Here is a 144,179-nt window from a genome sequence, read left to right as displayed (position 1 = left end):
TTTGTGGTTTAAAGTTTAATTACAAAATATTTAGCTTCCAATATAATTATGATCGAGTACAAAATTTTAAAGTTTTCATAACGAAAAATCATGAAATTTCATTTCTCCTAGTAGCAGCCCTGGGTTAGAAAGGGTTAATATCGTAAAGGGAGGGTCTACTCTGCTTAAGTTTATTGTTCACTACCTTTCTTGACGGAACTTTACAAGCTGCCTCCCGCAGACGTCTCCAGAGGCGAAGATGACGCAAAAATATTGCCACTGGAGCGAGGCGGTGCCGGGGGAAGATTGGGGGGGGGGGGGAGGGAGGGGAACTAGGCGATGGACGATGACCATCCGCACGGAGCAAATGGCGCCGAAAACAAGAAAACCGGTGCGGGGTCGACCTTGGGCCCCTCCCCCGCCTCCTAACCCCCCCTCCCACCCGTCCCATCATCGCCAGGAAGTGCGCCGCGCGCGCCGAGCGGGGAAAGTGGTCTGCGCGAGGGGAGGCCCTACCTCCGCCTCTCTAATGCGCGCAAGGCCCGTTCCCTCTCGGTGAGAGGGAAGTGAATGGATTCTGGCGGTGTGGAATGCGCTCCTGCCCCCCCTGGGGGCCGGGAGGGGTCGAGAGAGTGGCCCGCGATGGGGAGGGGGGGGGGGCGTGGCCGCCCCACGCACCCCCTCTTCCCCCCCTCGGAGATTCCTGGACGTCCCACGAGCGGGAGAAGGGAAGGAGGGGAGATTATTTAGTACCGACAAGTGAGGGTGTTTATAAGGTTACATTTCCTTCTCTCCGTTAGCGCTCACCTACGTGTCCAGCGGATGGATCTAGCATCGCTCCCTGTAACCGAGCGTGCTGTGCGCTCAAGTTTTCCTGGATATCAGACAATTACTTATAACACATATTTTTTATCAGAGCGCGACCCGGGTTTCAATGAATTATTATTATGAGATATGAAGTAAAACACTTTGCACTTTCCACATAAAAATTTATTAAACTACAGTCGACATGTTTCGTTGCACTGCAGCATTATCAAGACTTTTATTTTTATTTATTTACAGCATTATCAAGTCTTAATAATGCTGCAGTGCAGCGAAACATGTCGACTGCAGTAAAATAAATTTTATGTGGAAAGTGCAAAGTGTTTCACTTCATATCTCATATTGGATCTCCACAAAGTATCTGCCTCATCCATCCAATTCATCATAAAATTATTATTATCTTAATAATAATTCTTAATAATAATTCTTAATAATAATTTTTCCACCTGATAATGATAATTCATTAAAACCCGGGTCACGCTCTGATAAAAAATATGTGGTGTAAGTAACTTTCTGGTATCCAGGAAAACTTATAATGGAATACCGCAAAGTAAATCAAGAGTTAGTGAATTTTGTTTCGCTCATTTTAAGTGAAAACCCGTTGATCTCCTGGTTATGTCACAAACAGAGGTGAGAAAAATGAAAGAACCTCTGAAAAAAATTTAATTCAATTAATTAATAGCAAGGTGGCCTTAAAGGGTTTTGACTAAATGTGTGCCCTCACCTAGTCGAACCACCTTACAGAGATAGCCTAGCTGATGGATCTTGCGATGCTTGCGATGCGAGCGGATTGTGCGCTCAAGTCAAGTATAAAGCCGTTAACCTCCTCGTTATGTCACAACCAGAGAAGAGAGAAATAAGAGGACAATCGAAAAAAATGAATTCGAGCATTGTAATCAATTACAAACAAGGTAGGTTAAAGGACCTCGACGAAAGGTAGGCCGTAATACCGTATCCAACCACCTAATGGAAATTATCTAGCGGATGGATCTTTCGGCGCTCTCGGTAACTGACCGTACTGTGCGCTCAAGTTGAGTTAAAAAGCGTTAACCTCCTGGTTATGCCACAAACAGAGCTTAGAAAACTGAAAGGACCACTGAAAAATTATAAAAAACATTGAATTCACGTAATTAATTACAAACAAGGTACAATAAAGATGGCAGGATGTAAGAATACCATACCAGTATGAAAAGAAAATCTATCGGAGATGCCAATTTTTCCCCGATCAACCATAGTTATGAGTGAAGAAATTTATAAGATTTCGTTTTTATTTCTCTATCTCCCTCCTCTTCGCCTTGTAGTCGCGTTGATCTCTTTTCGCTCACCGTAACCGATCGTACAATAATTATGTCCTATTCATGTCAGAGAGGTAAAAAATGACTGGATGTAGATGTGACAAACTAATTGTTTAAAAACGTATAGCACCACATGAGACCGTTGATTTCAAGGTTTCCTCACAAGCAGGGATGACAACAATAAAGGCATACAAAATAAATGGTGGAAGGGAATTTGGTGAGGCCGTTCCTAAGGGGTAAACATAACATGTACATCATTGGAATAAAAACAATTTTTTCACGAATTTTAGGGGAGCATTTTCGCCATATGGGTTCACCTCTTGGCTGACAATCGGAAGGTCACGGGTTTTAATCCAAGACGAAGCATTGGAATCCCCTCTGCAGAAAAAATCCTCGGGGAAAGGTGGAACACAGAAATTAGCTGGATCCACTGCCGTAAACTCGTGGTTTTTGCACACCCGTGTCTTGGTCTGGGGTGAGCTTTACCATAAAAAATGCCAATCAACCTTCGGGATATATCCCTGAGTGATTGAGTGAGTTATTGCATCAATGCGTAAAAAAAGTTACTATTCCTAATTATGCAATGTATTACAACATTTTCCGTCCTTTTCGAATGACAGTTTGAAAGAAATCATCCATCGAAGAAGTTATGTTTTCCCGATCAACCATGACGATGATTCGTCCTCGTTTTCCTCGATAATAACACCGATCAACAATAGCTAATGAATAATAACAAGTTTTTCTCCAGTATTATAATATTTAAGGGAGTGAAATAATTTAATATTGATTTGATTTGCTGGTCTTAACGCTGCGAAATATCACTCAATTCCCGAAGAAATTAATACGTAGTATTTTATAGGATAAGGAAATAGATAGAATCATGAGAGGGAGATAATGTGTTGATATATACACCTAGACCTATTTGCTGTTCACACGTCGGACAAGAGGCCCCATTTCATGCAGGAAGAAAGACTTTTATTCTATCACACTTGATCTTTTCACTCCAGATGTGAAACACGGTAGGTGGTGGTTAAGTCCCATTTTTATTTTTTTCAAGACCGGCGCACAGTGGGCTGAAATCGAAAGAGGCTGGCCAAAAACCTCAAAATTGGCTTTTTTGAGCACGGTGAGAAAAATGGAACCACATTTTGAGAACTTCGCACCTCTATCGTCAATACATTATTTCATGCGATTAAACATTCTATTTGTCATGGTGTATATTTTCTAACAAAATGCAGGGCTTCAAGGTTGGATAAATTTCGAAAAAAATCGGTGGTAGTTACTATTTCCTGCGATTCACCACATTCAATCTTATGTAATACCTTTTGTAGCTATGCAATGCTATTAAAAATCTTCAGTGTTATCGTTCTATCCGGTTCTTTGCTGTTTAAACAACCATTAAAAAGTATGACCTAATTGTTGAATTTGTTGCAGATACGAAAAAAGAGTGACTCTGATTTTCGTCGAATGAGTGCGTTTATGCAGGGTTTAAAAAATTACACTGAGTTACATCGAGGTGTTGACAGAAAATTTACAGTAAAGATTGAAGACTAATGCGAATCCGAAGAGATCATCTACGGCCGTTTGCGACGCCGAATGTTAATTTTGACTGTGTTTTGTTTTTGACCGTCTGAACAGTCACTTCATTTTAATTTATACGGATTAATTCATAAAATAATTTAATAACAATCAATGATAGACAGGATCACGAGAAGAAAATATTGGAAATAGATGGAAAAACATATTTAAAATGTCATACCTTTATCGTACCATCAGGAATGATAGTGGTGTCTGGATAAATAAAATCAGTGGTGTCACCCGCTAGGATGACTGATTGCATGTTATTTTTGATTGATGTTATTTTGGATTGAATGGCTTTTCCATTGATATACCCTCGAATGTACCTACTTAGGAACTGATCATTGGAAACTTTAGCCTTTCCATGAATGTTCTCGTATATTTTGCTATTATATGCAGTATATATTATAACGGAGTATTGTGCTTTTGTGGACCCTATTGAAAGCTGTTGATTTCAAATACGGGAAAAATGGCGGACCTTGATTTTCGCTGAAAGATTGCATTTATGCAGGATTATAAAAAATATAACCGATTTATATCCAGATATTTACACAGCATTTATTGCCAAAACTATAGAGCGTGAATCCGACGTGATCATCTGCGACGTGTGCGACGCCGAATGTAAAAGTTCACGAATACATGGGCCTACTCAGCGAGGGGCAGGGCGGGGCAGTTTTCCCCCCCCCCTAGAAGCAAAAATCGCAAAAGTCTTTAAGCAAAATCAGTACTTGATTGTAACGAAAGCATTCAACAAATTTTCTTTAAACCCACGAAAAATGATATGTATTAGTATAAGATAAGTAACTAAAATAAAACTATTTTTTCAAGGTAACATTCTCATAAACTAATAAAGCGCTGTTATAATTTTCTTAAAATGTTAGTTTCATTCACCTTTTCCATGCTAAAATGTCACAACTTGGCTTGCATCCCCCTAGATCATGGCTTGCCCCCCCTCCCCCAGTTATGACCCTGGGTACGCCCTTGCACGAATATATTGTTAATATTTTTAATATTTATGACCGTGCGGTGTGCATGTGTGTCCTGCCAAAGACCCTTCAGGTGGCTCGCAGCCGGAACGCAGCTAGGAATTAAGGCTGGGGGGGTTTAGGTGCAACTAATACCGGGGTGTGTGGGGGTATGAAATACCCACCAGGATTAGCGGTAGGTGCGAGAGTAATAAATTGCGGAATTTTAATTTTTTATTTTAATTTTATTTTATTCTCAAACCACCGGATACATCCCTTATTGACCATTTTATACCGGGATATTTAACAAATGTAACATGTAAACGAACACGAACAACCATGCCCTGGACTGGGGAAAACTACCCAGGCGGAACTCGAACCCGCGACCTCTTATTTTGTAGGCGAGGACGTTACCCCGCCGCACCCAGGTAAGATAAACGGTTCAAAATGGTGAGTTTTACTACTTTCTGAGCGATATTTGATTAATCCTTACACTATTCTATTAGTAATATCAATCCAATTAAGTAAAATGGATTAAACTTTTAAAAAATTCCAAGCTCTGGGGGGGGGGGGTTTAACCCCCAAAACCCCCCCTCGCTGCGCCACTGGCTCGCAGGGTATGATTGTGGATGTAGAGCTAACTAACGTTAGGCACACATGTATGGGCTGATGGAAGTCAGAGCACCGTCCGGGGCTTGAGTCGGCAGAAGCGGCGAAGAGCACGGTGTTGAACCAGAGGGAGTGGTCGCTGGTATAACCAGGTAACGGGGGATCTTGGGGGGGGGGGGGGAGTGGTGGGGTTGGGAGGTGGGAGAAACGGCTGTAGAGCGGTCAATGAGTCGTGCGTTGCGCCCGAAACCGGTCCAGAGCCTTCCGTTTTCCTCTCACGGCGGAGAAATGGCTTCTGGAGATCACGTTGATGCAGTTTCATTCCCGAACCACCAGCTGGAACCCGAAAAACAGGGAAACAGGCTCGAATTTACTGTTATCTCCAACGCGAGAGTCTAATCGCTAGCTCCTCCAACGCTCACGCAGTTGGGAAGAGAATAATACTGGATTTAATACAATGGGCGGTGTTGGGAATGGCTTCATTGTACCGATTCAGAATGTAAATTGTAATACTTACCTCGTTGTTCAACGGGAAAATGTTTTTAAACAAATTTTTGCGTATAATAACGAAGTCAGACTTATCATTAACATGTCAACAGATTGCGGATGGGGAAGATTTACGAATTGATAAACCATTTAAATTTAAACCAAAACCTGGGACGGTATAAATGTCCGTTTAATCTAGTTTTCCTTATTGTAGATCCATTACTATAGCACTATTATGTCTGTTACTGGTTTCATTTACCTCCTACATCCAGGAAACTGAGCTAGCCCTGTTAAAATGTATGTCAACTATGCATAAAGCTACGGTAATATCGTACTTTTTCCATTTAAAATGAAGTCATTACTTTCTCATGCTGATTATGGCTTCGGTGGCGGGGGAATAACGTCCTCTCCTGCCAAACCAGAGGTCGCGTGTTCGAGTCCCGCCTGGGTAGGTTTCCCCTGTCCAGGGCATGGTTGTTCGAGAATGTTTACTTGTTAAATTTGTTAAAAACCCCGATTCAAAATGGCCAAAATGAGCTGAATTCGGTGGTTTAAGAATAAAATAAAATAAAAAAATATGAGAAATACTGAGGTAAAATTGAGGTTAGTAGGGTTATAAGAACGTAAAAATGTATGTCTCTTAATTAAAAAAAAACTCTATCACTATTTCTGACGACGTTTTGATGGAATGCATTCCCCTAATCATCGGAAATGATCATTCACCCCCGAGGACGATGGAAAAGCATTAAATCGAAACGTCGGCGGAAATAGACACGGTCGGAAGCCCGAGAAACATCCGTCGCATCAATTCAACGGGAAAACATAAAAATCTTTCTATCACAATCAGCAGTAAACAAAATTAGTGGATGAAACCAGGAGCGGTCTTGGCAGGTCGGCTGGTCGGCAATCGCCGAAGGCCCCGGGATTAGGCCCCCCCACAACGCTCGCGTCCATCTAATAGCGTACATACATGAATTGTGTAATAAAAATGACTAAAGTTACTTGAACCAAATTTATTTTCAATTAGAAAATAACATGCTTTCATAAGTTTCTTTATCTTCATTCTCAGATTAAAAATATCATATGAAAAATAAATAAAATAAAGTTGTCAGAAGGTAAGGAGAACCTGATGCTTACTTAGTAAAATTGGACATTGCAATATTTCCACTGAGTTTTGCTTGACTTTACGCGTTTCGTTGTTAAAAACAGCATTATCATAAGTCTGGAGAGATCTTCATTCTCTCTCTCTACTCTCTCGAAGAACTCTTAAGACCTATGTTACACTTGATAATGTTGTTTGTAACAACGAAGCGCGTGGCGTCAAAAATAAAACTCAGTGGAAATATTGCGATGTCCAATTTTACTTATATTAAGAACTTCCACCGTATCGTGCCTCACATCATACAAGAACCTGATGTTTTTTTAAAAGGGTTATTCAAAATAGTTATTTTTGAGTTTTTTCTTAGATTTCGGTGCTTTCTCAAGGGAAAATGTTCACTAAATTTATAATAGTACCATAATGCATTAATAAACTGTATGTGCTGTAAAATAATCACTTTTCATCGTATTTTTTAACACGTAATTATAATTTTTATCTACTTTTATTTAGTTTTTAATAGCCAGATAGCGTCAAAATTCATTACGAACAGGAAATTTCCCTAAATTTTTCCGGGGGAGGATCCTCGCATCCCTCGGTAAGGAGGGCCTAATCATGAGACCTATCCGAAGGCCCCCAATCACCCGAGACCGCCCCTGGATGAGGCCATTAGCATGGGCGTACCCACCCAGCGAGGGGCAGGGGGGCAGCTGCCCCCCAGAAGCAAAAATCGCAAAAGTCTTTAAGCAAAATCAGTACTGTATTGAAGCGAAAGCATTCAACAAATTTTCTTTAAACCCACGAAAAATGATATTTATTTGTGTAAGATATGTAACTAAAATAAAACTATTTTTTCAAGGAAATAATCTCATAAACTAATGATTTCTCCATGCTTCTGGATTTCACCGTGTGGATGATCTTTGCGACGACAGTTTCTGCGGTATTCCGACCGGCGTCTTCAGGTCGACCTGAAGACCGACCTGACGGCATCGACCTGAAGACGCCGGTTGGGATATCGGAGAAACTGTCGTCGCAAAGAAAATCAACGCGGTGAAACCCAGAAGCATAGAGACATCATCTAGACAACGCCGCGGAAAACTACGCATCAACTCATAAACTAATGTCACAACTTGGTTTGCCTCCCCCTAGACCATGGCTTCAGTGGCGCAGCGAGGGGGGGGTTTTGGGGGATAAAACCCCCCCAGAGCTCAGAGAAATTTTTAAGTTTAATCCATTTTACATAATTACATTAATATTACTTATAGAATAGTGTGAGGATTATAAAAATATCCCTCAGAAGGCCGTAAAACTCACCATTTTGAACCATTTATCTTAAAATTTTTCTGAGGGAGGGCCCCGCACCTGCAGCTTCCCCTAGCGGGCATTCCATACCCCCTAACTCCCCAGTATTAGTTGTGCCAAAACCCCCCCTAGCCGTAATTCCTAGCTGCGCCCCTGCATGGCTTGCCCCCCCCTAGTTATGATCCTGGGCACGCCCTTGGCTATTAGCACAGTATTTTGGATCGAGTGTACCCATCTAAGCTGTGGTGTCCCGCCACTCTCCCTTTCAAAGTCCTCCTCACTTCTCTCGGCCGTGTTTCAGTCTGCCTGTAACGATGCCTCTCCTCCCGGACTCCTCCCAACGGCTGACCTCGCTCCAACACACTCCCTTTCTCCGCTCCATATTTTTTCATGCACGTTTCCTTTCCACGTTGCCACTTCCAATGCGGCTATCCTTTTCATCTCTTGCTATCCTCTCAAAGGCCGCTTCACGAGTAAACAAAGTCATGTCACTGCGGAGAAAAATTGAAAACGCCTACAACTATATACTACCGCACATCCCGCCTCGATAGGTAAGATTATTTTTGAGTTTTTCTTAGAATTCAGTGATTTCTTAAGGAAAAATGTTCACTAAATTTATAATACCACCATAATGCATTAATAAACTGTATGGGCTGTAAAATAATCACTTTTTATCGTATTTTTTAACACGTAATTATAATTTTTATCAACTTTTATTTAGTTTTTAATATGCCATAAGTTCTTTATTGTTCGGGGGAAAAACGAATTCCCATATCTATCCGTTGGACAAAATATCTTTCTTAATTTAATAGTTTTGTTTGTGATAGATTAAATCATCTCGAATATATATATATATCTCGGTTAAAATCCTTAATTATAGTTTATTTTCCTTTAAATTTCGGAATTCACTGCAGTCAGCGACGTCATTCGTGATTTTTATATATATCCATTGGGGCTTTCCACGGAAAGTTATATTCTTGATGATATGATTTATCGTATTCATAATATTTCAGTGTTATTACTCGTGAATAAAAATCTTTTATCGCACATATTGAGAATAAACAGATCCCTCTGCACTCATTTACGTCCACATACTACTATGCACGACGCCTCAATAGTCGTGTTTTAAAATTATTGTAGAACGATAAGGAAGACGCCGATATTACTGTTCATCTATATCTACATACTACCCCGCAAGCCTTCTCAATAGGCGTGTGGTGGGGGGTGTAAGGACAACAACCTTTTACAAATAAAATGAATATGCTCTAAAGAAAATACGCCTAACATTTATCATAGTTCTTTATTGTTCGGGGGAAAAACAAATTCCCATATCTATCCGTGGGACAAAATATATTTATTAATTTATCCTTTCTGTCGGACCAGGATGAATGGAGATTCTTAGCGGGGAGGGGATGTAGAAAACAGTGATAGACGGAGAATTTTGAGTAGACGGCTGAGAGAAAGGAATACAAAAGGATTTTTAGATAGCATGATAGGGAGTAGACTTTATTATGAATGGAAGAAAGAAGTCCATGAAAGGAGACAATACTGTCAGAATACCTCCTAAACTCACCACACAAAATCTACCTCAATCGGAAGATACTTTTATTATAATGATAATAGTGGGACCTGGAAATATGGTGAGACGCTAATGTAATGTTCTCCATGTCGCTTTAAAAAGACATCTATTCTCAATTGCTCAAGCAATCTAAGCCTAGCGAGCTGCCTCCGAGGCTTTAGAGGTTTCCCATATTCATCCATCATATTTTACTTTACATTTTTTCGTTAAAAAATGTTTTTTAATATTAAAAATTATGTATTTTTTTCCAAATATCACTGCATATCATGATTATCATCATGAGTCAGCAATGCGGTGGTTTTTTAACGCAGTTATTCATTCAATTCTCGTATCGGCTAATCTTTTAAATCTATCACAATTTTTTTGTTCAACATCCTTCATCTCCTCCTCCACATATCTCATCCTAGCTTGACATTCTTCCCCTCCACTTGCCCTTCAGCGATTGTTTTCATCAAAACATCGTGTCCGATGATGTGACAGATTTAGATGTCCTGTATTCTTCTCAAGGCTCACAAAAGGCTTCTCTCCTTTCCTCTGTAATATTCCGAACTATGCAAAAGTATCCATTTAACTGATCTTCATAATTCCTATAACACCACATTTTGATTCCTTCCTATTCACTTCTCTACTGCTGATATTTAATGTAAATACAATCCGAATATTTTCATCGTCTCGTATGGTAAACACTATCTCTAAGTAGAATGTATGCAAGACTTAAATTGTGATATTCATGATGTTTTTGCAAGATATATTATATGAATTGCGTTTGAAAACATAATAATCATGACGAAAATAATTTTTATGTACTAGGCCGCTCCACACTTCAATTTAATACTAAATAATGTTGTGATTGAACTCAAATACGCCAATAACCTGAAAGTATCCCTGTTTTCGTCTCATAGCGTTGCTAAAAAAACCAGTTGAGCAATAAACTTGAGTTTTTATCCACTATGCATGTACCCTAAAGTTTGTGATTGCGCACTATAATATGTGAAAGCTGGTTTTATGATAGAATTTAGTCGAAAAGTTGGAGTTGAACTCAATGCTTTTTTCAATGGCGAATCGCGACGGAACTTTTCAAGCTTCTTCTCACTATCTCGCGCAAAACGTTACCCAAAAGAAGAGTTCTTTTCTTTTGCGAAGAGAATAGGATTTACTGCACTTACTCAATCTCATCCTATTATAAGCGTTTCCCTTGTTGCCGCAGCCATAACTTCAGACAGACACTATTCAAAGCCTTTCTCTTCATGCCATTGAATGATATTCATACCAATTCCATCGACAATGCATTAGCGCATAAAGTTCTCGGTCGTCCTCTCTTGTCTTTTGCCAAGAATGTTACCATCTATAATATTCTGTATGAAGTTGGCGTTTCTGTAAGTGTCCGATGAATTTCCAATTCTAATTTTAATTTTTTCTAATAGTAATTTATCGAAATGGATTTTATTGAATAGGCTCATTAATTTTTCTGTCAGCCCTCCTAGTTCTTGTGACCCTCCTTCAAAACAAACCTTTTGAAGTTTAGTAGCTTGAGGCGTTGCTTTATGGAATTTATTCATATTGAATGAAAATTAAACTATGTTTTCCACGTAAAATATTTATTAGATCACTACCATGGTTTAAACGCACTGCGTCATCCTCAGGCCAAGGGCCTGACCTTAGAAAATTAGAGTTGCATAGAATGACAAAATATTTATCAGCAACGATAATTATGATTGAGTGCAAAATATTTTCAAAATGAAAAATTTTCAAATTTGATTTCTCACAAAAGCAGCTCAGGGTTAGAAAGGGTTAACGCTCCTCTTCTTTTGACCTGTCCATTGCGGACCATATTTCCTTAATTTTATGCCCACCACGCAGTGCACTGTAGTAGGCGATTCTCGGCTCGTAAAATATGCGTGTCACCTTCTTCCTTCCCTGGCAGCTGCCCGTGCTTTAAATCTCCCTCTAACGATCGCACCGATAATCCCCTCCCTCCCTCCCGCTCCAGCCTGGCCTCGCGCACTCCCAACAAATCTCCCTTTCTCCGGTTGCCCCGCTTCATATTTTACAACGTCCCCACCCTCATATTGTCCCGGCATTCCGCGTCCGCACGTATGCCAGTGGTACTTCTCACATCATTATGGGGATCGGGTTGGTGTGGTAGCTAGTGTGTTGGCTTCGTACCCCGTGGGCCACGGTTCAATTATTTTATTTATTTATTTTATTTTAATAAAGACGCACACGTACAGGAAGACTGCCAATTTAAAGTGCACTTATAACAACAAATTTTAAATAATTAAATAATAATTATTTATTACAAATTTAAATAGAATAAAAGAAAACAACAAACATTTATCCGGCTATCTAGTCATTTATGCGATAAATATGTTGAAGCGAGGTGAGTAAAATTCTTAAGTGCCAGAGCAAACGGATCAATATCACGGGGAAGAGAATTTATTAGAAAAGAAAGTCTATGGAAAAGTGAGCGCTTAATTAAAGATGGCCTAGGTATAGGAATGTGGAGTAAAGAGGTAGATCGGGTGGGGCGGAAAGGTAATCTAATGTTGAGGAAGGAAATAATGTCAGGACTGTCGAAGTGGGAGTAATGGGTATTATAAATTAATTTGATGTCTGATTGAAGTCGGAGAATGGAGGGAATAGGGACGGATGAAGAGGATAAAACTGCACTAGTAGCTGAATCGCGGAGATTTGGGTTTCTAAATTTTACAATTTTTGCAAAAAAAAGTTGTTACACTGTTAAGGGTGGCAAGATTAGTGGGAGCAGAAATTGACCAAACTGGGGAGCAAAAGTTGATCAGCGGAAGAACTATGGTTGAGAAGTAGGATTGGAACGGCGGAGATTTTTCAGAGACTCCTCCCTGATTGTGTGTGTGTGTGTGGAGGGAAAAGATAGCGCAATACTTCGTCCGTCGGATGAGACATAATGCCATGGTCCCCTTGGCGCTTTTTGTTAACCCATTATAACCTAATGTTGCTTCTGAGTAACATCAAAAATGTATATATTTTTAGATATATCAGAGAAGATTTAAACTACGTGTTCTCTTGTTCTGTAATTTTCAATGGCGAAATATTTAACTGCCGCAATAATTGTAATTGAGTAGAAAATTGTCACATTTAAAAAAATGAGAACTCTTGAAATTCAGTTCCTTCCAGAAGCAGCTCTGAGATAGAGAGGGTTAATCGGATGCAATGTATGAATACAATTGGAGTTGAATCATTACCAATACTTAGTAATGAATTATTGGAAAAAGAAATACAAGTGTACGGCAAAGGTTTCACCGAGGTACGTCATCATCTGGTACAGATGCACAGAAGACAGAGAATAAAACATCTGGCTTGTGGTTGACGTCGAAAACTACGTCGTACATTCAATATTTATGTGGAATTACAAAATTTTCTATACTTTTCACTATATCAAGTACATTCCAATTAGTCACGCCTGAAACAACTTTTTATAACAAGTCAAGTTTGTCAAACAAGCTCTCAAAGACTTCAAACAAATAATAGAAATGGAGAAGTGATCAATAAAATTGAAGCATAAAAAATAATTTGATTTAAATTGGGCAGACGAGGCTGTGCTCCTAAATAGGGATTGATTTAATGATGAATCTGAAGTGTATGGTGTTTGGAGCAGGCGAAAGGGTGGAGAGAAACCCGGTATTGGCATTAGTGTGCTATTAACCCTTTTTAACCCAGAGCTACTTCTGGGAGATATTAGATTTCGAGACTTTTCATTTTAAAAAAGTGGAAATTTTCTTCTCAATAATAATTATTGCGGGAGTTAATTATTTCGCCATTAAACTTTACAGCAAAATTACAAGAAAATTACAAAGTTTTCTATACTTTGCATTATAAAACTGGACTTGGTTTGCAAAAGTTGGCCCGGCATTTTAAAATCTTACCTTTCCAACGTTTTCTATTGAAATAGGTTCTTGGGCTTGACTTATGGCTGGGTATCTGGGTATCAGGGTACAGGCTCAAGAAAAACAATATTGTGTTTAGCCTATGCAATAAAGCCTATGACGATTTCTTATCAATGCGAAACATTTCCTTTTTCATATCACAAATACAAGGGTAAATTTTATCATATCGGAGACAAGATTTTCTAAAATAAAATGGCATAAAGAATTCGGACCAATTAGTAATTTTCACTGTTGTGATAGCAAAAAATAAGCAGTCCAACTTATTACCATGCCATTTTCGTTTAGCTGAGGTATTGAATCCTCAGTTGAAGGATAAATTTGCTCATTTATAACAATTACAGTTTGCTACAGTCTTTGCTACAGAATTGGACTTCGAAAATATACAGTGAAATGTGAAGATCACTTAGAAAAAACAGAAAATTGGAATGAATCTGAACGATCTTCCAAAGTCCTCGCTAAAATGATAGTCAAAATATTTTCATGGATCTATGTTTAGTTTACTCCTAACTTCTTTTGCTGTGGATATTATCCGTTGAATGCCGAAGTATAATAATTAGGTTAATCCAAATTCATGGTGATTTTCAGCTTAGTAAAACCACTTGTCTGTTTCCACACACTTTTATTTAAACCGACCACGGTTTCGGCAACTTGTGCCATCATCAAGGTACATAGCCTTGTGTGCTATGTACCTTGATAATGGCACAAGTTGCCGAAACCGTGGTCGTTTTAAATAAAAGTGAGGTGGAAACAGACAAGTGGCTTTACTAAGCTGAATATCAAAGATTTCCACCGTATCACGCCGGACACTGTATCTTTTATTCATGGTGATTTGTAGATATGAAAATTTTCATCGGACTAAATGTCAGGTTTTGGAGTGGGCGAGGACTAAGTTAACTTCTATCACTAATGTGACAGTGAGTGACTTGTTAAATTATTGCTCCAATAGTTCCCTGATTAAAGGTGATCATTATTTCTCATGGCGACAACGGTGAAGGCCTTGTCTCCTACTCGGACTCCATTTAAGATGGGCCAAGTCCCAGAATAGGGATGCACATTAATGGCCATGAGCAAAAAAGTCACTCAAATCAGGAATTAGGCAATAAACCTTCGGCTTTCCACGCCACTGTGCAGGCCGCCATCGGCGGTGGATTAATGGCTTTCCCGTTTTTACAGCGGTTCACCTCACTGGGTGTTGTGTCTTTTCGTTCATTCAAGGATGGAAAACCGAAGAGAAACAGAGTTGGACCTAATACCAACCTTAAAAATAAATTTAGAGAGATATTTTTCTGAACGGTTAGGTATGGGAATTCTTTTTCCCCCAGAACAATAAAGTACTTAAATAAATGTTTGGCTGAACTCCAAAAGAGCAATTCCTTTTTCTTTATTATCGGCAGGGGTCCTAGCACCACAAGCTTATCGAGGCGGTTTGCAGGGTAGTATGTAGATGCATGTCTGTACGAGGCCATGAATTTGAATGATCAACCTGGATAGCAAAGTGGCCCGTGCAGTGGTCTTGGGAGCCGGAGATTCACGATAGAAGTCGGTCAAAACGGTCCTTTCTTATGGTGGACGGATCGTAAAATAACGACTATGTACAAATGCATAAATTACTAAAATACTAACGCACATAATAACATGAAACTTAACATAACTATTTTAAAAGCTTTTTCCACAACATGTATTGAGTAAATTTTGATGCTGAATGAAAATGAACTTTATTTTCCCACATAAATATTTATTCAATCATGACCGCGGTTTCGGCGCACTGCGTCATCCTCAGGTGACGAGTACATAAGCATAGGAGCACAATGTACTCCTCGCCTGAGGATGACGCAGTGCGTCAAAACCGCGGTCGTGATCAAATAAATATTTATGTGGAAAAACAAAGTTCAATTTCATTCATCATGAGTAAATTCCACAAAGTGACGCCTAAAACCACCAAATTTTGATGCATTTATTCATTCTGTTAATATAGAGCTGCAAAAGCGATGCGTCCGTGCGACAACTAGAAAGATACGCTGAAATAACGTTTCTGAGCTCATAATGAAGAATTTCTAACCATGAAAATATTTTAAATCGCCTCTATCGACGCAGAAATGATAGAACTGTAGTATGATCCTATTTGTTTTCAAAGTGAATAAGCGGTTTTTGAGGTATTGGTCATCAAACTCGGGCTACAGAATTTTGCAAAGTAGGTTAGACCTATGCGTAATCAGCGCAGCTAAATGGTCCACCCTGCGGCGCCACCTGCCGATAAATTAAGACAGATATTTTACCGAACGGATTGGTATAGGAATTCGTTTTCCCCCGAACAATAAAGGACTTTCATAAATCCAAGGCCTAATTCCTTTTGAGATTATCCATTTTAGTTTGTAAACGGCTTACATCCTAACACCCCCCCGCCACACGCCTTTGAGGCGGGTTGCGGGGTATTATGTAGATGTCCTGTGAGAAGAACGATTAAAATATTTCACGTCGAATTCTTCAGTCACAGGCCACAGCATGAATGTACAGCGAGCATATGGGATCCGATGCAGAATGGCCTAATCCGTGAACTTAATAAAACACAATGGAAAGCTGCGCGATTCATCAAAACCTGCTTCGAGCGTACAGAAAACGTTACACAGATATAAATAGAGTTAGGCATGTAGCTGCAAGAGACTCGGAGGCTACGCGCTAGGCTTAGATTGCTTGAGCAATTACGAATAGGTATCTTTCAGAGCGAAACGGAGAAGAAATTAAATTCAATTGATTGAGGGTGATGCGGTGGAAGTTCTGCATATTAAAATAAAAGTGTAACAATAAGTTTCCTATAACTTTAGTGACTATAACTCCGCAATTATAAGAGCAGCTACCTTTAATTTCAATATGAGACTGAGAAAATCCAGGTCAGACATTAATGATCAATTTAGAGATATATTTTGCCCAACGGTTAGTTATGGGAATTCGTTTTTCCTCCGAACAATAAAAGACTTTAATAATTGCAAGGTGGAACTTCAATAGAGTAATTCCTTATTATTTGCCAACGGCTGGTGTCCTAACACCCCCGCCACTAGCCTATTGAGGCGGTAGCATGTAGATGTATGTGCATGGAATGATCAACCATCCTTGCTTGATAAGGAACTGGCTCGTGCAGTTGTCAGGGGAGCCGAATGTCCGCGATTCGATATCCGGCCTATGAGACTTTTTTCTCATGAAAATTATGCCAAATTCATCACCCTTCACGCGGCTGAATCGAAACTTACAGATTTCAGGGCTTTGCTTCTCACATTTAGAGCGTCGGGGAAAAAAGCAATTAATGGAATTCCTCACGTCCATTTCAGCGGTATTTTGAACGTGATACCATCAGGAGCTAACTTTAATCTGACCTATACCCTCCCGCTCAACACTACTGGGGGTATTTTAATTGCTCCCGCCAGGCCAACTGTGGATGGCATCTAGGCTATCAAACCTTTTCACCTTAAAAGACTTTAAGTAGTAATAAGATTCATATCATATATTTTGAATCACAGGGTGGATGTGAATTTAGAATTTAGTCTTCCATCTCCGTGCAGTATTTCTTGAAACGGGCGAGGCTACGAAGTGGAAGAATTCGCTGATATGCAAATATTCTAGCTTTCAACGCCTATTCCCATATATTTCGCTGCTGCATTGAAGGCATTAGTCTATTGAGAGCTATAACTCTCGCTGAAAGGTGGGACTACAGAAAAATTCAATTAAATTCCAAGCTGAATAAAAGTAGCCAAGGCAGGAGAGCATGTAGTGGAATGGCAGCCTGACTAAATAATAAAGAGATGACACTTTTCTACAAATTTATTGAGTAACGTACTAAGCGTTTCGACCGTTTGGTCATTTTCAAGTAAACTGTAGTTCCTACGATGTAGTGCCACTGCACTCAGTGTACTTGGGATTGACCTGACGGTCAAAACGTGTCGTACTTTTTAAGATTAATAATGAAGACACTTTGTTTCTTCTACAAGTTATAAAAATTGATATTTTATGACCAGTTTCGGCTATTACACCATTATCAAATACAGCTGGTAGTGTAATAGCCGAAACCGGTCAGTATAAATTTTTATAAACTTGTGGAAGAAACAAAGTCCTTCATTATTAATACGGAGCCCTTCCACCACGTACGTGCTTCAAGTTTCGATTTAATTAGCGTCGCACTTTATTCAATAAATTTGTTGAAAAGAGCCATCTCTTTATTATTAAGTAAGTGAGGTTACTAAGCTAAAAGTTTGTTTAATATCTTTGGGGAATTTGAAGAAAAATTAACGCGTACCGGATGCCATCGGTTAATTTTTACTGTTTGAGTCTTTTGCAGCGCTGGATTGCAGTTCTCTCCATGGGTTATCCACATAAAATTTGTTTTCCAGGATGACGTTTCGTGGCCAATGCTGGCCACATCTTCAGATCAGGTCTAGAGTTCTTTGTGACGGGGCGGCTCTGAATAGGTTGCATACGACAAATTATTCAGGGTGTAAAAAAAGAAGAAATTCGTCATGTACAATGAAAAGGTTAGCGGATAGGAGAGCGAACTCACTACCATGACAAAAACAATGCGCCGAAAATATTGTTTATTAACCATTTCTAACCCAGAGCTTCAGTAAATTTAATAAGGGTGGAAATAGTTCCCATTCTATCTTCGAATGCGCCGTCGAATGGCATTCTTGTCCTACTCATGAACCGTTTTGTTTGAAAGCTCTCGCAGAGGTTACGTAGGAGAATTTCAGCCGTGGAAAAATAAAAAAGGCAAAATACGACTGGCACATAGTGCGACTCTTCCCAAGAGATCGAACAATCGTCGCGGGAATCTCAGCGTCAGGAATTTGAAAATGCATTTGGATCCGAAAGTATCCGATCCGAAAGATCCGGCTCCGAAAATCAAGGATCCGATCCGAATCCGGATCCGAAAAAAATCCTGGATCCGTCCATCCCTAATAAACACGTAAAAATTTATGTCTCTTTATTAAAAAAACTCGCAATTTCTGACGACGTTTTGATGGAATGCATTCCCCTCATTTCAATCATCAAATATGATCATTCATCCCCGAGGACGATGGAAAAGCATTAAATCGAAACGTCGCGACGTCGTAACGTCTATTTCTGCCGACGCGTCGGCGGAAATAGACACGGTCGGAAGCCCGAGAAAGATCCGTCGCATCAATTCAACGGGAAAACATAATAGTATTTCTATCACAATCAGCAGTAAACAAATTAGTGGATGAGGCCAGGAGCGGTCTTGGCAGGTCGGCAATCGCCCAAGGCCCCGAGATTAGGGGCCCGAAAAAAATGCTGGATCCGTCCATCCCTAATAATTTTTCAATATTTTGTTATCTTTTATGGGGAAAAATAATTGTGTTTTTATGTTTCAGGGGGGGGAGGGGTCCGGACCCCCGAACTCCCCCCCCCACTGGCTACGCCACTGACCCAGGGATATTTACCTAGAGCTGTAGGTATGCACCCGGGCAACGCCAAGTGGACGCCGATGCGGGCGATAGCGTTCCATCTCCGCGCAACATTTCTCGGTGAGTGGGAGAGTGGATCGGTCGTTGGGGGCTGATACGGAGCATTCATGCGTCCCACGCCCCTCTGGAGGCGGTGGCCATCAGTAACAGCTGGGCGCCAACTCCGCCTCCACGCATTCCACTTTCTCCTGCCATCCTCCTCCGCCCCCCCCCCCCCCCGAACGTCACCACGCTCCGTGGCTGGCGCCCTGATACACCCCTTTGCGGACACCCCTGCTGCCGGGCTAGCCGAACACAATGAGCTGGAATGGTGGATGCAATGAACGGCATCACGCGAAAGCCAAGTCGGCCGAATCGGAATGGACGTTAGGGTAGTCACAAAATGGTAAAATATACACTTTCCGGCGTAATTCGGTGCAAATCTTTGATATTTAAGGTTTAGTCTGTCAAGGTTTGAAAATTTCATTGTGTACCGAAACCTGGTTCGGTAGAAATGAAGAAGTGTGGAAGTAGACAAGTGCTTTCATTATATTAAATAGTCACACGTGATCACGCTTCGATATTTATCCAAGGAACTCCTCTAAAAGTTACCAAACAGTATAGAAATGTTTTTTGCTAAGTGCCAACTAAATATGAAAACGTTAACCCTGGTTAAGTTTGGAAAAATAGGATTTTTATCAAACAATCGAAGTATTTCCTCCTTTGAATGAGGACCACTTGTCGTAGAATCTTAAAAAAATATACCATGTAATATGAAATTTTATTGCCCTTAAGTTTTGTAAACTACACGGCTAAAGTTTGGAACACAAATGAGCATTTGCTAATAATCGAAGTATTTCCTCCTAAAATTGAAAACCAATTCGTCGTATAATCTTGGTAAATATATAATTTAATGTGAAATTTTTACTGTCTTTCAGTTTTTTAGAATGCAAAATTTTGCTAAAACTGATAGAATTTGGCTGAATTTAGTATTTTCATGTCATGTATTGCCTTGAGTGTTGCGTAACTCCCAGGATGACTCCTGGCCCATTGGACATTCCGCAAATGCATTCATTAACCCATTATAACCCATTGTTGCTTCCAAGCAACATTAAAAATGTATAAATTTTCAGCTCTCTTTATGGAATATATAAACTACGCATTATTTTGTGGTGTAAATTGTGATGATGATTGTAAAAACTGCCACGATAATTTTGACTGAGTACACAATATTCTAGTTTTCAAAATGATCTTCAACTTCAAGAAATGTTGAAATTTAAATTCTCCCAGAAGCAGTTCTGGGTTAGAAAGGGTTAACACAGTACTTCAACCCGAATTTTAAAGAAAATCCCCGGATCGTTCTCTCATAGGATGATCTGCCATTTCTGTAGGAATCGTTAATCTGGTTTGGCTGGTGGTAGCCCGCGTCGCCCTAATGACGGCGCTGGATTCTTCCACCCTTTCCCTTCTGCTCCTACCCATATCCCCGAAGGCGTCGTTGGGCTCCTTCATCGCCAAGGCGGCGCTCCTTCCCTTTTGCCTCGTTCAGATTACGATTGTTCTAGCAATCGTTGGTACTATCGTGCATTCACACAAAGATGGTTAAAACCTATGCTGCCCCCTAGTGCTGACATCTAAAGTACACGGGAAATCGAGGGTCAGCAAAGCTGTTGAGGTATGCAGGGTCAAGATATTACTGCGTTCAACGTGTATTTACCGAGTAATTTTTCTTCCGCCCATATTCTTCTTTCCTAGGACAAATCCATGAAAAAATGGAGCGAAGAGAGCTTCACGAACTTTTCGTCTTTCTCTTGTCGCTTCCTTTTCCGGTCCCCAAGCGCCTAACCATCGTAAAGTGGCAACGTTAGGAACTACGTCAACTATTGTCAGGACATGCATTCACACGGCTAATTCGGCCAACTATCGTTAGGATGATCGCTCGGACAATCGTAATGTGAACGAGGCATTTTTCCTTACCTTCCTCCCCCTCTTGGGGTCCAGGGCATAAAAGTCTCAAGACTTAAGAGCCTAGCGTCAAGGGTTTATCCCTCGGGATCCGCAAGGATAATGTTCTGTACTGAAGTACCATAAAAATACGATATCCTTTATCATACCATTCGATAATGCACCTCCTCTCTTAATTCCTGTCTATTGGCTATAAAAAGGCGAAATTTCAAAGTAATACCCTATCTCACCATAGATACTACAGTTACTAAGAGTTTTTCTAAGAATCTATCTAAACAATTTAAATTTTACTTAAATTTGCACGCCTTACAAAACCTTCATTAGAAAAAATACGATTTTTATAGCAAACAATAAAAGTATTTCCTCCTTTTTTATGATAAATATTTGTCGTTAAATCTTTGAAAATGTATCATTTTTTTGGAAATTTTGTTGTCTTAAAATTTTGTTAAATGCACATTTTGGGTAGAGCTCACTCCGGATTAAATCACGAGGGTACGAAGTTGTATAAAAGCGGCAATGTAAAAAACATTGCATTGATGATGCATGTAAATAAATAAATAGTAAAAAATATTAACAAAATCTAAAGAAACAATAAATGCAAATATTAGCTTGAAAATGTGGTTGAAAAGAATCTCTTCAGTACTGAGAAAATCTGTTAACCAATGCCGATCAGAAATACCAATGGGCACCGAATTAGTTTCAATCAGAGTGCATAGCTGTTATATCAATATTACGGACTTCGTATAAATGCACCTTGATGGAGCACAATGATTTTTTAATGCGCTAATAATTTATTTATAAAACTACTTTAATTAAGTTAATGTCTTTGCGTTTCATGTAGCTTTCTTAGCCGAAAAGGAATCTGGAGGGAGTGCCGTTATTGGAGGGGTATTGAATTTCAGAGACTTCGTTTTCGAATGCTTTTTTTTAAAGAATCTACTAAAATCAAAAAATTTCGGATGGAGCGAGATAGTTCCTGCTCATGGACTGCTTTTGCAGAAAATTCTGGGAGCAATAAATTCTCGCCGCGCGGACACTACCAGGAGCTTTACCAGATTTCGAACCAGGCATATCTTAGTCCGTATCTCAGTGCTCTTCGTACGAGGAAAACTGGACATAAGCATGGTAGCAGCAATATAAAAAGGTTATGTGCTATCTTACGGATAAAGTAAATAAGGACAAGTATGCTAAGTTATTTGCCTCAGATGATACCGAATGTTTGCAGTGACACAACTAATTCCGTTTTTTTGCAGCAATTATCATATAAAAATTCATTTATTCCAGATGGGAAGTGCGCGTCAATTTTTTTCACGCGTTACGTTTTAACAAGCTTTCCAGGAAATGGCATGAGAATTAACTTGCCTGAAGCCTGTCTCGTGTAGCAATATTCATATGTTTGGAAAACTTTTATTTTCTTTTCGGTCTCACATACACGCGAGAAAGATGTTTTCTCAATCCAAGTCGTTAACACGTGTCTTATTTACACTCGAATCATTCATGTAGAACGATGGTAGAGAGTCGTTTAATCGAGTCATCATTAATCATGCAATCTAATGCCATCTCATCAGAGTGACTGTAATGGGTCAACTCATCTCAGCAAGGTGAAAAGTGTGGGGTACTTCGGTTAGAAAAGAGTTTCTCGCGATGCTATTATTTTCAGATTATCTTCATTGCTCAAGATATGAGGAAAGAGAAAAGAACTAACCACATTGCTTTTTGGGAACCGATGACTTAGATGTGAGATCTATTTATTTCAAAGCTAAGTATTAGTGGAACATTGGGCAAGATAGGATACTTGATACTGCTAAAAATAGTCCATTCTTCAGATAAATTTGAACTAACGCCGCTAGAGACTCGGAGACAGCGCATTAGGCTTAGATTGCTTTAGCAAAATATTACATTAAATACTTGGAAAAGAATCAAATGCATCGTTAATTGGCGGTAGCCATTTCTCCATTTGTATATTGGAATTTCCAAGCTTAAAATGCTGTTCATCCTTCACACGTTATCGTACTCATGGTGAATAAAAACATTATTTTAAATATCATATCATATGCTTGTCTTCATTGGGTGTCTTTGCATTCAATTTGTAGTTCAAGGCATACTCAGGTTAACTCATCCCCTGCCAGACACTTTTATGGTGGAGGGGTACAAAGTATGGATGCAAAAATATCTAGGCATTTTACCATGACGCCGGCGTTCAAAAGAAAACTTTATTGTCACCTTGGCCGCTGTTATGAGCAAGTGAGTTGTGGGAAGGACATGAAAATGTGAGGAAAAAGGAACTTTAGCAAATTCGGCTTAGTAAAACCACTTGTCCGTCTCCACACACTTATATTTAAACCGACCATGGCTTCAGCAACTGGTGCCACTATCAAGGTGCCATATGCTGTATCTTTTAACTTTAGCAAAATTCGGATGAAAGAATTCATTTGTCATTTAGACAAATCTCTGGTTTAAAATTGCCCTCATGGCACCGGTAATGTTAGGCAGAGAGATTTGACAAGCTTGGAATGGTTGAAATTCCTTCGAAGATGGCTAACTCAAGACAATTGGAATGTTTAGTTAGACTCTGGGGACAAGTGTTAGGTAGGTATATGAGTTATATTTTCATAACTAAGGGCTACAAATAGTATCAATTTATTATCTTGCCATTTTATAGTGGCCTGAAAAGCATTGAAATTATATTAATTTAATTTAATTAATTAACGCGTTAATTTTATTATGAACGCCATAATAAAATTAACGCGTACTGGACGTAATGTATCAATAGTCTAGCAATTAACAGCAGCTTCTGAACATATTGGATTAAACATTGGCTGAGGTTGTTCCCTTAGCTGTCTTATTGATGCCGTGTTTCATCTACATGTACATACCGCTCGCAAGGGATATTTTGATTTTCAATGTCGTTACTTAATTCTTCGTTAAAACTTTCGCGGGTGCTCGTCATTATGATTAAAACCTTTTGGGTTATGTCGCCGCGTCAATTCTTGGGTGGCCCCAACGTTTCCCGACCGATGCTGGTCGCTTTTTCAAGGGATTGTGAAGAGATGGGAATTAATGATCTTTTATATAGGTATCTGCGTCAGGTGGTGGGGGAAGGGGAGCCGGAGGTTGGGGGAGTGGGTTGCTGCTTGTTTTTTTTCTTATTACAGGTTGCCAAGTACGGCTAATTTTAATGCCGGTGTCTCTGTTGAAATTATTCTTATCTTCTCTGGATATTTCAATGGCTTCTCTGACGAGTCTGTTTAAAACCTTTAACTCTTTCGAGGATTTTGATTTCCTTGAGGTCGATGATGTGGCCAAGCGCTGCGTGTTCGGCTACCACGGACTTTGTATGTTGCCCCAGTTGAATCGCTCTCGCGTGCTCTTTTAGGCGTGTTTTGACTGATCTGCCTGTTTCGCCGATGTAGTTCTTCCCGCAGGTCTGGCAAGGAATTTGGTAAACCCCTTCCACTTGTAGTGGAGTTCTATCCTTGACGGTGTTTAGGAGATGCTTTATCTGTGTGTGAGGCGAGAAGATTGTCCTTATCTGGAATTTTCGTAGGATATTTCCTATTACGTCAGTCGCCCCCTTAATGTATGGCAGGAAGGCTTTCTTCTGGTCGCTGAGGTCGTTTATGGACGAGTTCGCGGCTTCTGCGGTGTTGTTTTTCATTTCGTTATTTTTGATGATTTTGTTAAAAGTGCGAGAAATAACTCTGTCGTCGAATCCATTTCCCCGTAGAATGGCCTCTAGCATCCGTCTCTCTTCGGCAAAGTTGTCCTGGTCACTTATTGCGTAGGAGCGGTGAATCAAAGTGTTTAACACTCCATTTATTTGGGCTGGGTGATGGTGAGATGAAGCGTGCAGGTACCGATTTATTGCCGTTGGTTTTCGCTACACTGCATGCCCCAATGTTCCATCCGTCTTCGCGATTTTAAAAGAAGGATTTGGCTGAAGCGATACTTTATTTTTGATTTGCGGGTGGCGGGGGGGATTTGAGCACCAACCGTTAACAAATAGGAAGGAAATGCTCTGACAAAGTTCCGCCAAGTATTTATTAAAGCCCTTTATTGATCGGGGGAAAAACGAATTCCCATTGCTGAAAGAAGTTATTTTGTTATAGCAATGTTATATTTCTTCACAAGCCGTATTCTTCCACGATTCCCGGTTTCAGCAAACGTATTTGTAAGGCAAAGGAATTTAAAAAATACTAAGATGGTTGAAATTAAAGGTAGTTACACTTTTCCAAGGTTATTTTGATGCGAACGACATGCATCGGCTCCCAGAGATATCATCTGGTACAAGACCAGAACTTCCACTATATCGCGCCAATTTTTTCGGACTATGGCGCCATTCACTTTGGTACTAATTCAAAATCGACCAGAACTAAGACTAATTTTCCATTAATTCACCTTTTTACGCGTTATTTCTTTTCTATAAACAGCGCCATTTACTCTCGTGCAATGTAATCCCATGCAAAGTTGTTAGTGCGATCTGTGGTTAACATAACGCTAATTTTTCATACTCACACAATTTTTTGCGGTACAGTACTAATTGCCTAAAAACTTTGAAAGTAAAGATTTGGCTGTAACGAGATTTTTTAATATATTTTTTATTTTACTTACTGTTTTTAAAAAGAGTGAATAATGCATATGCTTCCGTTTAGCACTCGAAAAGGGAAAAATTACCTATGAAAATATACCTCTACGACACCGCCGAAATTTGAAATCTTTCGTGATGGAAAGCCAAAACTCCGATCTCATCAACCCGATCCTCTTATTATTCGGATTTTCGGAAGGTTAGGAATTTTAATTTATTCAGTATTTATTTCCTGCATCTTAACTGTGAATGTTTACCCTCATCTCATCTTAGTTTTGTTCAGACAAGGATTAGATCCAGGGAAAATAAAGCAAATTCATGTCACAGCAGTTCGGCGTATTCCGCACATAACAGGATTCTTTTAGGTAATAAATGCATCATTCATCTAGCTATGGGTCGCTTGTTTTGCATTTGATGTTGACTATTCATCCCACACTTCATTGAACGTGTCGGAGTGAAAGTATTTTAAATGGTAGACGAGAGATTGAAGGTTTCGATGTTGAAGCAGAAACCCTCCAAACGAATTCAGGTTTCGGTCTCCTCAGATGAGCATTTTAAGTTATGTAAAGTAGATGTCCCTTGTCTTCGGAGCGGTTTTGATGGGCCCATGATTTTAGGGCAACGTCAGAAGTTTGCCCCAAAAGTATTCTTAGATGTTTTGATCACGATAAGGAGACTAGATCGGAAAGAAGGTAGACTGATAATCTTGCACCGATTCGATCCATTTGGGATGCCATAAATTTGAATTTGGGAAAGTATTATGCCGCCAATGGGTGCATTCCTGTCTTCGAGCAGCTACCTACCTGGCTTCAGGGGCCGTTGTCCTTTTCGCCAATTTATTCCGTCCCAGCCGAAAAATCGTGAAATGAAGATTTTTTTTGGGTCAGTAATGCTTCCTACACGAGCCATCCGATGGATGGGGGAAAGGAAAGTGGGGCAAGAGCACCCTTTAATATGGAAGAGGAGATTGAGAGGCTAATTGGACCACGGAGGATCCCGCAAAAGTGCCCGTTGGAGATATTTAAGGTTTTATTAGATTCTCAGCAACCATTGGACTGGTAAATCAGCGAAGGAAGGTATCCTATGGGAAAGGGTGATCAAAATATTCAGGAGGTAAAGGAAAAGATTTGCTGAAAGGAGCATTGAGTGGAGTTCTCCGTCAACCAATTCGAAAATGGTTTTTCGATTGACTATGCCATCTTCTACGCGGAGAAGAGTAGGTGCTCACTAAGTGATGTTAAGGGCTGAGGGTTCGAATACAAATGAATTCTTTCATCCGTATTTTGCTAAAGTTCCTTTTTTCTCACATTTTCATGTCCTTCTCACAACTCACTTGCTCACAATAGCGGCCAATGTGACAGTAAATTTTTCTGTTAAACGCCGCCTTCATGGTTCAATTTCAATGCTTTTCATGGTACTATAAAATGGCAAAAGAATAATTTGGTACTATTTGTAGCCCTAAGTTATGAAAATATAACTCATATACCTACATAACACTTTCAATTACGTACCTAGAGTTTAACTTAAACATTCCAATTGTATTGAGTTAGCCATATTCGAAGGAAATCAACGATTCCAAGCTTGTCAAATATCTCTGCCTAGTATTACCGGTGCCACGAGGGCGATTTTAAATCAGAGATTTGTCTTAATGACAAATGAATTCTTTCATCCGAATTTTGCTAAAATTCCTTTTTCCTCACATTTTCATGCCCTTCTCACATGTGACTTGCTTACAACAGCGGCCAATGTGACAGTAAATTTTTCTTTTAAACGCCGCCCTCATGGTAACATGGCTACATATTTTTGCATTCGTACTTTGTACCCCTCCACCATAAAAGTGTTTGGCAGGGGATGAGTTAACCTGAGTATGCCTTGAACTACAAATTGAATGCAAAGACACCCAATGAAGACAAGCATACGATATGATATTTAAAATAATGTTTTTATTCACCATGAGTGCGGCAGCATGTGAAAGATGAACAGCATTTTAAGCTTGGAAATTCCAATATGGCATGGTATGGTTTTTGCTGAAAGATGTAGAATGTCTATAGTTGTATACCAAGTCGAATTTAATGCCTGGATATTTATTTGATCCCATTTAAACTGACCTTAATATATCCCTGTCTTAGGAAATTTTCCTTTGATCCAATTAGTAGCTCAAATGAATAATTATAACTTCAGCTTAGTTGAATGTCGATGATAATTAGATTTTCTGTTCTGAAAGAAGAAACACTTCAACTGGAACAAATTCAAATCATTAAAATAAGAGAGACAAATCCTTTTACATTTCTATCCTAGCGTGCCGCATCATGATTTTACTCGTAAAATAAGATATGGGCCCATTAAAAATAACTTGTTATGATTCCCATTAGTTTAACATCTTTGATCTCTCTCGAATAAAGACTACTAGCCTTAGCTACCTTGATTTTTCAATGGCGCTACTTTGATGTGATGGCAATTATTAAAGAGGGATTTGGCTCTAGGGATACTTTTTGTATTTGCCGGTGAGTTACTGAATACGGAAGGGATATTTGATGAAAGCCATATATCGCCCATCATCAGAATGTATTTATTTATATGCATTATAAGAAAGGGGCTTGAATTGAGCCACTACGGTACATTAATGAGTGTGAAAAGCTGTTAAAAACGTTTAGATTTGGCTGAAACCATCCTTTTTTAGTTTGCGGGGGAGTGACTAGAGGTAGAAGAAATATGTGCTAAAAACATTTTATCTTCCACCAACCGAATTTCTTTCTTCATATGCGTGTCCCCCCAGACGCTTAAGAAATAGACAAGTTTTTTTAAAATTCGGTTATCATTACGTTCGTTTTTTTTTTGTTTTACGGAGCCTCAACCATGTAAGCATTGAGCCCAAGTCAAGATGATAGATTTTCCGGTCATTCGCTAATTCAGCGCCTGAAGAAACAGCATCGCCGAAGTGGGAAAGGGGCTCGAAAACTCATTAATATATACGTAACTTATTAATATTTTAATGATAAAATAAAGAGAATAATTCGTACATTGATTGTTATATGTTGATTCTAATGCCAAATATGAGAAGATCTTTGTCAGACCTTCGTGCACCCAAGAAAAAAATCCTGTATCTTCCCTTGCCTCAGGTGACCAAGGGAAATGTGCTAACCCCTACCATGAACTTGCCATACTCAAGCGCAAACGGCTTACCACTGGGTGAGCTCTAGCCTTGCCTATCAAATTAGACCTTCGATTGAAACGCAGTGAGTTGGATAAGTAGTTATAGTATTGAGGTTTAGGGTGCGTTGACGGCTAGGTCATTTCGCACCCCTATTGTCTCCTTTAATTCCAATACTTCAACGGAAATAGAATAAAAAGATGACCACTGTACATGTTGTCTTGGTAAAATGGGTGAGAATACTTAAAATTTTCTTAAAAATACTTATTTCCTTGAGGAGCCGAAAAGTATTATTTAAATTGGTAGGGTGGTCTCCTAGAGGTGATTCTAGGTCTCCGCCTAGATTAATCCATCTCCGCGCGTCGCGGTACTTATCAAAATCTATCATATGCCGAATACTTAACGGGCATCTACAATCATCACATAGGAGTGGGATAAGATTTTAGGACTTAGGACATAGTTTTGGCTATGAATTCAGCTGTAAGATTTATTTATGATTTAAAAAACTGGGACCATATTAGTAACTCTTACAATCGCCTTAACTGGCTAAAGTATAAAGAGCGTCGCACCCTTCTGATAATAACTCTAGCCTTTAGTGTCTTAACGACCGGTTACCCACCATACCTGTGCGAGAAATTCGTTAGAAAATCTGAAGTACATAATATACCTACCCGTAAACATACCATTAACCTCTATATTCCAAAACATCACACGCCTCATATGAACAAATCATCCATAGTAACCGCCTCACGAATATGGAACTCTCTCCCAGCCCAAATAAGAAGCAGTACAAATATCAATAGGTTTAAACATAGCATATATGGGTTTCTGAAGAATGCCTCCTTAACCTCAAGTTGAATATCTTTTGTTTATATTTTTGTTTAGCCTAATTCTTATCATTATTGTTATTGTTATTTTTATTGATAGACATGTGAATAAATAGTCAACTAAATTTAGAATTGTGCTAAATCACAGTGTTATCGTAATGTTATGGTTTCTAAAAAAATTTTTTTTGTTTGACATATTTGTCATAACGTATTATCACCTTAAATTCTTGTAATTAGTATGTTATATCTAAGTGCGATCATTTATTTTTTTGTTGAAAATATTGTATTGTTTTTTTTCATGCTCTTGGCGATCTACGCTGGTTGCATTTGTCTGTAATTATACTTTTTTACTTATATTTATCTACCAAGTTGGAAATGTAGAAAGCTGTATTTTCTCATGGGCCCCAGTGCCTACGAAAAAATGACATTATTATTATTATTATTTTAAACATATTTTCACAGCATTTTAGCTGGTTTTAAGCGAGGTACGGGTATCACCAAGTACTCTCGTCTTTTACTTTTTTTACTCTGTGTTGAAAAATTTTCTGACAATCCGGCAAGTATTTAAAATTGCTGCCTTTTGTATTGTAATAAACAAGTTTTTCGGTAGTCCAATAGTTTGAAGACCTTGATGGATTGAATGAGGCACTACTCCTGTGGCAGAGATAATGATAGGTATTATGTGTACTTTATCTGATATCCTCAATCTCTTAATTTCATTTTTAAGTTCTTCATACATTTCCATTTTGTTGGTGTAGACTGTAGTGATATTATTATAGTTTTTTGTTTGAGAGCTTGAGGTTGTCCCCTCCCTTCAGGTCTTAGCAACGCAAGAGGCCTTCCACACCCCGTTCAGCACCAAAATAACCTACCTACATATCCCCTGCTGGATGGCATATATTAATGGGGAATTAGCGGAAGTTAGGAGTCTCCGCGCCCATGATGACGTATGTCACGTCGAAAAAGCTTCGTGGTCTAAAATATATACTCTGGGAAAACGCTGTTTAGACTCCGCTATTGAATTCGATGGCGAAGATTCTCTTATTCCGTTGGAGAACGTCAATGTTGTAGCATAGCAAACGATGCGCTAAATAAGGCTTGCCTGTGGTGCAACTAATTTCGCAACAAAGTGAAGAACTCATGCTTGGTGGCAGGTACGCAAATCCACATACAAATGTTATTTAGCGACACCTTAAGCGATGGTAGCGTAATACATAAATTCGATGAATGGGATGGAAGAATTGGTTTTCCGTGAAATTATAATTCCTCCTCATTCACTCTTCACATGTATGTTAAAGAGAAAAATTTAAAAAAGAAAATAAAAATAAAAATCCGGCCTCGGTGACGGTGGGGTAAAGTCCTCGCTGGCCAAACCAAAGGTCGTGGATTCGAATCCAGCTTGGATAGGTGTTCCTAATCCAGGGCATGGTAATTTGTGTTGTGCATGGTTAATGTTGGAAACTCCGTTGTACAAGGCCGCCCTATTTACATGTGTTATTTACATGGAAGTAGGAGATAAATACAATAAAAATTTGAAAAATATGTCTCCCACTGAGTAAATTTCGGCATCATTTAGCCACCGCATACCCCAGCTCGAGATTCAGGGAAGGGGATCACGCCTAAACGTCCAATCGGACGGACCGAGTGTTGCAATTGAAGTGCCTCCATCAAGCACTCAAGCGAGAATCGGGCAGTCATGAAAAATCTCTGCCACTACTGTGAGGGATGATGAGTCCACAAAAGAAAATTTACGTCACCATAAAACGCCATAGACGAGGGCAGTAAATGGCGTAGTCAGCATTCTGCATTTCAGTCTATGAATCTATGAATGGGTAACCAGCTTCAGGGGCGCAGCTAGGAATAAATTCTAGGGGGGGTTTCAGGCGCAACTAATACTGGGGGGTCTGGAGGTGTGGCATACCCGTCAGGGTAAGAGGGAGGTGCGGGGGCCCTTTCGCCATAAAAAATAAAGATAAATGGTTCAAAATGGTGAGTTTTACGGCATTCTGAGAGCTATTATATTAATCCTTATACTCTTCTACTAGTAATATTAATCGAATTAAATAAAATGGATTAAAATTAAAAAATTCTCTCAGCTCTGGGGGGGGGGGGGGTTTATCCCCCAAACCCCCCCCCCCCCCATCGCTGCGCCACTGATCAGCTTCGATATTTCACTGATGATAGCTCGAATAGTTGTCAATCGATCAAAACATTTTTGGCACGGAGTTTTTTTCGGACACAATCATATTGCTAAGCAAGGTATTCTGCCGGTGAAGGTAGGTTTACGTAGAGCATTTTGCTTCTTTCCCTAACTTCTTTTATCCATTTAGTTCACAATAGTTAACAGGCACAAAAGTTCACGGCAACTGCTACGAAACCCTAGGGCGGGCTCGCGAGGATACACTCCCGGGGGCAGGGTCTGTAAGCGCGAGCTTTTCACCTCTGCACCCAGAAGGGGGAGGACAGGAAGGAGAAAGGAAGGAGGCGCCGCCGCGATAGGAGCCCGACGACGCCTCCTGGGACGGAATAAGTAAGGAAGGGAAGGGACGAGGAATCCCGCGCCGTCACAAAGGCGGGCGGGTCCTGCCATCAGCGAAACCAGGCAACAGTCATTGCTATTCTAACAACTTTGGAGGATTATCCTACGAAGAAGAATAATCCAACGATCTACTCGTTAGATAACAGTTTCTCTAGTGATCCTCCTGATGCCAGGAGGATCTGTAGAGAAACTGTTGTCAACAGCAATACTTGACGCGGTCATCATCATCACTGGTCAACAATCCTAGGATTGGTTTGACGCAGCTCTCCACTCAGTTCTCCTATCAGCTAATCTTTTCACACCTACGTATTTCTTCTCTTTCACATCTCTCTTTACTTGTTCCATATATTTTGTTCGAGGTCTTCCTTTTCCATTCTTGCCTTCCACTTGTCCATCGACGATTGTCTTCATCAGGCCATCATGTCTCAAGATGTGGCCTATAAGGTTGTTCCGTCTTCTTATTAAGGTTTTCATGAGGCTTCTCTTCTCTCCTACCATTCTTAGGACTTCCTCGTTACTAACTCGGTCGATCCATTTGATTTTCATCATTCTTCTGTAGCACCACATTTCAAAGGCCTCTATCCTTGCTTTCTCCGCTGCGGTCATTGTCCATGCCTCACTTCCGTATAGGAGCATACTCCAAATGTAGGTTCTTATAAATTGTTTCTTTACTTCCATATTTAAGTTTCCCGCTGTAAGCAGGTCTCTCTTTTGGTGGAATGCTCTCTTGGCCTGGGCTATTCTGCTGATAATTTCTTTCTTCCTTCTCCCGTCACTAGTTATCTTGCTTCCCAAATAACAGAATTCATCCACCTCTATCAGTTTTTGCCTCCCTATTTTAATGTTGGCCTTGACTTCTTCTCTTCTGCTGCATACTATGATCTTGGTTTTCTTCGTGCTTATTTTCAGTTGATATCTACTCATTACCCTACCCATATTAACCAGAATATTTTTCAAATCCTTCTCTGTTTCTGCTGTAACGGCTATGTCATCGGCAAATCTTAGCATACCAATTTTTTCTCCATGGATATTCACTCCCAGTTCCTTTTCTTTGATTTCATTAATGGCTTTTTCAATGTAAACCTTGGTGAGGGTAGATCTCCCTCAGGCTAAGCCACAGGCGTATGATAATCACATATTCTGGGTAGGTCAACAACACGACCTTTGGTTTCATATTCACAAATTTCAATGTAAAAACTTGACGCGGTGGAACCGGAAAAATGGATAGCCATAATGTAATTCGAGGAAACCTGAGAAGCGACTTTGTTTATTTATTTATCTCAATTATCCCCGAAAACATCAGAGAACATCGGGAGCTATAACAATCATTAACAGACGACCACATGCATCCATGTCCTGAAAGGGGCAATCTATCCAGGCAGGACTCGCACCCGCGACCTTCGGTGTGGTAGGCGAGGACTTATCCTCGCCGCCATCGGGGCCAACACCTTAAATATAAAGCCTCAGCTTCCTTGCTTTCAATGCATTATAAAACTGTCAAACTGCTATTTTGTGTTTAAAGCTCAATCATTATCGGTAAGTATATAATTTAATGAAGAAGCCCATGATAGTGTTTTTCTATATCCTCTCGAACTTCACTCTAGATTTGGATAGCGGAAGATGAGGGAAATGGGTTAACATATGAAACATAATAAAGATATACTTTTGTATGTTGCACAGAAGTTTTAATAACCGATCCAGGTTCCGACAGTACACTATGTCATTATCAAGGTCATAGTGTACTGTCAAAACCTGGGTCGGTTATTAAAACTTCTGTGAAACATACAAAAGTGTATCTTTATTATGTTTCCTGTCACCAACTTCCACCAAGTATCGCCTTCCAGCCTTAACATATCCCTAAAAGGTAGCCTAGTAGGTAAGGGACTCGACTGGTAATCGAAGGGTCGCCGGTTCAATTCTCGAATGAAGCCAAAAAACATCCACAGATGAAAAAAGTTCTAGGTCGCCCGAGGGAAAAGAATTTGTGTTCCTACCCAGAATATGACATTATCATACGCCTGTGGCTTAGCCTGAGGGAGATCTACCCTCACCAATCCAAATCAACCGTCGGGTTGAATATCTAAGGGCGTGAAACCCCTGTAAGGCTTTTATGCTGCAGATGCGTTTTCCTCTGCTCCAGATTGGACCACAATGAACATTGCAGGCTTAATGCGGCCACCATTAAATGATTTGATAGATGGCCGGAAAAGATGAGTGACGATGAATATAAGTCATCTTCAATACCACATAATAGTGGCGCAGCGTTTTGGGGGTTAAAACCTCCCCAGAGCTCAGAGAATTTTTTAAGTTGAATCCATTTTACTTATTTGGCTCAGTATTTCTTATAGAATAGTGTAAGGATTAACAAAATATCCATCAGAAGGCCGTAAAAGTCGCCATTTGAACCATTATTCTTAAAATTTTTCTAAAGGAGGGCCCTCGCAACTCCTGGTTACCCTGGCGGGTATGCAATACTCCCACACCCCAACAAGTATTATATGTGCCTAAAACCCCCCTTGCCTTAATTCTTCGCTGCGCCCCTGCCACATAATGTATCAGTAACCTTATATTTAGCAGACTTGGCGTCGGCGCCACGGCTCACAGGTGCAGCCAACGTCATCTGCAAAAGCTTTAATAGCCAGGGATACAACCATAGAAGGAATATCGTCTTCATCGATTGACTCTCGCGAATGACTGCATTTTTCTGCCTGAGCTCTCAAAACAGCCGGCGTCAGCAAATCATTCCTGAGCCGATCGTGGCGTAACAATCGGGAGCAGTGAAAGTGCGCCACAGACCCTACGCGGGGAACGTGATGAATCGCTAATCCATCGTTCGGTTGTTACGACTGCGGCCGTCTGTGACGACACGCGGCGCTGCACCCGAGCGGCGCTCACCGCGCCCCGTGTGCGGCACCGCACATCTCCCCTCCCACCCCGCCGCACCCGCGCCGCCGGCCGAGCATCGCATTTCCCTCGGATATGAACGCCATCCCGTTTGATTATGGCATCTATTGGCCCCTTTCCGGGGCGCCGTTCATTTGTACCCGGCATGCATCATTCATTCGGGAGGAGGAAGTTAATGGCGCGGCGTTTTGATACACCTCGAATTGGTATCATTAAGGAATGACCCTGATTCTTCGCCGCCTGGGAAGAGAGGATGTATGCGGCTTTCTTCGGCGAGCGGGGTGTATTTCGCATTTATTCGATGTAAATCCGAGGCGGGTAATCGGGTCAGCGCAGGTTTTTTTTCCGTTTGAAAGAGGTTCCCGTGTCGTCATTTCGTAAACAGAGTCAATGTCATGATATAGTAGCCGCTGGGAGATTGATTGAACGATAATGAGCAGGGAGCTGCTGTTTTCATATAATTTCACGCGGCATTCGTAAGGGTTACGAGGGGGAAATAGTGGCCAAATATACCACTGGGACAAGAGCGGGAGGATATTGGGATTGGCGTAGACGGGAAGTCGGAAATTTTAACGCGTAGAAACGTATTTAGGTCTTGCCAATCGACGAAAGTACGGCTAGTGCTACCAATTCATGAGGAGCAGCAGTAAGATCTGCGGTTTCTGACTTCGAGTAAATTCATCCATAAGGTACCATGCGTAATGGCCTGATGCAGAAAATTGCCGAGGGGCAAATAGATGGCAAGAACGGAAAAGGGAGACCTCGAACAAAATATATGGAACAAGTAAAGAAGGTGTGAAAGAGAAGAAATACGTAGGTGTGAAAAGATTAGCTGTTAGGAGAATTCAGTGGAGAGCTGTCTCGAACGAATTTTAGGATTCTTGACCAGTAATGATGATGAAGGAATCACGATAGCCACCTCTAGGTTGGTGGGAGTCAAAATAATACTATTAGGTAATGTGGTATATTGTATAGCAATATTTAAATTATGACAAGTATTTATGGTTTTGGTATCTTACGGTATTTGGAGGAGGTGGTCGACAGCTGAGGTCATTTGCGCCATGAAGGTAAAGTTGGGAGGGATGGGTTGAGAGAAACCCGGCGTCGGCATTAGTCTACTCTGAACGAAAGGCGCTAAGGGTCACCAAGGTTTAACATCCCACCTAACCGACGAAATGCTAAACATGGAGGGCCCTTCACAAAGGACTCCAGCAGGTTTCGGATAGTCTCTGAAAAATCTCTGCCACCGCTGGGATTTGAACCCGGGCCCAGTGTGAAAGATGTCAGCACTATAGCCGCCACACCAACCTGATCCCATTTTATGCTTGTTTGAACACAAATACAGAGGTACAGTGAAAAGTGTTAAAAGCAGGCACCAAACGGCCAAAAGGAATGTGACCACCCAAATGGGGTTGCAGCTGAAATGTTTTCAGGAAGGAGCGATATCAAAATAATCCGTGAAATTTTTTATCTTAAATGATTGCTTTTATAATTGAGTATAATATTCTATTTGTTAATGCTAGAGCCAGGGTTATGAGTGAGGAAATACAGGTTGTAGGGGCAGATGAATTTAAAAAAAAAATACTTGGTAGTATTGATTTCTAGGGTGCATCTACAGCCTAGGCCACTTTGCACCTCTCTCAGTGAAATTTAGAAGGCGAGATGACATTTCTACAACATATAATTTAAAATAAAAAATTAATCGTGACTGTTGACGTATGTATTAACTTATTTGAAATGTATATTCTTTCAGGTAGGACATAACTCGTGTAAGATTAGCCGGTAAGTCGCCTAGCATTGTTTTTAAGGCTCCGTTGATTACCCCGTTTACCCCGAAATAAACGTTATTTTACGAAATCCGTCAAAATATGTTCTGCGCTCAATGTGGAGTCGTAGTCCAAGAAGTGAGATGATGCCTTTTCTTTTGTAAATAGATAAGAATGAGTTAGGGCAGTGAGCCCTATTATAAGTTGACTGATAGCTTCTATATTTTTCTCAGTTTATTTTATCCGAGAATCGTACATTTATTCTCCAATCTCCCCGGGATAAGTATATTTCATCTTAGCCATAAATTCAAGAAGCGATAATTTTTTTATTTTTCTGGGGCTCCGGGACCGTATACTGGACATTTCGCGCCATCGGGTGCGTTCCTCCACAAAATATTGTAGATGCTGCCCAACCCCATTTTAGGTCTTCGGCGGGGAGTGTCTCAATCCTAGAATCAAATTCTGTAAAGACCCTTCCGTTTCTCGTTATTCCAGCTGCCTTTGAATCCATCTAACGATCTGATCGTTGGATTATTCTTCCTCATAGAATAATCCTCCAAGATCGTTAGCACATTAATGGCTTGCAGGATTTCGCTTATAGTAGGGCCCTCTTTGCTTCTATAGCGTTGAGGTGTTTTTCTCCGTCCCGTTCCTTCCGCTCCTATCCTATCCAAGAGGCGTCGGCGGGCTCCTATCGCGGCGGCGCCTATATCTTTTTCCCTTCCTCTCCAGCCCCTCCCTGGGTGATCGGACGTATAAGCCACTGGCTTGGTTCCCGGCCCCGTTGTGTTGTATCCTCGAAGGGCTCCCCTGAGCCCTCATTGGTTGCCTTTGAATCCACAGGCTAAATAATAGCTTTCTTTTAGTTAGGGTAGAGAGGTATAATTGGATGCATTTGACAATCGAATGAGGCGAGTATAGGATTGAAATAGACTCAAGAGCCAATTTCTGAGGTTACTACCGCTCCTACTATCTTTCGGTTACTACCGGGTCATTTTCTATGTGACAACAGTTTACTGACATTACTGTCAGCATCTTCAGGTTGAAGGTGCCGGTCCTTGATCTTGGCTCTCCTTATGATAGGGCTCCATCCCTCCAATTTTTGTAGCTGCTCTCCCATTGGCCCGTCTGAGTAGCCTTCTCCAATTAGGATCTACGTGGCATTAATCAAGTGTCTGTCCGGGCTGTCTCAATTGATTTAAAGAGAAGCCTACGACCATATCTTCCTTCTTTCACTATAATTCTGACTTCGTCAAATTTTACGACCTTCCTTACCGTCGTAGTCAGAATCAAGAGCGCTTACCAAATCCGTACATATTACGTAGGAACGATTAGAGGAGAAGATTCCTTCGACAGTCGACTTGATAGCGTACAGTTCGGAAAATCAAACGCTACTCAAGGAGTTGAGATTGATATTCAAGGCTTCATGATAAGAGGAAATGACCGTACCAGCGTAGGCAGATTCGGTTTACGAACCATCCTTAAAGGTGGGAGTGAAGCCTGGGTAATGGGATATAACTTCCCAAAAGAGGAATTGGTAATCGGATGGAGTAGCTGATGCCTTTGAACTTCTATTTAGAATGATATTTATAGCTGGCTGTTCTTAAGGCCATTTTACACGGTACACGGAATTGCGCAATCTGACGTACGTGCGAAGGCGCAAGCAAAATTGCGTCGTGTAAAGCGGTGAATTGCTAGAACACATGCGAGAATGCGTGGATGCGAGACGGAAAAATAGCCCCTGTTCTAATTTCGTTCATGCATTCGCGCAATTCCACGCCATTTTAGAAACTAATGCAGCTCTAACCTGCGCAATTCCGTGCCCCGTGTAAAACGGCCTTTATACCCACGGTCCCCTATCACGGTATTTCACGGGTTAAATCTGAGGGAGTTTAAAACTGGTCTTCTTCAGGGGGTCTCTAAAACATATACTTAAAGGCCTAGTCATCTACTCTTCCGATGAAATAAGTTTAAAAACCATGGGTTAAAACTGTGCTAACACATAGGTGATCTTTCATTAATAACAGTCTTGCTACGTAATTACATGTCAACATAAGCCGGCTGGTCGCAATGGATGATTCTCCGGAGACATGGAAAATGGTCAACAAGGGGGAGGTTCTGAAGGCTCCAATGCGAGTCTTGCGTATGGGATATAAAATTTCTGCTGATATGAAAGGTATTTACTGGTGTAATGCTTCTAAGTAGTTCACATTGTCCACTCAATGAGAGAACATCACATCCTACCTACTGCCACTATTCTTTAAGATGATTATATTTAAATTTTAATATAATTTCAAGGTTTTAATTTTTCCTTCCGAATAATTATACCCAGTCTCATACCCAAAAAGAGGCGAGATCTATCTTTCATCAAATGAAATTCCAACAGGAGTCAATGCAACTGTAATGGACACACTGACTGTATGCAATTAAAAACTGGAGAGAAAATCAGTCATAAATTGCGGAAGGGACCAATTAAAGTATTCAGCTTGTATCCTTCCGTGCGAAATAATTTTATGATCATTGTCTACATCATCTCTTTGGATGAACCCAATGCTGAAGTAGAATAATGTAAGCACGCAACTTTATCATAAATTGAGATTCTCCTTGTCCTAGTTCCTCGGAATAACTGGAAAATGTCTGCACGACAGACAAATGCCGTTGACAGCGCTTGCAAGACACCGTTTTCAGAGCGAGGGTCCACCATGCTCTGGGATGGAGATTAGCCTGCGGTTTGGAGACGTGGATGAATTCCGAATGAGGTAAAGTGATTGGGACAAAGGAGCTGGCACTGTGTTATTTTAAAGAAGAATGATGAAAATCAAATGAATCGACCGAGCGAGCAATAAGGAAGTCCTAAGAATAGAAAAAGAGAAGAGAAACCTTATGAAAACCTCAATAAGCAGGTGGAGCAAATTAATCGGTCACCTCTTGAGGCATGTTGGCTTGATGAAGACAATCGTCGAGGGACAAGTGAATGGCAGGAACGGAAAAGGAAGATACCGACAGTAATATGTGGAACAGGAAAAGAAGAATATGAAAGACAAGAATATATAGGTGTGAAAATATTAGCTGGTAGGAGAATTTAATGGAGAGCTGCGTCATACCTATAATGAGATTATATTAGATGTGATGCTTTCCCGGCGAATTATGTAGGTGAAATTCTCTAGAGATATCCACCTTGTTAAAAACTCAATTTCTGCCGACGTTTGGAGCTGCGACTCGGGGGTTCATCCTGAGGGCTGCTGAATGTCGTTTCATACGTTTAAAAGCATGAAAGAATAAGTAAATAAATAGATAAATAAATATATTCTTTCATGTTTTTTAAACGTATGAAACGACATTCAGCAGCCCTGTGGACTATTCCCGAGTCGGAATTCGAAACGCCGGCTGAAATTGAGTTTTTTAACCCGGTGGAAATACCGAGAGAATTTTCCCCTCTATCATAGGATTGTTGGCCAGTGATGATGATGATGTGTGTATTATCTGAGAGAGCGGGCCGCTGGCTTCTCTGAGAATAAAGAAGTTTTGGGAGCAGGCATGTTTAGTATTTTTCTCCATTCAATTATGAATAACAAGATGTTTGCTGGAGAAAATGGGCTCGTTCGCTAAGGACTATTTTCGTAATCGCGATAGAGTTTGCATAATAAAGAAACCCATCCACATGAATTGCCATGAGAAAAAAAATAATTATTTCAACTGGAAATATATGGAAATTCATGTGAATGTTTACTCTTTTCAGCCGGAAGATTTGAAATGTTAAGCATATAAACCCATGCTTCTCCGTTTTTCAATCCGTCGTCTGTTTTCCACTCGCGGCGAAAAATCGACCTCCTCAACTCTTTCTCAAATCAGTAACCGCATCTTAGATTCTCCTTGGCCTTGCATGGTAGTTTCACGTAGTTTATCTCTGTTCATACTCTTGTGAGTTATTATTTCCCCACATGCAAGATTCTCACTGAACGAGGAAATGAACTAGAGCTCTAATGACGTCATCAACTCATGAAAAAAGTACGGTGATTATCATATTTTTTGTTTTTACGAAAGAATTAATGAATGAGATATAAGACACGGTCTCAGGCGATACTTTTTGGAATTGCTTCATCATAGGATAAAATAAAATTTCTTTGTCCCATTGCATACTTTATTTTTACTTTAAGTAGAACGACTCGGGTTTCAGCATCTAATGCTATCATCAGGTGATAGCTTTAGATGCTGAAACCCGGGTCGGGCTATTTAAAATAAAAATAAAGTGTGGAATAGAACAAAGTAATTTTATTTTATTCCTTAATGGGTGAGGAGGATTTTTTTTCAGAACATATTTTTCCAGTTTTAATGTATACCGGGGCTAGCCGCGGTAATAACATTTACGGGAGTCACCCGCAATGCACAATCGTGCGAAAGATCCACAGAGAAAAAAATCATCCGCCTTGGCTGGGATTCAAACCCGGAACAAATATCCACAGGGAAGAATGACGCCTCGGTAGCTTAACAGGCTAAAGCACTCGACCGGAAATCGGGCGATCCGGGTTCGAAACCCGGTCAAGGTGGATGATTTTTTCTCTGTGGATCTTTCGCATATTTTTTCCAATTCACCTACCAGATTTGTTTTCAATAACTTGCGATTTGGGGTCTGGGTGAGCGACCCCTGTGAGTAGGAATCGTTTTTACTTATACGCGCATCATCATCATCATTAGTCAATTATCCTAAGATTGGTTTGACGCAGCTCTCCATTTCTCTCTCCTATCCGCTAATCTCTTCATAGCTACATATTTCTTCTCTTTTACATCCTTTATAACCTGTCCGATACAACTCATTCGGGGCCGTCCCTTGCCCTTTTTCCCTTCCACTTGTCCTTCAACGATTGTCTTCATCAGACCATCGTGCCTCAAAATGTGGCCAACTAAGTTGTCCCTTCTTCTGCTTAATGGTTTTAGGAGGCTTCTCTTTTCTCCTACTCTCCTTAGCACTTCATGGTTACTCACACGGTCAATCCATTTTATCTTCATCATTCTTCGGTAGCACCACATTTCGAATGCTTCCACTCTTGACTTCTCTGCTGCTGTCAACGTCCAAGCCTCGCTTCCATAGAGAAACATACTCCATATGTAGCATCTGATGAATTGTTTCCTTACTTCTATGCTGGTATTTTCAGCTGTAAGAAGATTCTTCTTTTTGTAGAAAGCCCTCTTCGCCTGCGCTATTCTACTGTGTATTTCTTTCTTGCTCCGTCCATCGCTGGTAATTCGGCTTCCCAGGTAAGAGAACTCGTTCACCTCTTCAAGCTTATGCTGTCCTAGGCTGATGTTTGTTTTAGCATCCTCTCTTTTGCTGCAAACTAACATCTTAGTCTTCTTTTTGTTGATTTTCAGCTGATATCTGGCCATTGTCCTTTCCTTGTTTGTCAACGTCTTCTTCAAATCCTTCTCTGCCTCGGCTATGACTGCTATGTCGTCAGCAAATCGCAGCATACTAATTTTTTCTCCGTGGATATTGACACCCGAAGTTTTCTGCTTGATTTCGTTGATGGCTTTCTCTATGTAAACATTAAAAATTAAGGGGGAAAGCGCACAACCTTGTCTCACCCCTTTTCTTATTCTCGCTTCTGTACCGTTTGGTCCACATTTGATCACAGCTACTTGGTTTTTATACAAACTATGAATAATTCTACGATCATTGTAGAGTACGCCGATTTCTTTCAAAATTCTAAGCATTGAATTCCATTCCACGTTATCAAAGGCCTTCTATAAATCGACAAATGCTATGAAGGTTGGTTTATTTTCTCCATTCTCTTCTCAATGATCATCCTAAGAGCCAAAATTGCTTCCGTTGTGCCCCTGCTTTTCCTAAATCCGAATTGGTCCTCATCCAGGAATTCTTCTGCTCTTCGTTTAATTCTCCTGTAAATGATTCTTGTCAGAATCTTCGACGCATGTGTCGTCAGGCTTATGGTCCTAAATTCTTCGCACTTCTCAGCTCTCTTCTTTTTGGGTACGGGAATGATGATGTTCTTCTCGAAGTCACTAGGTAAATCTCCTGTTGAGTACATACGCGCATATGTAACAAAATATAATTTTACAAGAAGGTCTTTATCTCATTCCCTCAGTTACGGTCCGTTTTGAGGCTGGAGAAAGTGTTAGCTAAAAAAATAAGGATTGATTTACTCATTTCAGCTTTACTCATACATTGCCTTTTAACTTCATACCATTTCACGCATGATGGAATACCGTTTTCTCAGTAACATACGCGAAAATTATTTGCTTTTGATCTCGCAGTCATGAAGAAACCTCTCCAAAGGACAAGGCATGTTGGCGGATTTGTTTTGAGGAAGTCGATAAATTGATTGCTTTTTAGAAATTACTTCCGATAAATTATGTAGTGAAAGAGAGGCATTATTGAGAAAAAATGCCACTAAGAATAACCATTTGACACAAATTTTCTCATTTAGTCTGTGATTCAAGCCGAAGGCTGATTTGAATAGGTGAGGGTAGAACTCACCTCAGACTTAGCCACAGGCATATTAAATATTTAAGCAAGAGAGGCCAGTTCCTTTCCCTGGGGAACCTCGCACTTCCAACACCTTATTTGGGAGTCTCCAAAGGTGTCACGAAATTTGAACCAGATACTCTTTGATCAGCAGCCCAGAGCTCTACCCACAAGGGTAACAAGCTCTCCGGTTTACGTTGTTGCTCAAGAAAATTTTTTTCCTCATTAGTGTTGAAAACATTATAACTCCTACGGTCACTGGGACGCAGATTCCATTGAAAAAGCGACCAGCATCGGTCGGGAAACATTGGTGCAGCCCAAATAGTGAAGAGGAATATTATTCCAAAAGCTTTTAGCTCTAATGACGAACACCAAGCGATGAAAACATTTCTTGCTCGATTGATTAATTATTGTATTCTACCGATTAAGGTAGGCTTCCATGGAGTACTAAAGTAGTAATCTGGAAACCTCCCTTTCCTTCCAGCACTTCCTTCTTCAATTCACTGTAAGGCCTGCTCCCTTTCAATCTATCTAAAAATCGTCTTCTCTTCGTTCCCCTCCATCGTTTACCAAACATTCTACCCTCTAACACATCAACATCCCCTTCCCGCTCAGTACTCCCTTCAACCATTTCTTCTGTCTCCTCTGCATCTCATCCGGAAACCCTCTCTCCTCACTCACCATGTCCAGCACTTCGTCGTTCCTCGTACTTTCCGTCCACTTCATCTTCTCCTTTCTTCTCTATACCCACATCTCGAATGCCTCCATTCTTATCTCGTCGTTCTTCCTTAGTGTCCACGTTTCCGCACCGTGGAGAGCTATACTACAGATCAAACTCTTCACTAACCTTTTCTTTAAACTCTTACATAACGATCCTCTCAGAATCTCCTTCCTATTCATGAACGCCTCCTTTGTTATTGCAATTCGCTTCCTGATGTCCTTACTACTGTATCCGTTAAAAATCGATTGCTCGATTATTCTTTGCAAATTTAAAGCCTTGTGTTTTCAGCAATGTGAATAAACGTCTTTAGACTAGAATTTTAGATGTTCTTTGAGGTTATCCAGGAATCTTCCGAATACTTGATAATGGTCCCAGTGTCCAAAAAATCAAGTCACGCTCTGAGCCTCCGAGGTAGTCAGCCGCTGCTGGAGATTAATTCAAGCTACCGTCTGAAATAAGATGATAATGTGTGCCGTGGAGGACAGACCCGATATCCCTCACATCTTTCTGGTTACATAATCATAGAAAAAATTATTGAGAACGGACATTTGACATTTTAATGGGAGAGGGCCTCGTTTAGAAACTCTACAGTATGAGAGTATCTTCCTATATCAAATTTCATACTAAATGGGAGCCAATTTCATTTCCTTACAGATTTGAGTTCCTTTCCTTGTACCATATCACAAATGGAGGAATTTGTTTTTGGGGGTGTTCCAAGCCTTCATTCGGGATTTGAACATGCGTGAGATACCGGATGCCGTCACAGGCAACACATCCATTAGAGCAGTTGATTGAGATTTTTTTCGTAGTATTTCAGGCGAAGCATTGAAATTGAAACAGCTCATATGAGTTTAAGCTTACTTAGAGAAGATACCGTGGTATGGGAAAATGTGACGATCGGATGTTGAGAATACGATGTCAGTGAGATGTGCTTACGGATGCAAAAAACGGCGGAGATTGTTGTCCGTGAGTTCGACCGTAAAACTTCTTATTGATGAATGCTCCATTGCTGAAGGAGTCTCCACAAGCCTTTCATGTGAATTAAGCCTTGAATTATTTATGATCCGATTATTTATCGAAATTAATGTAAACAGTTTTGTCTTATAAACCCTTTATAACCCAGAGCTGCCTAAGGGAGAAATCAAATTTCATGATTGTTCATTCTGAAAAGATGAAGATTTAGCACTCAATCATAATTATCGCGGCAGATAAATATTTCGTCATCAAAATTTACACCACAAAATAATACGTAGTTTAGATATTTCCTAAACAGAGCTGAAAATGCATAAGTTTTTGATGTTGCTTTGAAGCAACATTGGATCATAATGGGTTAAAATAAAAACGTATTATAGATATTATTGCAATTAATAAGGGACTGTAACAATTTTTTGCGTATTAGTACTCCTTTTCAGATGCTGGCGACTAGTTTCCCAGCTTCAATCACTAAAGAAACTAGGGATGTGCGAGTACTCGAAAATTCGAGTCGAGTAGTTGGTACTCGACTCGAGTGTTTCGAGTAGTGTAACGAATGTCGAGTCGAGTAGTTTCGGTTACAGAACTGTCGATGCCAGTGAGTTCAGAAATCTGCCGACAGGAGGCGCTATCATGAAACCCATGTGTTAATATCGTTGTTTAAGTCAATAAGTCGTTCTAATGCCACATCTCTATTATAATATCGCGATTTCACCAATGCATTACTTTAAAAAAGCTGGGTACTGATATGTGTCATATGCATTATGATACGAGAATTGCAGGATCATGGCAGGCTTCAAGAGTGTAGAAATTAAATTTTTTCCAAGTTCTTCTCTCCACAGGAATAACAAAGCAAAAAGTGATGAGGATATGACTAGCAACTTCCTATCTCATCGGACTGCATCCTTCCTATTGTCCCACAGACCAGAAGATCATAGAGTGATAGATAGTCGGACACACAGGTATCGCTCTCAGCGGATTGGTAACCAGCGGATTCCAGGGGAGATTTATCCAGTGCAGGAAGCTCACAACTTTTTACGGAAACCAAGGCTAGTAAAGAGAAAAGTCGAAATGAAGTCCTTGGGCCAACTGACAGAATCACCGTTGGCGACCACAGTCAATAACTAGCGTCCCCCGTGCCTATAAAAACCAGCGTGATCTCCCGGCCATGATCAACCAACCTTGGCTAGATTTCCAACCGCTGTTAAAACTAACTGTAGTCAGTAAAAAATTCCTCTAATGTGATATCCAACCAGTGTGAGATGGGTGAAGAGAAAAAAAGTAATAGCTAAGGCGAACATAGTACTTAAAACTTTATATCCCGTTTTTCATAGCAATTATTCATCCTAAGATTAGTATACTACTCTCTTACTTAATGCATTTCCCAGTTTCTCGTTGTACTTCCTCCTTGTGCATGTGCGTACTCAGTGAGGGGCAGGAGGGCTGCCCCCCCTAGAAGCAAAAATCGCACATGTCTTCAAGGAAAATAATAGTTTTTCATGCAAATAATTTTGTAAACTAATAAAGAGCTGTTACAGTTTCCTTAAAATGTTGGTTTCATTCACCTTTTCCATGCTTAAATCTTACCTATAACTTGAACAACCATGGCTTGCCCCCCCCTAGTTTTGATCCTGTGTACGCCCTTGTCCTTGTGTCCTTCTTTATCTACCCGAAGTACTGAACTCTGGGTCATCCTTGGGGTACTTCTCCTTGTTATATTATTCACGTAATTGGATTGATTGTTTCGTAGACCGATAGTGGCGGATTATTTTACCCACATGACATGGTATATCCACGGGGTCTTTCTCTGATCCACGGTTCCCTATCTTCTTCTCTTGTTCACTACACCACCTCCTTTAACACCATATCCTACCATTTGATCTTCAGCAGCAACCGAATGCGCCAGTATTATAGGACCCAGGTTTATTTTCCGATTGTCAGAGTTTCTGGTCGGTGGAGTGCCTCTGTCTTCACGGATTTTTTATTAAATGAAATACACAACCATGGTAACTTTTCAATGAAAAACTATTTATTGGTACGACGCGTTTCGACGCTGAAGCGTCATTCTCAAGTACTTGAATATGCCTTAGTACGCGTCGTGCCAATAAATAATTTTCCAGTGAAAAGTTACCAAGGTTGAGCGTTTTCTTTACAACATGGAATTTCACAAAGTTGAAGCCGAATCGATTGATTTCGAATTTTTCATACTTTGCTGTACTTTTTATTTCTCTCTCTCTATCTTGGACCGCTGTGCGACCGAGGTGGGCAGATCATATGACTCCACTGTATGTGAAAGAAGGCTTACTGAAAATTAGGGAGAGAAAACATTATTTTATCCTTACCGATGGGCAAAAAGTGTGGAAGAAAAAGACCCACTCCTATATCTATATCAATATGATATTGCTTTTTTGTGTTCTTGTGTTTATTCTCAGTGTTCTTTCATAATCCCGTATCATCGAACGTCTGGAATGAGGGGATCGTTTTTCGTGTCTTTTGCACGTTTGCTCAATGGAAATAAGGACCAAGCCAAGCAGGGTGAAAACCCACAAACACCGCTTGAGATCCTATTCTGACTAATTTTTAAAAATTCTTTGACTTTTATATTCCTTTTATATATTCCTTCATTAATGAAACCAGTGTTATTTTTTGTAATTTACAAAGTATTTTAAAAAGCAATTCTTGTGTATTTTTAATTATTCTTACCATTACGATCTGGCCTCACCCAACCCAGGTAAAATAAACTTCAGTCAAGTCTCTCTCTCTCTATTTACCATCACTCAATTTATTGGAGTTTCCGCTACCTTTTACTTTGCAATAACTACTCGTTTTCTATATTTTCTATGTATCTACAGTGAATATTTTTTAGAAAAAATCTTCAGGCGCAAGAATATCTCTCTTAAACTGTGCCGGTTTGTAATTGCAAATTAACTGCGAGGAAAGTATTAAATGTTGCTCAAAATTAAGGCGTAAATTTTCTTTTTATGGTAATGATTGAAGATGCTCATTGAAGTCCACATATTTTTCAGAAAAGAACAAAAAGAACAATTAAAGTTTAAATTTTGTTTCTATGCGAGTGGTTTGACTAAAATAAAATTAAGGTAAACCTCAAGAATAAAGACTTTGATAGTGGTTTATGCAATAGGTTAAACATCAATTGGTTATAATTGGTACAGACTATGCTGTTGGTTACTTAAGAAGATTGTTGTTCATTAACGCCTAAAAATATTTTAAAATAATTTGGTGTGGATGTGGACTACACATCATTGGAATGAGAAAGTCAACGGTCGATTCTGAGTATTTGTCAAAGAAATTTACTATTCTTACGCAGCTTATTCCTAATTCCTATTTTATATGATGTAATAATTTCTATATTTTTATGGTTGCAAGAAATTCCAATACTCAATCCTGAATTCATTTGGAAATTACATGTGCCACATATCTGCTCAAAATACAATTTATTTAGAAAGATATTGAATTGTCACATGTGCTGATAGTAGGAACAAATTGAACAGCACTATTTTATATGATTCATCTTAAACTCTCTACTTCTGCAAGATTGCACCTTTGGAGCAAAAATATATACATGTAATAATGTGTGGAGGTTTTCTTGGCATATTGCAATGTCCTATTGAATATACCTGAAGGACTTGATTAATCTGCATTCCGCTGTATTTTCGTTTACTGAGAATGCATGACCCCTATTTCATTCAATGTAGACGATCACCTTTTTACCAGGAAAGTTAAAAAAAATTGGTTATTAATTAAAAGGGAAAATGGTAATAAATGAAGTAGCATAACACCTCATTTAACCTAATCCATTTTTTCTCTATCACGCCTCGCCGGTTCTTGACATTGAAAGCATTGAGCTGGAGGGAACAAAATTCACGCAGCTGCACTGTTTAATGCTTTATTATCGATGTGAAAGTATTGTAAAACCAAACGAAAACGTTTTGGCCTCCTGAAATTAGTATTCTATATTATAAACCTTCTTACCATACCGTCTCAAGGGTAAGAGCCAGTAAAACTCTGGCCATCCTATTAGATTTATTCCGATATTTGGAAGAGCAGTATATTTCTTTCCTGAGCGTTTATTTTCAGCACCATGCTGGTTCTTATGAAGTGTGGTGTCCCTCTTGGGAACTAAAAAAAAAATGTGTTGTAGACCTATAGGCGTGATTATCATTTGAAACTTGTAATTTTTGAAATAAATAGGAGGAAGAGTTCTCGGGTTTCCAGCCGGGTCCTAGGATTTTTCTGCACCCAGTCTATTCGCCGGGAAAACCTTAAATCCTTCATTCTTTCAAATAAATAGTTTATGAAGTTACAGCCTCAAAAATGGCCATCTTGTCGAGAGAGTGGTGTATTTTTCAATGTATATTATTTGGACAACAATTAGCTTAGAAATTAGGTAGCATAATATTTGTTCGGTAAAGAATTAAAAAAATGATGTCAAATTATGTGCTTGTAACTTCATAATTGAGAAATCACACTATATGACGGCTGATGCTGTTTGCTCCATTGTCCAAAGCAGACCCTTAAAAGAGGTCGGGATATCATCGAGGAATTATCCTTATAGGACATCCCAAAAGAGACACTCATCAAATCCAATGCATAGAGTGTACATAAAATGTATATAACTTCGGCATCAATAACACAGGCCAACGATGAAAAAACTTTTTTACTGAAAATACCTTATTCTTATGTTATTTATGTTGCTGAATCCAAATGTGATGCTTAAAAAGTTGTATCACCTACCATTTATTCACATTTTACAGTTAAATTAATGAAATCAAGCAATATTTTTAGATTTTAACAGCTTTTCTATAGTTAAAATAAAATTGAAAAAGTAGGTTTAATGAACGAAGATAATGGGGATTACTGTTGGTACTCCACCGAGAAGTTCAGCAAGCGATTCATCGCAGAAAAAGCTACACAAGAAGCATCAAGGAAAAAAGGGAAAGAAAATGTAGACCAATTCCAGTTGACAAGTGAACCCTGTATTATCACGCTGTAGTAAATACAAGCAATTTTATCACGATGTAGTGAACAGTAAATACAAACAATTTTATGATATAACACAGTGCTTCATTGATTTCCCTGTATACCTATATATGATATTAAATACATATTGCTTGGAAACTATGTGTGATACAAAAAACTAAGGCCAGGTTTGGATTCGGCACATCAAAATCTATAAAGATCAGCTATTGAAATAAAAAAGTTTTCAAGCAACATTTTTTTGTTGGCCTGTGTAATCGTAGAATGTTGAAAAAATTTTTTTTCTGAAGCGATTACAAATCAATTGCACCGAATATTAAGAAATGAGTATAAAAAGAATAGGGAGCGTAATTTCAGTTTCAGTTTTTTGCAGGCATAAAATTGTGTCATATTGCAATCTTGAGTGTATCACCACTAGCCTCGGCCTCAAAAAATGATTGGGATATTTCTGGATCTTGGTAAAGATTTAGATACACAGTGCGGTGACAGCTCCATCTTGATTCTACCTCGTAAATATTTCCTCATGCATAAAAACATTCTTCACTCATTCATAAAGCGCTTCTTCGTCACATCTCTCAAGTCAGCCGTCCCAGGACCCGTTCGCTTTGGATCTGCCCAAGGTTCCCCACATCTCCATTCGCTTACCCGCTCAGCTTCTTCTCCGTAGTGATGGCCCGACCAATGCTCTCTCAATATTTCACCCAAGTCGAACTATCGAACACTTCCACGTGGTGATTGATGTTTTTACCTGTCTAGTGATAGTAGTTGTGAAATTCAATGAACGTATCGTTATGCTCAATAGGAGGAGAAAGGTAGTATTATCCCTTTATAATTCCAATTGTTCAATCATTTATTGATTCTTTTTTTCTTCCTATCAAAGAATCTACGTTAATTTTATTAAAGGTTTTTGTACGCTTTTTTTGTTTATTATATTGAATTGGCTTGATATTTTCTTGGTAAATTCTGTCATTGTATTTGATTTTATATTATGTTTGTTTCAATGATCCTGTTGTTATAGCAAGGTGACTTGAATGTATCTCTTGTAATACCACAGAGCTTGTTCTTTTTCTTTATGTATTGGTTGCATGTTCCATGGGCTTTGCCTTGAACAATAAATTTGTTTTCTATTCTATCCTATGTTCGGTTGAACTGAAGAGCAAATTGATCAGGGATCCTCATTTTGCTATGGTGAATGGCTGCAGACACGATTGACGCTGCCTCGGTGAGCCCTCACCCTAACCTGTGAGTTTGCATAAGAAATTTAAATAATTTAGCGCATATCTTTGTTTTTTCTTTCTCGGTACCTCAGTCTTCAGTAGCGGATCCAGGATTGGGACAAGGGAGGGCTATGAGGCTCTCCTCTCCGATATATTTTCAACTACTGAGCATAATAACAATTTTATCTAGTGGAAATTGAATACCCCATAGGGGCTATTGACCCCTCAATCCCCTCTCTGGATTCGCCACTGTCCGTCTCGAAGGATAGGAAAATTGCAATTTTTAGCTCAATAACTGGTAAATACTTCATAACGCGGCGACTGTTTTTGGGATTATCGAGGATTGTCACCATTATTCATGAACCTACGCTTGAACAAGTTGGGAGGGGGCTTTCATCCGCCTGATTTTTCGGGAGATGTGTTATATTTTTCTCTTCCCGTTTACATTTCCTGTAAGTAGACAACTAAAAATGTCTCTATGAACGACGTAATTTTTTACCACGATGAGCTACTTTTTATCTTCCGCCTGTCATTTTTTCGTCCTCTTCAAACATCTACAGCATAGTAAACCCATGTTACACTTCTCTTTGCGTGTCGCATTACCTTTCCAGAATGTGATCGAGACGTGAAGATATTTCTCCTGATACGATTTGAAGACTTCATTGGATGTGGTATGTTGCGATTTTTTAGGGGATTACTGCATTTATCCTTATGGTTTTATCTTTACATTTTAAGTACTGGTGTAGTTCGTTTTATTTCCTCCTACCCTTTCATTTATAAAGTAAGAAGGGTGCCGTGGTAGTTTTCGCTCTTTCAGTGGCAGCTGGAGCTTTAGCTTGTGGCATTTCAAAGTAACGTTGCTGGATGAGGCATTTTCTTTCGACGAAGATACTTCTTCATTTGCAGTTTGTAAAATCGGAGCCATGTTCATTCGTAAAATATTTGCCTATTTTTTTTCTAGGATATTGTTTAGCTTATTGTTTCTCATATCGAAGGCTAAGTTCTAACTACACGTATCTCAATAATAGCAACTTTTCAGGAGAGCTAAAAAAACCATTAATTTCTTCTGAAATTAAAAACCGGAAGTTCATAAAACTGAAAAAGAAGCATTCATTTGCGAACAAAGAGTTGGTGTTTGCTTCTATTTTATTTTTTAATGTTATTAACCTTTGTTTAAGATACCTATCTCAAACCGGCCGACTTTGAGATACGTATTGTTAGAACTTAGCCATCGATATATACTGCTTTCATTAGCTAAAAACAAATAAGAATGATTTAAGAAAAATTTTCACATGAAGAGATCGGCATTTCCCCTTATACATCCAATGCCTCTTCAGACTCCGAAAGTAACTATAAAAGTGAGGCATCAGAACAAGCCTCCTGTTACGAAGGAACGAGCACTGATGGTCATAATTTACCCTCGTCTGTTGGACTATAACCGACAAAAAGTTATAAAGGGAGTAATCATAATATTACTTGTGACAGCCATTGGCTATTCCTTGAACTGGCACATACAAACCTTTCAAATGGATTTATTTAGTTGGGACAGTTAGAATGAATAAGAAATTTATTCCGCCTACGTTTCTCACAAATAGGTCTAAACCAGAAGGTTCAGCACTCTTTCGTTTTAGGGTAAACACCAAATTAATTTCGTTTTTCCTGAAAAGATGAGAGTGTAATCTCCTTTATGGTGAGATTAGTCACAATGGGAAACCAGTAATAACCTCGTATCACAATGAAACAAAGGGAGGAGTAGATTCCTTATATCAATTTGTTCACGAATATACGAACAAAAGAAAACAAAATCGCTGGCCATTCGTATACCTAATGAATGGATTAGATATTTATACCAGATTGTGTATATATTAGATATATACACAATCTGGTGCTCGCTCAATCCGGATTGGGATAAAGATTAGCTCAACAAGAGGCAAATATTCATCCGTAGCCTTGCAGAAGGTGAATTTTATAAAAGCACAAATACAATCTCGCTCATTGCAAGGTCTTCAGCGAACGACACAAGCGGTAATTGCCATTTTTTATGCTGCAGCGGAAAATAATTGAAAAACTGAAATACCAAAGAAGAGATGTTTCATGTATCCAGCAGCTGAAGGTAGAATGAAAAAACAACTTTCTCTAATATGCTGAAGGCCTGTTTGTAGCGAACGCAGAAGAAAAAGTGTGTTTTTGTAGTGAATGTAAAAGTAAGGCGCGATTAACAAATATTTGGATTACAGTGTCAAATTCCTTTGCATAATCACAATGAACAATTGACGACCAATATTTAGTATTTTTATGTTGTGCCAAAAAAAAGAATAAGCTAAAAAGTTCATTGGACTCGGTGATCGACTATATGAGAAATTGATATGCAATGAAACTCTTTTAATTTAAAATAATTATGTGTATGCAAAAGGCTTCTTTGGTTTACAATAAATACTAGGTGATGTGATAAACAACATTTGTAACTGCTAAAAGTTTAAATGAAAAGAATAAGTAATATGAGTCTAATAGACTGACCTTGCCCGATTTTGTCAAAACAATATGTTTCCCGTATTAGGGTTAAAAGTGGTAAATAACTCCTGTTTGGCGTAAACGGCGACATGAATATTATAAATTTAAATAGTACTAGCATTAGTTCATGTGATTTAATAGGACTGCTGATGCCACACCCTGGTAGGAATGACCAGGTCATGATGCCAGAAGTTATAAAATTAAAAGAACTTGGTGGAGGATGATTTTTTCACGAAGAATAACATGAACTCGATATATTGAACGTAAATTTGTAAATTTATTGAATAAAAATAGTAATGCCTTGGTCAGAGCCCAATATGATGGAATACGCTCATTCAAGACGCCTTTTGCAGCAATATTTTTGTATGGTGCCGTCACCGTTGACATGCCATAAGTTTATAAATAAAAATAAATACCTCAAAATTGGTTTTAAAAAATTCGGCCTCTTTGCCAGGAAAACGAAATGCCTCGATACCGAAGTAAAGAAACATAAGATATCTTGTTTTAAAAAAATAACGATATGAATATCGTAAATTATGTGAACAAAAAATGGAAAGTATTCGCTTGTAAAGCATACTCGATTCATATGCAATTCGGCAGCTATAAAAATTACAACTGCCTATGTAATTGTTTCTTACGATAGGAAGCAGGTTCATACGTACAGAAGAGCGAATCCCTTATATTGCGATTATAAAATGAATCACAAAGGAAACGCAAGATTAGAGATTTTTTCTCTTTTGCACGTACATAAGTACCAGCTTTCTATAGTAACAAGCATTTCGTTGATTAGAAAAGTTGGGAATTATTTCGATTAATGGAAATAGCGTATCGGAAGCTTTAGGGCGGGTACGTGTAAGTGGCGGAATGCCACCTTTCACTTCCTCCGAAAGAAGTGGTGAAGATAGACTCCTTCATGTTCTTGAAGCGGATTGTAGCTCGCAGTCGATGTCGATGATACGCATTATAAGTAGAGGCAATAAATACCCTAGCCTACCTCTGGAATTAAAAGTCCGATTCGAGTGTTTTGCGAACTGTAGCGCTAAATTTAGTTGAATATACATTCAATGGTTTCCAGCTCAACTTTGTGGAAGTTGAAGTTCAAAAATGACTAAACGAAGTCGCTTTGTCATTTTTTGAATATACGGTTCGATTTATCGAAAGCGTTACCGATTATTTCGATAAATCGAACTCTCAAACAAGTGCAAGCGGAAGCTCTCCTCGTGTAGAAATCAATCGTGGGAGGAATGTCGCCTTTCACCGCCGCCCAACGAAAGAAGTAACCAAGATAAGCTCCCTCATGATCTTGAAACGGGATGGAAGAAGTGAGCGCTCAAACGATGTGGACACTCCCTCCCACTCGGACAGCGTCATGCACGAGATCACCCGCTCCCTGCTCCCTTTCCCGCTCCACTCGTAACCGGGACCCGCCGCTCACTCCGCCTGGCGGAGGTCGGGAAGGAGGAGGCCGTGTGCGCGCATCGCCGTCGCCGCACCACCGGCAAACACTCTCGCCCTTGCCTTTCACCGTCGAAAGGGCTGCGGCTGCTGCCCCGGGGCGACACCCGTTGCTCAACGACCGGGGCGCCACGGGGCGTGGTCCGGGGCAATTGGGTCAGCGGCGCCCCATCTGCTCCCTTCCGGGGAGGCGAGCGCTGTGTAGACGAGAGGGGGTCGGCACATCAGCAAAAACCTTGGAGGATCACAATCTCCTGGATGCGATCCATGTCTGAAGGGAGGGCGTTCCGGAGTGATCCCCGCAGAGCCGAGCGCTGAGGTCTCTATCAGTATAATGGACACAAACATAACAGTTACCTGTCGATGAAGTCTTCACGGGAAATCAGTCGGGTCAAGATTGACATTACTGCCAACGTTACAATGGCCTTCTCTGTCATCGTCAAGAGGATATCGCATTGGAACACTCCACCCTTCTTGTACATTCTTTTCGTCCACTCATTAGCGCAGCCAATTAGAAGCAAGCGGAGGCAGAGCAAGAATTCGAGACATGGACATGGACGATGGTAGAGAAGGCCATTGAAACGTTGGCAGCAGAGTCAATCTTGACCCGGCCGATTTCCCGTGAAGACTTCATCAACAAGATTCGCCGGGAAAGTACCAGATCCTTCATAACAGTTACCTTTAGCCCTTAACCCTTATAACCCAATGTTGCTTCTAAGCAACGTCAAAAATGTTTAAACTTTCAGCATTATTCTGGAAATATCTAAAATACCCATTATTTTGTAGTGTAAATTTTAATGATGAAATATTTAGCTGCCGGGATAATTAATTATCGATGAGTGTAAAATTTTCAAGTTTTCAAAATGAAAAATCTTGAAATTTGATTTCTCCCAGAAACAGCTCTGGGTTAGAAAGGGTTAAGAGTGCAGGTGGGGAGCGGGTTGGTGTGGCGGCTAGTGTGTTTGCTTCCCATCCCGTGGGCTCGGGTTCGAATCCTGGCAGTGGAAGAGAATTTTCAGGGTCCGCCCGATCCTTGCTTGGAGGACATTTCGAGCGCAATAGTCGGATGAGACGACAAGTCGTGGTCCACTTGGCACCTTTCGTTAACCCATAACCCAATGTTGCTTCTTAAAAACATCAAAAATGTATTTATTTTCTGCTCTATTTAGAAAATATATAAAATAAGTATTATTTTGTGGTGGTAAATTGCAATGAAGAAATATTTAGCTGCCACGATTATTACGATTGATTGCAAAATTTTCAAGTTTTCAAAATGAAGAATCTTGAAGTTTGATTTCTCCCAGGAGCAGCGCTGGGTTAGAAAGGGTTGAGTGCAAGCTAATGCCGACGCCGGGTTTCTCTCCACCCTTCCTTCCATACCCTTCCCTCATGGCGCAAATGACCTCAGATGTCGGTTGCCTCCTCCATAATACCATACCAAGAGTGCAGGTAAGGCTTCGTCAAGGACACCCCCAAACGAACAAAGGACTGGATAAGTGCGGGGTAGCTTAGAAATGGCCCCTGCCTTGAATGCGTGAAATCAACACGCATGTGGCTAAGTATGTGTTTAGCTCAACTATCAACAGTGGTGGATCCAGAGGTGGGCTAATTGGATAAAATGGTGATTTTTTTTCAGTTGTCGAACATACACAGAAGAGGAGAGCCCTATCCCTCTTGACGAAAATTATTTTTGTCCCTATCTTGAATTCGCTGCTTCCTATATACACCAGCTTTCTTGCTGAAAGTCACTCACCTTTGGCTTAATCTCGGATGAGCCCTACCTTCATCAATTCACGAAAACCATCGGGTTGAATCAGTGAGTGATTGACGGGTTAACTTCCTTTGAAACCGAGTTTGAACTAGGGATGATGCCTTGTGTTTAAGTGCTATTGATCCTACTGCGTTCAAGGTGTTCTATTTGGGCATCATTCATGGGCATTGTTTTTCATCTACAGGTATTGTGCATCTACAAAATTAACCACAGAATTTAAAATTACCCAGCACTCCAGAGAGCCATTATCTAATTCTTAATTTTGTGCGTTGCATTGTCTACACTGCGTGGAAGTTTGCAACCTCCAACATTTATGTCTGGATCCAAATATGGTTATCTAAGCGAACTGATCATCATTAAATCGATTTTATGCCAACCCTTATTGTCTCCATTCTGATGTACTTGGGCGATATGAAAAATGCATTATGTTATCGGACTTATATCGATCTCAAGTTCAAAAAGCCATAAATTTCCTCCAGTAATCACCCGTTTTGTTTTTTTTTCTCCGCCAGCGGAACTGGAATGATTGTGCGCATCAGCTACAATAGGATGGTTTCCTATTCTTTTTTATTGCCTAAATCGAAATATTATTACTCCTGGAGTACGTATTTCACGCTTTTAGATTTTTTATTGACGATATCTGTTTTTCGCGATCAAATGAAAAGTGAAAAATTTCAAGCGCGCGAAAACGCGACAGCTAAGTATGAAGGCTAGGAAAATCCCGTGTGACGTCATTCTGGTTCCCGCTGTCGCCGTGTGATGTGACCTTGGGGCGAGGCCTTGAGCGCTGATACGGTGCAGGCTGCTAGCAGGTAGCAGAGTACCCTGCGAGCAGGTAGCTCTTGGCTTAAATAAGGATTATTAATACCCTATCAAACGAATAAAACTTTCCGACCGTGGGCAGTTTTAATAGGTGATTATTAAGAGATGTTTCCCTGAGCTCTGTGCCTCATGCATGCATGGTAATCTCAGACGATGTAAAACTCCTATCTACTCGTATGGAAACTAGGTCCCTGTGACGTCACGTGGAGTGGCATCGTATGGGCGCCAATCTGGCCATTTTCAAATGCAGTTAAAATTGACCGTTGCCATTCGTCTAAACTGGGACTTCTACAACCAAATAATTTGTATATTATTAATACACTTATGGTGTGTAACGAATCGCAATCAATGCCTTTCGTTTTCTTTGATGAAGGAATCTACCCTATTGGTCACAATAGGAGGAAATGCCTGATGCCTGGATATATTGAGATGTATGAGTTGAAGTTGGTGGACAAATGTTGAAGGCAGTGGGGCTCACGGATGATTAGCCTGTCGGCGAATCGGCGACAGGAACAAGTGGATGTGTTGGGTGGACAATGGGAGTAATGAAGCATGAAGATTGATCGCAAGATGACTGAAGCTATGCGGTTTCGCAAAGATTTTGAGAGCAAGGAACTCCATAAATTACATCTACATAATACCCCGCAAGACGCCGCAATAGCGTGGGGAGGGGGGTATTAGAACACCAGGCGTTAGAAAATAAAGAGGAAATGCCCAAGCGGAATCATGACTAGCTTTTATTGAAGCCCTTTGTTTTGTCGGGGGAAAAACAAATTCCCAACCCTATCTGCTCGGCAAAACATATCTATTCATTAATCATTTCTTTCGTACCTAGAAATGTAGTACGGTTCTAATATTATGTTCTCCGTGTCACTCTTAAAGACATTTATTCCCAACTGCTCAAGAAATCTAAGTGTAGCGCGTAGCTTTCGAGTCTCTAGCGGCACCCACCCTAATTTGTTCAACATCTGTGTGACTGTAATATTTCTAATCCTGCCGCGTGAACGGCGGTGAAATATACAAGAATTGCCATGAGAAAAATTCCCCTGGACCGGGAATCGAACCACCGACCTTTGGTTTTCCGGTCCACTGCGTAGAACTTAGACAGCGTAGTGGTCTGCGCAGTGGCCCGGAAAACCAAAGGTCCGTGGTTCGATTCCCGGTCCGGTGGAATAATTTCTCATAGCACTTCTTTTAAATCTATGTAACGCTTTCCGTGGGATTTTTTGACGAATCGCGAAGCATCCTTTTGTATTTAATTAAGTTCTCGTATTGATTCTTTCGGCATCGGATCCTATTTGCTCGCTGCATATTCATGGTGTGGATGGATGAGCGAAAAAAAAAAATAATAGTAATAATATATTTTATTCCACATAATGGTACATGAAATTCTAGCAGCTTACTTAAGTATATAGTCTGAGGTTTCAGGCGAGATGGAGTGGAAACGTGACATAATGAAAATGAAAAAGCAGGAGCAATTTCCACAATTTTACATTTATTAATACTACCGGTTTCGCTTTTCAGCATATTTCAGTGCCTGATGATGCTGAAAAGCGAAACCGGTAGTATTAATAAATGTAAAATTGTGGAAATTGCTCCTGCTTTTTCATTTTCATTAGCTTACTTAAGCATGAGTTTTTACAAGGTGGAATATAGGCACTCCTATGGTAAGGACCAGTGTTGGGGTTGCCACCTCTTAAATTAACAAACTGACAGCTGGCTGGTGCGGCCAAAACAAAAGAATATGCCATAACTAATAAGTCAAGGCACGCTTTTCTTTAACTTGTTCCTTTGAGAATATTGTGAAGCATTGAAACATAAAAACAAATAAAAACAAATGCATCAATTACCATTATGCATAGAAAAATGCACCTACCTCTTACTTTTTCACCCGAAAATCTTCCCACAACACACTTGACGAATCCCAGCTTATTCAGGGCTCAACACAAATATTTCTTATTTGTGTTCCTCACGATAGGTTTGGAGTTACCGTAGCTAAGTCAATTAGTGTGTGGTCACGGAGAAAATCATCTGAAAACTGCGACACATATCCAGGTCCGACTAAAACGATAAGAGAGATATTTTGCCGAACGCATAGGTATAGTAACAATCATAAGCCTATCCTAATCAATCCTAAGATTGGTTTGACGCAGCTCTCCACTCCACTCTCCCATAGACTATTGACGTATATATTCTCATTTTCATCTTTAATAACGTCTACTATTTCTCTCCCTCGAAGCCGTCATTTGCCTTTATTAGCATCCACCTCTCCTTCTACGATTGCCTTTATAAGGTCATCATGCCGTCGACGTAGCAGATTAAGTTGTGCCGTATACTTCTAAGGGTTTTTAGAACACTTTTCTTTTTTTCCCAATCATCTTAACTCTTCCTCTTTACTATCTCGATCAATCCATTTTCTTTTTATCACTCTACGGTGGCACCAAATTGTAAATGCTTTTACTCTTGCCTTCTGGGCTGCAGTGAATGTCCATACCTCACTCTCATAAAGATACTTGCTCCAATAGCAATTCAATTCCACCCCGGCAAGAAATGGGCTTCAATAAATACCCGATCGAAATCAAGAAGTGAAATATCTCGTACCTCGGATTTATTGGATATTGGCATATCTTCTATTAATATTTTTATTTTCATTCTCACGATAATAATTATCTTCTTTTTCTTCTTAATGTAGTATTATTTTTCATCTTTTTAAAGTTTTTTTCATTCTTATTGATTTCAATTTTTAATCTAATGTTTTTTTGGAGCCTGGTAACTTGTTGAATTGAGCGCTTTGTAATAACCGTAGGGCCTCAAGTTTAAAGCACATGTTAAGTCAACGATTATCCCCCGATAAAAATTAAAAATAAACTCAGTGCTAAAGTGTTTTCCGGATGGATTTCATTTTCGGGTTATCCATTCCTCGGATGTTACCTTATTTATTCATTTGCCCTTGGCAAAGCACCAAGGTTGAAAGCCTTCATTATTCATTCACTGCATTAATTTTAAACGCATTACCAGTACGAATCTGTCACATATAGACAAATCCTAACGGTATGAAAGACGTAGTTGCCATTCGGTCTTTGACTAATACGATGGCCATGAAGCATGTTATAAAAACATTTGTTTTAAAAAGTCGTCGATCAAATAAATACATCATCATTATTGTTATTGCTTTCAATTAGGGTGTCTTTGTTTTACAATGAAATAAGAAATAGTTACTGAGCATGTAAACAGAATAACATAAGAGCGCTAAATATTGCATTTTGAAGTGATACATGCCGTCGCAAAATGCTACAAGGAACTCAATAGTGTCTCCAAACGCAAGTAAATATTCATTTTTCTTGTGATATTAATTTTCATTTGTATTCCGAATTGCGAATACTCTTTTCCAGCTAACCTTCATCAGTTCTCAGTCAAACTTTCATTCCTAGTATTTTCCTTTCCCAACTGAATTAATTGCTTAATGGAAACTATTTTTAAATTATTTCCTGAATATGTAGGCTACGCTGCAGCTGTTTAATCCGAATTCTTAAGTCTCCATCAAACTCTGACTATCCAAATATATTCCATCAAAATACATGCTGCTATGCGGCCATTCACTAAATAACAAAGTATACCTTCTATAAGTCGCGTTTCCACTGAGTAACATGTTATATAAATAAGTTACATAAAACATGTTTAGCGAAAAAGTTATAAATCCAGACATTTCACATGTAACATTGTGTTAGAAAAGAAAAATTCTTTAGATGTAACTTGTTTATATAACATGTTACTCAGTGTAAACTCACCTTAAGAGTTGATGGCGATATTTTGTGGAGCCATGCTAAATGTGACATAATAACGGAGAAACGATCGTATGGGGTTTGGATTTCGTGGACGGTACTCATGATTATCCGTAATTATGTCATGAGTAGACCTTGATTACTTTTTGGAGTTTTGGTGGTATCAATGTCACAAAAAATCTCGACTTAAGACCACTGTAAAGAGGATTTAGCCTGCATTACGATGACCCGGTAGTAATTTTAACGCTCGCAAATTTTTCACGGAATTTATTGTAAACCGAACCGGTTCCAACGCCGCAGCGTCGTTTTCAAGGGTCTACCTTTTTGCTGCTATTGCGTTGGAACCGGTTTGTAAGCTGTAAATACTGAAGCTATTACGAATTCATTGTTTTTCCTCTCCAATGTATCACTAATTTTCCAAAAAGTACAGAAAAAACACTGAAAACTACTTTCCTTTGGCACTCTGCTCGTAATATAACAGGAAATATGAATGCGTGCGCTGCCGCCTATAAAATATCACATAAACACCTTTGAATGGATTCTCGGACAAAATACTTACTAATATATTTTGTTCACGATTCAATAATTAGTTCTACAATCAATTGGCTCAAATATTTGTCAAGTTTTTCTTAGCTGATTATTATTAAAGTATTCTACCGATTAAGGTAGGTTTCCAAGAAGCACTTAGGAAGTACTCTGGTAGCCTCTTTTCCCTGGGTCAAATCACTGAGTAACTGACACACAAATGTAATTGAATTCTGGACATCCAGTGATAAGCCGCTGTCCGCATCTTAATGAATCGCACATCATCACTACCCCTTTATTTATTTTATTTATTGCTCTCATGAACAGCTTTTCAGGAATGGCCAGTCCTCGTTTCATGCAAAATTATTTTCGTCAATATCAGCGTGAAAATATAGTAAAGAATATTTTTGCGAAATAGTTTTGGTCAATATCAACGGGATTCTGTGAATAAATAGGGTAGTTTCCTTCATCAAAGAAAACGAAAGGCATTGATTGCGATTCGTTACCCACCATTAGTGTATTCATAATATATAAATTATTTGGTTTTAGAAATCCCAGTTTAGACGAATGGCAATGGTCAATTTTAACCACATTTGAAAAAGTCCAGATTGGCGCCCATACGATGCCAGTACACGTGACGTCACAGGGACCTAGTTCCTATATGAGTAGTTCCTATAGGAGTTTTACATCGTCTGACATTACCAATGCATGCATGAGGCACAGGGCTCAGGGAAACGTCTCTTAATAATCACCTATTAAAACTGTTCAAGGTCGGAAAGTTTTCTTTATTTGATAGGGTATAAATAATCCTTATTTAAGCCAAGCGCTACCTGCTAGCAGGATACTCTACGTTACCACCCTATTGTGATTTCGGTTCTGAGTGAATGATAATTCACGTGGTAGGAGGCTGGCACTTATGCTCATGAGCGTGAGCCGTTGTTTACTTTTGATCGTTGGTGACGCCTTTCACAAGGCACCACTTCTCTGTGTCGCGTGTGCCTACCCTCCACGGACATAGGACGGGGAAGCGCGGGGCTTCTGGGATGTCGTAGTGCACCTCTCCGATCGTTCACTCGACTACATTCCGCTCCTTCTAGTTCCCCGTTCGATACAGACGACTGGTGCCTCATTCACAATACGATTGTTCCAGCGATTGCCGGGACTATCGTGCATTCACGCAACGATGGTTAAAGGCCTGTTTACACGGTACATTAACACGTACGGGTTAATGTCTAAATGTATGAACGCGAGAATGAACGCCAAAATGCACCGTGTAACCACCCAACTTGTGCGAATGCATGCACAGAAAATAGAACCTGTTCTAATTTGGTTCATGCATTCGTACATGTTCCGTTCCGGTCCACAAAAATCATTCACGCAAACGTACATTAACTCGTACGTGTTAATGTATCGTGTAAACAGGCCTTAAAACCTGTGCTGCCCTCTAGCTCGGACATCTTAAATGAACGGGAAATTTACGGTTAGCAAAGCTGTTGAGGTATGCCGGGACAATATATTACTGTGTTCAACATGTATTTACCGAATAATTTTTCTTCCGCCCATATTCTTCCTTCCTAGGACAAATTCATGAAAAAAATAGAGCTTCACGAGCTTTTCGTCTTTCTCTTGTCGCTTCCTTTTCCGGTCTCCCAGCACCTAAGCATCGTAAAGTGGCAACGTTAGGAATTGCGTCAACTATTGTCAGGACATGCATTCACACGGCTAGTTCGGCCAACTATCGTTACGACGATCGCTTGGACAATCGTAATGTGAACGAGGCATGGGCGCGGGCGATATATCGAAGTATCGGGAAATGTCACAATATTTTAATGCATTGGTGTTCCGGAATTGAGATTTGAACTTCGGCGATTTATGGTTTTTCGATGTAACTTATGATATATCCAATGAGAGACAAGCTGCTGTAGTAATTTTCCACACTATTTTCTAAAAGGAAATAAAATAGTTTAGAAAATTACTACAGCTGTGTGTATCTTATCTAATTACAATGATGAAAATGAAAAAGCAGGAGCAATTTCCACAATTTTACATTTATTGATACGACCGGTTTCGCTTTTCAGCATCATCAGGTGTATAAATGTAAAATTGTGGAAATTGCTCCTGCTTTTTCATTTTCATTATGTCACGTTTCCACTCCATCTCGCCTGAAACCTCAGACTATAATTACAATGATTTTCCACAAAGTGAGCAGGTCAACAATCGATCTGATTCGAGATGTATTACTCGATAGCAGAAATCAGTGAACCACGCTGGATTAAAATATCAAGATAAGAGATTAAAACATGACATGCCTGTGATACGATTAAAAAACACATCCCGGCTCAAGTGACGAAGTTTCATCCGATATATCCTGATATTTTTCTCGGGAGGTGATTTTTCAATCTAGAGATATAGATTAGAGTATTTAGTTAGGACATCTTTACTATGACCAATAAGAATATAACTATGTTCCCAATATGGATATTTGTATTATAAATATCGTTTTCGATGGATACTGAATTTTCAATAGGCCAACTAGGAGAGGAGAAGACTGTTTTCAGAATATATAATCATAAAAGATATGAGATAATTTTGACAGGAAATGTATCGACAAAAACTCAAAGGAAAGTCTAAAAAGATAGATATAATAAATGTTGTCTCATCAATCGTGAAAAATCCTCTGACGCCTTTCACTGGGAACCACTTCTCGGCGCCGCGTGGGCAATCCAAAGAAAATGAAAATTATTCGCTCACACATTTTTACGGCAAAGATTTACTTTCACTGCATGGTTGACGCCGAAAGCGTACCATGCGGCAAATGATCCACTGAACATGATTAACTTTCCATCTATTATCTAGATTTAATGAATGCTATTATCCGCTAGGTAACTATGAGATAGTTAATATCGATGTTGCATCAAAGGGAAGCGCAGGCGAAGAGGGCTTTCTACAAAAAGAAGAATCTTCTTACAGCTGAGAATGCAAGCATAAAAGTAAGGAAACAATTCATCAGATGCTACATATGGAGTATGTTTCTCTATGGAAGCGAGTCTTGGACGTTGACAGCAGCAGAGAAGTCAAGAGTGGAAGCATTAGAAATGTGGTGCTACCGGAGATTGATGAAGATAAAATATATTAGCCGTGTAAGTAACGAGGAAGTGCTAAGAAGAGTGGGAGAAATGAGAAGCCTCCTAAAAACATTAAGCAGTAGACGGGACAATTTAGTTGGTCATATTTTGAGGCATGGACGGCACCTGATGAAGACAATCGTTGAAAAACTGGTGGAAGGGAAGAAGGTCAAGGGACGGCCCCGAAAGAGTTACATAGGACAGGTTATAATGGCCTGGTTACACGGTATATTAACACGTACAAGTTAAAGTACGTTTGCGTGAATGATTTTGGTGGACCGGAACGGAATATGTACGAATGCATGAACCAAATTAGAACAGGTTCTATTTTCTGTGCATGCATTCGCACAAGTTGGGTGGTTACACGGTGCATTTTGGCGTTCATTCTCGCGTTCATACATTTAGACATTAACCCGTGCGTGTTAATGTATCGTGTAACCAGGCCTTAAGGGATGTAAAATAGAAGAAATACGTCGCTATAAAAAGGTCAGGGGATAGAAGACAGAAATGGAGAGCTGCGTCAAACCAATCTTAGGATTGTTGACTATTGATGATGATCGACGAGTTTCTGAATTTTATCTTGATTTATAAGAGAATCAGTATAGTTGGATAAGGTTCAGATTGAAAAGACTTGTGCGGAATGTTTGGTGACATTAAATAACGGATCATTCGTGAATCATTTGGATTTTCTTCTGAATCATCGAAGAAAGCAGAATGTTTTTGCAACTATGCATTTGCAGTATATTTTACTGTAAGGTATCGAAGCGATGTCTGCAAACCCAGGCGCAGTCTCTTGTTTTTATTTTGAAGTTTTCATGACAATGGCAAAAACATTTCGTTACGTTCAATGGTATCAGACTCAACTACGTGGAAGTTGATATTCATACATGAAAAGACAACTTCGTTGACTTTCACTGATTTATTTTCTTGATACGACATGTTTCGATCCATAGTGGTCAGTTTCAAGTACAAAAATTTGAATTTTAAGCAAGCATATATACTCCTTTAAGGGGCTTGCTTCAAATTCAAATTTTTGTATTTGAAATTGACCACTATGGATCAAAACATGTCGTACCAAGATAATAAATCAATGGAAGTCAACGAACTCGTCTTTTCATTTGCGAACACTCGTTAATTGCACCAACCTCGTTAAACCAGCCTTCGCTGGGAGAATTGATTTAACTTATTTATGCCTAATTAGCCGTTAGCGGCCACGTAGACAAATTAACTTAAAATATTTTTTGTTTATTCTATAGATAACTTTGATAATTTTAGTAAGCCTTTTCTAAGACCTAAAAAGAGATTCATTAATTGAGAGTTTGGTGCCAGCAGTACTTTTTTAATTTCACATGGAAAGTGAGTGAGTAGTTTTGGTTAGGGCGAATATTTGTTTTTATGTTAGTCTCTAATTAAGCCATGCGTCATTCGTCAAAGCAAATCTGTCCACAGGCCACTGAGCCACTTGCCTTGTAGGTATTTGGTTTATTTTTCAGCCTCCCCTCAAATTATGAGTTTTTTTTCCGGCACCAAATGAAACATATCTCCAAGCCCTTTTTGGAGTGTCATTTTTCGTGCGAGCAAATTAGAACATGTTATATTTTGCTCGCATGGTCCTATGAATGATCACGTGATCACTCAGCATGATCATTCACCGCGCATAGCGGCATTTAGAAGATAGATTTGATGATGGAAATATATTTGATGATGGGAATAGTGTTAGGATTTTTCGATAATAGAAATTTGGATTTTTATGTGATGTAAATGTGGATTTTTTTATGGAAATGGATTTTTCGCCGGAAATAGCAATAGACGTGGGCGACGGTTAACCCTTTCTAACCCAGACCTCATTTTGGGAGAAATCAAATTTAAAAATTTTACATTTTGAAAACTTGAAAATTTTACACTTATTCATAATTAACATGACAGATAAATATTTCTCCATAAAAATTTACGCCACAAAATAATGCGTAGTATAGATACTTCTTAAATAGAGCTGAAAATTTATAGATTTTTGGCGTTGCTTAGAAGCAACATTGGGTTATAATGGGTTAAAAAATGGATTTTTCACACTCTATCATAATCAACAATTTGACAAACAACAATGGTGACGGTGACGGAGAGCTATCGCGCCGGAGTGTTGTGGCCTTCTGCAGCTAGACCCGTGAGCGCCAAAACCCGTTCCGAGGCTCAAAAATGCCGTCCTCGGCGTGCCATCAAGGGTCTCCGTCGTCCCTGGCCGAGAGTGGGGACGCGGTTCGGGTTTCAGCTCCATCGTCTCCCACGGCGTCCGCCCCAAAGGGGTTGGGCGGCCCGTGGGAAGCGCCGCAGTCGGGATGAGCGCCTATGTGCGGGCGGGCCGCGGGAACGTCTCCCGGGATGCGGGCCCACGGCGCGGAGACCGCAGACGGAGTGTGGGAGTCGCCGGCGTGTCAGTGACATCGCGCCCCGTGGACGACCCCCCGCTCCAATGCCAACTCGGCGATGACTCAAGAGGAAGCATCAATCCCGCTTGACACGCCTCATTTTCGTGAAACATCACGTATATTAACTAGGGATGGTCGGATCGGATACCTCGGATCCAAATATCCGCGGATATAGCCCTTCATCGGATAAATCGGATCCAAAGTCGCGGAAGACATCGGATCTGGATCCGAAATTTTAAATAATAGATTAAATGAATGCATAAGGGTGGAAAGGGTTCCGATTCTAACTTCGAATGCATCGTCGCATGCGATTCTTGTCCTACTCATGAACCGTTTTGTTTGAAAGCTGTCGCAGAGGTTACGTAGGAGAATTTCAGCCCTGGAGAATAAAAAAGGCAAAATACGACTGGAATATAGTGCGACTCTTCCCAAGAGATTGAACAATCATCGAGGGAATCTCAGCGTCAGGTATTTGAAAATGCATTTGGATTCGAAAATATCCGATCCGAAAGATCCTCCGAAAATCAAGGATCCGATCCGAATCCGGATCCGAAAAAAAATTCTGGATCCGTCCATCCCTAATATTAACACTAAACTACTATAATCACGAACATTAACCCTAGATTACTGGCCCAGAGTCACGTGGTCACTAATCCTCCATTATTTTGACGACGCTGTTTTTTTACCCACCAATGTGGATATTTTTGTGCTTTAAACCAATTAAATTAAAGTTTATTATTTTTAATGCACCTATATTTTAAAGACAAAGTCATGTGTCTTTATTTGAAAATATTTTTAATAATTCTTTTTGCCATAACTTATGACAAAAATTTTGATTTACCCTATGACCTAGGGAAATATTTAAAATACCAAAATATACGTAATTTTTTATTGCAAAATACATTTTCTATTACTTTGGAATTTTTCTTTGACGCGTCGTAAAATTTCGAAGGTTGAGTAATCCAGGATTAAATCCAATGAAATCATCATGAAAATTTCAGGGTATAGAGCATGTTTCAGGAGGAATCTGCAATACTTCAGGAGGTGGTAGGGGGAGACCATTTTATGTATTTTTTACGTCGATAAATAATAAGCAGAGAATTGGACACAAGCATAAGCGTTACCTACAGCCCTTACAGTGATGGGACGCAATATCGCGCTCCTCATGTTCCTCAAAAAAATATTTATTTTTATATTAAACATTGTAATCATTGCACTCAGGTATTAAGCTGGGTATTCTGTAACCAATAACCAATAACCCGTTAACGCCTAGCGGTACCAAATGGTACCAGCTGGTAGTGCAGTGCTAAACGTAACTTTTTTGTCATTTATCGTAATTTATTAGGGTTTTTGAGAGTTTTAAATTAATAAAAATATTTACCTTAAAAATTTTCCGAAAAGTTTGCTATTTTAAAGCTGTAATTAACGCATTTAAAGCCGTTTTGAAAATTGAGAATTATCAACTAGCCGAAAAAAACCGAATTTTTAGAGCAAGCATTTCAATTTTCTTTTCTTACGCCTTATGTACCGTTAACGTAAAAGTTTTATTAGGTAATTATGGTTGTTATAACATTTTTATACCATATAAAGTATGGTTATTTGATTTGAGCCTAATATTTATGTTTCAAAATATTTTGGTGGTACCATAGGTTATCTATAGGCGTAACTATTAGTGGCAAAAGAATACATTTTGCACCTAATGACTCAGAATTTGATTGACATTTAGTTACATGATTCCCACAAAAATCGCAGAAACTTTTTAATTCAGGCGTTACCGGGTTAAATAACTTCAAATACGCAATAATTTCGGTAAAGCGATTTTTCTTGTGTATCCAGCCTTTTCAATATTGCATTTATTACTCTGTTTTTAAGGACATAATATAATTAAGGCTGGACGAAAATGTGCGATTTTACTTGCCTGAAACAATTAATGTTTGAGCTTACTTAAACGAGAGCTATGAAGGAGTATCAACGATACAATTGCCCATTCACAGCCATTTTGAGATTAATTGTTTCAAATACCAAAATGCCGCGGATACTTACCGAGGAAAATATTGCAAGGTTTTTCTGACGTAGGTATTCTGATTTTTTTCCCTCCTTCCTTCTTCCCTCTTCAGAAACATCCTGTTTCCTGTGTATCTTTTCAATCAGCGATATTTCTGATATTTATGGAAATTCTTTTTGGTTATTTTCATTTCCATTGTATAAAAATGTAAGCCATAGGGAGCCATAAAAACCACAACATTTCCTTGTAGAAATATTACTTGTTATTCAGTGCATTTATTCAATCAGGTTAATTTATTATATTAATAGGTTTATTTCTATCGCAATATCTTTCACCAGCATGAAAAAATATTAGCGCCGGCTATGCATACAAAATCAAACTATGAAGGTTTCCTCGACATAGGTTCCCTTTTAAGGCAACTCAGCTCTCATTATTGTTTACCTGTATTTTCGATTTCAATTTTTTGTTTACGTTATGGAAGCAATAAATTTAGTATTAACTATTTCCTGCCTCATCCCATTAAATGGAAATTCGAGGAAGAGAACCCATTTTACTCGTAAAAAAATAGCGTGATAATTTGTTGTTTGTTAAAATATTTATACCTAGAAAATAGCAAATTTCGTGTAAACATAAATAATATTGCTTTTAGTATTATATGAAAATTTTACTTTTTGAAGGCCTTTGTGCTTTGTCATTGGGGTGCTTGTGTACCCATGTGGTGCCTCTTCATATGAGGCAGTTGTTGCCCTGCCTAAGAGAGGATTCCTCGATTAGGCACTGGCGCTGTACTCCTCGGTCGGACTACTGCCCAACACTGCCTCTTCCAGGGCCATCATGCAAGCATCCTGAACTGGGAAATGTCTTTTATCCATACCATCCCCTTTCCTATCCTGAATTGTCTTCTCTTTTGTAAAAATTGCGAATATCAAATTCTAATGCTCAAATCGAGGTTTAATTTTTTATTTGAGGTAGGGTTTTAATATTTACAGTGATGAAAATTTGTAGTTATTAAATAAACTGAAAATTTGGATGCAAAAGATTTATTGTATTTAGTATGTGATAATCGCCACTGCCACAATCGGTCTAGGCAGTTGGAGACTTCAACGCCTGACTTCAAACCAATAATAAATATTTATTATACTCGATTAAGAAATCGAAAAAGGAATTATATTCATTATTTCATTGAATAAATATTTTTACTGCTGTAGTATTAAAATATTTCCCTAGTTTTATGGCACTTGATTTCATTTGAAAGGATGCTAGGCAGATAAATGTTTCTAAGCAATAGTCTCTTCTGGGGAAATTATTTAGGATACCTTAAAAGATGATTCAGATATCTACTTAGAGGTAACATCTTTATGACAACCTATGGCGCATATTTAGTTCTGCCACTAAGTAATACTTCCGGGATCAGTTATAACCCATTTTACTCGTAAAAAAATTGCGTGATAATTTGTTGTTTGTTAAAATATTTATTCCTAGAAAATAGCAAATTTCGTGTAAACATAAATAATATTGCTTTTAGTATTATATGAAAATTTTACTTTTTTGGCTTCATAAAATTAGCTTTTACAGGGAAAGAAGTATCGGAGGCTCCAAGTTTGTTTGGCCACTTTAATTTCTCACTAGGATGCCAAATCATGATATCTATGGTTGCTATGCTATTTCCTTCTCATAAAATGTCTACAGTAACTGATGGATGAACTATGTACTTTTGTTATACTTTAAAAATAACTGTAGAGCCATATTATAGAATACAATGTTCATTGATAAGTATTAATTTTTTTAGAACTGAATGAACGATTTCGCTGGTTTGCATGAAATACTTATGTGGAACTCTCTTTTTGGTCGTTTTCGTGAATTTGCCTTCACTATTATAAATAGAGAGCCCCAAAAAATTTCAGCTCATTGCTGCGATCAACCTTTGCTGCCCCGCCTTTTGACAGTCTGCTTTCCTGGCATGACAATCGTCTTGGGCAGTCTAAATCACAAACTGGTGTCAAAAAATACTGTATCATTTTTTCATAGGTGAAGGTAGAAACAAAAAGTGGAGTCATGATAGAATTTAAAATACTTTATTTATAGAATTTTTTAAATACAACAGTACCTTGTCACTTAAAATTCCCAAGAAGAGTAACTAACTAAGACAAATATTAAAAATTTTTGGAGCAATTAAAGACGAAGACATTTATTCAAATAGTGTCTAAATAATCTATCACAAGAGAGATGACAAAGCAAAAGGAAAAGAAAATTGGGTTCCTCTCTAACACACAAACAGTTCTAAAACACGGACATTCTTCAGCTAGAGTAGTCGGAAGATTTTTAAGTACCAATGAATCATGTAATGGGAGAATCTGTGACTGTAGCTATAGACACTGAAAGAAGCAGAGTAAAAAACAAGCTGAGAAATTTGTTACAAACTTTGCATTAGGATGCATTTTTGTATTTTGAACGTAAATGTAGCTTCCTTTTCAAAAACAAAACTTTTCAAATAGGTTCACAGAAGTTTTTTTTACGATGAATGGTATTGAAAATAAAAGAAATATGTCTGCTAAAATCTCTAGCAGTAAATTAAAGGTAAAATTGCACTGGTTAGGAACACATGTCACAAATAACATTGAACATGACAGGTAACTTGCCCCAATCGCACAATATACTCAAATATCCTTCCAAAAACATAACATTTTTTCTTGAAAACAATAATTTATTTTCCATTCTTAAGGCTTCTTATCGATTAAGCGAGGTAATTCATTGTAAGAACACCGTAGAATATCCCATCTTGAAACAAATGCAGCATTCTTTCTTATTGTATTTCATGTCCTCAAACATGTAGCATGCTCTTGCCCATATAAATAACGTTTATCTCCGTCGCAAACATGGAGTGATTTTGGATAAACATATGCGCTTGAGTCATTGAAGCTGAAGATGAAAACATTGAGATTTACAATGGTAACTATTTTATTGGTAAACGTCCGCAGGGACTCCTTTTAAAAGAGTTCATTTCCACAGCATTACTTAGCTCACCAGTCATGTTTGCTTTCAGAGCTCGACTTATGAAACAAGTCCGTGGTACAATATTTTTTAAAGCTCTCACCATTCATTATAATTCAGGTACGACGATGAAGCGGTGGAAGGCATTCATTCCACCGCTCGCAATTAAAAAAAAACTATATCATTATAGCTCGGCGATCACTTTCCACTGCGAAGCTGATCGACTTGTTGAGTGAAACTTCCCCCTTTTTCGTCCAGTCCACGATCGGTGTGAGGGATGAACAAAAAAATGAACAACATTCTCGCCAGCTACACCGTCACAGCCCACTCATTCGGCGTTAGGGGAGCATTTCCCATCGGTCTCCTTATTTTTTTTTCTCCATCTCACCGCGATTGCGTTCGCAGCAGGTCCCTCCGGGGTCCGTCCCGTCGGAGTCGTGGAAGGTGTAGCAGCGGTGACTGAGCTTTGAGACGTGGGAGAGGTTTGCAAAGCTGTGAGTGACGTCTCGGGTTTGAGCCGCGTTCCAGTTCACGACCGTGGAGCGGGGTGGTGTGGAGCGGGTAGGATGGGGCAGCACTGCGGAGTAGTATGGGGCCAGCACATCGGAGTAGTATAGAGCAGTCGTGAAGGGTAGTATGGGGCGTTGCAGAAGGTGGTGCGGGGCAGTCGTGCGGAGGAGGAGGAGGCCTTCTGGGGTGGGGCTGTGCGGAATAGTCGGGCTAGGAGGAGTGGGAAGTGCCGCATCGCGATGATGGGAAGTGGTGAGGGTGCCCATTCTCTTCGCCGGCCTAAGACGAGGCGTGGAACCGGACCAGTCGGTAGCATTTCGCAACGGCCGATCCCTCCTCCTCCTCTCCCCGGTCATCTCCCGCCAACGTCCCCGCCCCACCGGCGGCGAAAGGCGAAGCGGCGGCATCTCCCGGCGCGAGAAGAGAGCGGGTCGTGGTGGCCGGAGGCCAGTTGGGCGTGGCCCGGCTCTCTCGCGCGAGCCCCACCGCTCTCACCTTGTCGTCGAGAGCAGACTTTGCCCTAGTTTTGCGGAAGTCTCTCGCCGGGGCGATCCAGTCTCCGCCGCGGGGGGAGGCGGTCTCCTCGGCCGCCCACCACCCTCCCCGCCCCCGATCCCCCGCGATCATCGCCACACGTGCGGCCGGGAGCGGTGCGAAAAGGGAAGGACCGCTGCACCACGCAACACGATGCGACGCACTCATGACTGTGGGTGGGAAAAAAAGTTTGCAGTTCGCGCCTTTTTAAGGTTGTCCGAGGTCCGAATTTGCATCATCGAGTTTGTCGAGTCATTGAGATCCTGCACGAAAAAATTGCATTCAATTTCTGTCCAGAGTATGTCCAATGTGTACATTAGCGTGAATCACCATGAACTTTGCCCGAGGATCAGGATGCAGCAGTATAATTTTATACATTTCTTGAAATGTATTTAGTATATGCTGTTGTGTACATATTTATGGATTATGTTGACTGCATATTATGAATGAAGCATGCGCAATGTGCACATTTCCCGTAGATGCGTGGGTAAAATGTGTTCATCATACACAGATTACGGGCGGCCAAAATTTCGGACAATGTGTACTGCCTGTACGCATCAGTTTACAGGAAAACTGCATGCATTTGATCGCAAATGGGTAAAGATTTCCACTTGGGGAGCTGGATGGTGGAAGGGAAGGGGTGTGTACGTGAGGCTCTGCAATGGCTAGCGGCGGTGTTGCTTCCATCCGAAGCGGTTACCATTATTTCCGTCCGCGCGCGATCTCGCTCACCGCGGAAGGATGGGAGAACTTTCACTGCGCACGATTGGGCGGGGGTGTGCGAGGCTTTGGGGGCGGGGGCTGACGAGGGAGGCTGCTGGGGGGAGGCTGCTTGGGGGAGGCTGTGTGAGGCGCGTGGAACTCGTCTCGCCCACGTCGAAATCTGAGTCTCCAGTGAGCGGTGATGTGATGGGCGCTGGCTGGGCCTTCGAAAGGGAGTGTCGGCCACCCGACCACTCTTCATCGCACATTTTTTTTTCCCGAAAGTCGCGATCCGATTCCACAACCCCAGGGCACAGGCTACTGCGAAAAAAAGTGAATGCCTCTTTAAATTCTTTCCAATGTAACAAATGTCCTCCTTTTTACATTCTGTCCAGTTTGAATCCACAAAAAAAGATGTTGTGAATACAGTTCATTGGAGGTTTAAATGCTTTGCAATCACGTCACTCGAGTCCGCTAAAATGCTGATGCCCACTTCTTTGCAGAACTAGGTTCGCGTGGAGATGCTTAAGAACGCGGCCGACATCAACTCCCGTTTCGTCTCACTGAGCGCTGGATAGACTGCTCTCCACATTTTGTATTTATCGGACTGGTGTTTGACTAGTACCTTCCGCTGTTGAGGACTAAATGGGGAAACGTAACGGGGGCGGTTGAGCATTTGAGCGGGCCCCCCTCCATCCGCTAGTGTACAAGGGCCTTCCGCCATAGTACTGGGGCTTGTGGCTGGTGTGCAGGACCCTCCCACAAATAAATTTGGGATGCAATAAGAGCACTGGGAACTTTCACCAGTGTTCCAAGGCAATCCGTTTGTGTAGGGGAGCCATCAGATAGTGTCCCGGTAGTTCCGCAAGTGTACTGGATCTTCCCCAATAAGGTACAGGGAAGATCCGCTAATGCCCTAGGGCCTTTCGTTAGTGCACTGGGGCCTTCTTGTCCTTGGGTCTCAGTGCTTGGCGGGCGATGGGCCGCGCGAGGGGATCGAGTCATCCTCGTCTCCGCTGCCGTGGCCCACATGTCCGTCCTCGGCGGACTGGGCCGGCGACGGCGAGCGCTGCCCGGCGTCCTTGGGCGAGCCACCGTGGGCCGAGGCCGCCGAAGACGCCGACTCCTCCTTCTCCTCGTCCGCTGGTGAGCCGGGCCCCTTGGGATCGTCGGCGGCAGCGCGAAGGTACGCGGGCACATCATGGTGACGGTGGTAGTGGTGCGGCACCCTCTCCCCGGCCTCCGTGATCTTGCCCATGAACGAGCGGATCTCGTCAAAGTACGCAGAGCACTCATCCTCCTGGACGCGGCCCACGCGCGTGCGGCCCGTCTCCCTCATCGGGCCCTCGCTGTCCAGAATGGTCGGTCCGTCCGCCTCGTGCTTCTTGAGGTGGCGGTCCAGGTTGGTCTGCTGCCCGAAGCAGCGGTCGCACAGCGGACACTTGAACGGCTTCTCCTTGTTGTGGATGTTGCGCACGTGTCTCTGCAGGTTCGATGAGATGGAGAAGGAGCGCTCGCAGTATTTACATTTGTAAGGCTGCTCCCCTGTGTGGGTGCGTAGGTGGCGCGTGAGGTTGGCGGAGCGCGGGAACACCTTTCCACAGAAGCGGCACGAGTAGCGGTCGCCTCGCGCCTTGGCACCGCCGGTTCGCGGCCCGCCGGCTCGCGGCGCGGCGCCGCCCACGCTCCCGTCCGCGCTGCATGCAGACATGGAGTCTGAGGCGCGGCTGCTGGGGCTCCCAGCGCCTGGTACGAGGGCAGGTGCCGCGGCGGGCGGGACCAGGCCGTCGTAGGCCTTGGGCAGCACGGCGTTGGGGCGCAGCAGGTCGTAGGGGTGCGCGGCCGCGGGTGCCACGGCCGGGCCAGAGTTCAGTAGGAAGGGGAAGGGTGGGCGTGAGGCGGGTGCGGGTGCGGGCGGTGCCGCGTAGGGGATGCGGACGACGCCCTTCTCGCGGTACATCGCCTCGAGCACGAGCGGGTGCAGTGGCTGCGAGGCGTAGATGAGCGGGTAGTGGTGTCCCACGGGGTGCTGGTCCCTCGCCGCGGGCGATGACCCTCCCTCCTCCGGCGATGGGCTCCTCAGGATCACATTCTGGTTCTCGTCCTCGTCCACGCGACCCCTCCGGCGCTGCTTCTTGTGCTCAACGCGCAGGTCCAGGGGCTGCTCATCCCTCGCGCGGCCCGCTGGGGACATGCGGCCCGCGGGAGATGGGCCTTCGGCCGCGGAGGTGGATCCGCGGGACAGGTCGAAGGGCATCATCATGGCGGACTCGTGGTCGGGCTGGTCATCGCGCGGCTGGACTCCGCCCTGGTGTGCGACGACGCGCAGCGACAGGTGTTGGGCCACGTCGGGGTACACGGAGGCCTGCTTGGGGGATCCGCCGTCGCGGGGCGTGGGTCCGCCCTCGTAGTGGTGGTGCGCGAATAGGGAGCCCAGGCCGATCATCTTGCGCGGGCTGGAGTGCTTCTCCCGCATGGTGGTGGAGCGGCTCACAGCGGGGTCCTCGCGCTCGGCATGCTCGTGGGGGCGCGGGGCCGCGGGTGGGGCGGGCCGCAGGAGTGCGGCGAGGGGGCACGTTGCGGGGCGGGGGCCGTACGGGAGGCACCAGGCGGGGGTCGCGGCGGCGGCGTCCGCCACACTCATCTGGAGGCGAGGGTCCCTTCGGCGCTCCCGGACCCTCGGTCGAATCGGTCCCTGCAAACAGCAAGGAAGGAATGTTAGTCACTGATATTTAACAGGCATTGGAACAATGATTCCATAAAGTTTGTCTATAGCATTTGGCCAGGTAACACACATAAATGAAATCAAATAAAATAGTATTTGGCTATAGAATTTGGCCATATATTTATCCGAAAGAGTCATCTGCCGTCTTCACTCTAAAACATCAATACAGCGTCGGGTTTGATTTGGGTAAAAACGCAAAATTTGTGACTGTCGATGGTCATAAATTCTTAAAAGTAGTGGCTGGAGTGTAAATAATTTTTGCGTTATGAGATTTAAAATGGCTCTGTTATGAATGAATGACATTATAAATCCTTATATATTTAAAAAGGGAACATAAGTCCTTTCGTGGACTGTGTATTGGAAAAAGGGGGAAATATGGTAAGCCATGCACTTTACCTGTGTACCTTTAATGCTCAACAGGAATAATTCACTTAATCCTGAATCACTAATTTCTTCGTCAACTCATGATATTCTAATTACCCTCTTCCCTCGGGTATTTTGATTTATTACCCTCGGCTAAAATCTATACATGAATACCCAACCCAACCCGGTAAACACGCTGGGGCATCACCCGCCGTTAAACCCATGGATTGCTTACTCTCTGCAGCCCATGAGAGGAATGTAGTGACGCAGGAACGGGTCTTGATGGAGCCGAAAGAAACGCCCACATCATGTGCTGGGCCATTGTGTACTGAGGTGTGAGAGAGCCCAGGTCCTTTCGATGATGCCCATTCTCTTCCATCCATTTCAACCGAACGGTGAACGGTAACACGAAAAAGAAAATCGTCCGCACGGGAAAGCCTTTCACCTTTCCCTTTTAACTCATGGCCGCGGTCCTTCATTAATATCAACATTGATATATGGTGGCGCTAGGTGAAAACTAAATTGGGATGTAAAAAAAATATCGCATGAGATTCTTTTGATTAAAACATTGCCTCGACTATTCGGCGATATTTAACGAGTATTTCACAGCAAATTCTTCCATGAGTGGTTGGATTAAAATTAATATTTTTTGAGTTTATGTTCTGATGACCGAGAGATTAATTTTTTTAGCCTAGCAAACTAAATGAAGTACCTCCGTCCAGATTTGCATGCATTTATATTTTATCCTTTCTGGGGTTGGGTTGTAAAAAAACGTTTAGAATTTTTTTCACGTCGACGAATTTTCAACGAAAACATTGATTACAAATTCATCCCGTGAGTAACCATTGGCCTCATTGGCATCCGAGTTTTTATGAACACCCAAGTATATTTTTGCTACAATTTGAAAACATTTCGAATGTACACGATATTTCGTGGGCATTAAAAGTTGTATTGATTAAGCGGATATTAAGAGGCAAAAAACACCACGTACTCCCAGTATTGTTAAGAAAACCATTTAACACTATCAGCCTTCTCAAGCCTCCGCTATTAATTTAAGGATATGGCGGGTTTGAGTAACCATTAATGAACCTGAAATTTTAAGGGTGAATTTTCATTATGATTCTATTTTATTTTGGTGTCAGTCAATCAAACGGGTTGATATGTGGATTTAAATTTACGTAACTACAGACGGGATGAATCCAAAATTTTCTCGAATCTAAATCCGAATCCCAAAAATTTCTCGAATCTTTGTCATCTCTCGAATTATGAATATGAAGTTCATAGTAATATCAGGAAAGAAACGTCGTCACACAGTTGCTTTCAATATAAAGTATGTTAAACAAGAGTGTATGATATAGTAAAGTGAGAATAGATTCTGTTTTCCTACGCCCATATCTGCCACTTAGATAATTTTTCCCTTCTACTTTTAAGGAACTCTTTCATCGGTGGAAAGTAATATTTTCTAAATTATCATCTAAATTTTAGGTATATATTTTTGGAATCAAAATTTTCAAAGGATGAAAATGGAAATAAGATTTTAGTTTTCTCATTTCATTTGTTTTTCAATATTTGAGACATTCCAGGATTAAAAAAACCCATCTCTATTTTTAACTATACTTTTGGAACTGCTAGGTATTTTATTAAATATAATCAAGTAAATGGAACTTCAATGCGTGACTCCGATCCTCATTCCATTGAATTTTCTTATCTCAATTTTTTTTCAAAATTGGAGACATTCTAGGATTTAAAAATCCCATCTCTATTATTAACTATACTTGTGGCACTGGTATTTTTTAAAAACCTTAATGAGAAAATGAAACTTCAATGCGTGAAACCATTTCTCATCCCTTTTGCCCACAGTAAAAAAATTGACGAACTTATTACTACCGTGCATGACTGGAGATGTGGACGGTAAGGTATGGAGGTTTGGAAGAGCAGCGATGATTATTCAAGCGGATGAGTGGGTGGGATTAGTGGAGTGGGCAACATGTAAGGGAGAACAATGGACACGGGTTAATTTGTCGACGATATTGTTTGAAATGCACGTGCTGTGGGAACGGATGGCATCAACAAAGGGAGTGTTGCGAATGGAGAAGTGCGGGTCATTGTGGAAGGGAAGACGAGTTTTACAGCGAGGGCTTTTGCAAGGAGCTATTTCCATGCGGCAGTGAGAGGGACAATTGTGATTGCATTTTAAGCGTCTCATAGGTGGTGGGTTATGGACACAAGTTTATCAACTTTGCGGTTGTTTCACTCCCTTGATGGCCTGATGAAGACAATCATCGAAGGACAAATAGAAGGCAAGAACGGAAAAGGAAGACCTCGAACAAAATATATGGAACAAGTAAAGAAAGATGTGAAAGAGAAGAAATACGTAGGTGTGAAAAGATTAGCTGAAAGGAGAATTGAGTGGAGAGCTGCGGCAAACCAATCCTAGAATTGTTGACCAGTGATGATGACGATGAATATAAAGTTGAAGTCTGTATCATCTTATGGTGAGTGCAAATCAGACATTATAAAACGAATCGAAAGGCCGGGTTGCACTATAAATTAACACGTAGGAATTATAGTCTAAATTTATTAACGCGAGAATGAACGCCAAAATGCGCCATGTAACCACCCAAATTGTGCGAACTCATGTACAGAAAATAGAACCTGTCCTGGTTTAGTTCATGCATTTTTACATATTCCGTTCCAGTCCATCAAATAATTTATGCAATCGGACATTAACTCGCACGTGTGAATGCATCGTACAACCATGCCTTTAGATTTGGTTTTAAAACGTCTGGCTAGCTCTTACGATGAGATGATACAGCCTCCAACTTTACCTAGTGGAGGCTAAAGGTTTTGGCTAGCTTTAAGTATGATCTTATATAGAAGCTAAGCAGAACCTTCAATCACCTCTAGGTAAAGACAAAGGCTAAATTATGTTATGGTTACCGTTAACCCATTATAACCCAAGTTTGCTTCTAAGTAGTATAAAAACAGCATAAATTTTGAGTTCTATTTAGGAAACTTTTGAACTGCGCATTATTTTGTGTTGTAAAGTTTAATGGCGAAATATGCAGCTGCTACAATAATTAACAATTAGTAGAAAATGTTTATATTTTTACAATGAGAAGTCTTGAAATCTAATTTCTCCCAGAAGCAGCTCAGGATTAGAAAGGGTTAACCGGACTTATAAAACCTGGCGTTAGTGACTCAAACCGAAGATAACTTGAATTGGTTTGGGTAGAGCTCACTCGCGCGGTATTTACGAGGATGCTGCTTCGATTAAAGCACGTAGCCAGGGAGGAAGCTTTGCTTGCTTCAGCCCCCCGAAATGTTTTCCCTTGTGACGACTACGTGCGTGGCGATAGCTATATTGAGAATACTCCACGTGAAGTGCAGTGATCAGGATAAAATAATTTAATTAAGACTTGTAATCTCTCGTTTTTTTGATACAGTAATGTAGTTTTAATCTTGATGAAAAAAATTGATAGGCAATGAACATAAAGACCTTGATGCGGTTTTTAATAGCAGGAATGTATTATTCAAGCTTTGGTAGCTTAGAGAGTATGATGCTTTTTTCATAAAAATTATTTAAATTAAAAAAGAGTGCATAAAGCAGATCTAAAGAAGTTGTTAAATATTTCAAAAATATTCCAATAGTCCATTGCATATAATCTTGCAAAATTAAATCAGCGTTCATGAAATAAATGTTATAAAGTCGTATTTTCATTGTTTAATTAAATATTTTTAATTTTCCACGACTATATTGCAAATGGAAATTGCAAATTTTTATTTGAATATGGAAAAATACCACTCCATCAGGCCTGAGTCTTCGGATTTTAATTGCATTTTCATGTTTATTTTGGGATATGTAGAAGCTCCGAGCGTTAAAGCATTGTCCCATTACTCCATGCACATTGCACAGTTGCGCCACTGGTAGCGGAGTGCTCGCGTAGTTTTTCGTCAGTGGATCTAGGGCGGGAAAATGAGACTGTCACTCGCCTCTGAGAATCTATTGTGAAGGGGGCGTGGTCCGGATTCGCGGCGGAGAACGGCGTTGCATAGCGGAGGCAGTAAAATCAACACCTTTGCCTTTGGAGCGGCTCTTTTTTTTTGCTCTCTTAAAGGCATTCAGGAAAACACTTAGGGCGGTACGAAATTATGTAAGTGAAAGACTCTCCAACTGAGGGATGCGGCATTGCCGACTACACGTTCCGTAAATAACGGATGATCTTTTTTTCGCGTCTTTTAATCTCTTTATAAAAATTTATTGGCCTTGTAGTCATGAACTTTAATGGCAATGCATGACGAGAAATTAAATTGAAATGTTGCCCGTGATAAAAATTAATTGTTCAATAAAAAAGTCATCTTTGCTTAATATCTTCGGGAAAAATGCTCTTTTCCATAGCGATCGCACTCTTCCAAATATTTCGCAAAGAAGATACATTGAAATAGCTCCCGAAAGGAAAATTAATCCGATGGAACGTCTTAAAATCAAGTTGTTTGAAAAAAAAAATGAATATTATACTCTGAGCTTACCATACTGTAGAGATTCTACGATATTACAAAAAAATTGCATGAGAAATGGTAATGCGATGAAATGAGGATAACAAATAAGCAAATTAGAGGAAATTAGAACTCCACTTGTGACTTTAAATGCGGGAGATACTCAGAAAAACAAGTGGTGATTATAAACAGGAGACGATGATGTAACATTTACTTACATTATTACGCAAACGAGATCATTGCATCTCAATGATGGTGGAGCACGATGAAAATTGATTCTGAACATGTCAGGCAGAAGAAAAAAATGCATCAAATTTTATGCCTAATGGCATCGTAAAATCGGATTTAAGGCAATAATCAACTAAATGAATTTATTGAACACAGGGTACGTTTAGAAGCAGTGCCGTAGCGGTTTTTGCTCAATGAATGAGGAACATAAAGAAGGTAAACGTTCGCATTAGTAACTGACACATTCGTTTTTTCAGGTGGCGATTCATATACCCTTATTTTTCATGTATTCTCTTGATAATGTTTAATTGCAAATTTTTTCTTTATTTATTTCGCTTTCAATTTGAAAATCCGGTCCTTTGGCAATATTTACTAACTTAATTAACGCGAGCACTCATTACCCATTCTGTCAGCACTAAAAAATGGGATACATATCATACTAAGTATACTCAGGCCTAATTCGTCAAAATGTAAGCGTGAATCAGGGCCTTATCTTAATTTTTATTTCGATTTGTTATTTCATTGAATTGTTTTGAATTTCCGGGTTCACCATTCACCATTATTTATTTGATAAGATTTGTCTCATTTAAAAATTATTTGCTCAGCGTTACACGAGGGCCTAATTCGTTAAAATTTAATCGTCTGTCACGGATTTACTTTTTTTTTTACTTCGATTTGTTATTCCTCTGAATTTTTCTGAATTTCCGGATTCAACATTCGCCATTGTTTATTTGATAAGATTCGTCTCATTTACAAATTCCCTCCAAGGTTTTCTCGTTCCCTCTGTCCAAAGGAAAAATCGATATAGTGGCATATTCAGCGTAATTGAGAGTTCATATTTCACGCCAAATCCGCCTCTCCTTTTGGTCTAACTCCCACATGAGTTATTCATGAGCAGTTTTTTTTCCTTACTCGCTTCGAGTATCCCGTGTGGAGGCCAGGCGTTGATCCGAGGCATGCGGCTAACATTCATTTGCCTTCAGGGGCCCTCAAGGGTCAACTGTTTATGGTGTTGGTGGTGCAGATGTGAGCCGCGAAGTTTATGTTATAGGAGTTCGTGGAGGTTGTCGTGGAATACGTTGACACGTTGGGGTCATTTATGGAAACTTCAAAGGCCTTCGCAGAGAGAGGTAAACCTTGTTCATCGGCGCAGTCACGACAGTCACGCAAGAAAGGGTCTTCCGGACACGCGTTCATTATGCTAATTGGAGAATTGCCGCTTTAATTTATTTTCTGATATACTCGTCATCTGACACTATTGTGTTTTCCTTTCCGACTGATTGATTGCCTCTGATTAATTCGCTTAAAACCATATAGTTTGGAAGACAAGGCGCCCCTTTGAAATTTACGCACGTGGTTTTTGGATACAGATTATTGGCAATATATTTCAGTGGTACATTTAATTGTCGATTAAAAAGTTACTTCAGGGTTCATAAATAAAAAGTTCACTAATGGGTTTATTGATAAATATAATTTGATGCATCGACTAGTTTTGATAAACGGACTACATTCTAAGAGCTGTAGTGATGATAAAGATTTTGGCGCGAACTCAAACCAAATGTTTCTTCAGTGTATCTAAACTCAGCGAAGAAAATTTGGCTACCATGGAATTTATTCCAATCAATTGTAAAATTGTACAGGAATGACAATGAAATATTATTCCACCAGATTATAATGATTATAATGGGTAAGCAGTAAAATTCTTGATACAGTTTTAACGCGTTTTTTTCAGTGGTAAACAAAATGGTAAGGCGACTGCCGATTGTATTATAACGAATTAGGCCCACGTGTAAGCTGCGTATACCGAGAATGACGTATACAGCATTTTTTAAATGCCGGCCGAATGGGTAAGGAGCGCGCTCGTGACAATAAATTCAGCGGAAGATTTTAAAAAAAGGTCCAGATATTCGTCTGTGTAGGATTTTTTACTGTAAGCCCATTCAATCACCACCAATCTTCGTGCAACGAACTTTTATGGAGGTATCTCGCAGCCCTCAACCTTCTTTAAACTTATACCTACCTCCAGCCTTCTAGTTATGAAAAGGAAAATGGTATATTTCGGGCTAGTTTTTTTTTCGTTTTACTTTCGAGTGGTATAAAAAAACTGAATTTTATTCTGTGAGCTCACCGTACTGTGAATTTGCTTTGATATTGCGAGAAAAAATTGAACGTGAAATACGGAAACTACAGAAACGTAAATATTTTGTACCGAGGGTAACAATTATGAATATTGTAAGAAGTTAGAAAATTTGAAAATTCCAATTTGAAAAATAAAAAATGTTAATACGTAAAAATGTGAGAAGATATATTCGTGCAGAATCGTCAAGCCTTCAAATTTGATGGTTATCTTGAGGATTATAAAGCTGTCAACGTAAACCTGCAGTTTCCCTACCTTTCAGCAATAGTTAATTTGCACAAGATTTAAGGAATTAAAAGGTGTGTAAAAAGCGGTTGAGCATCCATGAATCGTTATGTAAACGATCTTCATGAAGTTACCTTTAGTGAGTTCTTAATTTAATTAATAACTTCTTCAAATATAAAATTTTAATAATATCGTAAAAATAAATTTTAAAATTAACAACTTCTTAAAATTCAAAATATGCATTAATTTAAACCCGGAGGCACCCGTAGGTCGCGTCGGTAAATTTGATAGCAAAAGAGTTAATATCTAAGAGCATGAAGATGAAAGAACTGGGATTTATTTTAGTATAATAGGCTTTAATAGAAGAAAATTGTGAGGTGAGGTACAGAGGGTTAAAATATAAGTTATAGTGGGAGAATACTCCTTCGCTGTTCACTGTTGCGTGCTGAAAAGTTCGCTGTTTTGCGTTCTATTTGTCTTCGTTTAAATTTGTACACATTCATCGTTTTTCACAGAAAAGAAATTTTAAATGGTTAAGCCAGTTGTTTACAATCTTGAACATCAGCCCATAACAATGGGTGAGCGTAAAGTTTGCCCCACTTGGAGACCTTGTAGAACACGGATATTGGCATTTTATGTCAGCTCATGAGTCGCCTCTCCTATTAAATCCTTTATGCACCAGGCCGTAGTGGGTGACTCACCAGTCCATGCTATTGTTGGCGAACTTACAGTTATTCCTTGAGTTTTTTTGCAACCCTAACTACGGAAAGATTCAGATGGCTATTTGTAATAGGTCATCAGAAAAGAAGGGCAGTCCAATGGCGTTGAATGTGGAATATTTTGCATTGGTTCCGTTAAAAAATTTGGTATGTATTTTGCATCTGTTTTTTTCATGTTTATGATATCTTTATTCAATTTCGCATGAGATCAAGATTGTGATGTATTTTTATTACATTAATTAATAAAATTAAACTTGACATACTTAGTCGAGCTGGAGTGATTATTCTATCGCAAAAGTAATTATTTTACCCTTTATCCGAAATTATGTCGTACTTTATGTGGAGGGCTGGAGCTTTCCAAACTTTCTATCACAAATATTTTTATTTTACCCTTACTCTTAAACTATTTATAATTTTTAAGGAGGGTAGAAGCTTTTGCAGGAACTTTTCTGATCAGAAATTATCCTTGATTCGAACTTTTTGCTAGGCACGTATAACCTTGTTCGCAAACACTACTTGTTGTAGTTCAAATAGATTTCGAATTACATTTATATGATCGAAGAAAGTATTTCAAGTACATCTGCAGTCATTTGTGTGGGTAATTCCGTGTTGGTTATATTGGCATGAGGTGCGGGAGTTTTTGAATAATCTTTAAGAAAATACTCTCGCTCAAAGTTTTGATAGTGCTGTCGTTCATCACCTAACTTTAGGTTAGAGATATCCTAAACAATAAGACAAAAAAAACGTCTTGGGGTTTTATAAGGTCGCGCAATTTCTCTAGTTGACATCATTGGACTGAGTTTCCTAGGAATCTCATTTCATGCATTATTCACTTGTAGCTTTACTGACCTCGGAGGCCATCCTTTTCCTCCTTCTGTTAGCACTTCCTTCCCTTGACACATCTGCCATTCTGAGGCAACTTTTCATTTCCCTCAAATGCGCGGAGTCAGCTTCCGACAGAGCTGTTGGAGCATAATCGAGGCATTCTGCTTTTTATGAGACGCTGCAGGAATCGTGTGGAGGAAAGCGGTTGGTGTGGTTTTCATTGCAGCTTACTGGATGTCCATCTCTTGGATCGAGTCATAGCAGTGGGCTCAACAGATCAGAACACTGTTACCTTTCCAGGAGCCTGATAATGACATAATATGGTAAACCTAGGTTGGTTGTAGGATTAAATTATTAAAAGGACCCGCGCTTTCATTTTTGCACGATTATTTATGATCTGCACAAATTCAGTTGGCTGTGAACTTAAATTTTTTCATTAATTCGACGCACATATGAACGCTCTCTGGAGCAATAAAAATCATGAAACATCCCGATAATATTTTAAACGGCGTAATCATTTAGTTTTATAAATTAACATCCCATTGGCATTATTTACGGTTGGATTTACCCTCATCTCTGAAAGCCTATCATCGAGTCGTAATACCAGGAAATTCAACTTAATCGCAAAAAAATCTTCGGAGTAGGTAAATAAAACGAATAGACTTGTTTGTTGCAATTAAACATTCCAGTCTCTGTAGACGGCTGATTATCTTTCATTATATACTTCAACTGCATCATGATAACGTTCGCGTGATCACTTTGTTTGTAGAGTTAACTTTTGCTGCCAATAGCATGAGGATGGTCGAGTGCATAATTTATTATTCCAGTACTGATTGTACCTTACAGATTTCGAGCTCTTCGATTAACGCACTGCCGGGATGTTTGGCAGGGCCCCGTTTGCGTGCTTGAATTCATTCTGACCCTCTTATACTTCACCAACGGCGGAATGCAATATTGCCCCTCGAAAAATAAGTAATAAAAATGTAAAATTTTAGGTTTTCACGGCGTATAGATTGATGAAAAATTTTCTCGGGATTCCCGCCGGGTGTGGTATTGGGTTTATTCTCCCAACGTTTCGATGCCTGAGTCTGCCATCGTCTTACTCTTAATTGTACCTTTTTAAAGTACCGTAAAAAGTACCATTAAGAGTAAACCCCTGAGGACGATGGCAGACTCTGCCATTGAAACGTTGGGAGAATTACCCAATACCACACCCGGTGGGAATCCCGAGAAATTTTTCATCAAGTCACAAAAATCTTTGCGATCTCTACATTTACCTTCATTCACGACTGAATAGGTGTTCTGAGCTAGGCTTTTACCAGTCTACCAAAGCTTATCTAAATTCGTTCACGAAATCCTAACGGCATTGACTTTGGGGAGACGAATGGTATCCATACTAAAAAAACCTATGAATCTTGCAATTACCGCACTTTTAGTGACTATTTCATTATGTCTGGTTAGCGTTAACCGAAACATTAGACAGCCTTTTATTAGAAAAACATTTCCTTGTGAATATTAGACAGCTAGTTTAAAGGAAGTAATTCAGTCTAACGTTTAGTTATACCAGTGAACTTGAAGGGAAAAATATGATAATTTTCATTTTCATTCTCCGTAAATTTAAACTACACATTATAATATCGATCTTAATCGTCACACCTTCGGCCATTGCTCGAGCTCATTATAATAGCCTTTGAATAGGCTCTTGATCGAAGGTGAAAGCATGTAAAGCGTGAAAATTGCACCACATATCGTTTTATTTACTTTAGATATCGTTTCACCGATGAATAGATAGAGGTGAGAGTTGGCAGAGATGAAATATGAGAAAGAATTGAAGGTGTCGAGTTAAAATAGTGGCATCCATAATTTGTTGCAGAACTGGATTGGCAAATAATATAGGACCCATATCAGTTTAGCTAAGATTTAACTTATTTAGCGATTTAAAATTTAAAGATATAGACTTAATATTTACGTGTTGAATTTGGTTTTTAAATGATAACAAATATTTATAGGTTCAACAAAAATTTAAAATGTGAATACCTCATAAACTAGAAGTGATGGGTGGGGCTCTTTTAACCCATCACTGCATTTTATATCATCTAGGATACACTTCACTCATTACCGGTTATTTCCGAAGAGCATATTCTTCCTCTCCAGCGCATGCTGTAGCAGATATGATACACCCCGTCGTTATACTATATGGCTCTTGAAGCAGTCAGTAGGTGCCAAAGGTGATTAGCTTCTAATTATGTTGAAGAAAGTCGGCTCCCCACATGAGAAACGAGTAAGACGATTTACCAGAGTGATATCTATTTATGCAATTAGTGCAGTAACGGGCGCAAATGAGAAGTTTTCAATGATTATGTGAAATGAAAACCTTTTGGGGAAAATTGCCAAATCCGTGATTAATAACTTAATTTAATGTAAAAGTTGTCTACAGCCATAATGTTTCATAGGTGATGCCAGTGGCGGATCTAATCGGACCGAAATAAGCACTAGATAAAATCGAAGTCTTTGGAGGTTACCACTTTGTCTAAAAGTATTTAGTTACATTTTCCTACATATTTACCAACTTTAACGAATTGAAATACAAATAAGCTCTAAAATAAGGGCCTATTTTACACGCTTTTGGTATGTTACAATCAAGCGGTAGATCCAGAGAGGGGCTAAGGGGGATATAGCCCCCTCATGGGCTCGCAAATTATACTCGATAGAATCGTAATCACAGCTCCTCCTTGTCCCTGTCCTGAATCCACCGCTGTGTGATATATATTAAAATTTTTATTTAAAATAAAAAAAATAACAGAAAAAGTTGTTAAAATTGAGTAATTGAAGCGTTTATGGATATATTTTATAAATATTTTTTTTGGCACGTATTTGGAAATTCCTGCAGTTAAGGGTATACCCGACTCCTTCAAATCTTTTCGGAGAGCGAATCCATGAATTCTACCGCCTGCCATTCGGTGGCCGCTTGGTCGCGTGGACGCGTAAATCGCGCCATCGTGCGGTCTGCGAGGGCGTGATCGCAGTGGCCCAGCTATCAGCCGTCACGGCAGCGCTGTCATCTTCGGCGTCCCTGAGCTGGCTACGTGGTCACTTCGCCGCGCGTGATTCAGGCTCTCTCACCTTCAACGGTCCAGACTCCGAGCTCAACACCTCCGAGACCGCCTTTTCCACGATGTACGAACCGGAGCTTTTAAAGTTTTCCTGTCCATCCTCAAGGAGCGTGCTATTTTTTTTGCGGAGATAAAAAATAGATTCAAGGATGGATGATACATGCGACGTGGGATGGCTTATGCGATGCAGTGCAGCTATCGAGTCCAGCAAGGCCGTAGCGATCTGGGTGGGTGGACTGAAGAGATTCAATCCCATTATTCCAGGAAAAATCGCTGACTAGGCTGGGGCGTACCTTTACGAAGTCACCCGCAAGTGCACTCAATGGACAAAATCTCCGGGGAGATGAAAATAATTTGCCTTGACCGGGATTCGAACCTGTATCTCCCGAATTCGCGTCAAGTTCAAGCATCCCCGAAACATTGGGAAGATACGAAGTCCTAGATGTACCCCTTTCGAGTGAAACCTCCCTTCGAAATGCAGTCCTCACTAGTATAACTTACCACAAAGAATGTCCTAGCTTCGCTCTTGGATTCCAGATTGCAGGTTCGAAAGTGTAACCACATCACTTGAGTATTAACTAGCAAATCTCTATCGGGAGGATTCTGATCAGGTCACTTGCACAGTATCGAAGCAAATATATTAGTCAAAGAAGTTCCTAGCTCGCAGGTAGCACACATAATAACACGCTGCCTTCTTGATTTTATGAGAAAATTTTTGACCAATCTCTCATCAAGCACTCCAGTAAGTGCTATGATGAAAATTTCACAAACTTTAAAAGAATGTGAGTTACGAACAAAAATTTTAAATGCTGGCTTGAAATATTATATTTAAAATGAAAATCTTCTATGTCAGTGAATTTTTAAATTCTTGGTTGAATAGTTAAAAAAAAAAACTACCGGCTATATCGTCAGGAAGAGGATTGATTATGCATTGACCATTTTTTTTACATCTTTGGAAAAGACGGGATCTTGGAAGACGAGAATTGTGATTGTGGTGATTAGCGTAGCTAGATTGGAAATTGGAGGGAGAAAATTTGAGGAGAATGCATTACTTGCAAACCAGGAAGAACAAAAAAACAGCAAAATTCACTAGATGGTGAAGGATGAATACGCCATGTTCGGGGAAACAAAATTCCCGAAGGTAATGAAACGGGATTGTTAGTCATACGTGAATGAGTTTGAAAGGGATGTTTTTAGAATGCGCTGGTTTTGTTTGTGGAAAATGGGCAGTCGTGTGGAACATGAAAGGCTAGCATGCTGGAACGATGAGTGGAAAATTTTGGTTGAGTGAAATGAGAAGAAAGATGATAAATTGATTTCGGCGAAATCTGGCAATGATCTCTGTGTTGCAGAAGAGCAGTGCGAACAGATAATGAATGACGGCGAGTTATCTAATGCAATTCGATAACGATATAAAATATCCTCGTGACTTATTCAATTGCGAGTCTAGTAATAATTATAAAGGTGAGGCGTGGAAGTCTTAAAGGTTATTTCAGGTTCTGAGTTACCGCGCTGTGAGCGAGATATAACTGTAAGTGAAATAAAGCCATGATACGTGCAAAAAGTGGTGCGATTATGGATTACAAGGTCACGTACCAAATATGCGTGCTGCGTACACATATTTTGGTTTTTCTGACGTAATATGTAGACGGATAGCTTTATAAAAAGGGAACGGATTTAATCAGAAAAATCACTGTTACTGCTGGGATTTTAACCGCGGAAGTTTAAAACGGTAAAACTACATTTATCCATTGGAAAACACATCCATCAATCCACACCGTAACTATGACTAAAATATATTGGAAACGTAGCCAGACTTAGCAGTGACTGGTGAAGGCGTAGTTGATGATGCAGCAAAATTTTCTCATTCCGAAGCTATGCATGCTACGTGAGATATGGGATCGACCTCTTCGCTTTCCCATCGCAAATCATTGGGTGAAGAGCTCTGGATTTTCCTCACAAGAAGAGCGCCTCGAAGTGAGCGGATCGATTTCAACCTCCTCTCTCAGGAATCCAAGGCTAACTGGGTGGAGCTCCTCGCGCAGAATAACATCCAGCCACAATTAGGGAAGCTAACTCAGTCATGTGGAGCGGAGCATTGTAATATGCTCTGATTTCTTCAATAACTTATGGAAAGGATTTCGTGGATGTGCGACGGGCATTCTCCATTGGATGATCAAACTTGAAAACCTTTTCCGGCCAGCATAAAAATTATTCAGGACGATTTTGCATCATTTTTATTGGTTTCGGAGGCAAGGCAACAGGCGTTGAAGTCGCCAGAGGGCGAAGCAGTGAAAATTTCCAATAAGCTCTGATTTCTTCAATGACTTATGGAAAGGATTTCGTGGATGTGTGACGGGGATTCTCAATAGGATGATCAAAACTGAAAACCTTTTCAGGCAAGCATAAAAATTATTCAGGACGATTTTGCATCATTTTTATTGGTTTCGGAGGCAAGGCAACAGGCGTTGAAATCTCCAGTGGGCGAATCAGTGAAAATTTCCAATATGCTCTGATTTCTTCAAAAACTTATGGAAAGGATTTCGTGGTCGTGTGACGAAGCTTCCTAATAAGATGAGAAATATGCAAAAGCCGGGCTTGCACAAAGAGCATTTGGGACGATTTTTGCATTATTTAAATCGCTCTCCGCGACGGGGCACCCGGCGTTGAAATTCCCAACGGGCGGCGCGAGGAAATATCGCTCGAAAGACTAACGGCTGAAATGTTAACGAGCCTTGTTTTAATCTCCGCTCGAGCTATAAGTAGGGATGGACGGATCCAGGATTTTTTTTCGGATCCGGATTCGGATTGGATCCTTGATTTTTGGAGCCGGATCTTTCGGATCGGATATTTTCGGATCCAAATGCATTTTCAAATTCCTAACGCTGAGATTCCCCCGATTATTGTTCAATCTCTTGGGAAGAGTTACACCATGTGCCAGTCGTATTTTGCCTTTTTATTTTCCACGGCTGAAATTCTCCTACGTAACGTCTGCGAGAGCTTTCAAATAAAACGGTTCACGAGTAGGACAAGAATCGCATGCGACGGCGCATTCGAAAATAGAATCAGAACTTTCCACCCTTGTGGGGCGTTGCATTCACTGAAGCTATTATTTAAAATTTCGGATCCAGATCCGATGTTTTCCGCGACTTTGGATCCGATATATCCGATGAAGGGCAATATCCGCGGATATTTGAATCCGAGGTATCCGATCCGACCATCCCTAGTTATAAGCGGAATGAATGAACTCTTGTGGTTCCTTGAAAGCGATGGATTCCAAGTTTTATACCTATATTGGAGGTCCTTCATTTACAAGGCCTTAAATGGTAAATTCCGATCCTCAGAAATACTGTCTTTCTTTTCACTCCACATTCCCACCCGCGCCTTTCGTAATTATCACCTACTACACCAACCGAAATCCCGTCTTTCTCTCTCTCAGAGATCATTTTTTTTACAGACTCCCTACCTTTTTCGATACCATTTCGACTACTCACCCTTCCCTGGATCTTTCAATGTCCATCAGATCATTCAAGAGGCTGCTTCGAAAAGCCATCTTCTGAATCTTTTTTAAATATCCTTTTTATATTTTTTTAATCGTTTATATTTGTTAAAGCTGCAGATTTTTAAGTTTTCTATTCAATGTAAATGCAGTTTTGGCTGTTTTTGAATGATCCAATAAATAAATAAATAAATGCCACGAGAGTATAAACTTGTATGGACGTAACGGGGAACGGTGGTGGTTGATTCTAGTTCTTTTGCTAAGTAGGTGATTATATAAGCATGCTTTATTGTATTAATAGGTAGTTGGTTGTATATAGTGGGAACGAGACTCCAGGGCGGGTTCGCGGGGTTACTCTTCTGGGCGGGGGTCTGTATGCGCTAGCTTTTCACCCCTGCACCACAGAAGGACAAGGTAGGAAAAAGGAAGGAGGCGCCGCCGCGATAGGAGTCCGACGATGCCTCCTGGGGAAGGATAGGGAAGGAAGGGCGGGACGGCAATACCCTCGCCCTTATAGAAGCAACCAGGGCCCACTTCTAGCGAAGCCATACTTTAATGTTTCTCAGAAAAGGAAAGATTTTTCTATGAGGAAGAAAAATCCGACTATTTTCCGTAGATAGTTGGTTGTATACAATATGGCTCTTTCAATTTTGATATAGGTTAGGTTCTAATAATATATTTTTTTCTTATAACAGTTGAACTTGAGGAGTGCTTCATGGCACATAACAGGTACACCAATATTTTAAGAAATATGCTCAAAAACTAATATATTTTATTTACTTCATCCGATATACCGTGCGGTCAGGCATCAATACATTATTATTGTATCGATTCCGAAATTTATGCCATATTTTCGATAATATCAGAGCAATGTCACCTGACGTATGAAAAATTACAATGAAAATGTACGAGGCTAGTAGGTGAATTACTGTGTCTTTCACTTATTCTCGCGGGTATCACAATATAAAGCACTTGAGCAAAGAAGAAGAACGAATCCGTTCGTTTAACCAAACGATACTGCCAGCTTAATAGTAACTTTGAATTTAATATCACCTAGAGTGTATGTAAGACTAGTTGTTGACACAAAATAAACTGAACATTTGCACCGACGGTAAAAATTCGACGTTCGGGAAAATCTCTTCGCTGCGCGCGGCTTATTTTTTTAATCCTCCACGAATTTGAAAGAATTGGGTTCAAATAAACCAGTTCAAGCCAGCTTTACGGTAACTCTGAACTGAATATTACATCAATTATATGTAAGACAAGCCATTGAATTGTAGTTTTTCGCCAACATATTTATCACATTGAGTGTATGTGTAGGGTGTATAATATCTAATTGTGTATGTGGTTGTAGTGTATATAATATCAACTTGAGTTTATGTAAGAAAAGTATTGAATTGCCGTTTTTTCGCTTATATCCTGGGATTACACCTAATTAACTCCACATGTGCGAAAAGTATGAATCACTTGGTCACGAACAGCACCTCTTCAAAATAAAACTAAAACATTGAGTGCATGAAAGACAAGTCATTGAACTGTAGTTTTTTTGCTATATAAGCTACACAAAATAAGATTACAAAAAATAAACTCGAAATGTGCCAAAAGTATGGTTCGCGTAGTCGGGAACAGCACCTCCTCAAAAGAAAACCATGACGTCGAGAGTATATATGGCAAGTTTTCTTGTAGTAGTTTTTCGCTTTTATCTCAGAATTACACTCAATAAACTCGACATGTGCGAAAAAGTATGAATCGAGACATGCCTCCTCAAAACAAAACGCTTCAGCCACACGAATGCGGGACCAGTATTGGGGCGCGCCGTTGCAAAGATCAGTTATTGGGGTGCGGCTGCAAGGGCGTGGGCCGGCGGCGGGGACATCTTCGTTGAGGCGCCGCGCCTTCGCCGAGAAGAGGATCGGCGATGCTACGGGGAGGAGTCCGCTCGCTTTCACCCGTCGAGGGCATCCAACCGGTTCGCGAACCCCACCCTCCGACCAGGCACGCTCCCCCCGCCAACCCACACCACTCTACTCCCATTACTAATGGAGCAGCTGCTATTTTTCCGAAAGGAAAGGCGCGCGCTTTGACATCCGCGGGAGAGTTTTGCTTTCAATTTCCCTAACCAGACCGGTATCTTTCAATACATGTGAGCGTGAAAGGCCTCATTGACTCATCGCTGATCTTCCTGTTTCCCGAGTTGGTAGTCGGAGTCTTCCGATTGTGGAGAAGTCAAATAAATGGGATCGAAACTGTGAATTTAGTTTTCGACTAAATTTCCAATGCGATTATATCATTTATTGTAAAGCAAACGACCCTGATTAAGAAAATTAAATCAAAGTTTTTATTACTAGGAAATGTAATATATTTTGTGATATAACCTACTTTAAAATATTAGAAAGAGATATCCTAACGCTCGTTAGCAGCAAGATATTGATGGTGTACTATAATAGAAGGATAATCATGAGACATCTGTTCGTTTTTAGTAATTATGTTGTCCGATTTATAAAAACATATTTTTCCAGATTTACTTCATTTGGGTTTCAAACGATAACTGCCTGTGAGCTATTTTATTCCTACTTCGTTTATAAGTTTTAGTTCCGGTCAATGATTATTTTGGAATTTATGTCAGTTAGCATATTCCACAGGCCGTATGAACAAAATATCCCTTGAATGTACAATGCGTGATAAATTGCAGTACGTAATATTTCCTAGAAGCAACGCCTGAAGAAAGATCCTCAATTATTTTGGCATTTAAAGATAACTTGTAGAAAGGCCGATGCACAACCGATTTAATTCTTGACACATGCCATTTTTACTTACAATTGTTGGTGAATAACCGCTGTGTACAATCTTTTGTATAACCAATGATAATGGAAATTATTAAATTTTGATATATTATTAATTGGTCCGCAAAAATATTTTTTGTTTATTAAATTTGAACACAAAAAGAAAACAAATGGAGTAAGGTATTCAAAATATAGGCAATCACACGACCTAGGCAATCAGCCTGAAGGTGGAAGCACTATCAAAGGAGAAAAAAGTACCGCCGACCCATATTTTCTACAATAACAATCAACGGAACTATCACATCGAGGAACGCCCAGTTGACATAAGACTGGGTGTAAATTTGTCGCATCTATTTTTTTTCGCTTGCACTACACCGCAGAAACTTTCTCCGTTTCGAGCAATATTTCACATGAAGCTCACGTCTTGTGGCAGCGCAGCGATTAAGTTCGGTTATTTGCTGGGAATTTTCCCCACTCCCCCACGGAATTCTTCCTCCATTACGCCATCGTCTCCGCAAAAGAAAAAAAAATTCCCTTTCGCTCTACTGAACTTCCCCAAATTCATCGCCGTGCCTGGTGATACTGACTTCTCCAACCACGCCTCCCTACCCTCCCCTTTTCGGTGGTTTACGCCTCTTGGGCCCACGGAGGAACTCAAAATGATCACGTAGCGACTTGCATTTTCTAGATTTTCATTCTTCTAGATCAGCGGCTCCCAACCTTTTTTCCACCCTCAATTTGTATATAACTAATATCGTACCCACAAAAATGTAACGTGCGCATTTTATTTCATAATTTCACAACGGATAGGTGGCACTTTCAGTTATAAATAAATGTATGAATGGAAACTTTGTTCTTCATACCCCATATAATATTTATACATATTTCGTGTTATTAAAATTAAAAAGAAGAACTTTGTGCTTTCATATGAATATTTATTCACAAATTTAAGAAGGGGGGGCGAAGGACAGCGTAAAGAAGTGATTCCCGTTTTCCGAGCAGGTAGTTTGAGTCTTCCGATTGTGGAGTATTAAAATCAATGAGATGGAATCTGTAAAATTTTGCATTCGAATGAGGCTGCAATATGATAATATCAATTAATGTTATGACAAACATCCCTGATCCTTTAATTTCAGGTGATCAGGTGACGATGATGACGTCTAACGTTGAAACCATGGTCGTAAAATTGTGAATAAATATTCATGTGAAAGCACTAAGCTCTTCTTTTTAATTTTAATAATGAATCGCTTTCACAAAGTTACGCCTCAAACAATCAACATATTTCCTGGTTATGAGATGCATATTTCCTGGCGTCCGCCATTACCGGTTATTTTTGGCCTATCACCGGTTGGGAACCGCTGTTCTAGATCACTGATGAAAATGAAGTGGATTGCTCGTGTGAGTAACGGCGAAGTGCTAAGAAGAGCATGTCATAGAGAAGACTTGCGGTAACAACTTTATGAGATTAGACGGAACCCAACAATTGTGAGAGATTTTGATTTGATTGAAGACAATCATTGAAGATTTAAAAAAATCTTAAGCGTAATCCTATTTTGGTGCAAATGTGGACGTACTACTTGAGATTTTGGTATTTATTTTAAGGTTACGTCATTTACTTCATTCATAGTGATTCCACCCGAGGGTTGGTTTGGATAAATGAGGCTAGCGCGCACCCCGTAATAAGCTAAGGCGTTTTAATTTCACAGATTCAGGGAAGGGGGGCCAGGTAGGACAGGGTAAAGAAGTGATTCCCGTTTTCCGAGCAGGTAGTTTGAGTCTTCCGATTGTGGAGTATTAAAATGAATGAGATGGGAACTATGAAATTTTGCATTCGAATGAGATTTCAATATGATAATATCAATTATTATTATGACAAACATCCCTGATAAAGAAATTTTCCCTGTGCCACGTAGTGCAACGATTTGCGCGGAGGAGAAAATTCACTTACTTTTAAATCGTGTGGTATAACATTGTAAGATTTCTCTGTCGGATAACTTTTACTTATACCAATTATATTTTTAAATAAAGTGACCCTGATTTCGATGGATAATCATCATCATCAGGTGTAATAAGATAAATACTTAACAATGTACCCCTGATGATGACGACTATACATCGAAACCCGGGTCACTTTATTAAAAAAAGAAGTGGTATAATTAAAAGATATCCAATCGAGAAAATTTGTTTGGGGAAGGTTTTTACCTCCACGTGGGTTTCAAACCCGGGACCTTTCGATCAGCAACCAAGTGCTATACCCAATGCGTACATGAATTATTTAGAATGCTTTTTTCTTCGGCCGCAGTTTCTCATTTGTTTCCAATCCTCGTCCCCTTATGACTTGGGTTCGTTCACTTGGGCATTATTATCCGTCACCTGATACGCTTGGAAAGCTCCTTGCCCTCATTGCACTGCCTCTCCGCTTGCGGTCTGATTCTTCGATCAGTTGACGCGAAGCTTATTGGGATTGGAAGAGAGAGTGAAAAGGAATTTCTTCTCACTCACATGGGCACACGCACATAAGTGCTCTCGGGAAAAATGTCGAGAAAAACATTAATGGATGTTGATGACGTCTTCTCGAGTTTCTAGCCGAGGGAAGTTATTTAAGAGGACGCGTCATTCCCTCTAGATCGCTCTTCTTTTGTCATATCGGTGATCAATTACTCGTTCCGATCTTGTGCAATCACGCTCGAGTTTTCCGATTGCGTTGGTAAGCTTTGCCAACCTTAAAAATTATTGGATGTATAAAAATTATAATGGAAAATATTGAGTTAAAATGTTTGAGTTTGAGTGAATGCAAAGATTGATCAGGGAGTAATTTATTTACACAGAAAGTATTCAGATGATAAATAAGAACTAAACAGGAGTTTAATCGAGAGTAATTTATTTCAATTTTAAGCATCGAATTAACATCGACTATCGATGGGCGACTGTTTTTAGATCGCCACTTTATTGTAGATAGCCCAGATCGGCAACCACTGAAAAACGATCACCTCCGATCTCCGTTATAAACCGAATAATGTTCAATTCAGAGGTATTTAACATCAGAAGTTGATTGCAGTCAATAATTCATGATCATCTAGCATGCTCATTTTAGGTTTTATAACTGATTGACCGAAACTACTACCTACTTACTATAATACTAGCTGCATTTTTTATATTATTCAATAGCGTGATACTATTTTTGGGAAGACCTTGGCAGGTTAGGGTAATGTGAAATATAGCCCAACCAAATATTAAGTATAGAATGTAATTCTTTAGCTATTAATTTTCATTGTCTGAATGTAGCGCATCAAGCAATTAATGCTTGAAAAGAGATTTATTTCTCTAAGTATTCATTTTTCTTTTATTATTACAATATTTATAGAATAAAAATGAAATTGACAAAAAGTTATTGATAACATATTTTTAATACGATATTCGGCGTAGAGTATAAGGACATTTAAACATAGTCATCCCCTGCCAAGCACCCGACGGATTGCTTACGGAATGAAGATACGTGACTGAAAATATAATTAAAAGGAAAAATAACGATTCTGGATACTTTTTCCTCACATTTTTAAAAGGAAACTCGTTCCGAATCTGGAAACCTCTAACTCGTTTTCCGTATTGGGGAATGCTCAAGTGCCGTCGGTAAGAACAATGCGAGTATCGGGGGGACGAATCAGAGGAAAGCGAACCTTTGACCTGCAGGAAGACACGAGCTGACTTCGTCTCGAGGTGTGCTCCGTGCGGGAACACTCCTTGGACCAAATCACTCCCCTCACACCCCCAACCTTGATGGAAGGTGACGAAACCTTAAAAGTCTGTTGATCCTCTGCCAAAGAATAATCATTTGGAAATTTGGACTCTTGGGAGGCGTGGCACTTATCGCGATGACCTGGTAACCTGAAACTCTTCGCTTTTCCTCTGAATATCAGAGTATTTGACATTTGTGTCGCGATTTCAGAAAACATCTTGGCGAAGGATTAATTTTTAATGTGTGAAACATTAAGAAGTCTCACTCAGTCAGGGGTGAGCTCTAGCCTCGACTGTACAAACAGACTTGCGGGTTGAACCATTCAGTGAGTGAAAGAGCAATTTCCACTTTGTGTCACAAAAACTTTTCGAGAAATGGGAGGGAAAGGCGGACGAATTTATTGTCGAATTAGAGTAGATTATTTTTATAAATTACTTCTTAAATCAATTTCTCTGTCAATGTGTCATCGCGTTTAATAAATTGAACAATTTAGGTGGTACATACCTCCCGTCATATGTTTGAGAAGAAGAAAAATGATTATTCTTAAATTTTCCGTCATCATGATTTTATAAAATTACATTCGTAACACACACTACACTTGCAAAAAAGAACAATTTATGCAAAAAATGGGAGTTAACTAAGGATTCATTTTTGTAATTCAACATGAATATGCTTCGCATTCATTACGTATTAAAAGGTGACGAATTAGAAAAGAATCTTTCTTAATACATTTCATCTAACAATATAAGGAGTATGTTCCACGAAGCTAATTTTAATGTCTACAAATGAGCATGCAAAACACGGTTCCGCAGAATTATAAATTGTCTACTCATTGTGACCTCAAAAATTCTCCAAAAAGTATTCGCATTCTCATGTAGACCTTTATGTATACGTTATCGTAAATAACAGATACCTTTCAGCTCTATGTATGAACCAATCATTTTTCAAGCTGACTGAAGCGGATAAAATACAAAACCTCCATTAGCAGAAATTATTTCAGTATTCAAAAGATACGAAAAAAAACAATTGTATTTATATGGCTTTTAAGATCATAGAGGATAATGTCGTGCCAAAAATGAAGTGATCGTCTTCTCTCTAAAATGAATCCCTTGAGGGATTGAGATAAAATGATAACTGCTAAGTATCTGTCGAGAAATGCGTCGTTTTCTTCATTCAACAAATCAGCAGCTTGATCCCAACCTTCTATAGCCATTTTGGTTTCATTCGTAGGAAGATTTCACACACTCAAATTAAACAACGCTCCATTTAAATTCCTCCCACTGCCGAAGATTTTGCAACCGAATTTAAGCGAATTCAGGCTTTGATTTTGAAATCATATTTTGGATAAAGACGTGATTTTGATATTTGATTTATACATATGTTAGCTGTATTATAAGCGCGAATTTACATACTGTCATTATAATGCTTTGCTATAACTATTACTCTGTCAGACCAATTGAATTCTAGTTGGCAAATGCCTCTGAAGACGCCGACCTGACTGACGCAAGAATCGTGCCAAGCTTTTGTTGAGAAAATCCGTCACAATCTTCAAAGCTTTAATGAGTTTCTCTCAGAAAATTTTTAAAGCTACCCCAGTGAGAATTTGTGGGGATTACACTCAAATCGCTCGTTGGAAGAGGCTTAAATGCTTGAAGTCTTGACTGAAAATTGCTCGTCATTTATAAGTGGAGAAATAACGCTGCATTTTGACGCAGCACGCTGGTACAGAAAGCAACTGCTCAGTATGAGGTATCATCAGCTTTTGCGATTGAAATTGGGCCCTGTCCGTGAAGTTCGTCGGTGACAGCGTTAGTGCCATCTCATGGCTACGAGAGCACGGAAGGAATACAAACTTGATTGAAACTAGGGCACTCAGGCTATCCTCAAGATCTGCCAGCCACTTCTCCTGAGACTAGAAGCGTTATTTAATGAACCGTAAGTATTCATATATGATAGCTAAAAGAATGTTCATAAAGATATTTAACACAATGACTCGTAAAACGAAGGGAATGTTCGAAATCTATACAAAGATTCGCTAGGCTAAGTTAGCTTGCACCCCTCTAAAAAGATATTGGATTATTAAAACAATACTATTTGATATATGACAATAAAAGTAGCATATAATTCTTGAATTATTGAATTTATAATGAAAATAAAAATGTTGTGAACGAAGAAGATTATCAGTACAGTGATGAATGGTATAGTTTGAATTATACGTGATTAAAGAAGTAGTTAATTTTCTTCGAAAGTAGGGACTAAATGTGAGCGGATAATGCCCCTATCTCCCATCCCCTAATATGATTTATCTTCTACTAGCAGGCCACCCAGCTGTAGTCTTTAGTTTTAGCCTAGTAAAGAAAGCATCTAGAGAAGTTTGAAACTTGAAATTAATGGTCTCATAGCAGGATTTTAAGTCACGCGGCACAGCAAACAATGGGAAAAACTATGCACTACTATGACGCGCACGGGATCAGCTCATACCCCTCTTCACAACATTGATCGCTATGTGTAGCCGTACGTGTGTAGACCAAAATCGTCTTGTAAAATCATACTTCAGCAAAAAGGGTGGAGCAAGAGGGTTAATAGGTAAGTGCAATACCCTATAAGCTATTTTTTCCCTTTGAACGAGTAAAGAAGTGTGTCTACCCTGCAGGATGTCAAACCACAGAAGTTGTATGACGTGACGTAACAAACGGTAATGAGAAAACGATGCAAAGTACGCGTCATACACAACCAGAGGTAGTACTTCGGGCTTAGGGAGCATGAGATTCACCTATATACTAACTTTGTTTCCAATCCGTGAAGCCGTGTGAAAATGAATAGCGGACTGACAAACAGATATCATCTTTTATAAATTTATAGAAGTGAATGTGTTGAACAACCTCAGGCTTGACTTCGTATTAGATAATTACATATTTTAATTTTTGTACAACAGGTTTCAAATCCTAAAATAAATCATTCTATCACAACGATGGTTCATTCATTCAATCTTCATTTGACTTAAAGGCAATTCACTTTGGTCATGTGGTCACCTGATTCATGTGTCGGCATTCTCCGTCTTGCTTTAAAAGGTTTCGGGCGTTGAAGCCTCCAGTAAATTCGAATATTCGGTGCTATGGTCACCTATATTTGTTTTCACCAAAGATGAATTGATAGGGAAAAATATAAGGGCCATAACTACACAAATTGCATGAATTGCATTCACATTTAACCCCTCCAGTTTATTCTGAAGATCAGGGCCGTCGGATTTGGATCAACTCGAATGACCGAAGGCAAACACAGCCACCTAAGCGTTTTTTTCCCTTGTGTGTTGAACACGGATCTGCAAAACACTATCAAAATGCATTTCTATTTTAACTAAAAGTTCAATTTTTTCCTCTAGTTGCAACTGTATTGCTCTGAATCAACGTTTTTCTGCACAGTGGCCTACAGTTTTAATGTGTGTGTAATAAGTATCGAAAACGAAATTGAAGGAGGAAGACCAAATTTTTGTGGAAAAATGATGCATCTAAGTAACCTTGCCTATATTAATATCCGCAGCTTTCATTTAAGTCGGTCTTGCTTAGGATAAACCAAGTCTTGCGAGTAGACTCTCTTAACTTTAGGTATAATGGAAATGAACATTTTAATTAATCACTGGGGCTTGATTTGAAGTCGTCGGAAAAATTTGATTTATTTAGGATAAAAACTTGATTTAATGTTAATCCCACCGACGAATTCATTTTAAACCTTTGGAAATTCGGCCGAGTTTCAATGGAAACGTATTTCATTGAAACGATGGAAGAAATGCAGAGCCCGTACCGGTCCCAAACCTCAGAAAGATTCATCGACGCAGTTCGCATCAAATCACTCTGAAAGAGTTTTCATTGTCAACCTTCTTAGGGTGTCCAAACGATCCTTAGGTTGGTGGTTTCCGCCGATGTTTAGTGTTATTTGCTGAACATGTTGGACAAATATATTTAAACTTCGTGTTACCACAGGATTTTTATTAAAACACGACCTTGGTCTCGACGGTTGACATAATCTTCTGGGACGACGACCAGATATATTCTGGGACGTCGAAACCATGGTAGTTTTTTCAAATAAAAATTATGTACAAAAACCAAGTTTAAATTTATTCGTCCAAAAATACCCTCAGGTTCATTCTACCACTTGAAAAGTATCAGGCGGTTGTAGAGGTTTAAGGAATGGAGGATTATTGCGTTGAAGAAGCCTTCGCATCGCGCATGGGAACGGATTGCGAGGTGAAGATATAAACGAGTGTGTTCGGTCTTCCGATTGCGCAAGGGAGGTTGTGGATGTCCGCTCTCAGCTAGTCAATGCTGTCTTCGGATGCAGAGTGACTTCTCGTGGAAATGAGGTCATGGCTCGGCCAATGGTGGGAGTCTTGGATGAGGGCGTACTTGGATTTGGTGCGGAGGAGGCCGAGCTTCGTGGGAATGTGACCAAAGATGGGTTATGCAGGACCATACAGCATAAGTGTGAGACGTAACAGCATTGTTTCAGAAGTTTCAACATTAGATATTTGAATTTTGCTCCGCGCGTCGTCTTTTCGCTGTTTTCTTCTCGATCCTCCCAAGTTAAACGTCGAATTAAAAATTACTCCCATCCATAATCATGAGCCTTTGAAATTAGCATAAGTTTCAACATTGGCTGTTTGTATTTCGCTCTGTACGTCGTCTTTTGGCTAATCTCTTCTCGATCCTCCCAAATAAACTCTTTCTAATCCAGAGCTGCTGCTGGGAGAAATTAAATTTCAAGACTCCTCATTCTAAAAATGAGAGAAATTTCTACTCAATCTTGTTATTTGTATTTATAAAGGATATTTGTATTTCGCTCTGTACGTCTGCACAGCACAGCTTTTGGCTATTCCCTTCTCTATCCTTCCAAGTTAAACGTCAACTAACACATTAATCCCATCCATCATCGTGAGCCTTTGATATTAGCAAAACGTTTTTGTTTTCATCCTCCTCAAAGTGCATGCACAAAATACAACTCTGCAACTGCTGACAAGTTATCCTTATCATATAAATTTTTAACGAGGCCCGCGAGATTTTTAAATAAATTATCAGCTCTTGTTGATCGGTATGAGGTATCTTTCCTGTCTCACGTTTTGTTTCAATTTCAGAGGAATAAAAAGGCGCAATAAATACAGGTACGAATTCGAAAAATGTACGCTCTATGGTGATTCTTTCTCGGATAGTGTTTACTCGCATAAATTTCTTACTCGATGTTAAATTTATTCGTCTCTTTAATTCGTTACGTTAACTTCTCAGCCGATTGGCTGCGTCCTGAGCGAGTCATTTTTATTTGGTTACAACAAAAATTGCTGACAGTTTTTTTAAACGGAAAAGCTATTATTATTGAGGGCAAGGGATGATTTTAAGGTTAAAGATAGATTTTAGTAGTCTGTGTCTCGGATTGGGTGATGATCTCAGCCAAGCAAAGGCGTTGAAGAGAAAACCGAAAAATGTATCCATAGAGTAGTGAATGTTGCCTTCAACTACTCAGCTAGTGTTAAAGCATTCCGGAGGTGGCAAGGAGAGTGCTATGTAGCTAGGTTGGTATGTACGGAAGAGAAATAACTCTACCTCAATACTAATGGAATGGAACTAGGGGATCACAAATAGCCATTTCAATGTCGAAATTCACTAACCCTTGGTTAACCTTGTGGTATTCCATTATAAGTTTTTCCTGGATATACACAATTACTTATACAACTTTTTTTTACATAAGAGCGCGACCCGGTTTTCAATGAATAATCATCATGATAAGCGCCTGATGATGATGATTATTCATTGAAACCCGGGTCGCGCTCTTATATAAAAAAGTGGTAAAAGTAATTGTGTATATCCAGGAAAAACTTTTAATTTTAATGTCGATTTAAAAGAATCAGAATCATTCTTCGAAATACGTAAAAACATCCTTCAAATCTCTACTGTAATTGCGATAAGCGCTGGTATGACTGTTCATGCCTTTCTTGTGGTAAGCGTTATGTTTTCTCTTCAAAAGGTAGAGCCACGAATGAAGTTTCGAGAGAGCGTAGGGATGAATGGTGGTTTTGGGAGTGGGAATTTTGGACATCTGCGTTCCAATCGAAAGATTCCTCCTTTCATCCCCCGGGGTGAAGTTAGCGGAGGAGAGCCCAATGAAAAGTGAAACGGTTTCGGGAATAGCTTTGTGGTCACTTGCTCTTTATCGTGATGCTTCACGTTAGGCAACTTGGATGAGCATGTGGAACTTTCTCAGACTATACTCTGGGAATATCTTTCACGCATCGAAGTAGTGAAAGTGATAGCGTAATTCTATTTCAATCATATTTTAAATAACCGTAAAAGTTCTCTTTGTGTTCTTCTGCGATGAATAGTTGAATAATTCATTCCATTTTCAAGAAATTGCCGTGTACTATCTTTTGAGACAAAGTTTACGATCACAACCATGGGATCAGATCTTAAATTCAACTGCTCTGCTGTTTCCCAAAAACAAAAATGGATAAAACCACGCTTGATTTTGTCCCTTAATGCTATTTTGAGTTGAGAAAGTCTTGGGTATTACATTTAATGAAGTGTGGGTCATCTAGCATAAACGTTGGAAGCCGAATTAAAATGTCACCGTACTTATGAAATTAAGCATACACTATTCCTTCTTAGGCTTACACTATTCCCTATGACGATTTAATACTATAATAGCTGCACCTGATATTTTAGTCCTGGATTTCTTTTAAATAGCGTAAAAATTTCCCATTTCCTTATATATCTTTTAGCATTAACATTATAGCCCTGAGAGCATGAATTTTACTCTCATTTCGAACATCACATTGATTGCAATATACCTTTCAGTTATATTATTTCAAAAAATTACGATGTAAATAAATTCTCTTTGCGTCTACGAAATATGTGATTTTATTGCCCGTGTGATTCTTATGATATTCATTTACAGCTCTTCTCTGTTGGCTAAAGTGGCAGATAAATAAAGGCCACGCTTGCTTCATCCGTGAGTGATGAGTCGTGGTTTCACGTGGAGGGGGAAACTACGCTTCGATGGGCATGAATTGGAGAATTTTACTTCCGTCTGTCCAAATTCGTTCAAATTCCTCGAGGCTAGGGAAAATTTTGTGAAAAACAGATCTCAAAATTCATTGCAATTTTGATAGATACAACCATAGTTGTAACGTTTTCTGAAAGCTCTGAAATTTTGGGGTGATCGCAGTTTGAATGATTCACATGTCGTTGAGCGTTGGTTGATAACGCTATTAAAGTAAACATTAACATAATTTGCAATCACGCAGGAAATAAAATTGTGCAAAATAATTGTAGAAAGGGAATGCCTATTAAATCGACGAGTGCCTAACTCCGATAAGACCCAGGAATTCGAGAAAACCCTGCAAAAAGGCATGTGGCCGTCTAGTGTGTCTACAGATTTTCAAATTCCTATTACATATGAAATGTATGTATATTTATATCCTGAAAACTAAATTCATGTTATTATGTATTACATGAATAGAACAATTATCGGTAATTGACTTCTCGATGAAAAGACAGGCGTGTCCTGTACAAATTTACTACTTTTTTATTATCTACTGAAGAGAGGCTCCCCATTTCGAAGGACTGGGTGTTATCCTAACAAGAAGTAGATTCTTTTCGGATCCATTCTGATCCCTATTAGTGAGAGGTCTGCAGGTAGCTTTAAGTCCAACATCTTGCCCCTTACATGGGATGTTAAGTTTGAATACCCTGGGCATATTTCATTCGCTGCAAGCTAACATTGACGCCAGGTTGCTATCTATTATTTCCTAAGCCTGAATTTATTGGTACCCAGAAAGACACCCATAGGGCGTTTTCCAGATGTACAGTTATGCATTTTACCCACAATGCATAACGCTACAAATTAGATAACTGATCCGAATATCTCCTAGTGAATAGATCACTTCTATGAGAGTCATTATGCATCACAACTTCTCCAAAATCGTTTTATCATCGATTTGGCCATGGGCGTACCCAGCGGGGGGCAGGAGGGGCCAGATGCCCCCCTAGAAGCAAAAATCGCAGAAGTCTTTAACGAAAATCAGAACTGGAATGAAACGAAAATTTCAACAATTTTTCTTTTAACCCATGAAAATTAATATTAGATTAAGACATGTAGCTAAAATATTATTTTCATGCAAATAATTTCATAAATTAATCACAGTCATAATTTTCTTAAAATTTTGGTTTAAAGCACCTTTTCCATGCAAAAATGTTAAGACGTGAACGACCATGGCTTGCCCCCCCCCCCCAGTTTTGATCCTAGGTATGCCCTTGGATTCGGCCACAGGTTTCACCGAAGAACAGCAGTTTCAAACCACAACAGGTGTTGCTTATCTGAGATTTGTTTACATTTCGCCTCCCTGAGAACCGTCGTCACGCGGTTTCCGGTCGTGGATCTTCATTCTCACCGAGAGACCAAGAATGGACGGCCAGGTGGGGCGAGAGCGGGGCAAACAACACCTCCGACGCCCCGGGCGCCGTGGCCGGAGATGCCAGCCTCAATGGGTTGTCATCCCGGAGATATTATTTTCGGAATACCGTGGCCGGGGATGGTCGCACCGCCCGGGGGACGCTGATCTTCAGGTGTCCCGCGCGTTTGTCAATGGCTGCGAATCACCAGGGCGACCGAGACGCTACGACTTCGTGGTGGAACGCCTGAGGGGCTCTGAGTCGAAGAATGGTACCTACGAGCGAAGAGTCGGATGGATATTTCGGTGTTCCATTCGCCCTTTAAAATTCACGACCAGATCGAAAGCTAATGGTGAGATGTGGTGGAAAACTGACTGGTGAAGAATGTGTCTTAAGGCCGTTTTACACGGGGCACGGAATTGCGCAGGTTAGAGCTACATTAACTTCTAAAATGGCGTGGAATTGCGCGAATGCATGAACGAAATTAGAACAGGGGCTATTTTGCCGTCTCGCATCCACGCATTCTCGCACGTGTTCTAGCAATTCACCGCTTTATACGACGTAATTTTGATTGCGCCTTCGCACGTATGTCAGATTGCGCAATTCCGTGTACCGTGTAAAACGGCCTTTAAAATGCACCTTCGTGATCGGAGTAAATCCTATTTTGATTGCGAAACGGTCAAATGGCAATGATCTTATTTTCACCAGACGCCGAGTTTGCTGAAAATAAGAGGTGGGATCTCCCGGAACATAGGCAGTAATCAAAAGCCCAGGATTGCAATATTTCGTTAGAATATGGGTACTTACTGTGTGTATGAATTCTGCACACAAAATAGCTATTTTTCTAATTTTGAGATGCACATTGCTGTGAAATGATTTTAGCGTTATAAAATAGCAGCGTGGCTGTGTAAAATTACATTTTCTTTAATAATGGTGTGATGTCCGGGATAAATATCTTCTTGGCTGAGTAATAGTGTGCGAAGGTACGTGCATAGCGCAAAAGTATTTACTTTCTGTTGGTATGCCCTCTTACTAGTTCTTATGAGTGGATTTAGCTCCTAGAGTTTTCTGCACTGTGCAACTGTTTTCCAGAGTTTGCGATAAAACATTGAGACGAATAAGCCTATTTTTGAATAAGTCAGCAATTTAATTTTTCAACGCACTATGGTATGTTGAAAATTAATATTGAGTAATTGAATAGCTATCGAACCTTAACGTTTCAGAACATTGATTGTCATGGGTGGAGAGGATAAATTTCGGGGGTAGGGAGGTTTTATGTCGGGGATACCCTTAAGACGCCATCATCCAAACATTTCGGAGGGGGGAGCTTGAGTTTATCGATATTAAATCATAGTACTTACTGCATTTATTAATTCTTGGAATTTAATCTATCGTTAACCCATTATAATCCAACTTTGCTTCCAATAAACATAAAAAATGTATTTATTTTCCATTCTATTGAGGAAATATCTAAACTATGCATTATTTTGTGATGTAAATTGTAAAATGGAAATATATAGCTGCCACGATAATTATTTACGAGCGCAGAATTTTTAAGTTTTCAAAATGAAAAATCTTGAAATTTGATTTCCACTAGAAACAGCTCTGGGTTAGAAAGGGTTAAAGATCCATTTGCGACGCATACATGATATGCGTGAACAACACGCCGCATAAAAATATCCTCAGATGCCGCCCCTATCGAACTTTTTTCTCTCGACATACACTTCTATTGGGAAGCCGATGGTTCAGTCACCAAACCGATCCCCATATATTACATTCATTAATGCATCACAACATCTGAGAATAGATGGAGCAATCCTGTAGGCTACACGTGCGAGCCATCGGCTCTTCAGGTAGGGTTATGTTGGTGGATACTTCCTCGACCTTTTCTGGTCATTGAAAAAAAGTTGTGGAGCAGGCATTCGCCCTTGGGTCTTTAAGGGAGACGACGCACGTGGTTGTAGTACACGCGTTGCGTCCACCATTCGGGAAGGAGACCGTTCCTCTGCGAGGTGGGGACACTCTGTTCTCATGCCTTTTTTATTCGCCTGTTGAAATCTTCGCACGATGAAATCTCTTTCGCCGTTCTCCGCCGTAACGACGAAACAATCCGAATTTCGGACACAGAGCGATCTCGTAACTCCATCCCCGGCACACGCTCTTCGGCAATGCCTCCTTTTCTTTGGCTCCCAGAGCATTTTGTACCGGAGCTCCTCCGACTGCTATTTAGCCACCGTATACCGTACAATATATCCAGGCCCGGCAGAAAGAATAAATAAGAGTAGTTTCGTCGAACTGTTAAGTATAGAAATTAGTTTTTCCGCGAACAATAAAGGGAGTAACTCAAATGTTTGGTCGCACTTGGCTAGTCAATTTTCTCAAAATTCTCTCGCCTTAATTTTTGCGCATTGACTTAAAGCACATATTTGCGGAGGTTAGATCTGCATTAATGTTTCACGAACATTTATTTGTATTAGTTCAGCATTTATCAGTTTTATTTGAATAACATTTCATCTATTCTGTTTTTTCCTAATGACAGCCTCTGATTGTTTATTTTTAATTTTTTTAACACATGATTGATCATGTTTTAGCAGTCGTGTTTGCGGAATATCAACATTTTAGAGATTATTATATTTAATTATGGTTCATTTTTATTAGCAGCCAAATGTTTTTCATGTGCATCTTTTTACTATGTAGTATCCAAGGATGTAGCTCAAATGATACCAGTAGGGTTACATTAAAACGTGTGCTTAATCTGGTGCCACACGGATAAACCTATGATTTTTCTCAGTGAAGTGAGAAATTGCGGTTAATCCCCTAAATAGTCAACCGATTTTTAGGCCGTTTTACACGGGGCACGGAATTGCGCAGGCTAGAACTGCATTAATTTCTAATTATGGCGTGTAGTTACGCGAATACACGTACGAAATTAGAGTAGGGGCTACTTTGCCACCTCATGTCCATGCATTCCTGCATACTTTCTAGAAATTCAACGCTTTACAGAACGTAATTTTGACTGCGCCTTCTTCCACACGTCAGATTATGTAATTGCGTGTCCCTTGTAAAACGGGCTTTAAAGGTTAACTGCTGGTGTGCTTACAGCTCCAGCCACAAGCCTATTTATGGCAGGGTAGTTCGTAGATGTAGATTCCATGCCCTCATTTTCACCTATCTCAAGGGCGGAGAGTAATAATGACATAGTTGCTCATTTACAACATCAAACACGCAGTTGATATTACAGTAAATAAGATGAGGCTTATTGCTTGCGTCAATGCATCTGAGAATACTTTGATTAATTTTCCTTTGTAATCTTACCGCGTACTCCTTCCGTGGTCCGTGTGTCATGCAAACATTAAGCCATACTTCTTTCGATATTATGTAATATATTGTATGTATTGTTATTTTAAGAACCCTGCATTTTATTATGATGGTATTATTACTTTATGACTTCGAAATTCCAATTAAATACATTTTTCGCACTAATATATCTTAGGATCCCATCAATATCACCATGCAATCCTTCCCAGGCTATTTTACCGTGCGAAAAATCAGTCATGCTGCCTTCGTTATTATGTAATCGATTGTGCGTATTGTTATGTAAAATGATCCTTCGTTTGATTTTGAATTCGCTTTATGACTCCGAATTTCCAACGAAGTATATTTTCCACGCGAAAATATCTGTGAATCCTGTCATAAATCCCACCACCCCAGGTTCGTGAATCGTGCGAAAAATAATGCTTCCTTCATTTTATGCAATCGATTGTGCGTGCTGTTATGTAAAATGATCTACTGTTTGATTTTGCTTGTATTATCACTTCGTGACCACTGAATTCCCTTGAAACATCCACAAAAATGAGGGCGCTGGATATTTGGTGGTCACTAAAGAATGTTATCAAACATGACACGAATATAGCTTCCCATCCGAGATGTGGATCTTCCTAAATCTCTTAATAACTATTCAAGAAAGTTAAGGTGGTCAGGGTATAGAGGTACGGCGACCTCATGCCAAAATAATAACAAGAGATATCTCATAGGTGAGTATATTTCGTCACTTTATGCTTTGATTTGGAACCTATTAAGTTACTTTCGATTACACAATACGGGCAATATAAACATGGGAGCCGTAAGGTAGAAGAATCAATCTTTCTCATTAGAGATATTTACACTCACCTACTAAAGAGACCGGATTGCGATAGAGTGGAGATAAATATTCATTATGTTTATTCTTTGATTTAATCAGAAATTAAGTTTCCTTCTTCAGTTTGATGGCAGGGAAACATGTTTTCTCAACCATGTCCTGTTCAATGAGAATAAAAATTCCGATGAAGAGTAAAAAAAAATGTAGACCACTATTACGTAGTGACTATTAAAGTCTATCGTATCGCTTTATTTGTCTACCATTGATTTATGTGTCAACATATTTCGTAATCGAAAGCAATTAGGTGCGCTAAACATGACTGCAGAATTGCAACATTACGTCAGAATATAGGTATTGTGTGTATGACATCTGCATGCATAAATGGCCTTTCTGCTCATTTCGTGAAGCACCCAGTTGTCATATCGCTTTAGCGTCATAAAGTAGCAGCACGGTCGTACGGAATAACATGTTCTTAAATTATTGTGTAAGATCCGAGGTAAATGGTGTGCGGAAGTCCGTGATTCTCGCTAAAATATTTATTTATAGTTGATATGCCCTCCTACAAGGGTGAATTTTGCGCCTAGGATTTTGCAGCATTATAAAACTGTTCATACAGAGATTTGGAGAAAAATTGAGAGGAATAAGCCAATTTTTGATTAAGTCAATAAGTTAATTTTTCAATGCACTTAGGCACAACAAAAATTAATATCGAAGCTTTCTACTTGCTATGATTAGTTCTTATTAGAAGTGTAGAAGAACTTCTTATAAGAACTGTACAATAAGTCTCCAGAACAACTCAGTTTCAATAGTAGAATTATTTTGGATCGCGTTTTTAATACTTCTATAGGCATCCTCGAAAGTTTATCCAAGCGGAGACTCGACAGTTTTTGCAGAAAAGTTTCTCGGGTTTTCCACCGGTTGATGCCGTCCATGTCTCCCGACGTTTCGATCCGCGACTTGCTGATCATCCTCAGGGGATCTTCCGAATTCGGAGGATGATCAGCAAGTCGCGGATCGAAACGTCGGGAGACATGGACGACATCAACCGGTGGAAAACCCGAGAAACTTTTCTGCAACTGATACGCCGGGAAAACCAAAGATCATACATCGACAGTTATTCATTTGGACCACAAAAACATCTACACATATCCGATCCCGGAATTATGGAGGACTAAAGCAAATTCCCTGTTCCGTGGTGATGCAACTGCGTGCATTTCAATCCCGCAGCCAATCGCGGATGGGATCTGAGAACTGATAGACATGCATAATTGTGGCGAGGAAAGCATTATTTCAGAGAGTCATCGCGGGGAGTGGCCCCGGGCGTCGCCAGCCGCTTTCACCGTCAAAACCTTCGGAAGATGGAAACGCTAGCGGAACAAATAATCGCTCTCGCTTCATAAGCTTCCTTCACGAAATTCGCTAGATAGTGTTTTTTTATGCGAGCATCAAGAGCGGACCCACCTCAGACTAAAGCGAAGTCCAGCTTTTGCTGGTTGGTTAGTTATTTGGAGGAGGCGACCGACAGCTGAGGTCATTTGCGCCATGAGGGAAGGGTATGGAAGGAAGGATGGAGAGAAACCCGGCGTCGGTATTAGCCTGATCTTAACGAAAGGCGCTCAGGGGACCACGGCTTAGCGTCCCATCCGACGGACGGAGTATTGCGCTTGAAATGTCCTCCACACAACGCTCAAGCAGGGATCGGGCAGTCTCTGAAAATTCTCTACCACTGCCGGGATTTGAACCTGAGCCCGCCGGGTGTGAAGCCAACACTCTAGCCACCACACCAACCCGATCCCGTCCAGCTTGTGCTACGCAGTTTTTGTTGCCAGTTGTCAACTCCAAACAATCTTTTGTTTTTTTTTGTGCTACTTGCGTCCCCAAACAAAAGTTGACAAAAAAGTAAGCAATATTGAAGCCGATTAGAATCGACAATAAGTGATTAAAATTAAAGCCCAAGGTTTCACTTATAACTCAGGGTACATTCTAATCTACTTTTTACCCCATTTCCCCCCAAATCATCATGCTTTTTTTGCTGATAATTGTCGGATCAGAACAATGCTTTTTGTTCTATTTTCGTTTCAAAACAAACGTTGACAAAAAATAAGCAACATTAAATCCAATTAGAATCAGTAATAAGTGATTAAAATTGATTCCCAAGGATGAACTCATAACTCGGGGTTCATTCTAAAAAATTTCACCCCTGGTAAATATCCGTCGACGTGTAAATATTCTTGTGTTTATATATATATTGTTAATCTTGTTGTACATGGTAATCATACCCCATAATGGAGGAACCCCATAAACACGACTAATAAACGAATTATGGTCGTATAATTGAGATTTTTCGTGAGGAATGTCTGTACGAATGAAAATGAATAAGCCATAGCTTGAAGCTCATAAAATCATAAATAATTTCATAAAATAAATCATAAATAAATCATAATCATTTGGGGTTACTTCTCCGGAGGTAAATGCATCAAAGGGGGATAATTTCCCTGGTAACTTCTATCAAGGATTATCTTCATTGGATTAAATATATTAAAATATTTTACCCTCGGTAAATGATTTGCGCACGTAAATTATTTACGCGACGTTGGTGCCTCAGGTTGTGTGATAGGCGGGAAGATTATCTGCCCACGCAGAGAGTGGTGCCAATTTCCGTTACATGCCTTCCGAGCTGTGCGTCACTCACTGTTGAATTCTAAAGAGGATCACGAACATTAAGGATGCCAATTTACAGTCGATTACTTAACAGCATTTTAAACACGTCTAAACCGTTAAAGATTTGAATGAAACTTTTAGGCTGAAATTCAAATTTCACGTTCGCAAGTTATTTTCAAATTTTTCTTGTGATTAATATTATGTATTAATTCAAAAGTAGAAAAAGACCATTTCTCTTTAATTTTTTTTATTTAAATCGTCTGACTATGGCCGCTCGCTAAAACAAAAAAATTTATGTAAGCGGGTTTTTCATTAAAATCTCAGGAATAGCAAATGTTCGAGGACCACTTTAACTACATTTTTCGTTGACGTGCATGGGATGATTAGAACATATTTTAATGATTGCAGCGACGTAAGCCAAGCCAAGGGTATTAATAATCCTTATTTAAGCTAAGCGCTACGTGCTATCAGGGTACTCTGCTACCGGCTAATATCCTGCGTCGTATCAGCGCTCAAAGCCTCGCCCCAAGGTCACCTCACCTGCGGCAGCGGGAACCAGAATGACGTCACACGGGGTTTTCCCAGCATTCATACTTAGCCATCGCGTTTTCGCGCGCTTTAAAATTTTCACTTTTCGTCTAATCGTGAAAAATAGATATCTTCATTTAAAAATCTAAAAGCGTGAAATATGTACTCCAGGAGTAATAATCTTTCGATTTAGGTAATAAATAAATGATAGGAAACCACCGTATTGGGAGATTTCCTTCATCGACGTCTGTGGATGTGAACCAAATCCCTCTTCCCTACAGGGACGCTGGGACAGCACCGAGGCGAGCGGCAGTGCACAGCATAGGTATTCTGCCCACGGAGTGTCGGGAAATGCACTCTTCGTCGCCGTGGTCGTCCTCGACCTGCTCTGCGAGTGCCTCCCTGCAAATCGTCCCGCGAGGCGAGCGTCAAGCCACCACCACCGCCCTTTACCCTCAAGGCAGCCACGTCACTTCCTACATGCCGCTAACTGTGACGAGGGCACGGATGAGACTGGGCGAGTTACATTTATTCGCCGCATTCATGTCGACGGATTTTGATGTGGTGGAAGCATTGGTTTGTTTCGAGCCAGCCGCTTGAACAGCGGTGAAATTTACGTTAATAGGGTAGTTTCCTTCATTAAAGAAAGCGAAAGGCATTGATTTCGATTCGTTACCCATCATGAGTGTGTTCATGATATACAAATTATTTGGTTTCAGAATTCCCAGTTTAGACGAATGGCAATGGTCAATTATAACCGTATTTGAAAAAGGCCAGATTGGCGCCCATGCGATGCCACTCCACGTGACGTCACAGGGAAATTTGGTTACACTGTTATTTATCATCTTTATTAAATTATTTTCCGCATTACCTTCAATAGGGCTTTATTGGATTGACTATGTTGTTCGTAAAATATCGTAAAATTCTATGTATTAGTATTCGTAATTGATAAATGCTTACAGCAAGTATGAAATATTTACTACATATGTCCATCTATGCAATGTAATTTTTATCTTTATCCTATTTCTACCTCTATCAAATAATAATTTGTCATAATTTTTTATTTTACGAGCACTTTTGAGAGGACAAAATATGGTTTTAAATGTGGTATCTCTAATCTGTAATTATATTATTTCCTCTTTAGCTTATTTATTTATTTATTCCCTTTACCCCATAGACAGCACATTTTACGGCCTTTACAATGGGTAATTAACAATTAGCGACATTCACACACGCCCATGGCCTGGATAAGGGTAACTTACCCAGGCGGGACTCGAACCCGCGACGTTGGTAGGCGTGGACTTTACCCCGCGGCCACCGAGGCCGGAATTTCTACCTTTGTTTATAAAATTCTTATTATTCGTATTCGTAACTGATTATGGATTACTGCAAGTATGCAAGTACTTACTACATGTATCCTAATGTGTAATGTAATTTCTATATTTATCCTGTTTGTGCGAAAAATCCACAGAGGAAAAATCATTTCCTCTGTGGATTTCATAAAAAAAATCAAAGTTGTGCATTGCGGGTGACTCCGTAAAAGTTATCACCGTGGCTAGTCCAGGTATATTTAAATAAAGTTATTCTATTTCTAACTTTGTGATATAATAATTTGTAAATACATGATATAAAAATTAGTGATGTAATAATTTGTAAAAAAAAATTCAAAATTATTTCCTGGCCAAAAATCTTGAGAGGAAAAAACGTGGTTTTAAGAAGTGGTACACATTATGCTATACAGTTAAGCAGTCAATCCGCAATCAGCTTGGCGTCGGACGCATCGGGCCCAAACATCATCACGTTGGCCATTGATGCGGGATGGCGAGGGGGGATTTCCGCCTCCCCCTCCACGCCCCGACCCCTCCCCCCGCGCGCCCGGAAGGCGAGCGCACTCGATCCGAGGCAGCGAGCGCGAGAGTGAAAACGGCCTTTCCCCCTCCTCCCCCCTCCACTCCGCCACGCCACCCCGCCGCGCCATCCGTGAAGCGCCCCCATTCACTTTCCCCCGGCCGCCACGCCCAAGAGGCGGCCGCCGCGGGACGAGCCTTCGCCGCCGCCACCACCACCACCACGCCCCGGCTCGACACGCCCCCTCCGATTGCAAAACCGGGACCCGCTAATCCGGCGAACGGATCGAAGAGCGGCTCATCCCCCCTGAGATCCGATTCACCCGATCGAGCACTATACCGTGCGGAGTAAATGAAAGAGATCTTCAACTCTGGGAAATCACCCCAGATATTTACCCTATGAGTGATTATTATGAATGACTGTGGGTACTCCGCTGTCATGAATCAATCATGGCTAAATCAATTGTTTCAACCCATTTATACGGCTCATGACCAAAAACTCGTGACGTTCAAATACCTAGGGATTTATAAATCAGGGATGGTACCCAAATTTCAAGAATATCCGGTTGTTTATGATTTTTGCGATGCTATATCATTCGTAATGGTATCTATCCATTGCAGAGAGGAGCTGCATTGCGGGTTGCAGAACTAGGGAATTGCACAGGGGCAGGGTTAATACATTAAAATACATTTTTAATAAAAAAGCCGGAAAACATGATTTTGACGTCAATATGCCGTCTATCCAAAATATTTACGATAAAATGTGCCATCTCAACCTTAGAAAAAGAAGGACAATTCATACTAATAAAGGGATTGAAAATATAAATACCCCCATTTTGGGTATTCGCCCACGACAAATGTAGCAACTCGAGTGGATCTCAATAAATGCCCTGCTGGTATTGGGGTATTTACCCATGGAGCATCGTCGAGGGCGCCCATTTGGTTAGGTTCCTCCCTCTCCCTCGCTCTCGACCTGATTCCCGGTGGCTCACGGGCGTGGTCGCCAACGAGAGCGCTTTCGTCTTGTGCATCCAGCTCTTCCCCAGGCCTTCTGCTCCATCGGATTACGTCGACACCACCGCGGGGAAAGGGGCCGCAGAGCACGCGAACGCTTGCACAAATGAAACCTGCCACAGCGTACAATCACAGAAAGCTAAAGGGGCGAATGTGCAGAAAACGAAGTCGTTGACGTGACGACTTGTCGTTACTCCTCATCGAATGTATGCCCACGCATTATGGCACATTTTTCTATGGAAAATATAGTATTTACTGATGCACACTGAATTATAGGCTACAATATATTTATTTATTGAATTTTGTGTTTTTAAATTGGAGGAGATTTAATTTTTTATGTTGTTCATCTCTAATTACTTCACTCGCTATATGGCATATTTTTCTACGGAAAATATTGTATTTACTGATCCATACTAAACTGTCGGCTAAAATGTATTTATATATTGAATTTTGTGGTATTTAATTGGGGAAGATTTAATTTTTTATGCCGTCATTGATTATTTCTGTTTTACCCATTCTTTTTCCAATATTATCCCAATTTCATTGGGAAAAATCTGAAAAATAATGCTTACATTAACATCAGCTCTTCATTTCAAGTCATTCATCAGAAAAATCATCGAAATCCACGTAATAAAATAAGTATTCATCCTACGTGATGGCGATTTAAAAGCTGATAATTACCATTAGCGCTAAATATTCATAATAACTTTGAGCTTCCGCCACTGATGCTACGCCAACCGTTGATGCTTTGGTCAAGCTGGATTTTTTTCGGTTTACCAAGGCGATGAAAGCCTTACGGGATTGTACCAGAACTCTAACACACTCGGAAAGCTCCCTTTTATCTGCAAGCCTTTCTCCGGACTTTCACGGTTCAATTTCAGCTACGCATTCAAAGATAGCGCACGTAATGAGATATTCAGCGTAATTTGGACGAATGTTGACATATTTCAGCACACATTGCGATGTCATTAACAAAGGGATGGACAGAGTAGAAAGATCGGGGATTGTTGAGAAACTACGAGCGTATGAAAATGAAAAATTGTTTTCCATAGTAATTTTTTTTATTAACTCGATAAATGTTTCCCGCTCGGCGTGGTCGGATGCGATTGCAGCGCCAATTTGATGGCAGGGCGCGTGTCCACCGCGGCGCCATTGTTGGTCGCGGGTGTTGGCGGGGGCGGGATCGACGTATATGGCAGCATGGGTGGGTGGGCGACGGTCCCAACCCGGAGACGCCGAGGGCGTGACATGGCGAGGACGTTTCGTACCACTGCCACCAGAGTGTGTTGCTCGTGAAAGGGGAAGAATTGCAATTGCTATAGCCTCCATAGTCCCTGGATATATGCCGTTGTTTTTGGTCTGAATTTCATGCTTTCTGGTTAATTAGATGTTAACAAACAAAATTTGCGATTTGTGTGCCTCTGCATGACGCGTTCATCTGTTAGGAAGCACTGAATAAGTTTCAATAATGATATTTCAGTTAGCCAAGCGGAAAAAATTCAAACTTCGACGTATTTTATACAATACGCCAGGGCCGAAGAGGATATGTACTTCATCGGTCATGTTAGGATTACACACGAATTTTTCGATAGAGAATTAATGCTACAGATGTGTTGTCGCACACCGCGCATCTAAGTGGGTTTACAAAAGTCGCCACTTGCGTCGCTGACGGGCACAGTGATCTGAATTTCGCGGAGAAATAAGCTGTAATTAGGGCTGTTAGCCGAAAGTTATATTCGTAATGATTTTGATACATTTAACTTGTAGGTTTTCCATCTGTTTCCCTCGCGATTGATGTTGTGCAGTAAATAAAAAGAATAAATAGATTGATTTAAACTCATCGCTGCGCTGCTGGCATTTTTGAAAACCGATTAAAATGCATCCGGATTGACCACGGAAATCAAGCTTAAACGGGACGGACTGTGACTGCTCTATAGAGCCCCACGAGATTACACTTCCTCAGTACCTCAGCCAGGAGTTCTTTTTCAATAGACGAGGTAGAGCTCACCCCAGACGAAATTCCTAAAGTGTAGGCATCAAACATTCATTTTTCATCTATGCCACCTCAAAAGGCGTGAAGTGGGTGGCTTTAGGTCATCAGACGCTAATGTTTACGAGAATGCAAAAATATTTCAATGACCGTCGTAGGAGATTTGGATGCCTGAACGAATAATTTATGCAAGTCTTAATGTTCGGAGAATATACCTTTTCAAGTTGAATGCAACTACATCGTCATGTGCAACCTAAAATAAAATCTCGACCCTTATAATAATAAACATGAATTGATAACCATTTTTTTGTTATTTTTTTCATTTTCGCTCTGCGCTTCCACCACTCAGGGTACGCTAGGGTCGTTCAGGCCTGCTTCTTTCTCTGGACCAGGGATGCCGACTTGCAAAAAATATTGGGGGGCCCAAACCGGTGATCTTGCCCCGGGAAATTTTATAAGTAGTTTTTTAATCATTTTAGAAGAGTCATATGATCAACATTTGAACCCTGATAATTCGAATCTCAATATCTGGACACTCCGGGGAGAATCGACAAGCCTGATACATTTTTTCCTCACACCCATAGCGAATTTTTGAGGGAACTCGGGCCCCCTCAGGCCCCATGGAGTCGGCGCCACTGCTCTGGACCCCTTGACTTCGTGCTGGGTTTTGTTGGGGCGTTCAAAGGGTTCACCTAGATTTGAAATCGGGAGTCCTCCATCAGTATTCCAACGTCTACCCTTCAGACCTCCGAGCTCCGCGGTGGAGCATCTTACTAACCACCACGCTCTGCTCCTCCTCACGTTGAATCTCCTCGAGTCCAGATTAAGGCCTATTGCTCCACATTCTCCCCCTCCCGCTTCCCCGCTTGCCCAACATCCCTCCCTCTGTCACGGTTTTTAGAATCCCCTTACTCCTTCGTACTTCCACACAATCTCCCCAATCTTTATCACCTCTGGCTTTTCCATCTCCTCATCCACCTTGTCCCGTTCCAACTTCCTCACCTCCTTTCTCACCTCCTTTCTCCTGCTTATGGATAATGGGGTCGTTCACCAATTTCATTATTATGGGTCACTATGGAGCTGGAAAATAAATGCAACAGTATTGTCCCTTTTTGTCGATCCGTCTTCCCAACTTATTTCCTGCGAATCATCGACGACTTCAGCCCTTTCTCAGCTAAGTTGATGACGTCACGAACTCTTGCTGAACGTGCTATCGGTTTTCCGCAACTCTTGGACCTCGCACATCAGTTTCGTGTGCTCCATTGTCGTTCCCAATCTTGCTAGCGATTCCATTCCTCGACGTGAAATTTTTCCTGATAATGAGGTAACGAACTGAAATTCTAATGACGTCATCAACTCATAATTAATGGGCTTTCGAGTTTTCTCATTTAAAAGACACGAGAGAGTGGCGAAAGTGGGAAGTTTCTTTTTCGACTTAATTTTTCGGAAATGTGGAAGGGGAACGAGAAAAGACTGGAGGTGATAGTGATATATGTGTGGAGAAGAATATAGAAGGTGAAGTGGACGAAGAGGAGGAGGATCGACGAAGTGCTGGACATGGTGGATGAGGAGAGGAAGGCTATTGATGATACACGAAGGAGACAGAAAGTTATACTGAGCGGGGAGGGGATGTTTAAAATACTTCCAGAGGGAAGAATGTTAGCTGTGCGAAAAAGGGGAAGGAAGAGAATAGGAAAAATAGAATGAAAGAGAGTAGGCCTTATTGTGAATTGAAGAGGGAAATTCAAGTTGTTAGGGAAGCAGACTAGAGCAATCTCCAAAATGTTTTATGTGTACCTACCTTACCCGGTATAATACTTTAATAATAATTATAATAATTTAAATTTGTAAAAAGACGTTCAGGAAGTTGCATTCATCAAATTCGATCTTCACATCGAATTGAATGACTTCTTCATATTTTCAATGAATCAATCCTAATATTGAGGAACCCATAAGAATAACTCTCTTTGATCAACTAAGTAAACGTACTTGCTTCAAAATTTCTCCTTTCATTCCCGCCAATCGCACTGCTCTCAAAGCTCTTACGTAATATCAACTCCTTTCCTATCTTCGCAGCGGTCTTCCTCATTGCATATTTCCAGAATTGGTTTCAAAATGTCGGCCGGAGATTCCGAACTCGGTAAGGGAATCAAAAATGTACATCTTTTAAAACGGCTCAAGCCCATTTGAAGAGATTCACATCATCTTTATTGCTAAACATCTAGTAGGGCAGTCTTCAATGTTCACTCATGGAGGCCAACTGAGCGATAAAAAAAACTTTCTTAACCGATTACATTTCCTTAACGTCTCCACTGCAGATAACTTCAAACTAGGATTATTATAACTGAGTGATTATTGAGCATTGAGGTAAAAATATATTATGCCATTATTTCGTGACGCAATGTTTTGGAGTAGTTACATGATTATGATGAAAGATCCATTAATTCGATATTTAGAAGTGACCAAGTTTGACAAAGCGTATCAAAAAATGTGATAATTAAAAAATACATTCTGTTGGAGTACTTAAATCATGAGGTTGGCATTCTGCAATCCTCATAATGTTTGTTACATTTCATTTCCGTCAAAATGTTAACCTCATGGGGTCGTTCACACTTGGTGCTATCATATCCGACGTCAGTGGCGGATCCAGGATGGGGAACAGTTGGGGGTTAAAATTCCAGCAGTAGTGGGGGTCGGAAAAATTACCATTCTACCCAGTGTAAATTCCTTAGAACCTCCCCTTGGGTATCCTATTAGTTTGGTATTAGCCCCTCCCCCAAAAAAATCCGTCCCTGTCCAACGTCAAGGTGACTGCTTAGAGGAGGTCCAAATCTGTCCAATAATCGAATTTGATCGCCTTTTAATCGATCTTCAAACATTTTCGCAGTGCGGCAATCAATTATGAGCGAACAATTTATTCCCGGTGCTAGCAATAATATATTTGCACTCCCAAGGCATATTGTTGATAGGCTATGAATTCAATTGAATATACCGTCTCGAGTATAAAGTTTGGTTGATATTCCTAACTGTACGGCTTTTGTAAAAAAATTAAAATTCACGGTGGGTAAAAGCTCATATGGTCGCCGGCTGGAGAATCTTCTATCGTAAAATTCGTCCCTGAGTTTCGTATGCTGGACAAAGATAAGAATATGGTGAAATTAATTCCTTCACTAGTTTCCTTTAATTGAAGAACAGGCCGCATAGTTATTATTTATCCTTTTTATTTTCTTAAATATTGGATAGATATAGTATATTACTTTAATGTAGGATTCATATTTTATTAATTTTCGAGGCTACTACAGCTGTTACCTGGATGTATTTCTATGAGTGGATATTAGATAGCATATCATATACACTCAATAAGTGATGGCTTAATTATCTTTGATGACTGTGCAAAACTTCACCGAATGAAATTGTGTTACTTAATTATTACGGCTTCAATTTATAACCATTGACGATATTAGCAGTTAAAATTCAAGTAGCAATTGGTTATGGAGTAATTAAATGTGAATTGAGTGGCCATACACAGTCCATTGACTTAAGACCGCAGGAGTATAGTGCTTAATGGATGCAATCGATGAAGAAAATCGCTATCGCATTGACTGCGGCTTCGATTTATCGAGTGATCGAGGGAGCCGAGTGAAATTAGCGAGGTGAAGAAATAAAGTGTCGCTCCGCGAAGCCAATTAACCCTCTCTGTAGCGGTCTCCCCGGCATCAACACAACTCCCACTTTCAGCAAGGATCCGAAGAGTTAAGGGCATAAGATCCTCTAGACGGAGCGATTTATCACTACTGAAGGTGCTGCTGGGTACCGCACCCACCTGGAAGGGTGTCTTCGCCAGATATCCTCTCATCAAACGGGTGGGCGTTACGCCGTGGAATTCTCTGGCATTTACCACTGGGAACGCCTAGACGATGATGGAGGATATACAAGGTTTAAAATTTTGATTTAATAAATGTGTTACCTGACAAATAATTTGAAAGGATTGTTCTCGTTAAAGGGTTGTCAGGCAGGCCTCTAGTACCGTTGATGGAGGCTTACGCGGAGTGCTGCAAAAGGCGTAACTAGGTTTCCGGGTGTTTCCTCCGAGTCGATTCATCTTCATGACGACGCGGAGGAAATCCCGGATGCCTAGCTGCGCCTACTGCTTCTAGTACCTATCTAACGATCTGATCGTTGGATTATTCTTCCACATAGAATAATCCCCCAAGATCGTTAGAACATGCCTGGCATGCCTGGTTTCGCTAATAGTAGGGCCCTCTTCGTTTCTATAGCGTTGAGGTGTTTTTCCCTCTCCCGTTCCTTCCGCACTTTTCCTCTCCCAGAGGCGTCGTCGGGCTCCTATCGCGGCGGCGCCTCATTCCTTTTCCCTTCCTCTCCTCCCCCTCCCCGGGTGATCGGGCGTATAAGCCACTGGCTTGGTTCCCGGCCCCGGTGTGTTGTATCCTCGGGGGGTTCGCCCTGAACCCTCATACTCTTTGCTTCTAGTACCACAGTCGAACGCCGTAGCCATAGGCTACGGTTAGACCACGGACGGTTCATAATCCAACGATTTGATGCTTGGATTTTTCTCTTCTATAAAAAAATCTTCCAAAATCGTTGGCATAACAAATTATGGTTTCCCTATTATAGGGCCACGGTCGCTTTCATAGCGGCGATGGTATTCCCTATCCTACCCTGCCACTCGTATTCCTAACCTAGAGGCGGCGTCGGGCTCCTTATCGCGGCGGCGCCTCTTTCCTTTTTCCCTCCCTTCCGTACCCCTCCCAGGGAGCGCGGGCGTATCAGTTGTAGTACTGGGTCCCGGCCCCGGTGCGTTGTAACCTTCTAAGGACCCTCCTTGGGTCCTCATTGGTGCCTCTAGTACCATTGACCTCCAACGGCATCGGATGTAGTTGGCCACTGACAACCGTGCGTGACCATTGATGATATGCGAATCTAGAGAATAATATCTGGATCATTCTCTTCATAGGATGATAGACCATTTCTCTTGGGATAGTAAACCTGGTTTCGCTAGTGGTAGCTCGCTTTGCCCTGATGGCTGCGAGGGCATCTTCCATCTTTTCCCTTCTGTTCCTATTACTACCCTGGTGGCGTCAGCGGGCTCCATTAAAAGTTTTTCAATATTTAAAGCTCATTTTCATCGCAGATTTTTATTCAATTCTATCTAATTGACGCCAAAACACTGTGAACTCGAGATAAAAGGTACTGTTTATAACATTGTTATAGCTGATTGGTTAAAAAAAGCAACCAAATTGTGGATATCAAAATGATTTCACATTATCATTAGTAATCAAATGCCATATTTATAGCAAGCTATCTTGTATATCAACTTAATACTTGATGGCGATATTTGGTGGAACTTCCCAGTGAGAAATGGGTGGTGGAATCCACGTTGAACCCACGTGGAATCCACGTTGAGTGCTGGATATTTGGTGGTGGTGGATATTGAGTGGTTGGACCCACGTGGAATCCACGTTGATTTCAAGTGGATTTGTGGTGATTATCATAAAATTTTAAACAGAATTTCTAATTTGTGGAACTTAACTCTCTGGTGACATTGCGTCATTTATCATCCTGAAACCACGCTAGTTATGTGAAAATGTATCGCACATTCTATTTTTATATAATTCGTGGAAAGGCAGCCATGAGAGCACATGAAAAATCGTAGACACATATATAGAAGGTTTAGATATAGAGTGGTTGAGGTTTTAATGGTTTTAGGACAGCACCAACTGCTGTTTTAATTTTTCCACCAAATTTCCACGTGGGTTCCACGTTGATTCCACGACCAAAAACACGTGGTATCCACGTTAATTCTCCACGTGGGTTCCACGTGGATTCCACCACCCATTTCTCACTGGGTTGGTGACAGGAAGCATAATAAAAGATGCACTGTTGTACGCTCCACAGAAGTTTACTTGACGGATACAGGCTTCGACATTACACTATGTCACCTTTGAAAATGACATAGTGTACTGATGCACTGAATTGTTGAGGCCTTTACTTTGTAGAATTCCATTATATGGTTGGAAGGAAATTACTTTGCTTTGTAGAAAAGCAAAGTAATTTCCTTCCAACCATATGACATAGTGTACTATCGAAACCTGGGTCGGTCAAGCAATACTCCGTGGAACATACAACAGTGTATCTTTCATTATGTTTCCTATCCTGTATAGGATAAATTAAAGATACGAGTGGTTGCGCTCGGTCTGAGGGGCCGAATGAGTCTAAATGAGCGCAAAACTCCCGCGAAGTAAAATTAAAACTCATGCAGCGGGTAATATATTAAAAATAGTAAACTACTGAGGAGTGTGAAGACCTTCGAGACATGGTGCTGACGATAAAATAGACGGATAAGGTGTGAAATGTGGAGGTACTTAGAAGAATAGGAGGAGAAAAGACACTATGAATCACAGCACGACAAAGAAGAACACGGTGGATTGGCAACAAAATAAGACACGACAGAAACGTGTGAAATATAATTAAAGGAAAAAATGGTGGAATAGTCCACAGAAGAAGAACAAGAGAAAAGAACGTCGGACAGATTAAGAAGTATATGAGGAAGAAGAGTCATAATAGCAGCCGCATTGAGCCGTAAAGCAGAAAGGTGCACTAGCTTGGGATACGACGGAATGGAGTGCTGAAGTATACCAAACTTAGGAAATGCAATGCAATGTCTGTTTTGATGCAAGGGGTATGGACTGAAGTATGTTATTCTTCGTCTCTATCATCAGGTATATCTACGAACACGTCTGAGAAGATATAACCAATATAAGGTTTATGTTAAAACTATTTCTGTCATAATTTATCATCATTAGTCAATAAGCCTTGAACAATCTTGCACGTTAAAGTTGTTAATTTTGCAATAGCAGCACAAATTGTTGCTATATTTGTTTAAACATTTAATATTGTTTAAAAATTACAGTATTAGTTTATACCGATTCTTAGACGTTGTGTAAACATTCTCGCGCAAGAAAATTGATAATTTTGCATTCACAGCAAAAAATGTTGCTATATTTGTTTAAGATTGGTTTGACGCAGCTCTCCATCCTATCCGCTAGTCTTTTCATAGCGACATATTTCCTCTCTTTTACATCCTTTATAACCTGTCCTATGTAACTCATTCGGGCCCGTCGCTTACCATTCTTCCCTTTCAACTGCCCATCTACTATCTAGCAATTTGATCGATGGATTTTTCTTCCTCATAGGAAAATCCTCTAAAACCGCTGGCACATTGATGGCTTTGCCTGGTTTCGCTGTATAGTTGGGCCCTCTTCCCTTCTATAGCGTTGAGGTGTTTTTCCCCATCCCATCCCTACCGAACCTACCCTACCCCAGAGGCGTCGACGGGCTCCTATCGCGGCGGCGCCTCTTTCCTTTTTCCTTCCTCTCCTCCCCCTCCCCGGGTGATCGGGCGTATAAGTCTCTGATTTGGTTCCCGGCCCCGGTGTGTTGTATCCATGGTTGTATCCTCGAGGGGTTCGCCCTGAACCCTCATACTCTTTGCTTCTAGTGCCACAGTCGAACGCCGTCTCTGATTTGGTTCCCGACCCCGGTGTGTTGTATCCCTAGGGGGCTCCCCTTGAGCCCTTAATCCGTTTGCCCATCTACTATTGTTTTCAGCAGGCTATCATGCCTCATAATGTGGCCAACTAAGTCTTCTGCTCAAGGTTTTTAGGAGGCTTCTCTTTTCTTTCCACTCATCTTAGCACTTCCCCCTTACATACACGGTTTATCCATTTTATCTCCGTTCTTCTGCGGCATATTTTATAAGGAGTCTAATACTTCGTTCCACCGTGCTATTTTTATTCGCTGGACATGGATGGTGCGAGGCTCTCCTTTGCGATGGGGCGGTGGGGTGGGGTGGTTGGCGGAGGAGGCGGCGAGGGGGAGGAGGAGGAGGAGGAGGGGGCGGTGGCCCTTCTCTCCACGCGAGTGTTTTCATTTTCGACGGAAGAGAGGCTGGCACCCAGTGGGACGCCTATCCCAATTCACCGATTTCACTCCGCACTGCTCAACCATCTTCCTTGGTCCGGAATCCAACTCGCTCCGTCTCCACGACCACTTTCGACGGGCAGTTTAGCTCGCATTCACCTGCGAATGTGACGACGGTGGATCATCTCATCGCTCCGATTTCGAATTCGAAAGATGGAAAGGGAGAACAAATGCTATCTCCGAGGCGCTTCCGACCGGAAGATTGGACGTTGGTGTTCCCTTCTGCACCACGTACACAAAAATTAAGATCTGAATCAATTGAATAGTTGTGACTGTCTTATATAAGTTGAAAAAATTATTTTACGTTTGTGATTTACTATCTCTTTCATATCTTCTGAAAATATGGATAAAATAAATATTTATAACTATTTTATGCGTTGTAATAAATTTTAATAGCCGTAGAGATTCCCTTCTCTTCAAATCAGCTGAAAATAGCAAATTCGAAGTTATTTTTCTTTCTTGGTTTCTTCACTCTTCAATTGATAATGGTTAATTTAATTTTTATGACAAATTTTACGGAAGTGAATAAATCGGAGAGTCTAAAAGGTTTTGCAAAGAAAAAGTTGAATAAATCAATTTTGCAATTAAAAGGTTATATTAATCAATTAAAAAAGGTATCGATTACTTGCGCATTTTAAATTCATATTGTAAATGATCGGTATTTTATAATCTAGACGAGAGAAAAAATCAAGGGAGACTATAACAACATAGCAATCAGTATTTTCAGTAGCTTTGAAGAAATGGCAATATCACGATGGATAATAAAATTTATTACGTTTAAGTATACGTGGTGGAAAGAGCGTAACATTAATCTTATTAAGTGAATAAAATGAAAAAGAGCGAATGACACAAATATCGAATGGATCACCATAGTTTTCCTCGCCTATCACTTTTAATGCTGTTCAATGAAAATAGCCTCATACTTGTTCAGAAGCTCTAAGTATTTCGTTTACGTAAACGCCAGTTCTCCTTGAAGCCCATAAGATTTTCCTCACTAAAAGTATAAAGACTCTTCTTTTCGGGAAATCACAAGATAAATAAAAAACTAATTGAGAGGATTAACACCTTTTGACCAAGTTCAAACTCAGTCAGTTCTCAGTCTTAATGATATGAGTGAAATTTAGCGCATTTCAGTAATACTTCGATATCATAAAAAGAAGTGTGTCCTACATCTCCAAGAATGATAGCAGATAATTATACCAACACATAGAAACTCACGAAAATGTGCATCTTTATGTCGTATCCCCTAATGGTGCAGATTAAAGCCCTTTACTCTGTACGAGGATAATCTTTTCAACCTCCGAAGACTCATATAAGTTTTAGCATAGAAAATTTTTCATCATTTTACAATTTATTAAAAATATTTGTGTGCAAAGTTTGCTTACATTTGTAAATTTAAACCAAACTTAGAGTTTCCGAGAGTATGGAATTATCCTTCAAATCGATGGGCGATCTTTTCAATATCCTCTTTATAAATGCCTCCCACCTGTGAGGAAGGATGAGGGCATTCGCGACACCTATGAGTTTCTGTTGGCCAAAAAAATGTATCGAAAAAAATGCCATGTCTTTGTGTCACGCGCGGCATTGGCAATTTCATAAATACACTGGAAGTGTATTGTATGGCATCCTACTGATTTCCACGCCAATCAACACTCGCGTGACGGGAGGTTGAAAAAAATCACTCTTGGATAGCTCAGTTCCTGACATTTTAATTGATAAAATTATAGTTTTGGCGAAATGATGCCTAAATAGAGGGTAAATTACCCCATTTTATGCATAGTTAGTATCGCAAATAAGCAAAAATAATTTCTGTTCCCTTCCGTTCCTTAAGAAAAATTAATGCTAAAAATAGTTGAATGGCTATTTCAGACTCCTAGTTGTTACTATTCTAATTCCAGTTATCAACATCTACTATAAGCAGTTGAGATTATAACCTCAATATGTGAGAAAACTTGGTGAGTGAATATGATATTTGGTAATCGATAAAATTGAAGGATTTGAAGTAGTAGTAAATAGCACTTCCAGTTTTAGAAATTATTCATCGTTTACAATTGAATAAAGATCAATTAGGTGTTAGATTACCTTCTGATACTACTCTAACGGTGCAAGGTGGCCCCGGGAAAGTAATGCCCCTCATCACCCTGAGTGTGCGAAAATCTCAAGCCTTTGACTTACTGCGGGGAGAGCTCGACCCTCAACTATTCAAAGTGAAAATCAGGAGACTATGAGTGAGTGAGGTTGTTAAAAAAAATCATATATTATTAAATAATTTTTTTTCTAAGGGTTTAACTTCAATTTGGCAAGAAATGTGGACATTCTATGATCTGATTTACACTCTGTTGTCACGGAAATCCATCCAAGCTATATCGTCAATCGACGGGACAGCTGGACGTGGCTTAAGGGCAGTGGCGTAGCTTGAGCTCCGGTGCAAAGAAACGAAGAGGGAGTCATTAATATGCCTCTTGGAATCCAATATTCAATACGCACTGTGATACCCTTTAAGTAATAATGTACGTACAGTAGCCTCAACTCAATCAGTAAATTCTGACTCAATTAGTAAATTTCCGCATGACCTTCAAGTTTAAATTTCACATATTAACCCCTAAAAAACCCTGGGCAGATGAGCACATTGGTACCTCATATATCCTCCTGGAATCCAACATTTCAAGTAAATACAGTTTAAAATAAGACACCACTAGTATCAACAAAATCAGTAAAATTCCGCATAATCTTAATGGGAAACGTGATAACCCTTTAGAGTGTTGGGGTTCTGTTTCAAGGGTCCCGGGATCGAGTCCCGGGCAAAGACTTCGCACGCCTCTAAGTTCCTCGAGGTGCGTGGTTGCATAGAGAAAGGAACTAGTCCCCCTACCCTGTGAGTGAATAACAATCCACACGCTTGTGGCTTAGCTCTACCCTCCCCTCGCCAAACCAACCCTTAAATTGGATTACTGGGTGACTAATAATCTCCTACTTCCGTATAATCTATATAAAGTAGTTAGGGTACTTCTACGCTAGGGTACTGATCTGAGTATCGCGGATTCTATGCCATCTTAGGTGAATCCTTTGTGCAGCTAAGGGAAAATCCCCGAAGCAAAAAGTGTCCCAGGTAAAGATAGTAACCCCCTTCCCAGAATGCGTAAAATTAACTTGTCTGTGAAAAGAAAATACACAACCCTGGACCGTAACCGTAACTTTTCTCTGGAAAATTATTTATTTATTTGTACGACGCGTTTCGACGCTGAGGCGTCATACTCAAGTACACAACATACAAGCATGACGCCTCAGCGTGGAAACGCGTCGTACCAATAAATAATTTTCCAGTGAAAAGTTACCAGGGTCGTGTATTTTCATTTCAACATGGATTTTCACAAAGTAAAAGCCGAATCGATTGAATTCAACTCGTCTGTGGATTAGTATGGGGCGAGGTTTACCCGCACCGATCCAAAAAATCTTGTGGGTTAAGTCATTGAGTACGAACCTATGCGAATTTTATGCTTACAAATCTGGGGCACCCTTAAACCATTTGGGGCCCTTGAACTGCCCAAAGTAGCGTCGCCACTGCTCGTAGGCCTTTTGGATGCGCTGGGGGAGCGGTTCGGGAGGCGCACGGCGGCCAAGCACAATACTGATCCTCTGTGCAGCCTCGCGGACCCCTCCCTCCCCACACCCCCTGTACCGCGGGGGTGCGGTCATCCTCCGCCCCCGGGGGGCCTCCCGCGGACGCGGGGCGACATCCCGCCTCGCCGGTCGGGGTGGTTGGGAGGGACGACTCGTCAAACGGCCCAAAGGTTTTTATCCGTTTTCTTTCATCGTGCATGCATTGGGGTGGAGTGGGTGTCGCCGCCAGGGTGCCGCCGCCCCCCCGGGGGGAGGCGTGGGAGGAAGGGGCATCCGCGAAGGGGCGTGGGGGCCGCGGAAGAGCGGCCGTTGTCGCGAAGGGAGACGCGAAGCCCCCGACTGGTGTCCCTGACAGAACCCTCGCTGCAGACGGGACCAACCCCATGGACGCTAGCTAGGGCGACGGCCCTCTGGAGGTACTGCTGCAGAATAGGAGACCGTAAGGTAAGGGCCCCATTTGACAGACACTCCGATCAATACCAGAAACCAGACATATCTCGAAGGGTTAAGCTAGACTAATGAAGGCCCTACTTGGTGTCGTCGTGACAATTGGAGAAAATTTGCACTAGTCTTATTTGAAAACGAAATATTTTATGCAAAATTACCAAGAGTGTCGGTGAGAGCATTTCTTCTCCGTTCCGAACTGTTAGAAAAGTGGGCGGCAACCAGAAATAGTACTCAAAGTTCGGTAAAAAATAAATGATCTTTGGCTGACGGAATTAAAAATGATAGCAAACCCTACCCCAGAGGAGCCAATAAGGGGACACCAGTAGGTAGCATAGGATAAGAAGACCCCGATTGACGGCACAGGGGAGGAGGACATGAAGAAAACGAGGTGTTCGATGAAAAATTTAAAGTCTTCACTTACTTGAGTCTCTCCTCAAGAATACTCCTCACTGCAGAAGGAAAGAAGCAGGCTGTCTCTCGGTAGGGGACTGTCAGCTCTGTCCTTCCTGGGTAACTAGTAACTATTTCACATCACCACTTCCTCAGAGGCACACCGGATAGACCGACTGGAACGGTCTTCCACGAGTTATGTCAGTGTATCAACAACGGGTCTCACCGATCCGACAGCTATCACAACAACAAATTTAAAAAAACCCAACAGCAAACGCAACTGTCACTGCTCAATCACACTGTTCGGTTGTTCCAAGATCGGTAAACAACAACAACCAAGATACAACTTGAGGCACCAAAATATCACGGGTCACCGTCCGGTTGTGCTGGTAGAGTCACGGGGCACACGAAACACGAGGTCCGGCAGCCGCGGAGAAGGGGGTCTTGAAGATGAGAGAGGTCTCTATGAGAGGTGGTCTCGTTCGGATGTGTTCGGCGCCGCGGCAAGGGGGTTTGTCTTTGCGAGCGGCGGCGGCTTGGTCTTGGCTGGAGGCGAGAAGCCGCACGTTGGGGCGGTGAGCGGCAAATGAGAGAGTGCGGAGGCCGCCCGGGATGTCCGAGAGAGCGGCGGGGTGGGGCGGGGAGGGCGCGCCCCGCCTCGCCCTCGGAGGGGCGGGCCGCAGCACTGGGGCGCCCAGTGGGCGTGGCGCGCGCGACTCTCTCCCCCTTCTCTGCCGGGTGGTGGTGGCGGGAGTGGGTGGTCGGCGGCTCCATCACGGACGGCTCCCATTGTTCGCGCGTGCGATCCGCGATTGAGTCAGAGCGGCTTTTGGTGGACGGAGCGAAAGGGCTGCTGCGTGAGGGTGGACGGTGGGCGGAGGGGGGTGACCATCCTGCTGCCGACCTAGGCGACAATGGTGATGGTAGGGTTGTTGTCAACAATTCTGGGGTCATGAATGCGGATGGCAACAATGATGATAGCGCCATAGCCATGACAGCTATGTTGATGGCGACAACATTGCTGATAACAATTGAATACCGATGACAGCATGACAATGAGGTAGATGACGGTAATATCATTGACCTAAATGTCGATGGCAACAATGATCATAATACTATAGCTATGACAGCGATGTTGATGGCGACAATATTAATGTTAACAATTGATTGCAACAGTACCGATAGCAACTATATGCATGGCAATAAGGTCGATCACATAGTGTCAATGACTGAAATTTTGATGGCAATAATGTCAAAGGCAACGATGTTTTTGATAACAATTTTGATAGTAACTGTAATGACGACGACATTGTCAGTGGCAACAATGCTGATGACAGCCTGGTGACCCAGACGACCGAGGTGATGGCCGGGTTATTGGCAACAATGCAGTGGGCATCAATACTAATTACAACAATGATGATAACACTATAGCTATGACAGCGATGTTGATGTTGACAATACTGTTGATAGCAATTAATTGCAGCTATGCCGATGTCAACTATATGTATGGCGATAAGTTCGATCAGATCTAAGTCAATGGCAGTTATAACAGTCGATGACAACAACGTCAAAGACAAACATGTCAAAGACAACACTATCAAAGACTGCAATGCCAATAAAAGAAATGTCGATGGCAACATTGTCATTGACAACAATGCCAATCACAGAAATATGAAAAACAGCAGTGCCAATAACAGAGATGTCGATAGCAACAGTATCAATGACATGAATGTTTCGATAACAGTTTTGATTTTGACTGAGCTGACGACAACATTGTCGATGGCAACAATGTTGATGACAATAATGTTTTTGATCGCAATGTTGCCAATAAAAATATTAATGGCCATAGCGATGATAGCTTTTTCGTGACAAAAGACGATAACGTGGATGATATTAATGCTTCTCATGAGCTACACAGAGAAGCGTGGCGGCCTAGCGATTCAGAATTTGGTTAATGAGGTAATAGCCCTAGATGCGAGAGTTTATCTCATAGACTTTCTCCTCCATTCTTCCTACACTTTGGTATAAAACGCAATGCTTGTTTGTTCCTCAAATGAATACGAAAGTACATTCAAAAACATGATCCCGAGTGTTTCAGGAAGAAGCATCTTTAACTAGTCCAACCTGTTGAGCCTAAGTTGTCGTTCAAAGCTCGGCGAAATGATCAAAGGTTTCAAATCATACCCTATAGTGAAAGGGAAAACGCGTTTACTGTCAGCCGTTCGACTTTTGCGTGATGGATCCAAGAATAGAAATCTTTTTGACGGGAGAAGAGCAGCCGTGTCCGTCTCCGGAAATCAGTGTTGAAATCCTCAACTGGACGACGATGTTCAATGCCGTAATTTTGCAATCCATTTCGAATTGCTCCCATTTCTCGTCATCACTCTTCACGGCTCACTAGCTTGACTCTCTCCGCACGCACTGTGACTGTGACTGCCAATGAAATTTCTCTTCATCTCCGCGGGCTCTTGTAAAGATATATTACGATTACTTTACCTAGAGATACTATAAAGATTTACCATAAAGACATCACGTATTACTTTACCAAGACCTAACCTTACGCTGTATTAACGTTGTTTCTTATTTATAAGCCCAAAAGTGTATAACTTATTACCTGTTTCATGTCTGAAAGCAAAAAATAATAACGCAATTATGAAATATATACAGTCTTGGATGTTTAGAATGAAAAGTATGGAGGATATTTTTCTATGATATAATACCATGCAATACATGTACGTACTTACTTCAATTCAAATGCCGTGCCTAAAATGTTTCTTTGTCAGTATGACCCTATGTCAATGATGGTAGCCATAAAACAGGTTGTCCTTAATGGCTACCTAAAGTTACTCCGTTTTATGTAATTAATTCTATTCTGTACTTTTTATTTTTTTGGAGTAATAAAACAATTTATTTGTAATTATTATATATTATTTATATTATTTCCATTCTCTTTCCTAGATTGTACTGTTCAATAATTGTTTATCCAATACTAGAATTTTCTTAACTCATTCTAAACCTGAGCTGCTTCGGGAAGAAATTAAATTTTAGACTTCTCGTTTTTTTTAAATGTGAAAACTTTCTACTCAATCATAATAGGGTAGTTTCCTTCATCGAGGAAAACGAAATGCATTGATTGCGAACTCTGCTACCTGCTAGCAGCCTGCATCGTATCAGCGCTCAGAGCCTCGCCCCAAGGTCACCTCACACGGCCACAGCTGGAAAGAGAAATACGTCACACGGACTTTTCCCAGCATTCCTACTTAGCCGTCGCGATTCCGCGCGCTTGAAAATTTTCACTTTTCGTTTTATCGCGAAAAATAGATATCGTCATTTAAAAATCTAAAAGCGTCAAATACGTACTCCACGAGTAATAATCTTTCGATTTAGGCAATAAAAAAATAAAAGGAAACCACCCTTTTATTATGCCAGCTACATATTTTGCCATTAAACTTTACAGCTCAAGAGGACGCGTCAGTGGCTAGGGAGAGGTCTGGACCCCTCTCCCCCTGACATATAAAAACACAATTATTTTTCCTTCATAAAATAAAACAATATTGAAAAATCATTAATTAACAAAACATTTCTCTAAATTTTTCGTTTTTCAAAAATTCCCCCCCCTGGTTTTGGACCCCCCCCCGAACGAAATTCCTGGCCACGCAAACAGAACGCGTAGTTTATATCTTTCCTGTATAGAGCTGAAAATATATATACATTTTCGATGTTACTTAGAAGCAGAATTGGGTTAGGATGAGTTAAAGGAATCTCGACGAATAAACAGTACTGCTCGTATCATAGTGCATATATTTTCCGTTTATTTATTCAAGAGTTCACAAAAAATTAAGTTGTTTTGCGAAGATAGGTCTCACTGCTTGATGCTGGTATCATTTTCTTTACACTTGCGAAACAGTTTATGGAGGTGTTTCCAACATTTTTTTTTATAGCGCACGCTCAAAATCTAAAAAAAGTATGGTATGGTATTTGGAGGAGCCGACCGACAGCTGAGGTCATTTGCGCCATGAGGAAAGGGTAGGTAAGGGAGGATGGAGAGAAACCCGGCGCCGGCATTAGCCTGCTCTTAACGAAAGGCGCCAAGGGGACCACGGCTTAACTTCCCATCCGACGGACGGAGTGTTGCACTTCAAATGTCCTCCACACAACATTCAAGCAGGGATCGGGCAGTCTCTGAAAATTATCTGCCGCTGCCGGGATTTGAACCCGAGCCCACCGGGTGGAAAGCCAACACTCTAGCCACCACACCAACCCGATCCCCTCTAAAGAAAGTAAAAATTATTATAACTCAGAAATATTTGCATCCGCACGAGGTAAGCTTGTGGTTGTATTATCTAATTGGTAAATTGTTGAAATTTATTAAAGATTTTCTATAATTAACGCCGGCTTTGCAACCCTGTAATTGTTTATCCAGTGTGAAGTTATTCTTTATGGTGTCTATGTAAATGAGGAGTTCTGCTGTGACGAAGTGCATAGATTTTCCTTCTATTTATCCGAGATTTTGTAAAAAAAATGTTACGTGGCGTATATAGATTTCACTGGTTGATACTGGTGTAATATTTGATCTATTTAAAAAACGCTATGAAGATGCTCCCAAATTAAAAAAAAATAACATTTGTTCACAATATCAAGAAAATATAAAATGCTGTACACCCAGAAAAATTTCCATTCACATGATTTCAGAGGAGAGTTGTATATTTATTGTGGTTAATAGTTACGGTTTTTTACGATTCTCTATATTTAAGGCGGGTTTAAAATCTTTACTTTGATGTTTCGGTGCTTGAAAAGCGATACTGACATATTACACCATTTACGGGCCTGAAATTAAATTAACTGTTATTATTGCAAACGTTTCATTACTTAAGCGTCCTATTACTCTCAAGTTAAGGTTACCATTGTATCAAGTTACGGCTAATGCTAAACAGACATTCTAAAATCGATCATTATTAAGTTTTAATTGATCGTTAGTCATAAATAAATTGAAAATAATAATTTAACTTGACCTCACGACGAAAATATCGTTGAAAGTTCTTGTGGAAAAAACTTTTAATGAATTTAATCGTACTTATCTCATGCTTTCTTGTTTGCAATCTTTTAAACGTTTTTGCACTCCGAGCAATCTTCGAATCTTATTGATAGACGTTATTGTTGCTTATCGATGTCATTGAGATATGTATTCAATTGAATTATATGCGGCGGTACACTAACAGCTGTTCAAATTTTAAGCATTTTATACCCCGTAATTGTAAGCGCTCCTTTTTATTCTCGACTGAATGGCGGTGATGCAGCTATGTCCTGGCAAAACAGCCCAGATAGATACCGGGCGAGTTACACACAGGAAATTCTAGAGGGGAAAAAAACCTCTAGGTGGGATTAATCCAAAAGGACCGATAAAATTTCCGATTCGTCTCAGTCAGGCCTTTCCTTATTTGTGTTTACGACCAGCATTGCTACTTTCACGCGCTGGCTCGCCGCGGCCTGCTTATATCGCGAGCTCACTCCGAAAAGCGAGTGGAGGGCGTGTGCCGATGTGTGGATCCGGCCCGTCACTTCGCGGTCTCATGGCGTGGGCGAATATTAAGAGCTGACCCAGGAGCTGCCTTGCCTCGCACCAGACTGTGACTTCTATACGAGACTCAGTACTTATCCCCGGGATACGACTAGTGATGGAAAAATGTGAGGGGACTGTATGGAGGATGACCGATTCCATCCCATGGAAGGCTGATTTCTGTTGCCACTTCGGTAGCATTTTAACCCTTTCTAACCCGGATCCGTTTCTGGGAGAAATCAAATTTCAAGATTTTTCATTTTGAAAACTTGAAATCGTTACGCTCAATGATAACTATCCTGGCAGCTAAATATTTCGTCATTAAAATTTACACTACAAAATAATATTTAGTTTAGATATATCCTAAATAGAGCTGATAGTATAAACATTTTTGATGTTACTTAGAATCAGCATTGGGTTATAAAGGGTTAATCGGCTTTCAAAAATGTCCGCGGCGCGGTGATGAGTGCAATGCGATCCACTTTTTTCCCCAATATTTTGCACTATAATGTTAGTTATTGCGAGGAATAGCATTTAAAAGTAATGAATTTGATAGATCACAGCATAATGCAGACAAATTTTAGTAAATACAGCAAATTATACATTATTTTCCCGTGAAACACGGATACATTTGTCCGTCAGAGACACGAGTGGCGAGTTTTGTAAACCCATTTTAAATGTGCGGTGGGTGACAAGACATTTAGACGCCGACTTGAGGATACTCTTCTGTATTTTTCGTGGAAAAATGTCTGTCATAATCGATTTTTCGAGCTATCGATTTTTAATCGAAAGTAAAAGCTCGACTTTTCAACAAAAATCGGAATTTGGAGCTAAAGATCGATTAATCGAAAATATATATGGTTCTTCTTTAATAGGAAATTGTACAAAAACATCTTAATTATGCATTCAAAATCCTTAAGGCCGATAGTGTCGCTGTTGAGATCAAACGAATTGGCAAAATCGAAGTCGATAAAGTAAGCTTTGATCGAAACTCGATCGATTGATCTCAATTTCCTCGATCTTTGGCATTTAAAACACGATTTTCGATTTTAATCGGTGAAATTTACAAGAATTGCCAGGAGAAAACATCCCCTGGACCGGGATTCGAACCATGGACTCAATGAAAATGAGAGTTGGTACTTTTTCCACAAATTCATCGAGTTATGTATGAAACGTTTCCACCGTAAGGTCACTGACCACCAGGTCGCTCACTGCCATTTTGATCGAAATTCCGGGTCCCTAAGGAGATCAGGTTGGTGTGGTGGCCAGTGTGTTGGCTTCTCACACCGTTGGCCGGTGTTCCAATCCCAGCGGCAGCAGAGAATTTTCAGAGAGGTCCCTGCTTACGTATTGTATGGATGATACTTCAAGCGCAACACACCGTCCGTCGGATAGGACGTTAGGATGGGGTCCCCCGGGTGCTTTCCAATTAGAGAGGGCCAATGCCAATGACAAGGTTTCTCTCCCACTCTTCCTTCCCCAACCTTGCGCCAATGGCTTTAACTGTCGGTCGCCTCTTGCAAATCCCATACTATACGTGTAAGTTACAATAAATTAATTTTTGTAAAGGAGCATATTTTTCACGGTTTCGTTCTCGAATGATCTATATAATAATAGGGTAGTTTCCTTCATCAAAGAAAACGAAAGGCATTGATTGCAATACGTCACCCACTATTGGTGTATTCATAATATACAAATTATTTGGTTTTAGAAATCCCAGTTTAGACGAATGGCAATGGTCAATTTTAACCTCATTTGAAAAAGGCCAGATTGGCGCCCATGCGATGCCACTCCACGTGACGTCACAGGGACCTAGTTTCTATACGAGTAGATAGGAGTTTTACATCGTCTGAGATTACCAATGCATGCATGAGGCACAGACTTCAGGGAAACACCTCTTTATAACCGCCTATTAAAACTGCCTAAGGTCGGAAAGTTTCCTTCGTTTGATAGGGTATTAATAATCCTTATTTAAGCCAAGCGCTACCTGCTAGCAGGGTACTCCGCTACCTGCTAGCAGCGTGCATCATATCAGCCTCGCCGCAAGGTCACCTCTCAATGCGGCAGCGGGAACCAGACTGACGTCACACTGAGTTTTCCTAGCATTCATGCTTAGCCGTCGCGTTTTCGCGCGCTTGAAAATTTTCACTTTTCATTTCATCGCGAAAAATAGATATCGCCATTTAAAAATATAAAAGCGTGAAATACGTAATCTATGAGTTATAATATGTATCTTTCGATTTAGGCAATAAAAATAAAGTAGGAAACTACCCTTTTATGCAACAATACTCGTTTTTGAAGAAAAGATAGGTAAAGCTTAGTATATTTATTGCCGAACATTTTATTGAACGCTTTGGTTCTGCACTAAGTTTTTGTTTCTGCATTACATAATTGTGGGCAATGCTGAAGTATTACCGACTGTTTCATATACTGCTCCTCATAATTTAGCCTTAAATGCTTTGGATATGCTCATCTGAATCATGATCTATCACGGATATAGGGTATTATTTCCATTGCTTGCGGCGTATCGTTTAAATCTTCACTTTTTCACGAATGACGAAAACATCTGGGAGACACAAAACATTTCATATTACTCCCAAAATCTATGAGCAAGTTATTTTAAATTTACTTCATGGAGCAAATAAAATTGTTTTATAGCAGCTGAGTCCGGTCATCCATCATTTTCCACCTTTTTTCGCGTGAATTATCGTTTCCTCGTATAAATAGGAGTTACACCTCTGCAAGTGAGCTTCCGTTAATCGTCTTAGGTTTCCGTAATAGGGTGGTTCCCTACTTTTTTAACAGCCTGAATTGAAAGAAGTATGTATTAAGTAGATTACTCCTAAAGTATGTATTTCACACTTTTAGATTTTTAAATGACGATACCTATTTTTCGCAATTAAATGAAAAGTGAAAAATTTCAAGCGCGCGAAAATGCCACGGCTTATTATGGATGCTGGGAAAAGCCCGAGTGACGTCATTCTGGTTCCGGCTGCTGCTGTTTGAGGCCACTTTAGTGCGAGGATATGGGCGCCGCTACGATGCAGGCTTCTAGCAGGTAGCAGAGACTCTGCTAGCAGGTAGCACTTGGCTTAAATAAGGAATATTAATGCCTTATCAAACGAAGGTAACTTTCCGACCAAAGGCAGTTTTTATAGGTGATTATTAAGACAGGTTTCCCTGAGCTCTGTGCCTCATGCATGCATTGGTAATCTCAGACGATATAAAACTATGACTACTCGTATAGCATCTGGACCCCTGTGACGTCACGTGGAGTGGCATCGCATGGGCGCCAATCTGGCCTTTTTCAAATGACTTCAAAATTGACCATGAACATTCGTCTGAGGTGGGATTTATAAAACCAAATAATTTTTATATTATGAATACGCTAATGGTGGTTAACGAATCACAATCAATGCCTTTCGTTTTCTTTGATGATGGAAACTACCCCATTCAAATATGCAATAAACTACGAATGCTTGCTTGCTTTCAGCAATGTTCGTAGTTTTGCTACAGATTGATGGAATTCAAATGCAATATCGCTCCATCCAATGGTTAATATTCTCATTCAATCGAATTCAGAGAATTAAAAATTTATCGTTTAGTTACGTCAAAGTCCATTGGTGTCTGCTCTATGCACACTGTTTGTCACTAATTATTTATCAGTAAGGTGGGCCGAATAAATTCTAAATATTTTCCGGATCTAATTCGCCTTGCGTTGGAAGTTGATTAATGATGGCAAGATTTCGGATGCAATAACGGATCAATTTCGGATGCAATAAACGAATACTAAACGATCATTTTTTTATATTGGATAATACTGCCCGACGCGAGACCAAAATTTTAAAATTTTGGTAAAGGCCGAACGTAATGGGAGCAAATACTATTGACGTCTGACACTATCACTGAGTTTTGCGGTAGTGGAACTCGGTTATAATTTATTGAAGTCGACGTTGGCAACTTGCAAGATACTCAAATTTTTTATGACATTCGGCATGACTTCATTCGTTTGTCTTGTATTTATAACTCGCACAACGGATGTAGTTTCTCTTTGTACGCTACTCGACAGCCACCTACTTATTCGAGGGTAATTATTTTTAGACATTTATGGTACCAGTATTTGGTATTTCAGACGATAACATTGAGGTTCTTACTGGGCTTGTCCTAGCTGAAGATAAAGACATGTTTCAAGACCTATAATATGCTGCACACTGCCTTCTTAGTTCAATATTAACGGTAAAGAATAGTTAACCTTTGGTAATTCACGTTTTTGAACCACGGAATCGGAAAATAAAACTTTTGCTGTACATGCTACACTTTTATTACCTCTGACCATGATCTCAACATATGGATGTCACTATGAAAGTTTTTCCTCGAATCAAGAAAGTAAACCTATGTGGTTCATAACGTGAGGTTTCTTTTCCAACAGCAAACACGCCAAAAAGCAATGCACGTCGTGAAAGTATCCGAAGAATAAATAGGTCCGAAAGCCATTCTAAATTCAAAATAATATCTTCTCTTCCCTCAGAAAGGGAGGATAAATATTTGGGTTGTATAAAACATGTGCGCCCCTCCACATGATTACTTACATGCGTAAAAGTAACTTCAATCCAACTATTTTGATTTTACGAATTGAAATAATCTATGTAAATGTGCATTAGTTTCTTTTGTAACAAGAAGACCTTTCATGATACATCGCCTGAATATGTTGAATTTAAAGTCGAAAGTTAATCGCCTCTTTTAATTCGGTTTCAGAAAATTGGAAATATTCACTTGAAAAACTGACAACTCACCTTGATTAATCAAGCAAAACGAGATCAGTAAAAAGCACTTTCTTGTGCACTCGTGACCACATTATGGACAACAATGGATGCTGGAAAAAATGGCCCTCGCATAACTACTTTCGCCGATCATTAACACAACGTGAGGTTTCTTGTCGAACAGTGATCAGGTCAAAATGGAATGCTTGTTGTGCATGTTTCCGAAGAAAGCAATGGTCCAAAAGCCACTCTCAACTGAAAATGTAAAAATTCAGATCCTCCCCAATATTGATGAGGGCTAACATTGTAGATTACAAAAGATACAAACGCACTCTTCCACATTAATAGTTAATAATTATATACCAATTGTTTTCCCGTCTGAATTGGCTTTATTTTTGGAGGTTTGGTTAGTGATACATTTAAACGACTATATGAAAATGCTCTAGTAGAGGAGCGTCATGGATTAAGGAGTGGTAGGTCTACTTCTACCGACTAATTATCCTTCCAATACTATGTTACCTCTTCTTCACATGGGCACTTTCAAGGAGACACAGTTTATTGTGATGTTGCAAAGGATTTTAAGAAGATAAATCACTTATTATTAACAGAAAATTTTGAAGCATATAGGGTTCCTGGACTTGTGCTTTCATTGCTTAAAAGCTACTTGTCCAGCAGGAAATTTATGGTTAAAATCCATGATACAGTTTCAAAGTCTTTCTATGCAATGTCTGAAGTTCCGCAAGCCTCCTACCTAGGATCCAATATATCGTCCATTTTTAAATGGAAAAAAATCTCTCCGCAAATAAATATGATTATTATTGCTATTCTTACAATTATTTGCATTCTCACAAATAATTTAATTTAACTATTGAAATGGTCTATGAGCGTACCCAGTGGGGGGCAGGGGGGGCAACTGCCCCCCCCCTAGAGGCGAAAATAAATGTAGTTGAAAACAAAAGTTATGAACAAATTTTCCTTTTGAAGTAAATTAATGATATTAGTATAATACATGTACTTAAAATAGAAACAAGTAATTCTCAAGCAAATAATTATAAAAACTAATAAATTTCTGTCATTATTTCCTTAAAATTTTGCTTTCATTAACCTTTTCTGTGTAAAAAAGTTACAACTTGAACGACCACAGCTAGTTTTGGCCTCCCCTAATTTTGATTCTGGGTACGACCATGAAATGGTCTGCATTCATTTCAATTGTGGAATCACTAATTTTAAAAATCGCTATTGCTATTCCTATCATTATTTTCGTGCGTACAAATAGTTTAATTCCATCATTTAAATGGCCTGCATTAATTTTATCTTTGGTCTAGTGCATTTCCTTATTTAGTAACCTCCACATCTCACTTTCACACTCAACGTTTCACTCATCCTACTGGGAGCCTTATCAAGAGCGTTTATCTTGATAACGCTCCCAGTAGGAGGATCGAAACGTTGAGTGTGAAAATGTTGCCTACGCAGCAATACCCGAAAACCACCACCAACATTGATAAAAGAAGCTGTGAAAATCTTCACGCAAAAACTCCACATCTCACGTTAACTCGCCTGAATCCGTT

The 144,179-nt window shown here is 40.3% G+C and overlaps 1 protein-coding gene across 1 annotated transcript; it reads right to left on the bottom strand.

Moving 5' to 3' along the window:
- Positions 1-71,694: 71,694 nt before the first annotated feature.
- LOC124171474 (histone-lysine N-methyltransferase PRDM16-like) lies at positions 71,695-132,866 on the bottom strand. Its single transcript, XM_046550651.1, has 2 exons — positions 132,326-132,866; positions 71,695-77,067 (listed from the first exon to the last, which is right to left on the bottom strand). The coding sequence occupies exon 2, from the start codon at positions 77,014-77,016 to the stop codon at positions 75,334-75,336; it is 1,683 nt and encodes a 560-aa protein (XP_046406607.1). The 5' UTR covers positions 77,017-77,067; positions 132,326-132,866; the 3' UTR covers positions 71,695-75,333.
- Positions 132,867-144,179: the final 11,313 nt, after the last annotated feature.

Source organism: Ischnura elegans, chromosome X, assembly GCF_921293095.1.
Source record: "Ischnura elegans chromosome X, ioIscEleg1.1, whole genome shotgun sequence".
Taxonomy (NCBI): Eukaryota; Metazoa; Arthropoda; class Insecta; order Odonata; family Coenagrionidae; genus Ischnura; species Ischnura elegans.
This window is presented reverse-complemented; position numbering and strand designations above follow the sequence as displayed.

What these genes read in the sequence shown, in the direction of transcription:
- LOC124171474 (XM_046550651.1), bottom strand. Translation starts at nt 77,016, where the DNA reads ATGAGTGTGGCGGACGCCGCCGCCGCGACCCCCGCCTGGTGCCTCCCG.